Genomic DNA, 144179 nt, shown 5'->3' with positions numbered 1-144179 from the left:
ATGCTTGAAGCATATTCGTACTTTTATAATGACTAATAGTGTTACCAACTTGGATAACCTATACTTTGTTCTTAATTAAATCACTGAAGCAATATTTTGTTAATAGCACTGTGGATAATTTTTCCCCAGTACTATGCAGTATATATTACTGGACGCATAAGAACAGGCACAAACAAGGAATGTTTTAATCAGTCACTCAATAAATCAATTAAGTAGCCGATAAAGCATTTAATTTATCTATCAATTAATATAGTTATGATATTAAGATGTTTAGTGCTAGTGTAGGGCAACGTTTTTGAATATCTTTACCGGACGTTTCAGTTTCAGCTCAAGTCCGTAAGCGTTTTGGAATTTTGCTAAAACGTTTAGTCTGGGACAAACATTTACACATTGACCCGGAATTTTTTTCAGTCTCCGCTAAAGTCTTGGATACCAAACAACTTTCGATGCTCAATTTTCCAATGTAAAATTACCGTTGGTCACAATGAATGTTTGATCTTTTTTTTAAGATGGGACTCCATTTGTTGTTAAAGTGGGGTTCATTATTGACATTATCATTTTCTAATTTGCAGCAAAATTTATCCGACTTAATGGATATTTATTTCTTCAACTTGATTTTGATATCTCTCCCTAAATCAACTGGATAAGAAACACTCCTCTCCTCTTATCCGTCAGGGCATTGTACGTCAAAATATTGAAAACAGGTACATGTATATATGTAGATATTATGATTTTTCAATGACCCAGTCTATTGTTGAATACTTCTAATGTATATATTATATTTTCCGTCGATTTTCATATCAGTCATGGTCTTGGTACCGCACCCTGACGGACAATCGAAGTGCTACTGTAGGATAATAATAGCGAATTTATGTTTTTCCGCCGAATTAGGTTAAAGCATTTTACCCCCAAGAATATGTTGCATATCACGTGCACATGCCCGCCAATCAAAGGTAAACACAGGCGCCCATGCAAGATGAAAGTTGTATGGTGTAGAAGATTTCGACCTAGATCAGTAACCAAAAAAACCGCTAACATCACATTACTCGCAATACGGGCCACTATCCAGTGTCCACTGCTACAACAAACTAATTACGCGGGTGCATCTACAGACCATTGCCATTAATTGCACCAATGCTGGTATGGTCAAAATATTTGGATATGAGCGTAGCCACTAATACTAACATGTAGTACAGGCACAATCTTTAAACGTTAGTGTAGTTTCCAGCAAAGCTGTTGTCTACCAATATTTGCATGTATCTCTCTATTATCCGCTAGTTTAATGGGGTTGACTCTTTTGAGTAAGGTTGTATTAAGTTCTGTTTTGCGAGTGTCATTCAATTCTGAAAGAAAGAAGACAATCATGGGATCTAACATGGATCTTTCGTGACGGGACGCATGGTGCAACCACGGCTGGCGCGCGGCAGAAATGCTACTCAAACATACACCACCAGATCTGACAGTATGCGCAAGCGCAAACTGTGGGGATTGGAAACCCCAACTTTTCCCGGACATCGACACCGTCGGCGGCTAGTGGAGTCCGGAAGACATTGTCTCCGCGTTAATTTCTTGGGGGTGACAACTATCATCAGAACGTTTCAATTTTACAGTGACCGTCTTCCGAACGAGGTCCTGCTCATTATGTCAGATACGTCGGTGGTAGTGACGTATCTCCTCCAACAGGGCGGTAACGGTGGTAGTGACGTATCTCCTCCAACAGGGCGGTAACGAATCACCCCAATTCTGTATTGTGGTCTGAGAATTTCGCGGTTAGTGAGCGCAACTCAGTATCTACATCCATATTATACATATTCCAGGTAGACTCAATGTCTTGGTCGAGAAGACAGATTCTCCATATTGAATAGTCCCTCCATCCCTCGGTTTTTCATCAGATTTGCCAGTTAGATGATAGATCCTTTTTGCAACCAAGTGGAACCACAAACTACCCACATTTGTATCACCGGTACAAGATCGAGAGGCTTGTTCCATCGACGCTTTTTCCCGTTGGAAGGGTATGTGGGCCTCTGCCTACACCGCCCCCAAAAATCATAGTTCCAAAGATCATATAGGATTTGAAGTGCAAAATTATTCTTATTGCCTCTCTTAGCTGGAACAAATGCTGGATCAACGATCTGCTTGATCTAGCGATAAATCTACACAGGCCGATTACAGCGAGACCGACTCTTCTCAAACAGCCTGGGACCCACATGTTCCATCTTTGCCTGGAATGCCTTCTCCTTCACGGTTGGCTCTTGTCAGGAAAGCCTTTCAAAAACACCCTTCAACCCTTCAGTTGTGGAAATAATTGCACGAGCTAGAAGGCCCACGCCTTTAAAGGCCTACGAAGAGAGATGGCTCGTTTTCATGGACAGCTGCAAAATAAAAAACATTGTCCCTTTGAATGCCTCAGTCACACAAGTAGCTGCCATTTTTCTTTACCTGTTCTATAAGAAAAGTTTTGCTCTGATTACTATTAAGGGCTACAGTACTTTTATATAAGACACGTTCCATCATTATGGCGAGGGGGGATATTGAGTCATAACAAAGACTTTTCTGATCTGTTGTCCACCTTTGACTTAAATAAACCTAAATCTCTCACTTCGTTTCCTAAGCGGAGTCTTTCCTAGGTTCTGACTTGGCTGAATTCAAACATGTTCGAGCCTGTTGCCAGGGGACCTCGCTGAAGCCCCTTCAATACAAACTCCGTTATCTCACAGCATTAGCTTTCGCTGAATCCACCCGAAACTTGTATGTGGTAAGAAGTTCTTATTGTTTTTTTTTTTCATTACAGACGTAATCCAAGTCGCCTTCGGTTGTGCTGCTCTCAATTAGTAGAATAGATTAACCTTCATATGAGGAATTTAATATTCACCTCTCAGATTTTATCTCGGGTATAAGCTGGATGATCAACATTCCCTACACTTATTACCTATTATCCTAATGTTAATGTGATTGGGGAAATTATTTGAATGATAAAGCAAATATTTAGTAAATTATATTTCTCCTAGAATAATTGCCCGATCACATTACTTTAGTACCCTCCCAGCCTCCCCGCAATGCAAACACTCTTTTACTCCAAGTTCCGCTCCAATATAAACTAGCGCCAACCGTAGGCAAAAAGGGGAGGTAATGGGCAAGAGTTATTGCCCTTTGTCTATCTATTATAGACAGAAAGACGGATTTCGTCTTTAGAAGCGCTGGATGCGGGAGGTAGTAAGGCTTCAATTCCTGATGTTAATATGATCGGTTAAGTACTCTTGTTGAAACATACTTTACTAAAATAAATTGCTTTTCCTTTCAATTATAAAATTTCGATCATAAATTTTCATCTTTTTGTATGGCAAGAAATATTGTGAGTGTGAACAATCTGTTGCATACTTATCAAATTTGACAACTTACGTTTCCACGATTATTTTCCTGAGTTAATTAATTATTAAGTCACTGCTTCAAAAGATTATTATGCTTAATAAATGACATTTCCTTTAAAACATTGAATTTTATTATGCATTGTCAAGCACACACGACAGTTAAATCAGATCATATTGTGTCTTATTTAAAGTAATTACCAGCAAACATTTATCATCATTGTCAAGTATTACATTGTACTTCACTTTTTGTCAAATATCATACTTGTATAACTTCAAATTAAATGTAATAAATATATGATACCTGCAGAATTCTCTGATGGACAGACTTTGCAACGTTTCTTCTCTTATTGCATGCTTATTTCGTGTATCTTTCTTTGTTCTTAATATATAGCATCAGTTTACAGGTACTGTCTGGGTTTTCTATCGTCACTTTTCCATCCGTCTTTTCGTCAGTGAGCCGCTTGCTTATCCTTCAGTCCGTCACTTTGTTATCTTACCGATTAAAGAAAAGTTATACTAATTGGTATGATGCTTTGAGAGACTAAATGTATGACAATGGGTTTTTGGATCTTAGATGCAGAGGAGGATGGGGGTCAAAGTCACATTTCTATTGATAATATGAACTCTTATTATTTATACTTTATTTACATTAATTTAGGTAATATTATCATATTTTAGTGTTTCATGAGGATGGAGAGATAAAGACAGAAGCTTCTAAATATGCATGCTTTGAGAGCAAATGTAGTGGTGATGACTGTGGAAAGAGGAGATGCACCTCTAGTTTTAATTTTTATCTCACCTCCAATTTTAAAAAACTCATTGTTTGGACCGTTTTTAACGTTGTCTCCATCGTCGACATAGCGTTTCATCCATTTACTAATGAAATATTTACAATATGCTTTTGGCACGTCTACAATTTCTAAATCAATGTTAATTACCATTTATAATGAGTTTCTTACTTTTATATATAATTTTATCATGCCGTTCTGTTGTATTATTATGTCTACCACCATGTCCCCCTACATATACCCCATCGTAACTCATGATACTAACCGAGCAGAGTATCAAAGAGCATACCGGCATGATCTAGTCGTGGATGAAAGCTTTTGATATTGTATAATGTGCGGGCAAGTTGTGCCTCTGAGTAATCAGTAGATATGGCACTTGTTCGAAACTCTTTTGATTCTTTGAATGCATCTAGGACGTTTATAATACATAAAATTGTGTGAAATCGGTTACAAATCTCGAAACAACCACAGCTCATACATGTGCTGTCAACATAATTATGACGAGCTGGAAGTAATAGTGAGAGACGGCGTTTGTTGAAAAGTTCAAAAGTTAAAATTTGAACATTACGATAACATCCAGTTTTGCGTTTTAAACTAACATAACAATTCTTTCCGTTTGACAGGTAAGCTGCAAATCAACCCTTGTTTGCTAACAGTATAGATCTATCATTTCTGATCGTGTCAACAGGAATAGCGACTCGAGAATGTTGTAGAAGATGCATGATTATTGTGTGGATTTACTGTTTTCAAACAGTTTATCATCACTTACTATGAATGACAAGCATCAGTCCCTCTGGATAATATCATTTGGTGATAAAAATTTAAGAAAAAATTTGGTATTTTACACTCGATCCTACTGAGCAGAAGGTACATTTCTGTCGGTTAAGAGGGTCAATTGGTATTAAGAAACAATATGAGTGATTCAATTTTCAACCACAGGATTCTGAAGTTTAGTCACCAACAACCACAAAAAAGCCTTGATATCCATAAAAAATGTTCGGATAAAATCGAGCATACTATGTGATAAATAGACCAAATGAATGAAAACAAACCATGTAGAGATTACTACAACCGATTATATTAACATTATGAGAATTTTACAATACTGGCACGATTAAGCCTACGGTATGTGTCCATGAGGTGCTTTCATTATTGAGGAAATTCAAGCATATGAAACTGAGAAAAGTCTCTAATAATTTTACTTCCGATTTTGACATGTCCTGGTATTTTATGAACATTTGTATATTCTTGCTTCTTCTTTATCACTGTAATCTCACCAATAATTCATTCAGTGTGGTACTGTTTATGTACATGTAAGGTACATGTCTGTGACGGTCACAGATAAACTAACGAAAGAAGGTACCGCAATAGGATATACCGGTCGTTTGTTTGCGCATTCAGTAATATGTCAAAAATATGTGTTTTTAAGTAAATTACTTACTCTTGGAGGAATGTTTCTATATTAATCAGTGATTATTTCGAGGTTATTAATTCTTGCGCGTATTTATATGACTAACATATTTCCTGTGATATAAAAAGAATTGTAAAAGCTTCAGTAACAAACATACTGCCTAAATAAGTATTCAAATATGTGATAAATACTCGTTTAGGATGTTTATAATGTTCGTGGATCATTCTATTTGGTCCGGGTGACTTTTGGAATTTTTCTGTTTTCAAATGTTAAAAATCAAATTCTCTTCTTAAATTGGCTTTTTCAGTTTTAATGATCTAGTCATAATTGCGATTTGTGGATGATGTTCAACTTATTTTCGGCTTATTTTATCATAAAATTATGGAACCTTTAGTATAGAAATTGAGGTGTATTGAAAATTAAGTTTCAATAAGAAACTTACGTTTCATAAAGGATTGACTTTATTATTGAAACTTTAACAAATAAGTTTCATATGGAAAAAGCATCATTTGCATAGTTTGTCTTGTATTTCTTTGGGGATATGTTTTCGGTTGTTTTGTGGGTGGAGGTATGACTTTATAGGTGTTTGTTATGTTTTGTTGTTTTCTTAAGTACCTTAAGATAAGATTGGTGATGTGTATAACTGGGAGAGAATTTTATCTAGATTCTCTTCTTGTTTTGCAGAATCCGATAGTAAAAGGATATTTGCAATTATTTTTACTATGTACTCAATATGCCGAAACAGGAATTAGAAAGCACAAAGTAAGTTTCTATTTAAAATAGTATTTTTGTTTTCTCACTGCGTTGGAAAATGATATTAAATGTTTGAACGTCAAGGTTACAGATTTGTTTTAAATGCGTATTGCTGGGTATATACAAATAATCAATGATTACAGCCAAGTTTCATCACAGAGCTGAATTACGTTAGAGTGATTGATAATCAACCATAAAGAAAAGATTTGGATCCCAGCAAACGTGGTTTCTATTTTTATTGTTCTTTCTATTTTAAAAATATGTATGCTAAAGATAGTCCATGATAGTGTTACACAAGGTAGAGTTATACACAGTTTGTCAAATTTTGATCCAGCAGTCTTATCGTATGGAATTGTGGCAAACTGGAAAGCAGATTTCCTTTCAACATTTTCAAAGTAGCGTGCAAATATTGTTGCAAAGTTCATATGCATTTGTGTAACTGCACGTGTTAGTCAGAGACCTTCTTAATGGTTTAAAGACTTCTTATAAAACTTGTGTAAATGATCGTCCCGCATGGGCTAGGGCTGGTAGAGTGTTATGCTTTACATAAAATTTAAAGAAGAAAGTTTTGGTTAGTTCCACCATTCAAAGAATAGGCAAGTGTCATCTTTAATCCGATTAACAGAGTTGTCAATGAATATCTCACATCGCCTGGGTGATTGTACCCCAAGTGGATTTAAATTTAGGGTCACGTTCAAAGTATGACGTAAATTGTTACTGCAAACGCAGAGAATGGATACGCATTAACTGGAATTTAAACATAGAAAATGCTTTTTAATTATTTATTTTAATAAATAATAACATGCAGGATATAGAATCACGTTTGAACACATTGTTTACTTTAAATGCTCTGCACAATAATGACTTAGAACATTTTGATAAGAGTCTCAATGAAATGCAATAGGACATGAGAAAGAGAAAACAAAATCCTAACAAAAAGGGGTATTATTGGGGAAAATTCTATATGCACTATTGTTCTTACTGGTATCGGATATCACATATAAATATTCGAGTCATTTTGTAAGTTTGACTCTACAAAGCAAAGACAATAAGAACAAAGTAAATGTCCGAGCATTTCCAAAGACAACGTGCACCAGAAGAGCAGCCCTCACGTGACCCGATCTTGGAAATTTTTCAGTGCAAATCAATTGCACAAGCCAGCAAAAACTGCGTCATCCTCCAAATGTTGTTGACAGACTTTGTGTAGTTTAAAAAGTCTGAACTTGACAACATAGTCTCTCATTTACTATGCATTTTCAACTTTATTCGGAAACAACAAACGAAAAAACCAGTTCAACCAAACTTGCAAGAGAGCATTCTTGCAAAAGGAATTTCAAATTTGCATTAAAAAAAAACATGGGCAGACTTATAAATGACTTATTCTTAAAAATCGCTTTTACAGAATGTAACCGTTTTTGGTAGAACGTATCCTTTCAGAGGCCTTTCAGTTTTGTCGAATAGGGCTGTCATAACTAAACAGTCAAATATTTCAAATGACTTGTTCTACAACACTGCCCAAAGGATTTTTAGAAAATCTGACGACAGAAGGTTTTCAAATATTCTTGCTGTTTATTAAAATTAGCAAGCTTTCAAACCGCTTTTTCTTCGAAACTGAATTCTACCATATTTGATGGAAAGCATCTATTCTCAATTAGGCAGTTAGGTGTCCAGGACCCTCAGCTCCCGGTGTACTAGGATACCACGCTCTTTTCTAGGAGTCATATCTTTAATCACCGGAGTCCATAATTATTTTAACATATTCTTGTAAACGTTTCTTTTATTTAAATGTGGATGAATTTACGAATGATAGCACGCTTTAGAATGAACGATATATCATTTGATCATGCTCTTAATACGCGAATATCACAATCACAATCACACACACACAAACAAGCACACTGCACAAAACGCACTTTTTATTTTGAGTCTTTTTATTTTGAGTCATAAAGATAATACATTCATTATGGTGAAATATATGGCTTTATTTATGTGTGCGTGCGTGCATACGCGTATGTGTGTGTACTAACATCTACTGCTTTTTTAACTCATTAAATTTGCAAGAGCTCTCCAGTTTTCATAGTTCCCGGCAACCTTTAAGTTCGAGTTAATTCCCTTTCCATAACAAGAATTTTATTGACGAAAGTTAATTACCTTATTAAGAGAGGCATTCCTGGCATTATTGTTAGCATAATCTCACTCGTAGATTTCTTGATCAACAGAAAGCGTCAAATGCAATTATCTGCATTGCATTTCCATGTATCACTGGAAAAATTAACATGTAAATGACACTAAGTTTATAGATTATTGGTTTAATGCTTTCATAATCGAATATTAAGAAGCCGTTTTGGCTGCTTTGTCCGAGTGGAAAACAATTCAGGAGAGGTGTATAAGCTGAGTGAACTTCCATTCCTTGACCAGAAATCAGCTGGCGAGCGGTTTCCTATGCAGATGCATAACCGTCATTGCCGCCAAAAAATCTAACCAAAACCTCTATGCATAACACTATAAGTAGGGACCATGCCAAACTATTGGTAGTGTGTCTGTGACAACACCAATAACATTTCTTTATTCTGTTATACACAACAAAATAGTTCATCATAGAACCAGAAAGTATCATTTAGGAAAACAGTTAAGCTGACATAGAGCAACCAAATTAAAATGGTTATGTTTCTGAAGACAAAAATTAAATGTCCTGGATCAGCTGCCCTTAACAACAATATACATTCCACTAATTATAATTATTTGTCCACTTTTTCTCTCTTTCCTTTTTACGCCAGAATGCAGTATTTAAAGCTAAATAATTTATCGTCAATTGTCAATTTCATTACGTAAAATCACTTTCAATTTTTATTAAAATAAAATCATACTGAGTCAATGCCTTGTCTGAAACCACTTAAATATCAATAGTGTACTGTAAAGGTTCAATATGATATAATAATAATACAATTAAATTTTAAAATTGTATGATTCGATATTATTTTGTGTTATCTGAATATATTATATATCAAGCTAAATAATTTTTCCACTTGTCGTCGATTCCATTCGTACAGTAGCCGAACATTCCTACACCTTAAAAAGGGAAATAGTTTTGTTCATATATTACAGCAGACGTTGCGTTGAATGACAGAATCTCATCTACTTCAGCAAAACCCATGGTAATTGTGTGTGTGTGTGTGTGTGAGAGAGAGAGAGAGAGAGAGAGAGAGGGAGGGAGAGAGAGAGGGAGGGTGATAGAGAGAGATTTTGATATTTAACGTAACTTTAACATTTTTTCTGTCATATCGCTAGATATCTAGCACTGGGTCAAAGTGCAGCAGCTATGTAGAATCACGTCTCACCCAGCCACATTATGCAGACACAAGGAATACCAGTCCTAAATTTAAGCTCTTAATCCTGAGATCCAAACGAGGTAGCTGCTAGTACCATTTGTGTAAGTCTTTGGTATGACTCGGCTGGGCTTCGACCCCGCGACCTCTTGCATCCGAGGCGGACGCTTTAACCATTTAGGCCATCGGAGCGGTCACCCAAAGTAATTAAGTTTTACACATTTTGTCGTATATGTTGTTACAATGAATGATGAATCTTTGTTCTTTTAGTTGCCAATTTTAATGTATTGCTACAAATATTACGTTTAAAATAAAAATCATTTACTTCATATAATGTACGTGGAAAAAGAGGTCCCTTGAGTCTAACAAATAATTTGTTTCTCACCAAGCAAAAAATTAAAACAAATTGTCATTATTTTCAGTCGAGCTATATTGTGGATACCTCAGTTTATCGTGGAAAAACTGAATTTGACGAAGGTATGGTGTGCTAGCCATGTATGGAGATGGATAGGATACGAACTCATATCAAAGTTACAATGCGGATACCGTTTTTGTAGTGCGAGTTAAATCGACATTGACCGTAACCGTTTTCATCCGAATCGATAGAGTTATTTCCCATTTGAGTAGAGAAAATCGTGTGTAACGTTAGGAGACCATACAAGAATATGATGTCAGGTTTAGCTGAGAACAAAATGGATATAAGTCAGACAGAAATATACTTAAGAAAATAAATGCTCATTTTCTGTACAATAAAAGTCACATACATGAGAATTTTCGACCAAAAATGACTCTTCCATGCACATTTCTAATTCAATCTTACAATGCAGTTGTGCTAAGGAATTGCTTATAGAAATGTTTAGCCGAAAAAAGATACTACCGTGTCAGGATCTATTTGAGCTATAACATTTGTGACTGTGTAGTCAATTCCCGATCCTAATAGCACAATCTGAAAACTTGGAAAATATCTTCCGATAGCAGATGTAATACATAACCTGACAACCCATTTGGTTAATCAAAACAAAAGGATCATTACAAAGAACCAGCTTGGACTAATAATATTTCGGAAATGTTTTCTATTGTCGAAACTTTTCAATTAAATTGTTTGGTACAATGCTTATATTGATAACTTTGTTTGAAATTGATAATTCAGGTATTTACTCTTTTTGAATGTATATTTCAACTCCAAATATAAAATTATGTTAGAAGAGACAAAACAGTTTTCCAAGTTGGAGAAAATTTATCAGAATTAAGCATAACATAAATAGACCAGATTTATAAAATATTCTATCTTGAAGCTGACTCGGAACTCGGCCGATAGTATCGTGAAGTCGAGATAATGAGGTGGAATATGTCCCTTTCAGGTGGAATATATCCCTTTGAGGTGGAATATATCCCTTTGAGGTGGAATATATCCCTTACACAAATAACATCAAAATACTTAATTAAAACACTAACTACACCGGCATTTTGTGGCTTGGACACAGTTTTAAAGGAGATCATATTATTAAAACTGTGCTATAAGTAAAACGAGATTTCTGTTAATGGAATACTGTGATCTCTCCATGACTCGCAGAAGAGGTGACGTTTATTCTAAGTTCTTTTTTCTTTTCTTTGCTTCACATATGTAAGGTTAAAAATGCAGAATTGTGCTGCACTAGTTGTATGCAAATTACATTTACCGCTTGTAAAATCGGACCTCTATAATTGGTCTGCTTCGAGAAGAAAATTGATAATTATTACACATTTGTTACAAATTCTGTTTTTGAATTATGTGCGAACATTATCTTAACAGGAATTGAAGAATATACGAAAACTTGTAAATCAAGTAAGTTATTGTTAGTGATGTGTATACTTCTTTTGTATTTTTGCTGGCTTTTCTTCATGATTATATGTTATATCTAAATTTCTATTTTGTAAATGACAGCAGCCTGTGATGTTTCAATTTTTGAAGGTTGAAGCTAGTTGGTTTGAGGCATTAATACCTTATTTCTGCTTCTCAAGGAAATCAATACTACAAGCAAATTTTATTTTTGCATACCTATCGATATAAAGACTGAAATGATTTTAAGCATGTTAGATGCTTCATCGAAAGAAAAAGAAAAGAACGTAAAACCTCTTAATTCTGTTTCGAGTGGAAAATTTAACGTATATGCTGCTTCCAAAACCCGGCAAGATAGATTAGCTTGGTGCTGAAACTTTGGTGCATTAATTCATACGAACTTTTTTCAAGACAAAGACTGCATCAATCTTCATGAATGTATATTAACATTTCCAAGAGGATTTATGTTAAAAAATTGCAGATGGAAATAAATGGTTCGAGTCTTCTGAGTCTCGGAATAAGCAATCGGAGGGCGATAAAGGTGACCAGCACAAACTGCACACAATATCAGAAGACTGTTGGTAAAGATCAGCATTCCTCAATACATTTCTGAAACACGTTGAATGCAGAGTAGGTCATTAAACGATAACACAAAAATTGATTGACATTAGTTTTGCAACATACGAACTGTTCAAGTATATACACTCGTACAGAGATCAAACGAGCTGTGAAACATTTATAAAACCATACGTCTGCAAAGTCAGCAAATTTATACATGTCTGCATATAAGTGAATTCGTAACCATGCTTCTTGCAACACGAATGAGATGGATTCTCCAAATACAGGTTTTATCTTAGAGATTGTGTGTGCATACTTCAACCGCCGGTTCGAGGAAAGAGAATAGAAATGTTCCTTTAAGATCCAAATGTCCCGCACGTCGAGGGGAAATTAGAGGACAATGTCAATGGAAAACATCTATTTAATCCGAGGACACGGTTAACACGTGTGAAGAGAGTTTTCGTAATAGCTGCCTTGATATTTCGCATGGTGAAGAAACTAGGAGAAATTAAGCTGGCTGAAATCAAAGACAACAACCTGGTTGTATTGGTGATTTTCATAAACAGACCTGCTAAAGGACAATTATGTGAAGAAAGAGTTAGTTTCAGTCCTTACCTAGGATGATAAAGATAGATATATCCCTCACAACTTTCGCTAAGCAATTAAAGAACATAATAAGCTCATTCAAAATTTATCTGCTAGAAACGAATTCATTATGCATTTTTCCAAAAGCATACACAACAAACACTCTATATATGAAACTCCAACTGAAAAAAAATGGAACATAAAATTAGAAATGTTTATACATTTATCCAACAGTTTCTTTTAATTTTTAAACGTTCCTGAATCAAGTAAATTTATTGAAATACGCTTCCTACATTTTGATTTTTCACTCCATGCAACACTCAAACGTCAGTCTACAAACAACATCAAGGTATTGTATTCCTCTAAGTTTTGACGCAACGCCTAGTCTTACACTTTCTTTTTTAACTGTTTTGATAAATATATTTATGTAACATTCCTATTGACCGCCTTTCATTTCAAAGCCTTACTTGAACTTTCTCAGTTGAATCAGAGCACTAAGCTGACCTGATTTAACATTGGTCAATATTTAAATATTCCTGTGATGATGAATTGTTTAATCACATGTCATCAAGAGACAGACAGACAGACACATGTGGTATATGCTGCAATATGATTAGGTCTCGCTTATGGAAATATAACTGCAAATTTCAAGCAGTTTTCATCTAGATGCACCCTGTCTCGCCTTAGCTGTTTTTATTGTCAGTAGAAAATAAGCAAACAAGCATGAATGTAGCAAACTATTTCATTAGTCAGCTCTTCATTTAGGAGACATAACCACTCTAATAGCAAACGAAACTTGCTCTCTAGCGTTCTCTTATGTTCGCTTATTTGTATATAGAAGTTTGTCTTGAAACGGGACCAAAATGGCTTTGGAAAAAAGCCGAAGACCACCGGTGAACAAAGTCGACCCCGGGCTTTCTGTTCATGAAAGGATTATTGAATATCGATTTACAAACTAGTAAAACGATTCAAAATAAAATAGTATTGTTTGTATGTATGAAAAATTAGACATTAGCTGAAACAATCAAGAGATATTCCGCGCACCAACGTATGGTTTCTTTTACACAGGCCAAAAACTCGTACGTGGCGCTTTGTGGCGCATCCCGTTTCTTCATACTGTGTTGCCATAATACAAGTTGTGGCATTAAGATGTAAGGCAGCCGCACGAGCTACTTGACCATTCTCATATTATCGAGCCCTTATATTAATGCATATCTACTGCACATAGTCCTACTTCACACAAATCTTTTCCGCCTTTCTATTTGAGGTTTTCCATTAACTACTCAGTATTTCAGCTGAGAATGTCAATTGAAGAAAGATGTAACCAAGGCAGATATTAAGGACGAGTTTTATTTATTTTGTTTTATTTATTTATTTTCTAATACATTTTCATGACCTAAAACATATTTGCAATAGTAATTGAAGAAATCAATATTCATTGCAACGCTTAAGCACTGTCTTGCACAAGCGAAGACCATGCATGTGTCATATGCGCCATATTTCAGATACATCACTCAATATTCATTGACTCCATATAGTTGGATGCAAAAATATCTACATCCATATATTTGGATGCCAGAAACATCTACATCCATATAGTTGGATACCAGTGTAAAAAATATACATCCATATAGTTGGATACCAGTATAAAACATCTACAACCAAAAAATTGGATGCCAGTATAAACATCTACCTCTATATAGTTTGACGCCATTTTTAAACATCGACATCCATATAATTGGATGCCGGTATAATACATCTACATCCATATAGTTGGATGCCAATATAAAACATCTACATCCCTATAGTTGGATGCCAGTATAAACATCTACATCCCTATAGTTGGATGCCTGTATAAAACATCAACATCCATATAGTTAGATGCCAGTATACCTCTATATTGTTGAGTTTTCAGTGCAAGCATATCCATCCCTATAGTTAATTGTCAATATAAACATCATCATATAGATGGGTGTCAGTATAAATATCATTCATATAGATGGGTGTCAGTATAAGCATCATCATATAGATGGGTGTCAGTATAAACATCATTCATATAGATGGGTGTCAGTAGTAGTGAATAGGGCCACCCTAGCGACAATGGGAATTAGCATTACAGACCCCCCCCCCCCGGGCCACTCTAGCGACAAGGGAAATTTAACATGGGAAAAAACCCTGGGCCACTCTAGCGACAAGGGAAATTAACATGGGATTAAATCGTGGGTCTGTCTAGCGACAAGGGAAATTAACATGGGGAAAATTGTTGGGTCACTCTAGCGACAAGGGAATTTAACATGGAACTATAGTGTGGGTCTGTCTAGCGACAAGGGAAATTAACATGAGGAATAGAGTTTGGGCTTGTCTAGGGACAAGGGGAATTGAACATGTGATTTTTTTTTGATTTTTTTTTTTAAATTTTTTTAAAAAAAAGGGTAGGCAATCGAAAGTCATTCTCTTTTCGAGAAAATGTGGGTGGCCCTGAAAAGGGCCTTTGGGTTTCTTCTGCTTCTAATTTCTTCTTTTTCTCCACCAACTTCTTATTTTCTCTCCTACACTCTTTCTCTTCTTTTCTTCCTTTTTTTCTCTTCTTTCTTCTTCTCCTCCTCTTCTTTCTTCCTCTTCTCATTTTCTTCTTCTTTTTCAATTTTTTCATTCCATTCTCTTATCCTTATCCTTTCCTCTTCATCTTCCTTCTCCTCCTTTATTTCTTTCATCACACTACTTATCATGTCCTTTACTTTTCTTAAGTTATTAATCTCCATTTTTACTCGATGGGGACTATAAGAATAGTGGTCTTCATTTAGTCTCACTAGCATTTGTTCCATCATGCCCAAATTGTCTAGGACGTCTTGCAATGTTTGCTTTTTATCCAGGTGGTTTGAAGCCATCTTCTCTGTAGAATGGTTTGAACGACGAATACTGTGGGTTCTTATACGAAAAGCGCGTACGTGATGGAAAACATCCCCCTAAGACATTAAATTGATCTTACCTAGATCATGACCAAACAACGCTCGGACGTGAAGGAAAACATCCCCTACCTTTCTCATTTCATATGATCTACTATCCACATACTTGAACCATCAATAAAGAAACCCCAAATCTACTATTTACACACGCAAATCATTAAAACTAAATCCATAATCTACTATCCACACAATCGTACGTGAGCATTTACAAAACCCTAACTATACTCTCCACATACGCTAAGAAACAATAAACAAACCCATAATCTACTATTCACACAAACGTACGTGAGCGCTTACAAACACAAACACACAAACACATACCCTCACACTAAGAAAGAGTCAGTGTTTATATTCACACTACCCTACCTACACACATTGGCAAATTGATTGTTATTTATTTTCTAGAGTATTGGGTAGCCCTAAAAAGGGCTGTTGGTTTGTTTGTTTTTTTGAACTCCAGATGCACCTATCTAATGCTGGCACCTTCCTGGCCTGGCGCCACACATGCATCTTCTTCCCCAGTCTCCTTTCACCTTTCTTCTTGGGAGTGCAGAGGCGGGATATGTGGCTTCAGAATCCCAATTTTCTGTCTCTGGGATTCTGAAATTTCCTCTCTCCTCTTCTTTGTTTCTTCTCTCCTCCTCTTCTTTATTTCTTCTTTCCTCCTCCTCTTTCATCCTTGCTTCTTCGACAATGGCCTCCGCGGCTAGTTCATTTAGTATGCGCCTGGCATATTCCAGGTGCATCTCGAGTTCTAGCAGTTTCACAATTCTGGTATTCATTGTTTTGTCAACGAATGAACAGGGTACATAGAATGCCCAGCGAGTTTCAATTTATAGTGAAAGCGCGGACGTGAAGGAAAACATCCCCCTAAAAACATAAAATTGATCTTACCTAGATCATGACCAAACAACGCGCGGACCTAAAAGAAACACTCACTCACTTTTTTATACTACCCATCACTATTCTAAAAATATTTTTCATTAATCACTTCAATATACTATCCACATACGCAAAGTAATCAAACCCCAAATCTACTCTCCCCACACCTCAAACACCAATAAAAGACATGATCTTAATCTACTATCCATACCAACGTACGTTAGCACTTACAAACACACAATCCTATACACAAACACATACACTCGCACTATAAAAAAGAGTTAGTGTTTATATTCACACTACTCTACCTACACACATTGGCAAATCGATTGTTATTTCTTTTTCTAGAGTATTGGGTAGCTCTGAAAAGGGCTGTTTGTTTTTTTGTTTTTTTTTGTTTGCTATGGCAATCTTTTAGTTTCTAAGAATGCGATGTCCTCTGAGGATAGACTTTCTGGCGATAGGTCTGCTTCTTCGGACAGAGAAGAAGAACTCTTTGGTGTCGATACGACAATCGACAAAGCCTCTGTCAGCTTCAGGTTGCTGCTGCTGTTGTTGTTGCTGTTGCTGCTGCTGTCTCTGAAGTCTGTACTTCTCTGTCCATTCTTCTTTCTCCCTGTTCACTTCTTCTCTGAAGAGCTCTTCTATCAGGTCTTCAGTGACTTTTAACATTCTCACATTCTCTATCTCTTATGACTTCGGTATCAGATTGTGTCTGACCCTGTGCAAATTCACGTAGGCTTCGTTTAGCTTAGCTAGTTTGGAGCACATCTTCGTAGGAGGATGAGTCGACAATGGATGGTTAGACTGGAAACTCCCCCGGTTCTTAAAGTCAAAGCGCGGACGTGAAGGAAAACATCCCTCCACGGTTTTCGAGCCACAACGTTCAATGAGTGTCATGAGAGGATAGTAAGAAGTCAAAGAGCATGAATCAACATTCTTATAGCCAAACAAACGACAAAGGCATTCTTTTTCAAAACACAACATTTTGTATTCAAAAATCACTTAACACTAACCAACAACTCTAACATTTTTTAACAATAATCCAATATTATAACATCAAACATTTTTTTTCTAATCACAAACATTTTTTTCAATTTACAGTCTACTTTAAACAGGGCTGACAACGTTGTGAATGAAATTGTGATTTCCACTGTTGGAAGTCATTAGGCCATTGATGGACACTACGTTACCTAGCTTGAGACAAAAGATAAGCATAATGGTCACAAAACCATCGATCTACTTTCACATCATTTCTTGAAGAAGAACGAGGATCAAAATGAGTCACTAAATGTTCTAAGGAATAGCCCAGGCTGCGATGATGCAGAAAATACACGCAATATTGTCCACACACCAAGGAATCTGTGCCTTGTAATTTCACATTATTGAATCGGGTGGTCTGAGCATTTCTTCTCATAAAGTCGATGATATCGTCTTCCAAAGGGGGCAATCCGTACGAATCGAAATATTCCACACATCCTTCTTGAGGAAAGTAGACGGCTACCCAGTGGGTTCCTGGGAGATGACTGTCGTCCGTGTTGATCACGTAAGCCAGATGGTCTTTAGGTTTGCGATGAGGGAGTTCATCTTTAGCACAGACGACAGGATTCCAAGAAGCCGTATACGAACTGTGGTTCAAAAGGTAATAAAGTTCCCAGGTATCCATGTTTTGTGTGGTTTTTTCTTCTTCACAGGTAAACATAAGTCATCAATTCGATTCTGACTTTTTGCTTGAAAATGTCTGACGAATAACCGTTTCTTCGTTTCGCCTCCTCACTCTGATTCAGGAGAGCTTCGATACGATGGATCTCTTGAGTGGTTAATGGTGGACAAGAATGTTCATGTAAGTCTCTATACCACTGGTGCAACACGTCTTCGTCCGAGATGAGACTCCAGGCTTCGTCCAGATACTCGTCCAATTTTTCTTCTTGACTCAACATCAGGCATTTATCGTGTTGAATTTGACTGGGATGATCGTTTTGACATCCATAGCAATTTTTCTTGATCAATTCCGTCATTTTTTCGACCAAGTGTTTGGCAAAACAGGAGGCTAAATGGGCTTCTTGTTCTGGCCATCTTGACTTCATCATGATAACTTCTTCTTCTTTCACAGTCTCCTCACATTCCATGTCTTTAGAAACTTTAGTTTCTCCACTAGGTAAAGAGGGATAACAGTCTTCCATAGCTTCTAATAGTCTAGAATGACTTCTCTCAAACTGTTGATTTCTATGGTATTATCGAATTCTGCATACAGGATGACGTTCACTGTCTCGTCCAGTGGCTTTGCAAACTGAAGTTCCACACGAATCTGGCCAGATTTTATAGGGTGGAAATGTCCCTCGTCGCTGCCTTGGTCTGGAGTGAAATCGAAAGCCCACAAAGCGTAGCCTCCTGCATAATCCTCGTACGTAATGCCGTGACTGGTGTTGGTTCCTAACTGTCCGGTGGCTTCGTGCAGCGACAAGTACGACCTCAAGTAATTCTTCTTGTCAAAGTTAGGTTCGAAAGGTCGGGTACACAAGGTCTTGCCATCGCGACTGACTTCGATCTTGGACACGTCAAAGTGTTGAAAGTAGAAAGGATTTTTAGCGATAGCTCCGTTGAAGGCTGTATTCTCGACCATACCAACGATTAAACGTTTGGGTAACTGTCCTTGGAACAGATGATCTTCGATCATGGATCGCTGTCCCCTAGGAATGGTGAAGGTTTTCACTTCCACACGTCGGATCGGATACTTGGCGGTCGTTCTGCTCAACGTCTGACTGATGTCGTTTCCCACTTTAGGTAACACTTCCACACGGCGTACGTAGAGTCTGGCTTCTTGGATTTTGGTTTTGTAATTATCGTCACTATCAGCTATTAAATGGAAAGCGGTACTGCTGCGATTCAGTCTCAGGCGGACATCCACCCCGTTCAGCAAATACTTTTCTTGCAACCACATGTCGAAATGCAAACGATCCTTCAGTTCTAAACTGTGTCCGTCTTTGATTCTGTCTCTTCGTTCTACAAATCCCGTATTGTGGTCTTTGGCTGTATCAGTTTTGAATGTTTCAAATTCGCCTGCATCGTCAGCTTCCCATACCACACAGGCATTGAGATCAGTGTTCTTGGCGTCTATTCCGTACGTCAAGAGATTTTCCACGTACGCTCGATAAGGGTAAGTATCCATGCTGCTACTGACTAGTTTGTTATTCAAGTACAAGTCCACTCCGCTAAACAAGGAATGCATGAAATTGTTGACGGGAGCTACTGGCTCAGTGTCTATAGCATTTCCATCCTTATCTTGAACTTTGACTTTCAAGTACAAGTAACTGCTATTCAGATCGATGTAATGTTCGGGTTGTCCTTTGATTTCAAACTCGATGAGAGCGGAATCGGTCAATGAGGAGACGGGATGAAATTCCACCCGTTGGGATTCTTGCATGGTCATAATCGTGGGGGGCATGGCAAACAGATCCAGTTCCGTCTTGGAACAGGCGCAAGACTCTCGGTGCATCATTTTTGTCTCTTTCTCAATAATCGAAAACGTCTAAGTCTCGAACGGTTCTTCTTTTCTTGGTCTTTCTAGCTTTAGACGTGTGAAGTCTGGTGAAAGGGTGTTTTCTTCGTCGTCTCTTTCTGCGTTGTCCTTGCTGAATGCCTGACTCGGTAGCGTGCAGGGCATTTATAGGTGTTTCTCGGCGGCCCAAAAGGTTTTTGCCCGTTTTCAGCAAGACATTTTTGCCTGCCCTCATGAAGGCTTCTTTAGGGTTTTGTTTGTCGATGATGACATTTTGGAGAAATTCTTTGCCTTGCGTCAGTGCCGTATCTTTCAAGGCGTGCAATCCGCGTGTCACCATCGGTTTCAAGACTGGGGCCACCGAACGAAAGGCCGATTTTAACATATCTCCTAAACCGTGTCCTCGCTGCCGAGCAACCCCTCGATACACTGGATACATGACTTACGATTCGTGAGAGAACCGTTTTCGAAAATGGAGTTTCACCGTGACTTTTCCTTTGGTGAATGGAATATTTTGTCCCAAATCTCCTTTTATAGCAATGTTGACCGTGTCCAAATAGGACTTGCTGACAGGCAAATAGTGAGGATGTACAAATTCGCGGTGGACGTGGTAAGTGTTTCCACCTTCCTGGTCACTGGTCGTGGTACTATCCACTTTGAAAGGAATGACACGCAGTAACGGCACAGAGGTGTGTCCCACCACGTTATACTCCACCACACTGGAGTACACGAACATCAAATTCAGTCCTTGGTTCAGTTCTACAGGGAATCGAAAAAACTTGTGAAATTCCGTATTGCTGTTGATCTTCGGTTTAAAATTTCGAGCCATTTTTGTGTCTCCACCTAAAATATAAAACAAGTCACGATTAAAACTGATGGACAACGTTTGGGTATCCTGAAATTTCATCAGTAAGCGACGAGCCACTTTATGGTACTCCAGGGTGACACTTTTTTTTATTCTGTTCAGGGCTTTGCCAAAGGCTAACTCGAACCTGGAAGTAATGGCGTCCACCAAATGTTGGCCACTAAAATAAAACCCTGAAAGAATTTTTAAGGTGTAGATATTGAAGGGTGAATTGTTGGATGGTCTTGTGTCCCCTGAAAACCCGATGTCATTCATGGCTTCTTGTAATTGTTGGTTCAGGATTTCGACCTCAAAAGTGTTTTGCTTTTCGGTGATGTTTTGGATTTGTGTAGGGTGAATCATTTCTACTAAAGCCACTTCCCAATGGGCTTCGTGATCTAACTGGATGGCTTGAGGTAATTTAGCCGTGTAACAGCACAACGTGTTGCGAGGAAACACCTCCATGGAACTGTCATTGGGTAAGGTTAAGTAAAATTGGTTTTGGTGATTCATAATTCCAGAGTTCTGTGGCTGTCCGAAGGGTTACTGGACGTCAGAGGCGTGTCTCCGCCCAAAATGGGATTCTGGTTGTGATTGTTGTTGGAGTGGTGACTGGCACTGGCACTGGACACAAGGTTCCCGTGGTTCCCGTTGGAAGAGAATTTCAGGGAGGGATTGGGAAGCAGGTAACCGATGCAACTGCTCAATAAAATGGTCCACAATTGTTTGTCTCCTTGTTGCAAACTCAAATTGGCAATGGCTGCCCCGATGACACAATACACCACGAAGATTTGGCAGAAAAAGACGATTTGCGTTTTAGGCACACGTTCTCCACACCACACCCCCAAGGGTTGTTTTTGTAAATCTTGCACAGAAGAACTAGGTGAAGGAGTGGTCGACGTAGCTGCGTCTGTGTGAAACGGCATGATGGTCACTTCTTTTTATAGTTGATGACTTGCGAAGCGTCGATCCAAGAATCAAAACTGGGTGGATATCCTTTCGAACGTACTTTGATTTCTTTGACACGTCGTTTGCCTACTTTACGGGTTCTGCGTTCTAGAATGCTTTCGATGTCGTACACGTCGTCTTCTTTTTTGGTCACACGTTGTAACTCGGGCAAATAAAACGTTCCTTTGAGCACTTCTCCGTTCATGTCTTCCAATTTATAGACGGCAGGATGACGGCCATGCACTCGTCCAGTGACACGAAACAATTCGGTCGTCCAGTTAGGTAAGTAACCTTTGTCGAAAGTGCGTTTGGTTTTGCCAATGCGCACCCAATCTCCTACGGCCAACTCTCCACTTTTCTTGGGGACAGCCCTCGTCGGGGACGTACCGAAAAGGCGCTCAAACACCAGCACTTCCATGGCGGGAGTCACTTCTTGTGGGGCACGTTCAATGTTTCGATGGTAAGATTGGTTGTACGCTTGCACCTGGTGCGGTAAGATGTCGATGTACTTCAGAGTGTGGTGATGCGTAAAATATTTCCACATGCGTTCTTTCAAAGTGCGTTGAAAACGTTCCACGATGCTGGCTTTGGTTTCGGGATTCTCGGTGGTAAAAAATGAATGTCACGTTTCTTTAATTCTTTTTGGAAAGCTTGGTTCAGAAATTCGGTGCCTTTGTCCGTTTGCCATCGAAGAGGGTGACGACCGCTTTGTTTCAACACTCGTTGCAGGGCTCGCACTAACTCGCTGCTCGATTTGGAAGTCAAGGGCACGACCCAGGCAAATTTGGAAAAGACGTCGATGACACAAAACAAATATTTGTAGCCACGATTGTAGCTGGCCAAATGAGAGACATCGGCTAAATCGGCTTGCCATTGATGATCGATGCCTTCCACTCGGGTGCGACTTCTGGCAAACTTGCGTCGAATGGATTTGTGTAAAGTGTAGGTAGCTTGTTCTTGTAACCATCGTTGCACTTGAGGTAAACGGAGACTTTTCAGTCGCGTTTTGGCAGCACGATACAATTTTTGAACTCCTGCGTAACCTGCAGGATGCGAGGAATCGTAGTAAATGGTGGCTAAGACTTTTTCCATTTTTTGTGTTTGTGTGTTAATAAGGCACCCACTCTTGGAAGATGCTACTCTTTTTCTCTTGGGGTACTTTCTTGGATTGCAATGCTTTGCGTGTGCGACCGGCAATAGGCGTTGAAGAGGAGGATGTCTGAGCGGGGGATATCGGTTCTTGTTTCACTTCTGTCTTCACTTCTGTCTTCACTTTCTTTTTCTCTTGTGATGAAGAAGGGGTGGCCATCATCTTTTTAATCCATCCAATTCTGGAGGTAGGTGGTGTTGTTAACTTGCGTACTTTTTCTGGTGGAGTTTGAAACCCTTCTTCTTCTTCTTCTCCTTTTTCTGTCTTGGTCACTGGTAGTGGTGGTACTGGTACTGGTGATGGTGCTAGACTTTTCATCAAGGTCTTAAAATCTTTCAGAGTAGGTAGAGCTGTTTCGTCTAAAGCTTTCTGGTGAAAGAGTTGCAGTCGTTGCAAGAGTTGACCGTACTTTTGCGATTTTTCTGTTTCGGACAAATCTTGGCGATCCAACAAAGACTGCAATTCGTGTTGTAACTGGGACATCTCGCTCAAATGGGGATTGGGAGGTAAATGCGGGGTGCGTTGTTCTTGCCAACGATGGTATTCCATCCATCGTTTGTAAGGCACTAAAGCTAGTTTTCGTCCTTCCATGGGGTTGTCAAGGGTCAATTCTGAGATCTTGGGACTTCCGAGGGCCTTTTTATCTTGCTCCCACTAGTCCTCCCAACATGGTTCCCAAGACTCCTTTCAGTAAGGGACCTAACAAGAGGGGTAAAATGCCTCCACGTTGGACCAACATCTTCTTCTTTTGACGAATGGGAATTTTTTTTTGAACCATTTGGCGAAGAACGTGACGATGTTTGCCTAAGCATTGTTTCTGGTGTTTGGACAAAGGGATCGTGCCTTTCAAGACGTTCAAACAGCATTCGCACACGGTATCGATGACCTCTTTGGAGGCTGATTGAATGAGTTTTTGTCGTAGAGGTGGAGAAGCTTTGGACAGGACAGATAACATGTCCCCATGTTTGACTAAACGAGGAGGTAGTCCTTTTCTTTTCTTTCCTTGGGGCTGTTTAGAAGAGGGATGTTTTCTGGAGGGTGACATCTTTGAGTCTTCAGCACCAAAAACACTGATACCCTGACTTGGTCACAGGCCTTTTTTATACTGGAACGCGTCGCCACTGATTGTCTTTACGTCGTATCAATTTGAGGACAGGCATGACACGTCGTGCAGGGGTACGCAACGGACTAAATCGAGCCAGTTCTTGCTTGGACAAATCCAGTAAACTTTGTAATATGCCCGATCTTTCTTGAACTTTGATTTTGGGAGAAGGTACTTTGTGAGCAGCAGCCACTGCCACTAAATTGGAGGGTCCTGCCACTGGGGAAGTTCTTTTGGGGGTCATCAACGGAGAAGTTCTTGGTGTGATCAACGTCTCCAAGTACTCTTCAGTTCTTGTTGTCATCAACGGAGAAGTGGATGAACGTGAGGCTGCCGGAGACGCAGTCACCGCCGTGGCAAGTCGTGGTTTGCGAGTGTAAGGTTGCGTCCTGGCCGAAGTGCCTCTCTTGCGACTAGGTTTCTTCTGTGGGCTTCTCTTTTTCTGGGGACTTTTTCTCTGTTTCTTTTTCTGAGGGCTTCTTTTCTTTTTCCGGGGTGGTGTCTGGTAAGAGGAGGGTCCCGCCACTGGAAAAGTTATTCTTCTTGGGGACCTGGTCTTTTTCCTCTTCTTGGAGCTTCGTTTGACTTTTTTCTTGGGGAGAAGTTTGGGGGCATTAGGATCCCATCTTAAGAGAGAGCGAATGATGACCCCTCCTAGAGTACCGCTCCCTCCAGGTTTCAAAATGATTTGTTTTTTGGTTTGAGTGTCGATGCGGGGATCGGCCAGTTGGACCAAAGCGACTTTGTTTCGATCAAAAAAGCGTTTGGTTTGATGAGGAATCTGAATGATTCCTTGGAGTAATTGACGTGCCGTCACCGTGAACCATCGTAAGACTTCTTTGAGACTAGCTTCTAAGACACGAGCTCGTATTTGTGGATTTTTTTCTCGACTGATGCCATACAAGGCACGAATCAATTTGACGGGAAGATGCGACTGAAGGGACGTCATGTTGACGTTGTGTGAGACAGACGAAAAGGGTCTGAGGTTTTTATAGATTTTTGTTTTGTGGAGTGAAATTATATCGAGGACGGAGACGTGTACAGGACAGGCCCTCCGTCTTGGCACCAGTGGTGAAACAAGTGGGTACGAAATCGCACATCCTCGGGTTTCGTAGGTTTGAAATCGACGAGTAAATAGGCGTGTGGAGTTTGAGTGGCATCGTCGTACGCCTGAGTCAGCCAAGGCGTTCCTAACTGTTTGGCTAAGACTTGCACTTGCGATTTATCTCGAGGGCTTTTAAACAAGACCACGTAATGCGCATTGAGACTGATGGTGCGATGGGCTTTACTTTGTTGAAACAAATTTTGGGTGATGTAAACGACACTGGCATTACGGTGATGCCCTTTGCGCGTGGACCACAGTTTAATTTCTTCTTCGTCTTCTCCTAACATGTCGTCAAAAATGACCAAATGGGTTTGACGGGAGTCAGAGACGATGCCGTCGTCTTCTTTAGGAATGCCTTCCACAAACACGATGGAATCGCCTTGACTTTCTCGCAAGAGGCTGTACGCCGATTGCCACTCTTTGTAACACCACACGATCCGTTGAGGTGGCCGATCGATCAAATGATGTTTATGTTCGATCAAACGTTTGACGAATTCGGTTTTGCATGAACTGCTAGGTCCAGCAATGAGCATGTTAAAGGGATGGCGAAGATACAAAGCCTCCCAAATGGCACGATCTAAGTGTTCGTCGATGACTTTGACAGTAGAGGAAGAGGGAGCAGAGACAGCAGAGGTAGCCATAATGTGAGAAATGTCACTTGTGACACGAAAACAAACAAGACAAGAGTTTATATACTTTTTTCAGAACACGTTTATTAAATATTTCAAATATGAACAACACGAAAGACAAAAATACATAAAAGCCATATAGTTATGTACAGGAATAAAAAACACATCAAAACGATCAAAGTGGAATATAAACAAGTCTCTGTACAACATGTTTTGGGTAACCAAGATGTCCTAGGGACAGTGTGTAATGTTCTTACAGTCTCTACATGAGGTATTGTCACACAAGTGTCCTCCCGGAATGACGTTTCAGGAATGTCCATGACAGTCCTGTCCTGAAGTGAGTGGTTGTTCTCGGTGACGGGTTCTTCTGGCAGTCACTAACACAGGTTGTTGAAAAGTAACTTTTTTCCTTGAACAACTCTTGTGCATACTGAGCCACTTCTTGGGACCAAGCCTCAAAACCCCCCTTTTTCCAGTCACGAACATCTGTCCAATGACCCCCATTATGTATACACCCCGTAAGTCACAAGCGACACACACATCGTCATACACGTCTTGGGTAGCTAAAAGTTGACGAATCTTTTTTTCCTGTTGAGGTCGAGAAGTATCCAGATGAAACCGCAAGGCTTTGAGCAAAAGGAGTTTTTCGTAACCATTTAAGGCCATGGAGGTATGGTAAGTACTGATCGTAAAGAGTCCACAAAGAATCGGCTGGTAAACGAAATCCCAGAAAACAAGTCACTAAGACACACACCACTTGTCGACCCAAATTGAATGGATACAGTTCTTGTAATAATCGATGGTAATGATCCACGGTTTGAATATGGTCATTGAGTTCCATCCACGGTTTCTGTTCAATCATTTGTGATATAAGCCGTGGCATGGATTCCTGTTTTTATGCTTCTTTTTTTCGGAAGCAATACACGTACATTCTACCCAGACATCTTCGTTCTCCAGTAGGAAATCTAGAATACTGTAACCTACAGTTCAAACTTCGATTAGAAGTTTTCTCTTCTACTAAGCAGATTCCACGTAACATATGTTGGTAATCCTTTAACTCGTCTTCCTCAATGCGTTGCTCTAGGTGAATCTCGAAGTAACCAAAATGATGAACATTTCGTTCATTCACTAACTCACTAACAAGGTCTGACCACTGAAACAATTTCTGACGAATCAGTTCTCTTATACCATTCAGGTACCAGTGGTTAAAGATCTGGTGACGTAACGGATGCAATTGTTCTTTACGTTTGACTTGTATTTTCACCAGCTCTAGGTAAATCCTTTCTCTCAACTCCTCAGGCAAGCCCAAAATGTTCTCTTGTAAAGTATCCATAAGTATATACACTGTTTTTGGAATCCTTGGGTGGTGGCCAATAGCCTCGTTTACCTTTGTGCCTGATGTAATATCCACTCATAATCAGTCTTCTTATACTTTGGAACAGAGCATAATTTAAAAACGGTTCAATAACTTTGCGTTTGCGTTTCACTTGTATTTTGATCAGTTCTCGGTAAATGCGTTCTCTCAACTCCACAGGCAAAGCACGAATGTTCTCGTGTAAAGTATCCATGAACAGATTATGGTAAGTTACTCCAGTGTCTCGGTCCCACTAAGGGTAAGTAATGACAATTCGGTGACCATCGAGCATGTTCTACGTAGGCCGAATCTTGCGGTTCCCAGTGGTGAAGTGACACACCGCAACTGAAGCACTTGACTTTATCTCCTTCGCCCAAGTAGAAAAATCCGGCTCTGGCTAATTCTTCGGGGGTCGGTCCTCCCAGATACTTAGGCCATTTTCCTTTGAACGATTGAAGACGATTTTCAAAGTCGCAGTATTCCGACAAACGCACAGGAAACGAATATTCGTCTTTCGCAGGTTCTTTTCGATGAGAGTTGGGTGACATGAACAGGAGTTTGCTCAGGGCTGGATGACATCCGTAGGGGGGTAGACGTGAAGGTGAACATTCCCCTTTAAAACGAAACGCAGTAAAATGTCCAAGAGGACGAGCGGCATCACTTTCGCATCCCTCCGGTTTGACACGCACAGCATCACTTTCCATGATAGGGGTAGTGACACTAAAGTTCCCATGATGCTTTACGGCATCGCTAAGGTCACAACGTACAGCATCGTACCCATCGCAAGGCTCACAATCGCATTCCACTTCAGAAGCCCCACACTTGAATTGTGCCTTTCTAAACAACTTGTTTTGTGTTTCTTTGAAAACATTCATCTTGTTCGCTCGGTCTTGGTAGTCACAATGAACTATCAATCTTGCCTAGGGTTCCTTATTATATACAGACCAATACCGACGTGTCCATACGGTAAGGTGAAATGACTGGGAAGTCGAACTCGCTTCTGGTACACAATTTGATAGACTTTTTCCAAGGGCCGACTGACGATGTGGTGAGTGGGTAAACGTACAATCTTGTTCGGTTGATAGGTGGTCACTTTAAAGTTTCCATCCTCTCCCGATTGCAAGCCTTCTTTCAATACCCCAAACTTGACCACACGACTGGTACGATAATTCAGAGTCAGTCCTTTCACTTTGCACTCCGTGTGCACTTCTCCTTGTTTGTCCCGGTATTCGTAGCCGTAATTTTTGGGACCGCCACTGACGAAACTTAGAATCTTGTCGTCGGGATGCTCGACTGTCCAGGCTCCTAAACGGTCTCCTTCGATGTCAGGGTGCTGTTGACTCGGGTGATGGATGTAAATGCAACTGTCCGTGTCAAAGTACAGGACGCGTTCCCCTAACAGTTCTAAAGCTTCGTACAATTTTAAGCGAGCATGGGCTGTCACGTAAGCCGCAATGATGACATTTCCAAAAGGGTCGTCTTGTACAAAGTCCAGATCTTCTTCGTAATTGACCAAGATCAAATCCTCACGAACGACATCCACGTGTTTCATGAATTTGGTTTTATCGTGAATCATCTGAAAGTAGCGGGAAGGTTCTGTCAAATATTCCGTCTTGGGTAAACATGGTCGTTGTGCCATTTTACCCCACAAGCAATTTAACATCACTTTGGCAAACGATCGCCTGCCTTCGTTTTTCTCGATGTGGTCTAAAGAGATGCCTTCTTGTTCATAGTATTTCTCTTTGAATTGTATTTGGTCTTCGGGAGTGTGACATCAGGAAGGATAGCCACTGGCTTCTTGCTTCAGTTTCAAAAAGGCATCCACGTAGTCGGCGAAAATGCCTTTCTGAGTGAGGTCACCCTTGTGGTATTGTTCTGTCTTGGGAAAGTGGCAAATTTCGTACACTTCTAACAGTTGGTATCCCATGTCCAGAGCTTTGAACAATTCCACGCTGACCCAGGTTCCCGTCAAGGCACGTTCTTCCTGGCTGTGATGGCAAGGTTGGTCCTGGTTGCACGTTTCGGCACAAGTACGGCACAAGGGAAACATCAGTTTGCCTTGACAATGGTCAGGTAAGACGGGATGGTATAGGTTCGTGGGAGGCAAAACTTTACACTTGATCAAGCCTTCGTATTGTCGAATGTTTTTCAGGTCGATGTGTTCCGTCAACAATTGCGGGTGCCCTACAGGAAAGCGACAATATTTGCACACGTAGGGATACAGCGAACACACGTCCAAGTATTTGATTTCTTCTCCTTTCTCTTCGTCGGCTTGGTACAGCAAACAGGTGGCATTGGTCCTTCCTCCGTACAAACTATCCCTCGGGTTCAGCGGGTCCATGAACTGGTAACTTTCCACGAGGCGTTTAAACTCGGGATCGGTTTTCAAACGGTGATCGTACTCGTGTTCCCACATTTCCACCACTTGGTATCCTTGCTGTTCTAACTTTAGGCGTCGCTGACAAGTGTCCTGGTACAAGTCTTCCATGGTTCGTTGCAAAAACTGATTTTTAGTGTCACGGTCAGGGTAACAGACGAGACATCCGTGAAATAAGCAACCGTTAAACTCGTACACGATCTTGGGGTTTTCTAAGTCCCAGCCATCTACCGAATACGTTCCGATGGTCTTTTCGCCTCCTCCGTTGCGGGCATGCTGAATCCATTTGTCTTCCTTGTCGCACAAGTAATGTAACCAACGTAGGGCTTTGACCGAGTATTGACGCTTGACATAGTGGGTCGTTTGAGGACTGATGACAGCCACGGTCTTTTCAGGCATGAATCGTTGGCGGTACACTAAGGAACACGCTTTGGCAATGGTGCAAGCTTCTTTCAAAGGATCGACCCCTCCGTGTTCCATGAACAGTTCTCGAAATTTTCCACAGCAACGTCGTAAAATGTCCACGTCGGAACGACAATACTTTAACATTTCTTCCTGAAAGTCGAAGGGGTCAGAGGCATGAGCCTGGTACCAAGCGTAGAAAGCTTCTCGTTGTTCGGTACGCATGTTGTCGGGGTCGTAATAGTGAGCCTCAGGTAAATGGGGTAGAACGGCGTGTTGATTGGCTTCCGTATTGAAAAAGTGTGGAAAGTACCCTTTAGCCATTTCTGTCATTCCAAACGTTTTAGGCATTCGGCTCAAAGGCATGGCCAAGTAACTCATCGAATCTTTAAACTGTACTTGTCCCACTTGCATGAAAATGATTTTGGCTCCGTTCAAAGTCACTTTAGGACGCTCGGTGCCTTGTTCCGTATAGTATCTCAAAAGAAACTGTCCATCGTATCCGGAGAAATTGTGAGCCATCACCGTCGCATGACGATGACAATCTCCGTAACGTTCGATGTCCTCTTGGCTCCACGTCTTGTCGATGGGGTCTAAAACCCATTGGGCAAAATCGGCTAACGTGTTCGGTCCTCGAAAGATTTTTTCACGCCCGCCGGGAATCTTGCTACAGTGAGGGCAATGACTGAAGATAAGTTCCTGAATGCACTTCTCGCACGCTCGATGAGCCACGCAGAAATCAGGAATGTGAATACCGGTCTCTTGCATGCATTCGAAATCAAAAAAGATGAAATTGCCTTTCTTCTTGTGACCGTCCTCTTTCTCTGGTGGAGGTTGGTATTTTTGCACGTAGCACTGGTGTTCCAAGTCCACGATGTGGTGACAAATGTGACATTTTTTTCTTTCCTCGACATACGTGTGCCTTGGCAGTATTGGTACATATGCCTTGTCCACACGTAGGGCACAATCTCAGGAGTTGACAAGCACATTTCTTCTGTGAACCTTGCGTCTTCAGATGTTGCTGGTAACAGGTAGGGCTGACAAACGTGTGCAGACAAGTTGAACAAGGCACTGGTCCTTCGCTCAGACAGGGTTGAGAGGCCAAACATCCTGAGCATTTCAATCCACAATGCTTGTGTTGCTCTCGATTATTATAACCATGGTCACATTTCTCACAGTAATATCTGTATCTTAGAAATCCGGTGATACTGGTAATGGTATCGAAATGTTCATCGTGATGATAAAGGTGAATGTATTTTCCATCCTTAAAGTCTTTCCCTCGAAACAACAGAGACCCGCGCACTTCTTGAGGGTGCACTTTCAAGGTATATCGTGGAGCTAGGACATCTTGCAATTTTTGCATCTCAGGAATGCCACAGGGTTTGTCTTTGGGCAAGTCGGCTTGTTGCAACAGGAGTTCTGCTTCGTTTCGTTGTTTGGCTTGGTCCGATCGTTGAATAGTTTTCCAGGCTCTTTTCCATTCTACCGTGTAGTTCTTGTTGGCATAGGTTCGTCCCACCACGATGGCACGGGCTAAACACATCTGGTCTTGAGGATTGTGAATTCGGACGAGACTTGTTTTGGTGTTGCGAAGCTCGTTCACCAATAACATCTTTTTGCGTCCAGTCCCTTGAGGAGGAGAGACGTTGGTCATGTCCAGTGTGGCTTTTCCATCGGTGATGTCAAACTGATCATTAGATTGTCGTACGTGTTGAATTTTGTCCATGACTTTGGAAGTGGTCAATTCTGCAGGGGTGCTAAACTCGATCCAAACAGGGGATTTCAAACCGTCGTGTTGTATGGAAAGTCTCAAGCGATCGTCTTCTTTGGGTTGACATTGTCGCTTGAGTGTGGTGAGTAAAGAATCCCACACTCCGGTGATGAACCCTTCTGCTTTCTCTAACGGTACTTCAGCCTTGAAATCTTTAAACTTCACCGTGTATTTGTAAGCCGTGGTTCTAAATTTTCTAGAGGAGCGCTTTTCCGTCTCTCGAATGGAATAGTATTTTTCAGGGTTGACTAAGGGTGGCGAACTTGGTTTAGAGGGTTCGGATTCTGGTTCACTCATGTCCTCTTCAAAATCACTGGCATGAATTTGTGCCAAGACTTCAGCTCTGGTACGAGGCGATAGATCACGTTTCTGCCTCTTACTTTCTTCTTCTTTCTTCTCAAATGAATAGGATCGTTTCATCTTGAGTGCAAAACGTCAAATGACTCAAGTTTAAACACAATAGACTAATTTATAGTCATGGCAGACCAGCGTATATAAAAGGGTGTGTGTCTTGTCCTTTCACTATTCATTTCACTCTCAAACCGAGCACAACGATGGAAGAGACTACCCAGATGGAACGTTTCATCAGAGCTTTGCGAGGGGTCATTAGAAAATTCTCTTCAGACCAGCCCACGGACTACTCTCCTTCCTTTCGAGATAAAAGTCAAGATACTTGCTATATCTGTCAGAAGAAAGGGCATTGGTCTTCAGAGTGTCCAGACCGTCAAAAAAGAAAACAAACAAGGGCTAAAAAAGACAAAAGTCAAGATACCTGTTATTATTGTCAAGAAAAAGGACATTGGTCTCCAGATTGCCCAAAAAAGAACAAGAGGAGTCAGAAGAAAAGAGGGATTCTTCAGAAGAAGAGAGGGATTCTTCAGAGGAAGAAAGCAGCCAGGTAAAGAAAAAGAAACAGGAGAAGAAAAGAAGAAGGGAAGAAAGTGAGGAGGAAGAAGAGAAAAAGCCTGTAAGGGTGAAGAAATTCAAAAAACAGAGAGAGTAAACAATGAGACAGAAGAAGTTAATGAACTTTTTAAAGTGCTCTGTTGTGAATTGTGAATTGGATTGTAACTATGGATAAAAGAATACATTAATTATATAAGGTAAGTGTCTTTGTGTTTTGATTTTAAAATAAGAACGTACACTCACGCACTCATATACACGTACTATAGGGGTAAAATGGTTTTTTTTGTGTTGATTTTTGAGTTATTGGCAAATTGAAAAGCTATTTCTTTTCGAGAAATGTGGGTGGCCCTGAAAAGGGCCTTTTTTGGTGTGGGGGTGAGTTTAAGCAATCAACTTTAACTGCCTTAAGCCTTTGCCACGGCCGAGGCCTACTTCTGATGATGATGATTTGGTTGAAATCACTAAGGGTGGTACGGTAGGCTTAGTCACAGGCTTGACGTGTTTAGCTCGGGAAGGTCGTATTCTCTTCGGTCGTGATAAAGAAGTCTGATACATTTGTTTCAGACTCCTTAACTCCGCTAAAATGTCCAGCAGTACCGTGACCGTTTGATTTTCACACTCTTGTTTCTTTGCTGCTACTTCTTCTTGTTGTTGTTTTTTTTTTTCTTACCTCTTCTTCTTGCTGCTGTTGCTGTAGGAGAAAAGCTTGTTCCGCTTCCTTTTGTCGTTGTATAAATTTCTCCAATTCTTCTTTCTGTCTCTGTCTAAAATTCTCCACTTGCGGTAATGAAGAAGGTAACGAAGGTTCCGGAACAAATTCTTGCGAGGTAAGAAAATCCACAAAATCCCAATTTACCTCTTCTGAAAGTAAGTCCGGGTTCCCTTGGGCGGTCTCCACTGCTGGTGCACCCCAATGGATCGTTTTCTGAGTTTCCGTCATGTTGAATCACTGTCGCATAGATTGACTCCACACAAGCGCTAGCGAATCTATATAGACCACGTGACGTCACAGACTGCTCTCTTCGGATTGGATGCGGGCTGACTGAATTTTGTCACGCGTGTTCGGATTGGTGAATGAACTCAATCCGTTTCAATCCTTCCTCTAGCTATAAATAAGCGCAGTTCACTGCATTGTTTCACCTGTTCTCGTCGCCTCAAGATGTGGACCACAGTTGAATCATCCACCCTTGTGTCTTCAATGATGTTTAGGACGGACATGCTCATGTATGTCCGGTCCAAGTGGACTGTTGTTGATAGGACAGATACTAATCTATGGATGAGAAGAGTTTACATAGAAAGACAAGGATGTCTCAAGAGGGTACTTGTGTATGGACCTGCAGTTAGAAGGAGTTTAAGAAGAAGAAGATGTGACAGATGCCATCTATGTTAATATTAATATTAACATAAACCCAAAGGCCCTTTTCAGGGCCACCCACATTTTCTCGAAAAGAGAATGACTTTCGATTGCCTAAAAAAATTTAAAAAAAAAAAAAATCCCATGTTCAATTCCCCTTGTCTCTAGACAAGCCCAAACTCTATTCCTCATGTTAATTTCCCTTGTCGCTAGACAGACCCACACTATAGTTCCATGTTAAATTCCCCTTGTCGCTAGAGTGACCCAACAATTTTCCCCATGTTAATTTCCCTTGTCGCTAGACAGACCCACGATTTATTCCCATGTTAATTTCCCTTGTCGCTAGAGTGGCCCAGGGTTTTTTCCCATGTTAAATTTCCCTTGTCGCTAGAGTGGCCCGGGGGGGGGGGGTCTGTAATGCTAATTCCCTTTGTCGCTAGGGTGGCCCTATTCACTACTGTCAGTATAAATATTTCAATCAGTATAGATGAGTTGTCAGTATAAATATTTCAATCCGTATAAATGAATTGTCAGTATAAACATGCATATACATATTGATGTGTTGTCAGTTGTCAGAATAAACTGGTACATTTATATAGTTATGTTGTTAGTATTAACATGGACTTCCATACTGACGAGTTTTCAATACAGACATGTAGATCCATATGGTTGTGTTGTCAGTAGAACCATGTACATCCCTTTAGTTGAGTTGTCATTATTAATGTGTACATCCATACAGTTGAGTTGTGAATAGACATTACAGCCATATAGCTGACTTGTCAGAATAAACACACACACACACACACACACACACACACACACACACAAATATATATATATATATATATATATATATATATATATATATATATATATATATATATATATATATATATATATATATATATATATATATATATATATATATATATATATATATTTGAGTTGTCAGTATAAACATGTACATTCATAGAGTTATGTTGTCAATTTTAACATCGACATCCATATACCTGAGTTGTCAGTATAAACATGTACATTCATACAATGGAGTCGTTAAGACAGGCATGCACATCCATATAGATGATTTGTTAATATAAAGGTGGACATCCATACATGTGTCATTACAGACATGTACATCTATTTAGTTGTGTTGTCAGTATAAACATGTACATCCATACAGCTGTGTTGTCAATATAAACATGTGCATCCATATAGCTGAGTTGTCAAAACAGACATGTACATCCATATACTTGTGTTGTCAATATAAACATGGACATCCATACAGTTGTCAATATAGACATGTATATTCATGTAGTTGTCAATACAGACATGTACATCCATATAGCTGTGTTGTCAATATAAACATGTGCATCCATATAGTTGAGTTGTCAAAACAAACATGTACATCCATATACTTGTGTTGTCAATATAAACATGGACATCCATACAGTTGTCAATATAGACATGTATATTCATGTAGTTGTCAATACATACATGTACATCCATATAGCTGTGTTGTCAATATAAACATGTGCATCCATACAGCTGAGTTGTCAATACCGACATGTACAACCATTTAGTTGTGTTGTCAATATAAACATGTACATCCATATAGTTGAGTTGTCAATACAGACATGTACATCCATACAGCTGTGTTGTCAATATAAACATGTAAAACCATATAGCTATGTTGTCAATATAAACATGTTCATCCATACAGTTGAGTTGTCAATACAGACATGTGCAACCATATAGCTGTGTTTTGAATATAAACATGTCCATCCATACAGCTGAGTTGTCAGTACAGACATGTACAGCCATATAGTTGTGTTGTCAGTATAAACATGGGCATCCGTACAGTTGTCAATATAGACATGTATATCCATGTAGTTGTCAATACAGACAGGTACATATATATAGCTGAGTTGTCTGTATAAAAATGTACATCCTTAGAGTTGAGCTGCCAGTGTGAAACATCCTATAGTTGAATTGTCCGCGTAAACATGAACATCCACATAATTGAGTTGTCAAAATTAGAACAGTAATTGACGATCAGTGGCGTGGCTTGGGTACTGGCGAGTGTAACGCAGGGCCTATAAAGGTTATGAGATGGAAGCACATGACTTTCTTCAGATGTGAAGTTTGTCAAAAATATGGGTTCACAATGTGGACTCGTACAAGTACTTCAGTTTTGTGGATTCCAAGTAACTGAGTGGTCTAAAGTGCTTGCCTGTACCAATCAATGCCATCACACATCTGTCGGCCTTGGTTCGATCCTCGGGTACTGCTAATGTGGGTATGTGAGTAAGCTTGCCAGTACCTTCCCGTGGGTCGGTTGTTTTTACCGGGCTTTCCTGGGTTCTTCCTCCACCAGTTATACTGGCCGCCATGTATAGCTTATCTTGCGCTGAGAAATGGTGTTGAACCCAAAATAACAACAACTTTAGTTTTGCGCAGTTATGCCTTTGATGACAGGTGTATGTATGTGGACCAGTAACCATAAAATAAGCTGACTAAACAAATGAGAAAATATTTAACGGGCACCAGACATTACATAAAATTTAAACTGAACGCAAATGCTTTCATACAAATCTTAGCCTGATTTGCAGTCTTACAAAAGAAATTAATGTCTTTGACTGATTACCATACGCTAGAAAATAACAAACAAATGACATCCTATAATTTAATTTTAATCAGATTTTTTTTAAATTTATTTGAACTAAAAGAATTTCACAACATCCCATTTGAACAACACGTTGGCATAAATGGCAAGTGTCTGGTGTGTGATTTTGATTTTTAACGTAGCTTTAACAATTTTTCAGTCATATCGCTACGATGTCTGCAATGTGGCAGTTTATAGTGATGTCTAGCACTGGGGCATCATGCCGCAGACATGTAGCATGATGTCCCACCCAGCCACATTATCCTGACACCAGGCCGACCAGTCCTAACACTAACCTCTTAATGCTGAACGCCAAGCGAGGCAGCTGTTAGTACCATTTTTTAAGTCTCTGGTATGACTCGGCCGGGGATCGAACCCACGACCTCCCGCATCCGAGGCGGACGCTCTAACCACTAGGCCACCGGAGCGGTAGGCAAGTGTCAAACAAGTGCTTAGACAATCGTGAATATAATTATATATGTACTATTTAAAATTAATTTGTGAACAATATAAGTGCTTTGTAATTAAAGAAAGTTTGGAATCATTTTCTCATGTAAAACAAAAATGTGCTGTTAATAGCATTAAATTCGTAACAAACGACTCGAGAATATCCGTACTTTCCTTGCTGACGGAACTACCGAAGTACCTATACAGTCAGAAAATACCGTGGTTCATACCACCAGAAAAATATACAGCTGTAAACCGGTGTACCGGTAGCACCACGAGCCGTGTGTATGTATGTAAGTATGTAAAATATGTATGTATGTATGTATGTATGTATGCATGTCCTTAAGTCCATATGTATGTACAGAGAGAGAGAGAGAGAGAGAGAGAGAGAGAGAGAGAGAGAGGTTCAACCAAACAACAATGGTGAAAGGAAAATTGATTGTTTCAGGGGAAAAAATCTGAACCACTGAGGACACTTCATAGAGATAGCTACATGAGGTATTCCCTCGTCCAATGGTTAGGATCAGGCAAACAATGATATAGTTATCGGTTTTGTGAAATGTCAAGTGTTAGGTAAAGTCGGATATATTTCAATGCCAGCTCAAAGATAAGTATACCTTGTCAATGAGTCATGAGGAAACTTCTATTTCTCGTTGTTGTCAGTAACTTTTCAACGTATTTTGGGCAAGGTAAGTACTGTAGAGTATTAACGTCATTACTACGCCGTATTGATGAATTAACTTGACGTCGTCTTCATCCTGATACAAACATCGGCTAGCCACTACACAAAGCTAATTTCTATAGTACAGGTTTACAAAAACTGTCTGAAGTGGGTAATTTTTTCAAAACTTCTCAATGATCATTTGAATAACTACTACTTAATTCTAAAGTAGATTGTTACGCAGAAAACGCGTTAATTTTGGTGCGGTTTTTACATTGCATAGAAATTTTATCACGTTCGCACGCAGTGCTCAATCTAGGTTGATTTCATACCAACAATATATTATAGTATATATTATTTGAATTTCTGTAAACTTCGCTTACATTCTATTAGACTTCTTACATTAGAATCTAATTTATCTAAGTTAATGCTATCGGTAATGTACAATTCAGTACTAGTGGGTGGGGGATGATACGCTATTTGTCAAGAAATAGCTAAAATGTATGGTGAAAGTGATTTCCACGTTATTTCTTTTAAGTATCCTGAAACATTAAGCAATGAGTGTGTCAGTGAATTTCTTAAAATAAATACATTCTATACCTTTTTGGCCACATACTTTGATGCAATGCACGGCAAGACTGAATCTGTATGTAGTGACAATATAATGCCTATGACACTTATAAAGAATCTATTAGTTCCAACAACGTGAAGTAACTGAATACGAGCCGCTTTTATGCACATACTGTCTGCAAATAAAATAGATTCTAATCAGTCCTGAACAACTTTGACAGTTTGTTCATGAAAAAGGCTACGGAGCCCTGTATTGGTCACAAGCAGCATTTTATGATGAAGGCAACACCAAAATTCTTTATGTAACTTGGTAATATATTAATGACATAATTTTGGCCCCAAACGTTATGATGATCCCTAAAATGAACAGGGGAGAATATCTGCATATTGTGTTCTCACGTGCCTATCTATCTATCTATCTATCTATCTAAAAATGCTACTGGACTAATGGTTAGAGCGCCCGCCTTGGAGGCCCGATCGAGTCATACCAAAGACGTATAAAAATGGTACTAGCAGCTGCCTTGCTTGGCGCTCAGCATCAAGAGGTTAGTGCTAGGACTGGTCAGGTGCCAGGATAATGTGACTGGGTGGGACATAATAATACATGTCTGTGGCATGATGCCCCTATGCTAGACATCACTATAAACTTCGACACTGCAGACATCATAGCAATATGACTGAAAAAAGTATTGAGGCTACGTTAAAAATCTGGTAATCGAGTTTTCTATACTTTATTAAATAATGAATCTGGAGTTTAAAAGCCGAACCACTTTCTTGGTATATTTGTAATAGGTTCAATGCATAATGTACAAAATCTAAGAATTTGGTCTAATATTTCCTCTTTATGAAGACCACAAGTCAAGTTAAGCTGCCTTATTTGTATTCTGCTTTCTAAGGCAACCCATTTTTTGTAAATGATTATACTGTACACGGATACAAACTAATTTACTGTTAAAATGTCATGCACAAGACAACATACATAACTATTTATCACAAATACAGCAAAATATGTATGAAACTAATTGTACACATAAATGTAAACTCTTTGCCTATACTTAGCCTATTCGACACACCGTAAGATCCAATGTAGAAAAACATATCGATGTATATATTTGCATACATGACATATTTACAAATAGCTGCAACCATTACATCCAACAGAATTGAACGAAATACCTTCTTCTAAACAATTAAACTGCACACATCTTTATCATTAGGAACTTAAATTTGTTAGTAATTTGAATCTCATTCTTGCTTTACGGGAAATGCGTTCTCACGCACTAGCTGAAGGCCCTAACGTACTTTTTGAAATATAAATATTGCTTACTATCCTTCAACTTCAATAGTTATCTCACACTCTCTCTCTCTCTCTCTCTCTCTCTCTCTCTCTCAAATGCATCGAGATGTTTGCTACACGCATTGTACGAACGGCCCAATCTATATGAACAATGTAACGCACCTTGCATCTTGCTTAGTCTTCACCCATCAAGATAATTACAATGCAATAGCTCAGTACTATCTCAATGCCGTGATCTATTCTGCGCAAAATGCAATATCAAATTGCCTTTTTTATCTCATATAAATACGCTGTCCTCAAAACAGATTATTCCTGAAAACTTAAATGACAGTTGTTTAAATTAATAATTTATAACTTTTCAGTTAATCCGTGCTATACATGATATGTGACTATCCCAAATCAACTCACCCTGAAAAGTAGTTTTGCATTAACAATAGCCCTTAATGGAAAGATACTTCATTCGAAATTTATAACAACTCAATTAATATGTTCGATATATATATATATATATATATATATATATATATATATATATATATATATATATATATATATATATATACGTAAGTGTGTGTGAGAGAGAGAGAAAGAGAGAGGGGGGTGCGGAACGGGTTCTCCCTGGATACTAAACTTGGATTAGTGTTAATATAAAGTGATATTTTACGTTTGAAAAGAATATTCTCATACAGTGTGGAGATTTTATTTTAATTGGTTCCCTGGGTACACTAGGGTGGAACATTGTCGCTAGTAAAACATTATAAGACACACACACGCACACACACACATGATATCACTTTGCCCGGTGTACACTTGTACGTGTCAAAATTAATTTATGTTCTCTGTATGCCTTGATTTCTGTCATAGCAATCGGAGGTGACTGTGTTTTAGATAAGAGTGACTTGGTGGGTGTTCATGCGGGTATGTTTGCTACACACGAATGCGTATACCAGCGACTATGTTCCAACCTTTATTATATATATATATATATATATATATATATATATATATATATATATATATATATATATATATATATATATATATGTGTGTGTGTGTGTGTGTGTGTGTGTGTGCGAAGTCGTATTATATCAAATATGCATTGAAGTTTAGGTAGTATACATACTTATTTATATCGATATATGTATGTGGCTAGGGAAAAGAATAGAAAAAAGTTTGAGGTATTCAACCAAAAAAAAAAAAAGAAATCATTGACAGTAGAAAACTATCAGTGCATACACTTCCTAGAGCAAGAGCATGCATATAATAAATCAGCAAGGCAGAAACATTTAATAAGAATTTGTTCTACGATTAGATCTTTAGTCACAACACATTACGGTCATCATACTAGCTCTTCCTAGTCGTGTTAGAGATGAGACACGGAGAGATCCGGTGAACCAGGATATTAATGTTGGTCTGTCGTAACATGTTATAGTTTAGGAAACAAACTACTTAATCACTTATGACGGAAAGATGTATATTGCATGAGTGACGGAACGATGCGTATACGATTATTTCTCACGGTTGCTTCTGGTTTCTCTGTGTATCTCTTGCAAGGTAAATATATACTTTAAATATAATATGTCACGCCTGAATTAACCTTCTTTTAAATTACTCTAAGTTGTGAACATCTGTTCCTTTCTCCTATCAAACTAAACTTTTTGAAATTATCAACCATAAACATATATACTTTATTTACCCCATTTATGAGAGCATGCGGCTAAAATTGTTTGTCCTCGTATTATATAATTTAATCATATAACTGATTTTCATCTGTTTAATAATACATACATATTTTTTTTCTTATCAACTCGCCAAAGTAGGATTATTCTCACAATGAACTGACAAATCCGCAAATGAGATCTTACCACGCCTTCTTGTTAATGACCGTATTATTTTCTATTAAATCAAGATTTTTCCAACAAAGATTTAAATACTTAACTTAAGATAAATACTTTGCTTTAAATGAATCATACGCGACAATTGAGTGAAAGCTACTCAAGTCATAGTAATCAGACTCGCTGCTATTACGAAATAATCCACACAAGAGCGGTTGTCCAGTTGTAATTCGGAGTAAGCAAGATTGTGGTAGATAGAGCAACTTTGGGATAAGTCGTTTGCATTGTGAAGTAATTCAAAATACTATGCAAATTAATTGGTTACTGGACTAGACCAAAACAAATACATTCAACAAAAAGGCACATCTATTCAAATGTCAAGATTAAATTGTGTTGATAAGAGTTTGGTAACATAATGTTGACACTATACATTTTCTCATTTGCCACAGACTAAATACACAAATTACTATCTCAATGACGTGATCTATATATCAAATTGCTTGCTTTATCTCACATAAATACGTTGTCCTCAAAACAGATTATTCCTGAACATTTAAATGATAGTTGTTTAAGATAATAACCTATAACTTTTCACTTAATCCGTGCTATATGTGACAATACCAAATCAACTCACCCTGAAAAACATTTTGGGATTAACAATAGCCCTTAATGGAAAGAGACCTTATTCAAAATTCATAACAATTCAATTAATTATGTTATATATATATATATGTGTGTGTGTGTGTGTATGTGTGTGTGTGTGTGTGTGTGTGAGAGAGAGAGAGAGAGAGAGAGAGGGGTGCGGAACATGCTCTCCCTGGATACTAAACTAGGATCAGTGTTAATATAAAGTGATATTTTACGTTTGAAAAGAATATTCTCATACAGTGTGGAGATTTTATTTTAATTGGTTCCCTGGGTATACAGGATGGAACATTGTCGCTAGTAAAAACATTATAACACACACACACACACACACACACACGATATCATTTTGCCCTGTGTATACTTGTACCGGTCTATATTAATTACTATATGCCTTAATTTTTGTCATAGCAATTGGAAGTGACTGTGTTTTAGATAAGAGTGATCTGGTGGGTGGTCATGCAGCTATGTTCGTTACACACGAATGCTTAAAGCAGCGACTATATTCCATATTTTATTGAGTATGTACCGATATATATATATATATATATATATATATATATATATATATATATATATATATATATATATATCTGTGTGTTTGTGTGTGTGTGTGTGTCTGCGCGAAGTCGTATTATAACAAATATGCATTGATGCGTTTAGATATTATACATACATACTTATTTATTTCGATATGTGTATGTGGCTAGGGAATAGAATAGAGAAAAGGCAGAGTTATTCAACCAGAAAAAGAGAAATCATTGACACAGAAAAACTATCAGTGTATAAACTTCCTGGGGCTAAGAGCGTGCATATTAGAAATCAGGAAGGCAGACAAATTGAATAAGATTTTTGTTCTACGAATAGATCTTTAGTCACATGACGGTCATCAAAATAACACTTCCTAGTCTTGTTAGAGTTGAGATCCGGAGAGATCTGAGTAGTTAAGGGGGATCTTATAGGGTCAATGGGACTTATCATTACAAATACCCTTGGGAACATATAGGGTCTATGTAAATTTAACATGGAGAAAAATCGTGGGAACATATAGGGTCTATGGGAATTAACATGGCCAAAAACCCTGGGACAATATAGGGTCTATGTAAATTTAACATGACCAAAAACCCTTGGGACTGTATAGGGTCTATGTAAAATTGAAACAGGGAGGGTCTCTATTTTTTTTTATAAAAAAAAAATAAAAAATAAAATAAAAAATAAAATAAAAAAGGGGTAGGCAATGGAAAGACTATCTCTTTTCGAGAAATATGGCTGGCCCTGAAAAGGGCCTTTGGTTTATGTTAATATGCCCTTAACATAAAGGACATTTGCGACATCTTCTTGTCCTCAAACTTCGTCTTACAGCAGGGCCATACATCAGAGTCCTCTTGAGGCAACCTTGTCTCTCTATATAGACTCTTCTTATCCACAGGCTGCTGCTGGTCCTGTGGACAACGGTCCACTTGGATCGGACATACATGAGCATGTCCGTCCTGAACATCATTGCTGACACAAGGGTTGAAGATTCAACGTCTGTCCACATGTTGAGGCTCCGACAATAGGTGAATCAATGTAGTGAACTGCGCTTATTTATAGGGACAGAAAGGATTGAAACGGATTGAGTTCATTCACCAATCCTAACACGCGTTACAGAATTCAGTCAGCCCGCATCCAATCCGAAGAGAGCAGTCTGTGACGTCACGTAGTCTATATAGATTCGCTAGCGCTTGTGTGCAGTCAATCTATGCGACAGTGATTCAACATGACGGAAACTCAGAAAACGATTCAATGGGGTGCACCAGCAGGGGAGACCGCCCAAGGGAACCCGGACTTACTTTCAGAAGAGGTAAATTGGGATTTTGTGGATTTTCTCTCCTCGCAAGAATTTGTTCCGGAACCTTCGTTACCTTCTTCATTACCGAAAGTGGAGAATTTTAGACAGAGACAGAAAGAAGAATTGGAGAAATTTATACAACGACAAAAGGAAGCGGAACAGGCTTTTCTCCTACATCAACAGCAACAAGAAGAAGAGGTAAGAAAAAAACAACAGCAAGAAGAAGTAGCAGCAAAGAAACAAGAGGGTGAAAATACAACGGTCACGGTACTGTTGGACATTTTAGCGGAGTTAAGAAGTCTGAAACAAATGTATCAGACTTCTTTATCACGACCGAAGAGAATACGACCTTCCCGAGCTAAACACGTCAACCCTGTGACTAAGCCTACCGTACCACCCTTAGTGATTTCAACCCAATCATTATCATCATCATCAACATTACGCAGTCCAGAAGTAGGCCTTGGCCGTGGCAAAGGCATAAGGCAGTTAAAGTTGATTGCTTAAACTCACCCCTACATCATAAAGAAAAAAGGCCCTTTTCAGGGCCACCCACATATCTCGAAAAGAAATACAATTTCAATTTGCCAATAACACAAAAAAAAAATAACCCACCCATTTTACCCTATAGTACGTGTCTTTGTATGAGTGCGTGAGTGTAGCTTCTTGTTTTAAAATCATAACTCAAAGACTCTTACCTTATATCATTCATTTATTCTTTTATCCATTTTTTACAATCCAATTCACAACACAACACTTTAATTTAAAGTTCATTGACTTCTTCTTTTTCCTTGTTTAGTCTCTCTGTTTTTTGAATTTCTTCACTGTCACACTCTTTTCCTCTTCTTCCTCCTCACTTTCTTCCCTTCTTCTTTTCTTCTCCTGTTTCTTTTTCTTCACCTGTCTGCTTTCTTCCTCTGAAGAATCCCTCTCTTCTTCTGAAGAATCCCTCTCTTCTTCTGAAGAATCCCTCTCTTCTTCTGAAGAATCCTTCTTTTCTTCTGACTCCTCTTGTTTCTTTTTTGGGCAATCTGGAGACCAATGTCCTTTTTCTTTACAATAATAACAGGTATCTTGACTTTTGTCTTTTTTAGCCCCTGTTTTTGTTCTTTTTTGACGGTCTGGACACTCTGAAGACCAATGCCCTTTCTTCTGGCAGATATAGCAAGTATCTTGACTTTTATCTCGAAAGGAAGGAGAGTAGTCCGTAGGCTGGTCTGAAGAGAATTTTCTAATGACCCCTCGCAAAGCTCTGACGAAACGTTCCATCTGGTTAGTCTCTTCCATCGTTGTGCTCGGCTTGAGAGTGAAATGAATAGTGAAAGGATAAGACACACACCCTTTTATATACGCTGGTCTGCTATGACTATAAAGTAGCTCATGGTGTTTGAACTTGAGTCATTTGACTTTTTGCTTTCAAGATGAAACGATCTAATTCATTCGAGAAGAAAGAAGAAGAAGAAAAAGAAAGTAAGAGGCAGAAACGTGATCTATCGCCTCGTACCAGGGCTGAAATCTTGGCACAAATTCATGCCAGTGATTTTGAAGAGGACATGAGTGAACCAGAATCCGAACCCTCTAAACCAAGTTCACCACCCTTAGTCAACCCTGAAAAATACTATTCCATTCGAGAGACGGAAAAGCGCTCCTCTAGAAAATTTAGAACCACGGCTTACAAATACACGGTGAAGTTTAAAGATTTCAAGGCTGAAGTACCGTTAGAGAAAGCAGAAGGGTTCATCACCGGAGTGTGGGATTCTCTGCTCACTGCACTTAAGCGACAATGTCAACCCAAAGAAGACGATCGCTTGAGACTTTCCATACAACACGACGGTTTGAAATCCCCTGTTTGGATCGAGTTTAGCACCCCTGCAGAATTGACCGCTTCCAAAGTCATGGACAAGATTCAACACGTGCAACAATCTAATGACCAGTTTGACATCACCGATGGAAAAGCCACATTGGACATGACCCACGTCTCTCCTCCTCAAGGGACCGGACGCCAAAAGATGTTATTGGTGAACGACCTTCGCAGCATTAAGCGTAGCCTTGTCCAAATTCACAATCCTCATGACCAGATGTGTTTAGCCCGTGCCATCGTGGTGGGACGAACCTATGCCAACAAGAACGACACGGTAGAATGGAAAAGAGACTGGGAGAACATTCGACAATCGGACCGAGCCAAACAACGAAGTGAAGCAGAACTCCTGTTACGACAAGCCGGACTGTCCAAAGACACACCCTGTGGCATTCCTGAGATGCAAAAATTGCAAGATGCCCTAGCTCCACGATACACCTTGAAAGTGTACCCTCAAGAAGTGCGCGGGTCTCTGTTGTTTCGAGGGCAAGATTTTAAGGACGGAAAATACATTCACGTTTATCATCACGATGACCATTTCGATACCATTACCAGTATCACCGGATTCCTGGGATACGGTTATTACTGTGAGAAATGTGACCATGGTTATAATAATCGAGAGCAACAGAAGCATTGTGGATCGAAATGCTCAGGATGTTTGACCTCTTCACCCTGTCTGAGTGAAGAACCAGTGCCTTGTTCCACTTGTCTGCGTACGTTTGTCAGCCCTACCTGTTACCAACAACATCTGAAAACGCAAGGTTCACAGAAGAAATGTGCTTGTCAACTCCTGAGATTGTGCCCTACGTGTGAACAAGTCATACGTATCAATAATACCAAGGCACACGTATGTTCAGGAAAGAAAAAATGTCACATTTGTCACCACATCGTGGACTTGGAACACCAATGTTACGTGCAAAAATACCAACCCCCACCAGAGAAAGAGGACGGTCACAAGAAGAAAGGCAATTTCATCTTTTTCGATTTCGAATGCATGCAAGAGACTGGCATTCACATTCCTAATTTCTGCGTGGCTCATCGAGCGTGCGAGAAGTGTATTCAAGAACCTATCTTCAGTTATTGCCCTCACTGCAGCAAAATTCCTGGAGGGCGTGAAAAAATCTTTCGAGGACCAAAGACGCTAGACGATTTTGCCCAATGGGTCTTAGACCCCATCGACAAGACATGGAGCCAAGAGGACATCGAACGTTACGGAGATTGTCATCGTCATGCCACGGTGATGGCTCACAATTTCTCCGGATACGATGGACAGTTTCTTTTGAGGTACTATACGGAACAAGGCACCGAGCGTCCTAAAGTGACTTTGAACGGAGCCAAAATCATTTTCATGCAAGTGGGACAAGTGCAGTTTAAAGATTCGATGAGCTATTTGGCCATGCCTTTGAGTCGAATGCCTAAAACGTTTGGAATGACAGAAATGGCTAAAGGGTACTTTCCACACTTTTTCAATACGGAAGCCAATCAACACGCCGTTCTACCCCATTTGCCCGAGGCTCACTATTACGACCCCGACAACATGCGTACCGAACAACGAGAAGCTTTCTACGCTTGGTACCAGGCTCACGCTTCGGACCCTTTCGACTTTCAGGAAGAAATGTTAAAGTATTGTCGTTCCAACGTGGACATTTTACGGCGTTGCTGTGGAAAATTTCGAGAACTGTTCATGGAACACGGAGGGGTCGATCCTTTGAAAGAAGCTTGCACCATTGCCAAAGCGTGTTCCTTAGTGTATCGACAACGATTCATGCCTCAAAACACCGTGGCTGTCATCAGTCCTCAAACGACCCACTTTGTCAAGCGTCAATACTCGGTCAAAGCCCTACGCTGGTTACATTACTTGTGCGACAAGGAAGACAAGTGGATTCAGCATGCTCGCAACGGAGGGGGCGAAAAGACCATCGGAACGTATTCGGTCGATGGCTGGGACTTAGAAAACCCCAAGATCGTGTACGAGTTTAACGGTTGCTTATTTCACGGATGTCCCGTCTGTTACCCTGACCGTGGCACTAAAAATCAGTTTTTACAACGAACCATGGAAGACTTGTACCAGGACACTTGTCAGCGACGCCTAAAGTTAGAACAGCAAGGATACCAAGTGGTGGAAATGTGGGAACACGAGTACGATCACCGTATGAAAACCGATCCCGAGTTTAAACGCCTCGTGGAAAGTTACCAGTTCATGGACCCGCTGAACCTGAGGGATAGTTTGTACGGAGGAAGGGCCAATGCCACCTGTTTGCTGTACCAAGCCGACGAAGAGAACGGAGAAGAAATCAAATACTTGGACGTGTGTTCGCTGTATCCCTACGTGTGCAAATATTGTCGCTTTCCTGTAGGGCACCCGCAATTGTTGACGGAACACATCGACCTGGTCAACATTCGACAATACGAAGGCTTGATCAAGTGTAAAGTTTTGCCTCCCACGAACCTATACCATCCCGTCTTACCTCACCATTGTCAAGGCAAATTGATGTTTCCCTTGTGCCGTACTTGTGCCGAAACGTGCAACCAAGACCAACCTTGCCATCACAGCCAGGAAGAACGTGCCTTGACGGGAACCTGGGTCAGCGTGGAATTGTTCAAAGCTCTGGACATGGGATACCAACTGTTAGAAGTGTACGAAATTTGCCACTTTCCCAAGACACAACATTACCGCAAGGGTGACCCTACTCAGAAAGGCAATTTCGCAGACTACGTGGATGCCTTTTTGAAACTGAAGCAAGAAGCCAGCGGCTATCCTTCCTGGTGTCACACTCCAGAAGACCAAATACAATTCAAAGAGAAATACTACGAACAAGAAGGCATCACTTTAGACCACATCGAGAAAAACGAAGGCAGGCGATCGTTTGCCAAAGTGATGTTAAATTGCTTGTGGGGTAAAATGGCACAACGCCCGTGTTTACCCAAGACGGAATATTTGACAGAACCTTCCCGCTACTTTCAGATGATTCACGACAAAACCAAATTCATGAAACACGTGGACGTCGTTCGCGAGGATTTGATCTTAGTCAATTACGAAGAAGATCTGGACTTTGTACAAGACGACCCCTTTGGAAATGTCATCATTGCGGCTTACGTGACAGCCCATGCTCGCTTAAAATTGTACGAAGCTTTAGAACTGTTAGAAGAACGCGTCCTGTACTTTGACACGGACAGTTGCATTTACATCCATCACCCGATTCAACATCACCCTGACATCGAAGGAGACCGTTTAGGAGCCTGGACAGACGAGCATCCCGACGACAAGATTCTAAGTTTCGTCAGTGGTGGTCCCAAAAATTACGGCTACGAATACCGGGACAAACAAGGAGAAGTGCACACGACGTGCAAAGTGAAAGGACTGACTCTGAATCATCGTACCAGTCGAGTGGTCAACTTTGGGGTATTGAAAGAAGCCTTGCAATCGGGAGAGGATGGAAACTTTAAAGTGACCACTTACCAACCGAACAAGATTGTACGTTTACCCACTCACCACATCGTCAGTCGACCTTTGGAAAAAGTTTATCAAATCGTGTACCAGAAGCGAGTGCGACTTCCCAATCATTTCACCTTACCGTATGGACACGTTGGTATAAAACATTGGTTGTAAGAGGATAGCCACCCACCAGAAAGATGACTTCGCCACAGCAAGAACCGAGTGAGAAACCCGATGAGAACTCCAAGTTCAAACCCTACCATTTTCCAGTCTTCTTACCTGACTATTGTGATTGTGCCCGTCGATTGGACACGTTTCAGAAATGGCCTACGGATAGGGAAGGATTACCTTCTTCGCATGTTTTAGCTAGAACAGGATTTGTCTACTTGGGACTTGAGTCAGGATTGGGATACGAGGTACAGTGTTTCGCTTGCGGACTGAAGTTACGAATGGATCTATGTATCTATAAAGATTCAGCTATTCTGGAACATACTCGATGGTCTCCGCACTGCCCTTACCTTTCTATGGCCTTTCCACCCATCACACTACGGTACAATGTTGACGGTACCTTAGAGACGGTACCTTCCGAAACAAGACATAAAAAACGTAAAAAAGGAAAGATGTACAAGCTGGAGACTGCATTGCGACTAGTATAAAAAGGGGCTATGGTCAAGATCAATAGTTCAATGTGACTATCAAGACCGAGCGAACAAGATGAATACTTTGAAAGAGACATCGTTCCAGTTTGGGGATTGTAAAAAAGTTGTATCTTCCTCTAGTGTGACTAATACTGGATGGATAAGACCCAGGCATTGCGACGGAAAATGTCCGGAAGGAAACTGCGATTGTCCATGTGGTTACCATTGTAATTGCGTAACGGAGTTTGCAGACGAGTGCGATTGTGAGCCTTGCGATGGGTACGATGCTGTACGTTGTGACCTGAGCGATGCCGTAAAGCATCATGGGAACTTTAGTGCCCCTACCCCTATCATGGAAAGTGATGCTGTGCGTGTCAAACCTGTGGGATGCGAAAGCGATGCTGCTCGTCCTCTTGGACATTTTACTGGGTTTCGTTTTAAAGGGGAATGTCGACCTTCACGTTTACCTCCCTACGGATGTCATCCAGCCCTGAGCAAACTCCTGCCCATTTCACTGAACCCTCATCGAAACGAACCTGTGAAAAACGAATATTCGTTTCCTGTGCGTTTGTCGGAATACTGCGACTTTGAAAATCGTCTTCAATCGTTCAAAGGAAAATGGCCTAAGTATCTGGGAGGACCGACCCCTGAAGAATTAGCCAGAGCCGGATTTTTCTACTTGGGCGAAGGAGATAAAGTCAAGTGCTTCAGTTGCAGTGTGTCACTTCACCACTGGGAACCGCAAGATTCGGCCTACGTAGAACATGCTCGATGGTCACCGAATTGTCATTACTTACCTTTAGTGGGACCGAGACATTGAAGTAACTTCTTACCATAATAATCTGTTCATGGATACTTTACAAGAGAACATTCGTGCTTTGCCTGTGGAGTTGAGAGAACGCATTTACCGAGAGCTGGTCAAAATACAAGTGAAACGTAAAGAACAATTGCATCCGTTACGTCACCGGTGTTTGAACCACTGGTACGTGAAGGCTATACAAGGATTGATTCAATTGAAAGTGTTCCATCGGACAGACATTGATCAACGATCCTCTAGTTTTAAAAAGGATTGGTTTGGTATGAACGATTCTACCTACATCATTGTAAACGTACTGCATCGAATTCCAGAGGAAGAGTTAACGAATTACCAACATCTTGAACACAATGTCAACTTAGTGAAAGAGGAAACTTCTGAACGAATTGTAATGTGTAGATTAGTGACTCAACGATTTAAATTTGACACTGAAGTGAAACCATGTTTGTGCAAAGAGTACATTTCTTGTGTCAGACCAAAGAGGATTTAGTATGACCTATTCATGGATACTTTGCTAGAGAACATTCGTGCTTTGCCTGTGGAGTTGAGAGAACGCATTGACCGAGAGCTGGTGAAAATACAAGTCAAACGTAAAGAACAATTGCATCCGTTACGTCACCAGATCTTTAACCACTGGTACCTGAATGGTATAAGAGAACTGATTCGTCAGAAATTCTTTCAGTGGTCAGACCTTGTTCAACACTTTGAGTTAGTGAATGATCGAAATGTTCATTATTTTGGTTACTTCGAGATTCACCTACAGCAATACATTGAGGAAGACAAGTTAAAGGATTATCAACATATTTTACGTGGAATCTACTTAGAGGAAGAGGAAACTTCTAAACGAACTCTGAAGTTTCGGTTACAGTATGCAAGATTTAGATTCCCTACTGGAGAACGAAGATCTCTGGCTAGAAAGTACGTGTATTGTTTCCGAAACAAAGAGACTATAAAAACAGGCTGCCATGCCACGACTTATGTCACATGTCATCCAACAGATTCCGTGGAAGGAACTCAATGACCATATTCAAACCGTGGATCATTACCATCGATTATTACAAGAACTGTATCCATTCAATTTGGGACGACAAGTGGTGTGTGTCTTAGTGACTTGTTTTTTTGGGATTTCGTTTACCAGCCGATTCTTTGTGGACTCTTTACGATCAGTACTTACCACCTCCATGGCCTTAAATGGTCACGAAAAACTCCTTTTGCTCAAAGCCTTGCGTTTTCATCTGGATACTTCTCGACCTCTACGGGAAAAAAAGATTCGTCAACTTTTAGCTACCCAAGACGTGTATGACGATGTGTGTGTAGCTTGTGACTTACATCCCCATTGGACAGATGTCCGTGCCTGGAAAGAATGGGATTTTGAGGCTTGGACCCAAGAAGTGGCCCAGTATGCACGAGAGTTGTTCAAGGAAAAAAGTTACTTTTCAACCCGTGTTAGTGACGGTGCCAGAAGAACCCGTCACCCAGGACAGGACTGTCGTGGACAGACCTCAAAGACCCTTTCGGGAGGACACTTGTGTGACCTTACCCCTGTTGAACTGGTTAGAACATTACCCAAAAGATGTGATTGTTGTACAGACACTTGTGTTTATTCCACGTTCATCGTTATCATGTGCCTTTTATCCTTGTACTTAACCCTTTGGCTTTTATGTATTTTTGTCTTTCGTATTCATGTTTGAAAAAAAACATTCAATAAACGTGTTCTGAAAAAGTATATAAACTCTTGTCTTGTTTGTTTTCGTGTCACAAGTGACATTTCTCACACCATGGCTACCTCTGCTGTCTCTGCTCCCTCTTCCTCTACTGTCAAAGTCATCGACGAACACTTAGATCGTGCCAGTTGGGAGGCTTTGTATCTTCGCCATCCCTTTAACATGCTCATTGCTGGACCTAGCGGTTCAGGCAAAACCGAATTCGTCAAACGTTTGATCGAACATAAACATCATTTGATCGATCGACCCCCTCAACGGATCGTGTGGTGTTACAAAGAGTGGCAATCGGCGTACAGCCTCTTGCGAGAAAGTCAAGGCGATTCCATCGTGTTTGTGGAAGGCATTCCTAAAGAAGACGACGGCATCGTCTCTGACTCCCGTCAAACCCATTTGGTCATTTTCGACGACATGTTAGGAGAAGACGAAGAAGAAATTAAATTGTGGTTCACGCGCAAAGGGCATCACCGTAATGCCAGTGTCATTTACATCACCCAAAATTTGTTTCAACAAAGTAAAGCCCATCGCACCATCAGTCTCAATGCACATTACGTGGTCTTGTTTAAAAGCCCTCGAGATAAATCGCAAGTGCAAGTCTTAGCCAAACAGTTAGGAACGCCTTGGCTGACTCAGGCGTACGACGATGCCACTCAAACTCCACACGCCTATTTACTCGTCGATTTGAAACCTACGACCCCCGAGGATTTGCGATTTCGTACCCACTTGTTTCACCACTGGTGCCAAGACGGAGGGCCTGTCCTGTACACGTCTCCGTCCTCGACTTCATTTCACTCCCCATCAAAAAATCTATAAAAACCTCAGACCCTTTTTCGTCTGTCTCACACAGTGTGAACATGACGTCCCTTCAGTCGCATCTTCCCGTCAAATTGATTCGTGCCTTGTATGGCATCAGTCGAGAAAAAGATCCACAAACACGAGCCCGTGTCTTAGAAGCTAGTCTCAAAGAAGTCTTACGATGGTTCACGGTGACGGCACGTCAATTACTCCAAGGAATCATTCAGATTCCTCATCAAACCAAACGCTTTTTCGATCGAAACAAAGTCGCTTTGGTCCAACTGGCCGATCCCCGCATCGACACTCAAACCAAAAAACAAATCATTTTGAAACCTGGAGGGAGCGGTACTCTAGGAGGGGTCATCATTCGCTCACTCTTAAGATGGGATCCTAATGCCCCCAAAGTTATCCCCAAGACAAAAGTCCAACGAAGCCCCAAGAAGAAAAAGAAAAAGACCAGGTCCCCAAGAAGAATAACTTCTCCAGTGGCAGGACCCTCCTCTTACCAGACACCACCACCCCGGAAAAAGAAAAGAAGCCCCCAGAAAAAGAAACAGAGAAAAAGTCCCCAGAAAAAGAAAAGTCCACAGAAGAAAACTAGTCGCAAGAGAGGCACTTCGGCCAGGACGCAACCTTACACTCGCAAACCACGACCTGCCACGGCAGTGACTGCGTCTCCGGCATCCTCACGTTCATCCACTTCTCCGTTGATGACACCCAGAACTGAAGAGTACTTGGAGACGTTGATCACACCAAGAACATCTCCGTTGATGACCCCCAAAAGAACTTCCCCAGTGGCAGGACCCTCCAATTTAGTGGCAGTGGCTGCTGCTCACAAAGTACCTTCTCCCAAAATCAAAGTCCAAGAAAGATCGGGCATGTTACAAAGTTTACTGGATTTGTCCAAGCAAGAACTGGCTCGATTTAGTCCGTTGCGTACCATTGCACGACGTGTCATGCCTGTCCTCAAACTGATAAAACGTAAAGACAATCAGTGGCGACGCGTTCCAGTATAAAAAGAGCCTGTGACCAAGTCGGGGTATCAGTGAACTTGTAAAAAGATGTCACCTCCAAGAAGCCACAAAAGAAAGAGACAAAGGCAGACGCGTCATCCGACAAAGCGCTTAGCCAAGCATCGACATTACCCTAAGAAAAGACACAGTCGTTCCAAGAAAAAGAGGCGTCAACAAAGGGGAGGATTCCTTGGCGATTTTGGGAAAAACATTGTCACCTTTATGACAAAGCGATAGTCCCAAAAAAAAAGATAAAAGGGTGTGCGTTAAGTCATCGACGTTAGTGTCTGTTCGGTGAATGTCCCGGAACCCACAAGCAAAAATGTCACCCTCCAGAAAACCCCAAGGAAAGAAAAGGAAAGGACTGCCACCACGTTTAGCTAAACATGGGGACATGTTATCTGTCCTGTCCAAAGATTCTTCACCCCTACGAAAAAAACTCATTCAAACGGCCTCCAAAGAGGTCATCGATACCGTGTGCGAATGTTGTTTGAACGTTTTGAAAGGCACGATCCCTTTGTCCAAACACCAGAAACAATGCTTAGGCAAACATCGTCACGTTCTTCGCCAAATGGTTCGAAAGAAAATTCCCATTCGTCAAAAAAAGAAGATGTTGGTCCAACGTGGAGGCATTTTACCTCTCTTGTTAGGCCCCATACTGAAAGGAGTCTTGGGAACCATGTTGGGAGGACTGGTGGGAGCAAGATAAAAAGGCCTCGGAAGTTCCAAGATCTCAGAATCGACCCCTGACAACCCCATGGAAGGACGAAAACTAGCTTTAGTGCCTTACAAACGATGGATGGAATACCATCGGTGGCAAGAACAACGCACCCCGCATTTACCTCCCAATCCCCATTTGAGCGAGATGTCCCAGTTACAACACGAATTGCAGTCCTTGATGGATCGCCAAGATTTGTCCGAAACAGAAAAATCGCAAAAGTACGGTCAACTCTTGCAACGACTGCAACTCTTTCACCAGAAAGCTTTAGACGAAACAGCTTTACCCACTCTAAAAGATTTTAAGACCTTGATGAAAAGTCCAACACCATCACCAGTACCAGTACCAGTACCAGTACCACCAGTACCAGTGAACAAGACAGAAAAAGGAGAAGAAGAGGAAGGGTTTCAAACTCCACCCGAAAAAGTACGCAAGTTAACAACACCACCTACCTCCAGAATTGGATGGATTAAAAAGATGATGGCCACCCCTTCTTCCTCACAAGAGAAAAAGAAAGTGAAGACAGAAGTGAAGACAGAAGTGAAACAAGAACCGATATCCCCCGCTCAGACATCCTCCTCCTCTTCAACACCTATTGCCGGTCGCACACGCAAAGCCTTGCAATCCAAGAAAATACCCCAAGAGAAAAAGAGTAGCCTCTTCCAAGAGTGGGTGCCTTATTAACACACCAATCAACACAAAAAATGGAAAAAGTCTTAGCCAGCATTTACTACGATCCCTCGCATCCTGCAGGTTACGCAGGAGTTCAAAAATTGTATCGTGCTGCCAAAACTCGACTGAAAAGTCTCCGTTTACCTCAAGTGCAACGATGGTTACAAGAACAAGCTACCTACACTTTACACAAATCCATTCGACGCAAGTTTGCAAGAAGTCGCACCCGAGTGGAAGGCATCGATCATCAATGGCAAGCCGATTTAGCCGATGTCTCTCATTTGGCCAGCTACAATCGTGGCTACAAATATTTGTTTTGTGTCATCGACGTCTTTTCCAAATTTGCCTGGGTCGTGCCCTTGACTTCCAAATCCAGCAGCGAGTTAGTGCGAGCCCTGCAACGGGTGTTGAAACAAAGCGGTCGTCACCCTCTTCGATGGCAAACGGACAAAGGCACCGAATTTCTAAACCAAGCTTTCCAAAAAGAATTAAGACATTCATTTTTTTACCACCGAGAATCCCGAAACCAAAGCCAGCATCGTGGAACGTTTTCAACGCACTTTGAAAGAACGCATGTGGAAATATTTTACGCATCACCACACTCTGAAGTACATCGACATCTTACCGCACCTGGTGCAAGCGTACAACCAATCTTACCATCGAAGCATCGGACGTGCCCCGCAAGATGTAACTCCCGACAACGAAGTGCTGGCGTTTGAACGCCTGTTCGGTACGTCCCCGACGAGGGCTGTCCCCAAGAAAAGTGGAGAGTTGGCCGTAGGAGATTGGGTGCGCATTGGCAAAACCAAACGCACTTTCGACAAAGGTTACTTACCTAACTGGACGACCGAATTGTTTCGCGTCACTGAACGAGTGCATGGCCGTCATCCTGCCGTCTATAAATTGGAAGACATGAACGGAGAAGTACTCAAAGGAACGTTTTATTTGCCCGAGTTACAACGTGTCACCAAAAAAGAAGACGACGTGTACGACATCGAAAGCATTCTCGAACGCAGAACCCGTAAAGTGGGCAAACGACGTGTCAAAGAAGTCAAAGTACGTTGGAAAGGATATCCACCCAGTTTCGATTCTTGGATCGACGCTTCGCAAGTCATCGACTATAAAAAGAAGAAGTGACCATCATGCCCTTTCACTCAGCAGACGCAGCTACGTCGACCACACCTTCTTCCCCTAGTTCTTCTGTGCAAGATTTACAAAAACAACCCTTGTGGGTGTGGTGTGGAGAACGTGTGCCTAAAACGCAAATCGTCTTTTTCTGCCAAATCTTCGTGGTGTATTGTGTCATCGGGGCAGCCATCGCCAATCTGAGTTTGCAACAAGGAGACAAACAATTGTGGACCATTTTATTGAGCAGTTGCATCGGTTACCTGCTTCCCAATCCCTCCCTGAAATTCTCCTTGAACGGGAACGTTGTGTCCAGTGCCAGTGCCAGTCACCACTCCAACAACCACAACCAGAACCCCATTTTGGGCGGAGACACACCACTGACGTCCAGTAATATCCCCTCGGACAGCCACAGAACTCTGGAATTATGAGTCACCAAAACCAATTTTACTTAACTTTACCCAGTGACAGTTCCATGGAGGTGTTTCCCCACAACACGTTGTGCTGTTACACGGCTAAATTACCTCAGGCCATCCCCTTAGATCACGAAGCCCATTGGGAAGTGGCTTTAGTAGAAATGATTCACCCTACACAAATCCAAAACATCACCGAAAAACAAAACTTTTTTGAGGTGGAAATCCTGAACCAACAATTACAAGAAGCCATGACTGACATCGGGTTTTCAGGGATCACAAGACCAGCCAGCAAACCAGCCTTCAGTATATACACCGTGAAAATTCCAGCAGGGTTTTATTTTAGCGGCCAACATTTGGTGGACACTATTGCGGACAGGTTCGAGTTCGCCTTTGGCAAAGCCCTGAACAGAGCCAAAAAAAGTGTCACCCTGGAGTACCATAAAGTGGCTCGTCGCTTACTGATGAAATTTCCAGATACGGACACATTGTCCTTCAGGTTCAATAGTAGTTTGTTTGAAATTTTGGGTGGACATTCAACAATGGTCACAAACAATTGGAGCCCCAAGATCAACAGTAATATGGATTTTTACAAAGCTTTTGGAAAACCGGTAGAACTGAACCAAGGACTGAATTTAATGTTCGTGTACTCAGATGTGGTGGAGTATAACGTGGTGGGACACACCTCTGTGCCATTACTGCGTGTCATTCCTTTCAAAGTGGATTCTACCACGAACACTGACGAGGAAGGTGGAAACACTTACCACGTCCACCGCGAATTTGTCCATCCTCACTATTTGCCGGTCAGCAAGTCGTATTTGGACACGGTCAACATTACTATAAAAGGAGATTTGGGACAAAATATTCCATTCACCAAAGGAAAAGTCACGGTGAAACTCCATTTTCGAAAACGGTTCTCTCACGACTCGTAAGTCATGTATCCAGTGTACCGAGGGGTGGCTCAGCAGCGAGGACACGGTTTAGGAGACATGTTAAAATCGGCCTTTCGTTCGGTGGCCCCGGTGTTGAAACCGATGGTGACACGCGGATTGCACGCCTTGAAAGATGCGGCACTGACGCAAGGCAAAGAATTTCTCCAAAATGTCATCATCGACAAACAAAACCCTAAAGAAGCCTTCATGAGGGCAGGCAAAAATGTCTTGCTGCAAACGGGCAAAGACATTTTAGGCCGACGAGACACACCTATAAATGCCCTGCACGCTACCGAGTCAAGCATTCAGCAAGGACAAGGCAGAAAGAGACGACGAAGAAGAAAACACCCTTTCACCAGACTTCAAGCGAGAAAGGCCAAGAAAAGAAGAACCGTTCGAGACTTAGACGTTTTCGATTATTGAGACACAGCAACAACAAAAAATGATGCACCGAGAGTCTTGCGCCTGTTCCAAGACGGAACTGGATCTGTTTGCCATGCCCCCCACCATGATGACGATGCAAGAATCCCAGTGGGTGGAATTTAATCCCATCTCCTCTTTGACCGATTCTGCTCCCATCGAGTTTGAAATCAAGGGACAGCCCGAAGATTACATCGATATGAATAGCAGTTACTTGTACTTGAAAGTCAAAGTTCTAGATAAGGATGGAACTGCTATAGACACTGAGCCGGTAGCTCCCGTCAACAATTTCATGCATTCCTTGTTCAGCTCAGTGGACTTGTACTTGAATAACAAACTAGTCAGTAGCAGCATGGATACTTACCCTTTTCGTGCCTACCTGGAAAATCTCTTGACGTACGGAATAGATGCCAAGAACACTCATCTCAATGCCTGTGTGGTATGGGAAGATGACGATGCTAACGAGTTTGAAAATTTCGAACTTGACACAAAGGATAAAGATAAAGCATACAATGAGGGATTTACAGAACGAAGAAACAAAATCAAAGATGGAGAGAGTTTAGAACTGATGGATCGTTTGCATTTGGACATGTGGTTGCAAGAGAAATATTTGCTGAACGGGGTCAATGTCCGCTTGAGACTGAATCGTAGCAGTGCCGCTTTCCATTTGATGGCTAAGACTAATGACATCAATCCCAAAAGCACAATCGAAGTGGCCAAACTCTACGTACGACGCGTAGAAGTGTTACCCAAAGTAGGTAACGACATCAGTCAAACGTTGAGCAGAACGACCGCCAAGTATCCCATACGACGTGTGGAAGTGAAAACCTTCACCATTCCCAAGGGACAGCGATCCATGATCGAAGATCATCTGTTCCAAGGACAGTTACCCAAACGTTTAATCCTTGGTATGGTCTCGAATTCAACCTTCAACGGAGCCTTCCCTGAAAATCCTTTCAACTTTCAACACTTCGACGTGAAGAAAATCGAAGTCAGTCGCGATGGCAAGACCTTGTGTACCCGACCTTTCGAACCTGACTTTGCCAACAAAAATTACTTGAGATCGTACTTGTCCCTGTACGAAGCCACCGGCCAGTTAGGAACCAACACCAGTCACGGCATTACGTACGACGATTACGCAGGAGGCTATGCTTTGTGGGCTTTCGATTTCACTCCAGACCAAGGCAGCGACGAGGGACATTTCCACCCTATAAAATCTGGCCAGATTCGTGTGGAACTTCAGTTTGGAGAAGCACTGAAACAGACAGTGAACGTCATCCTGTATGCAGAATTCGATAATACCATAGAAATCAACAGTTTGAGAGAAGTCATTCTAGATTATTAGAAGCTATGGAAGACTGTTATCCCTCTTTACCTAGTGGAGAAACTTTGGAGATGAAATGTGAGGAGACCGTGGAAGGAGAAGAATCTCAAGACAAAGACGAAGAAGTTGTCATGATGAAGTCGAGATGGCCAGAACAAGAAGCCCATTTAGTCTCCTGTTTTGCCAAACACTTGGTCGACAAAATGACGGAATTGATCAAGAAAAATTGCTATGGATGTCAAAACGATCATCCCAGTCAAATTCAACACGATAAATGCCTGATGTTGAGTCAAGAAGAAAAATTGGACGAGTATCTGGACGAAGCTTGGAGTCTCATCTCGAACAAAGACGTGTTGCACCAGTGGTATAAAGACTTGCGTGAACATTCTTGTCCACCATTAACCACTCAAGAGATCCATCGTATCGAAGCTCTCCTGAATCAGAGTGAGGAAACAGAACGAATAACCGTTTATTCGTCAGACATTTTCAAGCAAAAAGTCAGGATCGAATTGACGACTTATTATTACCTGTGAAGAAGAAAACAAACAAAACAATGGATACCTGGGAACTTTATTACCTTTTGAACCACAGTTCGTATACGTCTTCTTGGAATCCTGTCGTCTGTGCTAAAGATGAATTCCCTCATCGCAAACCTAAAGACCATCAAGCTTTCGTGATCAACACGGACGACAGTCATCTCCCAGGAACCCACTGGGTAGCCGTCTACTTTCCTCAAGAAGGATGTGTGGAATATTTCGATTCGTACGGATTGCCCCCTTTGGAAGACGATATCATCGACTTTATGAGAAGAAATGATCAGACCACCCGATTCAATAATGTGAAATTACAAGGCACAGATTCCTTGGTGTGTGGACAGTACTGTGTGTATTTTCTGCATCATCGCAGCCTGGGCTATTCCTTAGAACATTTAGTGACTCATTTTGATCCTCGTTCTTCTGCTAGAAACGATGTTAAAGTAGATCGATGGTTTTGTGACCATTATGCTTATCTTTTGTCTCAAGCTAGGAAACGTAGTGTCCATCAATGGCCTAATGATTTCCAACAGTGGAAATCACAATTTCATTCACAACGTTGTCAGCCCTGTTTAAAGTAGATTGTGAATTGAGAAAAAATGTTTGTGATTTGAAAAAAATTGTTTGATGTTATAGTGTTGGATTATTGTTAAAAATGTTAGAGTTGCTGTTTAGTGTTAAGTGATTTTTGAATAAAAAATGTTGTGTTGTGGTTTGTTTAGCTATAAGAATGTTGGATTGATGCTCTTTCATTTCTTACTATCCCTCTCATGACACTCACTGAACGTTGCGACTCGAAAACCGTGTGGGGGATGTTTTCCTTCACGTCCGCGCTTTCACTATAAGAACCGGGGTTGTTTCCAGTCTAACCATCCATTGTCGACTCATCCTCCTAAGAAGATGTGTTCCAAACTAGCTAAGCTCAACGAAGCCTACGTGAATTTGCATAGGGTCAGACACAGTCTGATACCGAAGCCAGAAGAAATAGAGAATGTGAGAATGTTAAAAATCACTGAAGACCTGATAGAAGAGCTCTTCAGAGAAGAAGTGAACAGGGAAAAAGAAGAATGGACGGAGAAGTACAGACTTCAGAGACAGCAGCAACAGCAACAGCAACAGCAGCAACAACAGCAACAGCAGCAGCAACCTGAAGCTGACAGAGGCTTTGTCGATTGTCGTATCGACACCAAAGAGTTCTTCTTCTCTTTCCGAAGAAGCAGACCTATCGCCAGAAAGTCTATCCTCAGAGGACATCGCATTCTTAGAAACTAAAAACAGAATGCCATAGCAAAACAAAAAAACAAAACAGGGCTACCCAATACTCTAGAAAAGAAATAACTATTAATTTGCCAATGTGTGTAGGTAGAGTAGTGTGAAAATAAACACTAACTCTTTATTAATAGTGGAAGTGTATGTGATTGTGTGTTTGTGTTTGTGTTAGTAACTAGTAAAGTAAGTTTGTGTGAATAGTAGATTATGGGTTTCTTTATTATTTCTTAGCGTATGTGGATAGTCTATTGAAGTGATTTATAAAAAAATTTTAAAATAGTGATGGGTAGCATAAAAAGTGAGTGAGTGTTTCTTTTAGGTCCGCGCGTTGTTGTTTTTTTTGGTCATGATCTAGGTAAGATGAATTTTATGTTATTAGGGGGATGTTTTCCTTCACGTCCGCGCTTTCAGTATAAATTGAAACTCGTTCGGCAGTCCAGCTACAATTGTTGATTGATCAACACCAAAAAATGAACACGAGACTTGAGAAACTGTTGGAGCTTCATGTGCATCTGGAATATGCCAGGCGCATATTAAATGAACTGGCCGCGGAAGCCATTGTCGAGGAGGGAAGGATAAGAGAGGAGGAAAGAAGAAACAAAGAAGAGGAGGAGAGAAGATATAAAGAAGAAGAAGAAAGAAGATATAAAGAGGAAAGAAGAAACAAAGAAGAGGAGGAGGAAAAGGAGAGAAGAAATTTCAAAATCCCAGAGAGCGAAAATTGGGATTCTGAAGCGACATATCCTGCCTCTGCTCTCTCCCCCCAAAAGGTAAAAAGTAACTGGGGGATAAGATGTGTATGTGGCGCCAGGCCTGGAAGGTGCCACCATTAACCAGGTGTCCATGAAGTTCCAAACAAAACAGCCCTTTTCAGGGCTACCCAATACTCTAGAAAAGAAATAACGATCGATTTGCCAATGTGTGTAGGTAGAGTAGTGTGAAAATAAACACTAACTCTTTATTAATAGTGGAAGTGTATGTGATTGTGTGTTTGTGTTTGTGTTAGTAACTAATAAAGTAAGTTTGTGTGAATAGTAGATTATGGGTTTCTTTATTGTTTCTTAGCGTATGTGGAGAGTATAGTTTGGGTTATATTATATGAAATGAGAAAAGTGGGGATGTTTTCCTTCACGTTCGCGCGTTGTTGGGTCATGATCTAGGTAAGATCCATTTTATGCTTTATAGGGGGATGTTTTCCATCACGTCCGCGCTTTCACTATAATAACCCACAGTGTTCGTTGTTCAAACCATTCTGCAAAGAATAAAAAGAAGATGGCGTCAAACCAAATCGACAAAATACAAACCTTGCAAGACGTTTTAGACAACTTAGGAATAATGGAACAGATGCTATTAAGACTGGTTGAAGACCATTATTCCTATAGTCCCCATCGTGTGAAGATGGAAATTAATAACTTAAGGAAAGCAAAGGACAAGATTAGTGGTGTCATGAAAGAGATCAAGGAGGAGAAGGAGGATGAAGAGGAAAGAATAAGAATACGCAATTGGAACGAAAAAATTGAAAAAGAAGAAGAAAATGAAAAGAGGAAGAAAGAAGAGGAGGAAGAGAAGAAGAAAGAAGAGGAGGAGAAGAAAAAAAAGAAAGAGAAGAAGAGTGTAGGAGATAAAATAAGAACTTGGTGGAGGAAAAGAAGAAATTAGAAGAAGAAGAAGAAAACCCAAAGGCCCTTTTCAGGGCCAGCCATATTTCTCGAAAAGAGATAGTCTTTCCATTGCCTACCCCTTTTTTATTTTATTTTTTATTTTATTTTTTATTTTTTTTTAAAAAAAAAAAAATAGAGACCCTCCCTGTTTCAATTTTACATAGACCCTATACAGTCCCAAGGGTTTTTGGTCATGTTAAATTTACATAGACCCTATGTTGTCCCAGGGTTTTTGGCCATGTTAATTCCCATAGACCCTATATGTTCCCACGATTTTTCTCCATGTTAAATTTACATAGACCCTATATGTTCCCAAGGTATTTGTAATGATAAGTCCCATTGACCCTATAAGATCCCCCTTAACTACTGATCTGGTGAACCAGGATATTATTATTGGTTCGTCGTACCATGTCATATATTAGGAAACAAAATATACTAAATCACTTCTGACGGAAAGATGTATATTGTATGAGGGACGGAACGATGCATATACGATTATTTCTCATCGTTGCTTGTAATTTCTCTGTGTATCTCTTGCAAGGTACGTATATACTATAAATACAATGTGTCACACCTGAATTAACCTTCTTTTAAATACTCTAAGTCGTGAACATCTGTGCCTTTCTCCTATCAAACTAAACGGTTAGCAAAAATATCTCGATAGGTCGATCGATCGATCGATTTTGTTCCTTCTCTTTATCTATACATTCTTGCATGTAATACAAACATGGATGGAGAAAACACTTATTTAAGTCTCCACTAGTATTTATCATAAGTAATTGTAATCCTTTTCGTCATTTAAGCCGTTCTGTTTCACCGAATGATAGTGCTGAAATTTATGTACTATTCACACTATTAATGTACTATTATGTACTATTCACACTATTAATGTACTATTATGTACTATTCGCACTATTCATTTACTAGTATGTATTATTATTCACGCTATTCATTTACTATTATGTACTATTCACACTATTAATGTACTATTATGTACTATTCACACTATTCATTTACTAGTATGTATTATTCACGCTATTCATTTACTATTATGTACTATTCACACTATTCATTTACTATTATGTACTATTCACACTATTCATTTACTATTATATAATATTCACACTATTAATGCTCGCTACGACAAGAGTTCGAAAACAAAATGTTTGATTTTGGTTTTGAAATTATCAAACATAAACATATAGACTTTATTTACCCCATTTATGAGAGCATACGGCTAAAGTTATTTGTCCTAGTATTATATAATTTAATCATATAACCGATTTTCATCTGACTAATAATACATACATATATTTTTTTTATCAACTCGCCAAAGTAGGATTATTCTCACAATGAACTGACAAATCCGCAAATGAGATCTTACCACGCCTTCTTATTAATGACCATATTATTTTCTATTAAATCAAGATTTTTCCAACAAAGATTTAAACACTTCACTTAAGGTAAATACTTGACTTTAAATGCATCTTACGCGACAATTGAGTGAAAGCTACTATAGTCATAGCAGTCAGACTCTCTGCTATTACGAAATAATCCACACAAGAGCGGTTGTCGAGTTATAATTCGGAGTAAGCAACGCTTGGCTACAAGATTGTGGTAGATAGTACAACTTTGGGATTAGTCGTTTTTATTAAGAAGTAATTCAAAATACTATATAAATTAATTGGTGACTGGACTGGACCAAAAAATAAATTCAACAAAAAAGGCACAACTATTCAAATGTCCTGATTACAATGTGTGTTGATACAAGTTTGGAAAAATAATGTTGACACTATACATTTTCTCATTTGCCACAGACTAAATACACAACTGATTATTGTTCGTAATCAAACATTTACTTGTCCCATGTATACAATATCACCTTTACTGAAATGCATGTACACGTCATCCCATTTTCTTAAACGTAATTTTTCTCGACACTTATTTATGATTGCTCTACTGCATGTCGGCCTAACCATGAGTGATGGTAAACAACATTCCACATGTTATACAGGCAGCTGTTGGATGCGAAGTACTCCAAACATGTCATCCAATTAGCTTCGCACATTCACAACTAAGCGAAGGATTTGATATTCTCTTTCATTCATCTGTAACCGCTCCTGTGGTTTCAGTGGTAAGAGCGTCAGCCTCGGATGCGAGAGGTCGCGGGTTCGAACCCGGGCCGAGTCATACTAAAGACTTATAAAAATTGTAATAGCAGCTGCATCGCTTGGCGCTCAGAATTAATAGGTTAGTGTTAGGACTGGTCGGCCTGGTGTCAGGATAATGTTACTGGATGGGACATTTATGCGGCATGCCCTAGTTCTAGAAATCAATATAAATTGCCAAAAACTGCCACATTGAGCGATATGACTAAAATATTGTTAAAGTTACTTAAACATCCAAATAACACACACACTGTTTCATCCGTTCGCCTATCTTTTGTCATCACACACTATTGCCAGATGAGAGTTTACTATAAGCAGTTTTGGGAAAATCTACAAAGGTATTGTTACGGGGTAGCGTTGGCCGTTAAACTTCCGGTGACCACTCAATGACTCCCTATGTTCTCTATGGCTGATAAGCTCTCATTAGAGTAAAGGTCCAGTTGAACTTAGACCTTAACTCCAAAAGGTCTCTGATTCTCTGATGAAATGGGGAATCCTTCCAATAGAATGGGACTAGTGATGAAATGCAGACTCAGATTTAAGTTTCATGTGATTTATTAAGTCACAGACTTGTATGGTATTAAAAGTTTACGACTGAAACATCAGGTACATCACTTCAAATAATAACTCATTAATTTTTACATCACAGTGGTAGTGTGCAGTTCGACAAACATAAGTAAATTAAGCAACAGCTTTTGTGACAGAAGTTGACAATAACATTTATCATTGTCAAAGTTTAGTGTTCAGATGTTATATTAAACTTATGGTTTACTCTATAGATTTCGAAACATTGTCTAACTTTTCACTAAATTCATGTAGGTTAATTTCAAACAGAGCCTTGAGAAACACTCAGTGGCTGTAACAAAATGACTAACGACATGTACAAAGCCTTGAGAAAAACTCATCAACTTTACAATTTAACAAATAGCTATTAGAGACAGCTTTGAGAAACACTCATTTGCTCTCTTTTCAAACTTGCACTTATTATTATTATTATTATTATTATTATTATTTTATATCCTATTCCTATTGAATTGTAATAAACATCATTATTCAAACAAGGTCTGCAAGAAACCCTTGACTTGATCTCACAGGATCATAAAAATACTGTCTGAACACTATTTTAACTGATAAGCAGTTATGTAAGCTGATGTTGCTGATTTAAAACCTGACAAGGAATGAATAAATATCCATAAAGGTATTTTGTACACAGATGTAGATTTCAAAACTTAGTTTCAGATCTATCTAAAATGTTCTATAAAAGAAACATTATTTTCTTTGCATTTATTTACTTAGATATTGTGTAATAACTATGAATTCTGATTCGCGGAAAATAATAAACAAAAGAGTTACCTTATCTTTGCGCTCTTCCTTATATGGTATTCGAAGTAAAATAATAGTAAAAGATTTTCCCACGCTCTTTCTGAACGTACGGAGCTCGTAACATGACCCTCGGAAACCCGAACAGGTCCTGGTGGAGACGCTGACAAGCCTTTTATACCTCCCGCGGAATTCTGCAGAATTCTGCGCTTGGCAGGGAAAATTCTGCCGTTCGCTGGGTAGCAACCACAAGGAAAATTATGCGAGCACGCGCTTGCAGGGGCAACCGTACTCTGCTACCATTAGCAACAAAACTACACCTAAATTAAAAATTGTAATTAAAAACCTATATAACCCAGAGTGTTAATAAAGTGTGCATACAGCTAATTTATTCCTCAGTGGCCAAAATTTGCAGTACGAATAAGTTTTTTTGCTTTACAAATTAGTGATGTCGTAAGCGACCCCTAACTATTATGCGAGATAACGACGGGAGTACTCCAAATGTGCCAAAACTGGAAACGAGGCTAATACGTAGGAAAGTTATACATACATTCCTGACATAATAACATCGTGAAATAATAATAATAATAATAATGAGGACTTTGTATAGCGCCTAATCTTTAGAAGTTCTAAGTGCTTTACAACATTAGACAACACCTATAAGATAAAAAACATAATAATATTATTACAAAAACAACCAACAAGAAATTTAAAAAAACATTTTTTTTTTAAAAATGAAAGAGTTAAAAGGATGATTTATTAACAATTTATGTGGGAATATGAAATATATCCGAGAATCATGCCAATCGTCGTTTGGTATTGAATAATAGTAGGTATTAATTAATAAATTAATATTGTCCATCAATGTTGACAACACCCACCCACCTAGCTGCGATGTCGTAACCCCGTCTACGAAGTAGAGACACTAGTATTAGTACTACCACTCATGCTGCTTTACCACCGAAAGCTTTTCGACGAATGAAATTGATTTGTAACTGTTTTAAACAAACTTAGAGGCTAGATTTCGTTCCCATTACGGTATTTTACTTAAATTTCGCTGTTAAGTTTTTCGTAAATTTCTTTATTTACCCTAACTTAAGGAAGTAAACGCAATTTGATACAGTAATCTATTCAATTTGTTTGACAACTCATCAGAGTGCCCACAAAGAATAGGCGGAAACGTGCGCATTTTTGTTTGCATTTATGAAGACAGTCATTTAAAACTATTTCTCTGTAGGTTTTATTACAAGTTTGAAATATTCATGTCCTTATTCATATATAACGTAAACATGTATTTGAAACGCCTCCCATGTCTACTTGCACCATAATCCACCGTAAATCGTGCATATGGCGTCTTTAATGCGATCACTGGACTCGTCCGAATAGTAATGAGGCGCCTGGTCACGTGACGCGATGACGTTAAAAAATTACTACGTGTAATATTATTAGGACCTTGGACACACATTCATAAATTTATATCTTTATAATAAATATTTTAAATTTGGAATGTATCATAATTATTGGATCGCCTAAAGATCTAGAGTCAAATGCTTGAGGTCGATGATATCGATGTGTGGAAGCAGAGGAGTGTTTTAAGTACAAGCAATGTCACAATGGCCACTTGTATAATGGCTTCTATCAGACGTAGTTATTTTTCAATCAAGGTTTTGAATACCATCTGTTTGAAAATCATATGACTTAAAACATTTCTGTCTCGCCTTTAAGTTTACTTTTTTTTCTTATATATATATATATATATATATATATATATATATATATATATATATATATATATATATATATATTATTATTATTATTATAATGAGGAGGAGAATGAGATTGTTATAGTTATGACATTATCGTTAATCTCATCATCATCATTATCGTCCTGTGATATGTTCTTAGCTTATATTGTACACATGTTGTTTTAGTGTGCTTTCATATAAGGATCAGTAGTATCCCTAAGGTTGTTTTTTTCAACTTTCAAGTTTTAAGAATATTTTCCCAAAAAATTCAGTTTGGACATTATCTCACAGTATTTTGCAACCAAATCGTAGAATGCCTGTCTATAACCTTTCTTCTTATTATAAGGACTTGATTTCCATGGTATCCTGTGTAAAACAATAATGATCCCTCACCAGTAATAGGGACACACGGAATATTTTAGGGCTAGTTATTCTTTCCCATCAAAGAAACACCAACCGCCACTTTCAAATCAATAAAACAAAGGAATGTAATGAAAATAAACATGTCAAATATGTACACTGATCCCAGTAGTAATAGTAAAGGTGCTTTTTGGCCCAAAAGCCCTATTACAAGATCTACACAACGACTATCCGTTCTGTTCAAAATTAATGCTGATAGATTGTAGTTTGTTCTCAGAAGAGCAGCGTAATGTGCAAGGTAAATCTGTTGTTAAGAAGCTTGTCCCAAATTTACTTGACAAACATAGATACGTAATGCATTATAAAAATCTTATACAGGCGATTGATCATGGTTTTATATTACGAAAGGTACATTGCGTCTTAAAATTTATTCAGGTTCCCTGGATCAAAGGTTAACATTAATTCTAATACCGCAAGAAGAGCAGCTGCAACAAGTGATTTTGAGAAAAACTTCAAGTTGATGAATAACAGCGTATTTTGAAAGACCATGGAACATATCAGAAAGCGTGTCAATGTTGAGATCATCAATAACGCTGAACGACGTAATGAAGTTGTAGCATCTGATGATTTCGTCAGCAGGCAAATATTTACCGAAAATTTAGTAGCTGTTCACAAAACCAAACCTAAAACGGAACAAACATGTTTATGTAGGTGCTGCAGTGCGTAGTAAAATGTATAAAAAATGCGTGCCAAATGAATCCGAAAAATGTGGTTGATAAAGTATTGGTATTCGACGATTACAAAGCTGCATTAGACGGGTACGCTAGTCATGTTGAAATGATCTCAACAAGGTCAAATCATCACACAATAGAAACATACGTTTGTAAAATTTTGATGAAAAAAGATAATGCTCCTACGGAATCAATAATTTTGCAATAGGACACTATAAAACAAAAAATTACGATTTTCCTGATTGGCTGCTATCAGGTGCGTAAAACTTTTCAAGTATAAATTCTATCTAATATTTTATAACACAACGCGCCAGTAGTAATAGCAAAGGCGGTTTATGAATCGAAATCCCTATTTTCTCAGAATAAACCTATTTTGCCCCGGTATACACAAATGCCAAGTTTGTTTTTTCACCTTGAACAAGATTACACAACTATGACGTAAAACGTATTTGTTTATGTCGTTGTAGGGGTATGTGGTCCGGGGTAGAAAAAAAAAAGGAAAAACTAGGTTCATTCTAAGAAAAATATGGCTTTTGGGCCCAAACCCACCTTTACTATTACGACTGATCCCTGCATATAGTTGTTATGATGTTAAAAAGCAAGTAAAACAAGGAGGGATTGGAGCTCTCATGTAATTTTACTGGACACAAAGCGGTGATTGAATATCGTGTACGGTATTTGCATGTACAATTAAGTTTCGGGTTCGACAGCATACAGTAGATTGGCATGGACTATTATGTCGAATAAAAGTTAATTTATCAATCAACTTTTTTATTGTAATTGCGAGCAATATCGTAATGTATTCGCATATACTTGACCCCTGAAGTTCGTGTGAAGCGCACTCCTGTCACACACTCTCGGCATCTGAGTGGTCGCGGAAAATGTGCCTGTAGCAAGGATAAAGAACATAGCATGATTTCGATAATCGGGCGTTTTGCAGTTGATATTAAAGACCTGAAAATGTAAAATGATACAGCTGGGCAAAATTACTAAAGCTTCACTAGAAACGCTTAAACGGAGAATATTATTATTATTATTATTATTATTATTACAGTGTTTCATCAACTGTATTACTAAGTGGAGTGGCCTCACCTTCTCAGAACTAAAATAGTAGATCTTCGCCATTTTTTGCCCCTAATAAGTGTTTAATCTTTTCTAGGGCCATCTTTTCATTGCACACAGTTTAGCGCTAAAAGAGAGGAATTACATTTCGTATATCATGTTGATTGTTGCCCATGACGACCCCTGGCATCACATATCTTCAACGTTTGAACCAGCGTGTGATTGCTTATTGGGTATGACAACTTAAAGTGTAGTCTAACATAGAGGGGGTCTGAAACTGTCATAGCACTATATATCAAGGTGGGTTCGAGTCTCGGATTCAGCCAATGTGGGTATGTGAGAAAGCTTGCCAGTAGCTTCTTGTGGGTGGGTGGTTCTTTCCGGGTTTTTCCGGGTTCTTCCTCCACCATTAATACTGGCCGACATGTATATCCTATCGTGTGCTGAAAAATGGCGTTAAACCCTATAACAACAACAACAACATATATCAAGGTCTGAAAATTACGTGAATTGATACATATTTCAGCTCAGATATGTCCCAAGGGACCGCACAATCTTCTCCGCTTCGGACCATTGTGTGAATACTTATGTCACTGCCGAGGATACCAGTGCGACAGGGAGTCGGGAGAATGTCCACAAAACATTGACTGTGATGCTGGATGGATGGGATCGGGCTGTCAATATGGTAAGTGTACACATGTTGGCTGTTTGTATGCAAAACAAAATCAGAATCACTTAATTGATAACTGGCATTCAGTATCATTTAAAAATATGAAAGGGTATATAGCGACGAGACAATAAGAGTAACACGACCAGATTCACTTCACCGCACCCATTACATCCTGTTCTGAGCAGAATTCGAACCTGCACAGTATTGCCACGAGTACAGAACATTATCTACTGAGCCACTGCGTCTCCCGTATCTTCCCAGTGGCCCTTTTCTGTTTAGTTTCCGTGGCATTCAGAAACGTAGACTAAGTTGCAATTTATGTGGACACATTACATCAGTCATAGTCATATTAATATGATCACTTTATTAGACGTTTGGCGGGGGATTGTTGTTTTTTATATGCGGGGGATTTTGTGCTAATTTTATTTTCTAAAACAGAAGTGATTTCATAGCGGACTGCCTTTCTCGGGCTCGTGAAGAAAGATACACCATAATAGTGTTACAAGCCAGGGGTCTTTACTTGACCGAGCAGTGTCAAAACCCTGGCCCGATTCCTGCTAGAAGTCATACGTTTACCCCAAATTTCCAAAGACTTCCATACAATTTCAGTTGTAAATTAGAAAGCCCAACGTGTCCTTTCTAACCATCAATTTTACTCTAATCAATGCAAGACCACAGATCTCACAACCTGCCAAAAATCTATCAACCGCACATCTGCATGGTTTCTCTTCATTAGGTTTCCGTACCGCCAGCAGTTCACGCCGTAGAGACTGTACAACTAACCCATAACACAAGGAACTATTTTAACTACGCCACCTTAGGCCAGTCAATATATGGTTTCCAGGCACTTTTCGCCAGTACAACTGCATCACCTTTGCCACCATGGCTACATAATCGGTATCTGCCGAGTCCCTTCTTATTGGTTCCATAATGTAATTTACCGGTTTCCTATCGCAAATACTGCTATTGCAGTCACACTACCAATGTACACCACTAGATTTTAGTAGAGACTTTATTATTCCATCGACACTCATTCGGTTTGGTCCTGAATCTACTACTGGGGAACCATATCATCATGGAAACTCACTAACACTTTACTCCCTGACGTTTACGCATAGTAATTGTTTAATTATTTCGGCAAAGGAATATCTCCATTGCACCGAATTCCAATAAACAGACAAGTAGTCACAAAAATCTAAGAATTCCTTAAAACGGGGCACAACAACCAAATGCGCATACTCCAAATTTATTACAATAGGAAAATGCATTATAAAACCTATACTCTGTAAATAAAATGGTATTCCCGAAATAATGTGATTATCTTTAGCACACATATGCAAGGTGAAGTTTTGTTATAATAGCAGAATAATGTACCGTCTTTCGTGAAATATAATAGAAGCAATGCACTGCAATCGACAAGGAATTTATTTTTATCTAAAGGGTGGGTGTGGGAGGTAGGGTCAGTGCAAACGTAGAAAGTTGCTTTCTTAAAGCAAACTGCATACTCAAACGGAAACCAATATTACGTATTTCAAACAAGCTCAGCTTACTTGCTTCATGCATATTCTTCTTCGATCAAGCTAGGGTTTAATCGGATGTTTTATTGGGTCCGCTCAGAATAGATTTGTGCACATTTTCATTATTACTCCCCGCAGTTAAAATTAGGGGCAAAACTACAGTACTACTGTTTTACAAATTTTGATAAAGTTTCGTTTGAATTTCTTTTTCTTTTGTCAGATTGAAAATATAAGCAATTATGAATTTAATACAGAAAGGTTGCAAGTTGCGTCGCAAAAAGACAAATTTATACGAATGTTAAAGTTTCCTCTTATAAAGGTAGATCACTAGGATTATTATTTTCACATCACCCCTTAATTTGTAGCCTGAGATGTGAACAGCAGGTACACCTGGAGATGTTTTAGGTTCATTTCTGATGTAATAGGGTACTCTTTACTACTGTCACCAATGGGGTTAAATCGTTTTAATGTACAATAATATATTCTTCCATTAATAAAGCAGTTCTGTTGTGAATTGGTATCACGGAGGGCATTTTTTGTTTTACCGAGTGAAAGTTTGCTCTCTCTCTCTCTCTCTCTCTCTCTCTCGTATAAACAGCAACCATAATTGCTTTGGCAAAGTTTGCCATACTCGCATCACTCATCATCGCTTGTAGCGCAGTGTCCTATGCATATATGGGCATGCAGCTTCATGCGTACAGTCCCATTTATCAGTTCTATTGACACCTATCAAAAGCAAAATGTGGTTGCAAATTCAAAATATCCTTGCTAAACTAGCTTAACCAAACTATTGGGTTATTTACTATGCGGGTAAAGCAGCCATGACATCCTTTCACGCCATTTACTTTTTATTCATTTCAATCACAGACCATTCAAGTTACATCCAGTTATAAACTTGCAAGAAGAGAAAATGTTTCGTTTGCTTTGAATATTTAGCAATGTAATATTTAACTCGCGTTCTCTTGCTACTTTTCAAACTACCAATTCTATTCTTTGTATTACATTACTCCGAGTTTTTCATACTATTCATACACTGTTTTAGATATCTGGATAATTATCTTGGGGTGGTAGATCAGAACGCGCCTGCTATTGAAACATTCGTCGAAGCCAAATGGTAGTATAGGTTCGTAGCTAACTTAACGGACCTTGTATCGACCCCTACCTTCCTCAAATTGTTAAGCAGGATAAAGTTTTCAGGCTTCTTAGAATGAAAGTGGTTACTGTATAATAATATTTAAATATGGGCTTATTTATCTCATGACCAACTCGTTAATTACATTACAGCAGTTTATTGCTCCGGCAAATCCGACTGCTGACATTTACATTTGACTTCTTACAGTCACTAAGGCTGAGCATGGGCTGCCGATACCAAATGTTTATAAAGAAAGTAAATGATTGAGATCTGATATCGTTTCTTCTACTATCCACAGGTAATCTGTGTTCCTTTTTCAGCTAACATTGCTTTTGGTGCAACAGCCTCTAGTAACCACTTGTTTAATACACAGAACATTGTGGATGGAAAGGGAGGTACTTGTGCGTCTTTGAACCAAAAAAGCGTTGATTCTCCGTATGTGACAATTGCTTTCGGACGGGAAGTAAAGATCACAGAAATTCATCTAGTCTTTTCAGAGTCAGGTATCGTAAATTTGATTGCCTGATTCCATTTTAGCACTAGTATTAAGTCTCAATTTTAAAACAATGACATAAGTATGATTGATGAGAGGCAATGGTTAATAAATATGATGGTCATCGTAATAATCATCACAATAAAATATATTAATCAGAACTACTTCCTGGATTTATTATGACAGATCGTTTTTTATCTAAGTATGCATCAAATTCGACCATGAACCGAGATCATAAACCAAAATACGTTACTAGAGTAAATGTTTTAAAAAATGTCCCTGTAATTTAAATTTGTACCTATGACCTTTAACCTTCTTACAAGAGATGTAAGTTAAGCTTCATTCGTATGACTGTCAATCTTAAAGTTCCCTTTCTGTCAGTAAATGGTCTTCGTTTCAGCTACTGTACGACCTTTCCGTATCAGTGTTGTTGGTAATGACACTAGCAGTGTATGTAGCTCTGTTAGCGACCTCAGTGGAAAACCCACCTTCTTGGTAAAGTGTGACAGCCCTCTTTACGGACAATATGTTAACATCACCTCGGTGGGACGAGATGCCAAATTACAAGTTTGTGAAATAAAATTTCCTACAGGTAAGCAATATATGTGTTCCAAAATATACGTAAAGGTATTCACTGTCAAATGTTAATTACTTTATACAATAAGTAAACAGTATCTACTTTCCTGATTATGCGAATCGTAGTAAAAGGGACGTATGATATAGCAATAAGCAGGTGAACCTGAAAATGACCGGATTTGTTGTGAGATTCAGTTATAATGTCCTGAGCCAATATATATATATATATATATATATATATATATATATATATATATATATATATATATATATATATATATATATATATATATATTCATGCTCTGTCCTAATATCCAATATTGCATGTGGTAGCAATATCTACGTCCATCCTCGATGAACAGTGTGCACTTCGTTTTCTGGTTAATACTCCGTCCCATCCTGTTTCAGCACTATTTATTACAGAAATCGATGCCGTAAGGATCTTCTACGGATTCAGTTAGTGTACATAAAAAAGCAAGATATTTGGTCTAATTTCAGAAAATTATTTATTTATTTATTTATTTATTATTTACATTATTATTATTATTATTATTATTATTATTATTGGTGTTTTTTATACTGCTGCTGCTGATGATGATGATGATGATGTATTATTGCTATTACTGTAAAAGGAAGGAACATGGCTTATGGCAAGCCCGCGTATCAGTCATCTCTATTTGAGGCATATTATCCCAGTCAGGCTGTTGATGGTAACACCAGATCAACGCCGCCATCAACGACCACATGTACACATACACTAGCAACAAGAGACCCTTGGTGGATCTTGGATCTACAAGCACCCATTAGAATAATGTGGTTTCGTATATTCAACAGAGCTGATGATTCTACTTACGATTTGTGTAGGTATTATTTTAGATGCATTAAAAGCAATTTTCATGTTTTGAAATGTAGCAGTCCATAGTGTAATCATTTCTAACATTTAGGATAAAACTGCTGAATATTTATTATGACCAGTAATGTTGTACGATCACGGTGTAGCAATGGATTGTGTTTTTGCCTCAGGATATGACAATATAATTTTAAATCTTAATACATCGCCAAATTAAAGATCTCATATAATTGTTTATCATGTCTAAGCTAAAAACTTCTCATTTTTACAAAAGGAAAATCCAATAACATCGGCAATAAGATGTTGAAGCAAATAAGGATTTCTAAAAGAATACGCGGCAGGACTCGGCAATTGATTATAGTAAAGTGTGGTGAAAATGTAATACCAATTCATATTATAATGAGAAGTGATGCCAACAAAATAAATAATTACGTCCGAGTGTAAATGGAGCTTTTAAGTTCAAAAACTTGTAAAATACCAAACAAAGGAACATTAATTTTAACAGAACTCAAATATATTATGACATGGATGACTATTTCCATAACTCAAACATGCTATCACATAGATGTCTATTTGCATATTTAAAGATGTTTAACTCATAACACTAATTGGAAACCATGGGCAGCATCAATGAACCTATTTCTGACATTCCGAACTTTTTGGCTTTGTCATAGTTGCATCTGCAAAGGATGATATCGCAAAAAAATATATAACTTGACAGTCAATATATTGTGCAAAAGTATACATTTCGCAATACTTGTTTTTACATTCACTGAGATAATGTATTTTGACGTTTGAAATCACTAATAAAGGACAGACTATTAAAGGGAACCATTCTACCATTTTATACAACTTATGTATTATCTTTTTTGTGTGAATTTATTATTGCAGTGAATGAAAGACTGAGTAACTTCCGAATTTCACTCAGTCTAAATAATATCACTTTTCAAGAGTACTACCAGGACAAAAGTCAGGACACTCCACTAGTTATAAGTCCTGTTCTAAAGCCAGAAGCTAATGCACGCTTTGTTAAGATTGACCTACAGGGGAACAATCGCATCTTAACTCTCTGCGAAGTTGAAGTCTTTGGAGGTAAAATCACTTCTAAGTAATTTTTCTTTTTATGATGACAGTAAATTTGAACATTTAGTAAATCTTTGATCTGCTGAAACACTTCTTGAACACTGCTCTCTCTCTCTCTCTCTCTCTCTCTCTCTCTCTCTCGTTGTAAATTGTTAATTTGTTGACATACGGCTTGTTTGATTTTCTACGAAGTTCCGACATCTTCATATGAAATACTACATACAATATATCCCGTTCTTGGCAATAACCCTACGGTAAGTATGTGCTAAAGCATCGGGGAACTACATGTTGTTATTTCGTATAGGCTTCTGAAAATGCCTTAGGTTGCCTTGTACTCTGCATCTAAATACAATATATTCCTTTACTTTGGGCGCAATCTTTCTAAAATTCTAAACATTTCTATATTCTATATTAATGTTTGAACAACAACCGAGCGGCTATATCTTAATTTTAGAAATCGTGTTTTTCTTTGCAAGTTCCCGTGCCTATAAGTAGCGAACTGACTAAAATTATTATTAGACAATAATCAAAATTTCTATCATTTTTCTTCGTCTCAAAATTGTGCATTTATTTATATAAAAAATGTGAAGTTTTCCTCCAACAGATAGACTCTCACAAACATACACACACACACGTTCAAATGAGGAAACTATTATATAAAACAAACATTCGATGGCCAGACGAAAAGCTTAAAGAAATCCCCTTGCCATAAGTTTATTTATTTTAACTTATTAACATTAATATTGGTTTTTGAAGCTGAGAAAATGAATTTGAAGCGTAAGAAAGTTCTGCAGTTAAAGCTTTTTATGTGAATGCTAAAGTAGAATTAAATACTTTACATAACCCAGGCAAATTTTAAATCAGACATTGTAGCTTACGACTAGAACGTATAGATCAGCTGTTGTCCTATCCTGGACGCATGCGTCAACACAGATAAGGTATATACAGTGTAAATATATTCACTGAATCTCAGCATTCTTATTAAATCACATGCAACAGTTTGGAATGGGTGTCATAGCACCTGCTACGTCGGGATTGAGCTGAACGGTCGAACTTTGTACCCACATGTATTTATTTGCGATGAGCTCATAACTAAATAAGTTTTGAACGTCATGTAATCATAACGGTATACAAAGAGTCATTAAACTTATTGCTGCAACTCGATGAGTACTATACCGTCATCACAAGAATTTGTCAGTGTGACCCATATTTCATGCATCACTTAGTTGTGTGCAGTACCAAGCTTTCTTAATACATGAATCATGAAACTACATGATTATATGCATATCTAGTTGTACCACACCTTTACAGCAAAACAAAAGTCACGGTGGCCTACATTTGAACACTTTATTGGCCCATGTTAAGATTTTTCATTTTGCTCGTGACAACATTGCTTTTTGATCCATTTTATAACATTGTGGTGAGATTTGCTGTGACAATGTCTCTTAAAAGTACCAAACCTCGTCTTTGAATTAAGTCAGCGTGACTCATATTTCACATTTCACTGACTTTGGTGTATTGTTTTTGGTGTAAGTAGGTGAGTGAGTAGCTCTGAAGGTAGATAGGTACGTACTTTTACACTATATCAACCTAATATTTGCTATATATGGTCAATTAAAAGTTAAAATTTTAAATTTTATAGATATAAATGTTCAAAGATAAATAAAAGAGACTACATCAAGAAATTTAATTAGAAAAGGGTTCAAGATTACTTTTGTTGGATTTTTTCTAGCATGATTTGTAGCTTTGATACTGTTTACAATGGCTACTGAAGGCTAGTAAAAGTTACCTAGTAAAAGTTACCTAGTGGTGATCGTTGTAATCGTAGACTTCTTTGCTGTGCTACAAGCCTTGCTATATTCTACGTCTGCTTTCCACTACTTACAATACTATGCTTTATTAGACCACGTTCTTAATCTAAAATGAAATAAAATTGAAAAGCTATTTGATGAAATGAGTTACAGCACTTTTGATATCAAATACAAATTGAACGTTATTTAAAGAGGACACCTTTGTTATAAACCCTATAAAGAAATTTTCGTCCGAGTTTTGTAATCGAAAATCCAAAGAGCAACGTCCTGTGATCGTCTGATTTAGGTGGGGTTTTCTTGTTGGTTTTGGTTGTTGCTCTCTTTTTTGTTTGCTTTGTTTCTTTATAGATTGTGATGAAGGGCGTTACGGAAACTGCTCACGAAATTGTGACTATTGTCCCGGTGAATCGTGTGACAAGATAACGGGATTTTGTCAAGGTAAAACGTCGATACATGTAACATTATCGTCTTTAAACTACTTTTAAGTTATTGCAGAACATATAATATCCACAATGGGGAAAGAGAAGTAATCATTCATTGATATGTCACACACACACGCATATATATATATATATATATATATATATATATATATATATATATATATATATATATATCAGTCACAGTAGAATCACTGGATGTATAATGTGCTTATTTATCGTTCTTTATTAGAAACTGTTGACAGTTTTGTTTATATATGAATAACATTTAGGCAGGTCTGCAGATAATTCAAGCATGATGACATGAAATTTATTAAACAATGATTGTAAACCTGACGTAAAAGACTGATTCATTCATCGCATCCATGAAAAGGAGATAACAAAATGACTTATTATCAAACCCAAACACTCATACTCTGTTAGTGTCAGACTTTATTGTTGAAACCACTTCTGTTTGATATCCTACTAGATTGCCACCCGGGTTACTTTGGAAATACATGCAACGAGTCATGTGACTACTGTTACCAAGGTGACTGTTCTCATGATACAGGGAAGTGTCTTACATGTCCTCCAGGAAAACAGGGAGACAAATGCGAATATGGTGAGTTTGAACAAACGTTACAGTGACAAAAAATCTCATGACAGCAATATTTTCTGTAACAGTTTTTCTATGCAATACGTAGAACAAAGAAACTGACATTCACCAAAAACAATCCTAATTTATTCATAGTTACATTATTTCAAACAAATACATGCCTAACACATACTGATTCATACAAATAAGAAAAGTGTTTAAACTCGGCAGCAACTATGTCATAATACTGAGCTGAAAATTGTACATAGTTTCCATATACTGCAGACTGCGATGACTTTTATTTCGGAATGAATTGTTCATCGCGGTGTGGAAGCTGTCTCAATGGGGAAGTATGTTACAAAGTAACAGGAAACTGTCCAAGAGGCTGCCAGCGTGGATGGCAAGAAGAGAAATGTCAGCGAGGTATGTGTATTGTTAAAAGATTAAACCTAATACGATTCTAGAGTTGTAAGTGTATAAAATAGTCAACTCGATCTGGGTGATTTTTCGAGCCCATTATTATTTCTTTCATTCTCAGATATGTGTAACACGACCTATCCATGCTAAAAAGCAATGTGATATACATCTATATCAGATTAATGCACTCGATGACACAAGATAACATCATTATGAATGTGATTTCGTTAAGATCTGTAATATATTTTGATATATTAATATTGAAAGAGAAACTTTTATCGATACAGAAGCAACACATTATACATATCAGCAACACACTATTCTTAGTTGTAAACTTAATTATAAATGCTTTTACTTTTCAAGCGAAATTGCTTTCTTTAAAAGTGGAATGCATGTAAATAAGTCAACAGCGATGATCAACCATCTTCATTTCAGGTACTAGTCCCACTTAGAAATGATAACAAAGTAATATATTGCATGCGTCGATGTGAAACAGGGAGAAATCTCCTGTGCTATCAAACGCTTTAAGGAATCCGCCTACTAATTCGCACCATTGATTGAGTGTAATGCTCCACTCCTATGCATATCATGGGTTCTATTGATCATAATCGAACATAAAATCATGAAATCTATCAACGGACAAAGTAATTAAACTATTTCATTCTCTTCATCTTCTAGTCAATTTAATTTCTCAAGCTGTAACACAACTATTACTTTAAGGATCTTGTGATCTATGTATTCGATTAATTTGACTTTATAATCAGTTGCTTTATTAAATTTATGCTGAATTAGTCCCAACCGCTTTCCTAAAACCGTGAGTGTTTACCAAATTCCTTATTTACATTTAGAGTGTGATGATTTTTTCTATGGCAACTGTTCTACATCATGTGGGAAGTGCGCTTCAGGAAAGCCGTGCAACAAAGTCAGCGGTATTTGTGACAACGGTCCATGCATGGATGGATGGAAAACAAACAAGTGCGAGATACGTAAGCATTCAACGAACACAGCTCGAGATCTGTCTTATCAGAAAAAGTTATATTTTCAGAGACATTTCTCAACCATTTATTTAACGTCTTTGTTGTTTGTTTTCCTCATATTTAGATTACACTTGAGAAAGAGTATCAATGCAGAAAATCAAGTCTTCACGATATAACCTTACTGCCATCTACATTGTAGTTTGCAACTTTAATGTATTTGAGGAAACGACAAATAAAAATATAAGTTTATAAACCATTTATGCATTTTCAAGATGAGTGAAAGTGGTAATCACTTCATTATTTAATGCATGTTACGTCATCATAAATCTTCTCTCTAAACAGCCGTATAAATGTCGCTCATCCATGTCAAATTCGTCTTGTACCAGATACGTGGTGAAGCATGTTGTAATCGCTAAAAGAAGAAAAGTATTTATTACTGGATGCATAACACTGAAAAGGAAAGAAATTATTCGCGAGACAATGACATCAATTGGCTCCGTTGACATCTATTACGTGTTACATGTTCCTTGTATCACTGTTTAGATCAGTGGTTCTTATAAACACTTTTGAAACTTCAGAATTCTTTCTAAACATTTGCAAAATATTTCCAGCTTGTGATGATCACTTTTACGGCAACTGCAACACAGCGTGTGGTGCATGTAGGCATGCTGCAGTGTGTGATAAGGTTAATGGCTCCTGTCCGTTTGGCTTATGCTCAGAGGGGTGGCATGGAGAAAAGTGTGACACAAGTAAGATTTTTAATAATTACAATTATACGGGGTATTATATTATTTATTTTCATAATATTAGGACATTTTCTTTGATCATATTCACGTGAACATATTGTGATGCAGATGTGTAATATTTATTCCTTGTCACACATCGCAACATTTTAATTGTTTTTCTTTTCTTTTCTTTTCTTTTGTGTTTCATAACAAGCATAAACCACACTTTGTTTAAGAAAAATATCCCAAAACGTATTTCAATAGTAGTCAACTTACGCCCTAAAATGAATATTTTCAGAATCCATTGTCATTGACGGCGATTTTTGGCTGAAACTGATGCAATTATTATGTTAAACCTCTGTCAATGCTCTTAGTTATATTTCATTCTAAACTGATAATCATTTGCTTTCAAATCAACATATATTCGAAGTTCATCACTATACACTTTGTCGTAAACTACTATTTTATGTAAAACCAAACGTAAATTGGGCATATGATCACCCTATGACACCAACGAGATGCTCAAAGACGTCATGCCTATAACTAACTGCCTATATATTCATGTACGGATTTATGTTAATTAAGAACGTTTTCTTTCAAAGAGAGAATAGACAGGCTTGCCATGTTACACTTTGCTTCCAGTTTGCGATTCAACAAATTACGGCCAAAATTGTGCACTCCCGTGCGGGAAATGTCTAAATAAAACGTGCGATAGTATTACTGGAAACTGTTCCGGCAACACGAGTTGTCAGCCTGGCTGGCAGGGGCCAAGATGCGATATATGTAAGTTCAGAGTTCAGAATTCCTACAGTGTCGAAACAAAAGGATGACATAAAAATAGTCCTATCATGTATTTAAACAAGCTCTTAGCACACCTATCACATCAACAATAACATGTTACAATAGCATCTGTTCAGTTTTAAATTCTGTAAGAATAACATAAATGGTTGGAAGATATGTCCACATACTAGGGATATAAAATACCTTTATGGTATCTAGCTAACGTTAATAAAATGGTACTCTATTTATCACTAAATTTTTACATATTATCATATTTCTTACTTCTGAGCACTTACTACCTGTCGTACATGTTTTACCTACAATATTTTTTTAGATAAAAGTTAAAAAGATAATACGAAGTGCTACAGAAGTAATTTCCATACATGGGGTTCACTGTGAGAAACATTTGTTTTGTAAGCTTGTAACACACACACACACATACACACACACACACACACACACACAGATATATATATATATATATATATATATATATATATATATATATATATATATATATATATATATATATATTCATATTCTTAAACGTTCCAGCTTCTGTTGGGATCAAGAGAGCTGATAGTGGTATCGATGTTGGTATTGTTGCTGGCTCAGTTGGTACTGTTGTCATAGTTGGAGTCATCGTTGCCATCGTTATGTTTTTAATTATTCAAAAAAGGTTAGTAGCGTTTCAGAAACCTTTTGTACATATTTGTGTGAAACGGTTAGCATTATTATTAGCAAGTGAATAACGGCAATGAATATATGTTAACATTTTCGTGATACTTAATTTGAAAAGTCTGTCAGTAATCGAAACATTTGTTTGATCAGTGTTAGCGATTTTACATATTTGAACAAAATGCCGTTGACACCTGATTCAATACACAAACGTAACAATGACAAGTCACACTTTATTATCTTATTTCTTTATTTCGTTTCATTTCATCTCAATATATCCTAACGCAACGCAGATATATACACCAGAAATGTTGTAATCGGTGTGTTATCTCATCGTACGTCAGCACTTCTCAAAGCAAGTGATGCTGTTATACTTACAACATACTTGTTTCAATACTTCCCTACTTCAAAGCTCATTTGTATAGCTTTTAAAATATCAATTAGACGTTGATTGTACTTTTCATCTCAAGGTCATACGTTTCCTGGGTTTGTCACTATAATTTTTGAAATGTAAATAAAAGATTAATTGCATCAGGCTTGAAAAGATTGTATAATTAAACAAAAAAAAACAAATAAACGCTTGAGACGTTTATATAGTAAGCTTCCCATTTAATTTTGAAGGAAACACAAACGAATACCATCGGAAATGACAACGATGCCATCTTTATCTAATAAGAAGGATGACACATATGTTTACGAGAATTCAACATTCTCAACCTCCAGTAAGTACACTGCCTTCTAAACGAACGTAATCATGTTTCTTAATTGGCCTGTAGGATGAAATCAGAAAGTCTTACCTTGCGACTGAAGAATTTTGTTTTAATACTTATGTATGGTATAAGAAGAAACGAACGGAAGGATATAATGAATTGTTTAATGAATTCGTCGTTGCTATACTTTTTTTATATTTTGATTGCACAAGCTGTTTTTCATGAAACATATTTTCTTTGTATAAGTGTGCTTTATTTATTGTTATTATAATTACTTAGAATAATGTAAGATATGTACAGAATCATATAAGATATGTATTATTTCTTGCTGTTACTGCCGCTGTACATTTTATACAAATTGAGGCAAAGTGGTCCCAATATTGTCCATCTGCGTCCGTTATCACCTTTACACAGAGATTCCTTTGAAATTGGTATGAATTCTATTCGAATTAATGGCTCTTTTCAAGACATAGCCGTTTAGTTTAATTGAAATTTTGGAAGAGACTATCACAAACCGTTTGAAGGCTAAAATCATCGATAGATAGCTAGTTTACCTACCATGAATATTTCATTTTGTTTTCTATTGCAGACGATAGTCCTCTGGTGATCAATGAAACGAGGAACAAAGTAAATGAGGGTAAACCAAAACCAATGTCAAAACAGAGGAAAACGGTGGCCATTGATGACACTGAAACATACTACAACGTGGGAAGTGCATTACCAAAAGGAACTATACAGCTGTCTATGTTTTGGGATTATGTACAGGAAACATTTATGAATGAGAAATGTTTTTCTGAGGAGTTTGATGTATGACTTTTATATCTTTGACTTTTTTGTTCATCCTTAATACCACAAAGTCGCCAAAGCTTTATCAAGTAAATGTATTGTCTCAAATGCACCAAAACTTGTATACTTAGTAAGTGTATTGCATCAAATGCATCAAAACCTAGTAAATGATTTGCGTAATATGTACCAACACTTGTAGCAAGTACTCTTTAATATCCCTGTGATTCAGTGGCATAGTCTCTGCGGTAGAAACAATCACCATATCCGTCTGAAAAACGCTAATAATGAATCGCCGACCATTCGGTATTATGACTGAAAATGAGCAATTCAATATTTCATAATCATAAAAGACACACACATGATCGCGCGGACACACACACACACACACACACACACACACACACACATTCGTCTGTATTAATATTGCATTTTAATCCTTTAATATTAATGAGATGGAGCCAGTATACAAAGCATTAAATATAGGCGATGCATTCATTTTTCTTGTACAGTTTTCCTAGGCTAGCATATTTGAAAAGTGTTAAATACTGGGCTACACCTTTGTTTTCTTTCAACCTGACCATATATAAACTAACATTCTATAAAATGATATGCAGGTTTCCATACAGCACGCATCGGCAGTTATGTTTGTGTGAAATAACATATGTAAATGACGGTGACAAAAAATTGTCGGAGAAGATGAAATAATGAAGAGACTGAGGAAGGAGCATACTATAAAATCTGTGCGCTTTTGGGGTACTCTCTGATTGATATCAAAGCCTACTTTGATAAAACTTAATGTAATTCTCTATCATGTCCAATAATTTAGGGAGTGAGTTTATCGTTTTAAAAATAGTCGCGAATGCATTGAAAATAACCTACCATCTGGAAGAACATTGTCTACGATTGGTGAGCAGTACGTGGCTGCCATGAAGAAGGCAATTATTAAAGATGCTTCATACAATGTGAATATAGTTAATTATCATTGGATGTTCCTAATATCCTGAGTAATCATTTGAAGCTGAGAAAGGGTTGTACAAGAACAAGATAAATCAAACATTTTTTGACGGCTGATAAAAACAAGTCTCGGGTTTAAACTATTAGCTAGCTTCTCGCTAAATATGAAAAAAGTGACCAGAAACGTTTGACTGAAATTGTCACATGTAATAAAACAGACATTTGCGTTCTGAACCAGAATCAAGAGAAAATAATAAAATTTGAATGGGTGAAAATGAGCAGAGACAGCAAATCGCGCTGCACAACCGGACTGTCGAGAGTTGTATATACTGTATACTGTATATGCAGGCATCTGTACCTGTCGCTGCTGCTGGACAATTATATGGCCCCAAAGTGTTGCCAAAAGTTGTGAAACAATGCCGTGCCCATGGTATTAATCTACTCCATGACAAAGCACCAGTTAAACTATAAGTGGATAATCCTAGTGAGAAAGTGATTAGTGGTGCTATGGATCACATTAAGAGATGCATTGACGCAATTGACGTTATTGTAAAGTGAATTATTATTCACTTATTAAATAAGTCTCTTATAACAGTTGGTTTCCAAAATTCTAATATAGTATGCTACCATGGTACAATTAGCCTTGGTATGATACGATTCCATTTGAACTTGGAATGATACGATTCCATTTAAAGCTATGCACGAAACGATTCCGTTTATAACTAGGTATGATACGATTTGGTTTAAAACTAGGTATGATACGATTCCATTTAAAACTGCTATTATAATTTTTACATAATGCCTTACACAAATATATCTTTCTTGTCATATAAGCATCACGATAAGAAGTGAATCAATACGGTGACTTTTTATTTTCTTCAGAAATTTCCGTCAGGCTCACAGCTTCCGACCACTGTCGCCCTCCGTCCTGAAAATAGGACTAAAAACAGATACAAGCACCTCTATGCATGTATGTTACGTTTTCCATTATTAGAATACTAGCAACGCACAGAGTATTTGTTCGTTCTGTTTTTGTTTTTGTTTTTAATACAGTAGTTTATTGTATTCTAATTCATCTATTACACTTTTCTGGGCATTGATGCGTTAATTGATACGTTAATTGATACGGTAATTATTTATTAGTCTGAGATTTAGGGATGAATGTTCATTTTAGCGCTACGTTCGTTTATAGAATGATACATTCAGCCTCTTGAAAGGGTGTTACATCTCAATTGAACTTAAATGTTACTAATAATATAGCATATTTTATATCATGAACTAATAGAGACGATTATATGTTATAGAGAACGAAATTTATTGATACCGATTTAACGTTTTGTGACAATTATAGAGAAAGTTTGTCAAAAATTGGAACTAGTTTGAACATACTGAACCAAATGCAGGAGAATATATAAGACAAGTATATAAAAGGTCCATTTAAGGTAAATTATATGTAGGTCACGAATGTGAATTGAATCATACTCATGAGTAGCTGTGCTAATATGGCTTTATAGACTGTGATGAAACACTACCAAAATCAAGTCAATATTACATTTTATTTTAATGTAGGAAAAAGCTTGCATACTCAAGTATATGTATAATATGTTCTATCTATGCACATTACTATATCAAAAGTCTTCATGAAATGAGGAATTTTTGAAGAAAATAATCCTCTTCATGTCTCTTCGACTTGCGGAGATAACGCCTAACTACCTCAAAGTTCGAAGAATAATGTTGAAACTGGAATAGAAAACAATGTGATTTTCAAAGCTCTTTCCCTGAGTTAATTTATTTTTTCTCGTTAGATGATGTAAACAGAGTGGTACTGGAGCCATTGGCAGAGGATCACAATGACTATATCAACGCGTCCTTTATTGACGTTAGTGTTTGCAATTTGCACAGAATTGTTTTGATAGAAAGATTAAGAACCTTAAAGCTATTAACACAGATAGATTGTTTAGTTTAGCTATTTACGAAATACTCCTCCAAAATGGAAACTATTCATAATGTATAATAAGTACTTTTAATAGTGCTATTAGCACAGTAATAGAACAATAATAAAATTCGGATCCAATTTACGATATTTACTCGAACCTCGCTTACGCAATTTGTTTGTCATGTACACATTTCTTTTCGTAAATAAAGAATTTTGTTTTAAATATCACGACAATACATTTGTCTGGAAGATATTTTTTAAGTAATGTGAGTAAAGCAGAACGTGCATGACAATATATTTAGATGAAAATGTAAGACATCCAACAGCATTATTTATCTTGTCAACTCTTCCATCTGCTTCCCTTCATCGTATTCTTCATCTGCATATTCGTTTTCATTCACTCTGTATTATTTATTCAACTTAGTATCCGTTGTTTCTGTCCTATTTTCAGGGGTTTTCGCATCATAAGATGTATATAGCTTCTCAAGGTAAATATTATACTTTAGTTAAGGTTTCTTGCATCTTAATTGAACGAGCGAGCATGTTTAAAACTGATTTTCTCATCATAAACAATATTATTTTACGCAGATATATGTTATTTATAGCCGTAACCTTTCCCGACTAATTACATATTAACCATTTATATTTATTTCCTAATACTTCAACGAAATCAGCGGAGCATACAAATGACTAAAGGTTCATCATTTACCGCCGTCTGTTTTGGACCAATTGTAGAGTCAAATCTACTCCGTGTTGTTTTGCTTTTTATAGATATGATTCAGGAACTACCTGCAGATACCAGATATTTGGTACGATTTCTCATGTTACAACTGTTTTAGCGTCATTATTGCTTATTGCTTTGTATGTTTGTGTTTTGCCTGTCACTTAAGTATAGTTCAACACAGTTAAGTATTTGCATTCTTCAAGGCTTCTGGCAAATATTTCAACAAATTAAAATGGTAACTATAAATCTTATATAATGAGCAAAATAATTTCAGTTTCTCTCAGAAGTATGATTTTCAGCAAACGCAAAGAAAATAAAGAACAAATCGGCGCCACCTTTGCAAACCATTTGGGTAGCTTTTTGCAAGGTATTATGAGTGTGACTGGTATTAGGTCATCACTTGCAAACATTAAAATAACAGGCCAGCTAGAAAAATCTAACATTGAACCAATTTTACCTGCAAAGTCAAGCATAAAGTTAAACCAGGGACTTGCACAAACGGCCGATTTGTATAGGAATTGACGCATTCTAACCGACATGGAAATTTATTTACCTGGTTTCAACTATTCACTTTTAGTTGAGTGATTAATTTTTCAGAAAACTGGAAGGTTATACCTAATGGACCGTCTTAAAATAGCCTTTACATACAGAAATGAAGTATCTTGATGCATATAGTTTGAAGACACAATGAAATAATACAGTGCATATCAAGGCTTTACCAACCTGTACATGACTTTTCTAAGATTTCGCAGGACAAACGCCTGTATTACGATCGTTTCCATACTTACCAGATCGCATTCTGTCTCGTGCTTCCTTTTAATTATCATTTTCCAATATTGTGATCATGGAGTTTATGATTATATAATTATTCATTTTAAATGAATGTTACAGTTCTCTATAAGGTGGATTTATTAAAGTAACCACAGTATAGCAATGGTTAAAGTGCCCGACTTTCTGTCCGAAAGACATTGGTTTGAATCCTAACATCGTTAGCTGGGTATTCTACTAATCACAGCGCCAAAAAAACTTCATTTGTCTGTGTGCCTCAAAATGCAAAAAGACATCAGCTCACTCTGGTATATTAACAGCAAAAACAATCTATTTAAGGTACAACCAAAGATAACATCAATGATTTTTGGCGGATGTTGTGGCAATATAGAGTCGAAAAAATTGTGATGCTGACGGGGCTAGTGGAAGGTGGAAAAGTAAGTTAACTAAACTATATTATTATTAGTAGTAGTAGCATTAGTATTAGTATTAGTATTATTTTTATTATGTTGTTGCTGTTCCTGAAATATTTTACCCAATGTTTTTTCCCCATTAAAAAAGCTTTTGGGGTTACATTTACTGTGTGCAGTTTCACAAGATTCTGTATGAATTCAATCGTTCATATGAACCACATTATGTTGGAAGCCTATGCTGTTATCTTGATTTTTAATGACTAGGATGGAAATATTTGATATTTCGACGTTTTAAAATATTAAATATAGAAATGTGATTGATTTTCTTTTTCTTACAGCATAAATGTGAATTGTATTGGCCGGAAGAAGAAGGACAAACTTTGACTTTTGGCAGTGTTACAGTCAAACTGCTTGATACAGATTCTTTTGCGGACTACGAAATTCGTACACTAGAAATGTCTGTAGTGAGTAAGATCTCTAACGCGTAAATCAAAAGACTAGTGGACTATCTCCGTTATGTAATAACAACATCAAATATTTTGAACAAAGTTCTGACAAATTGTTTTAGTTGCATTTGCTATTATATACTTGGCTTTGAATTTTACCAATGTCAATATTGAAACCAGTAGGCACATCGGTTATTGAAATTATCAGTCCCTTTTGCTAGATATAATCCTAACTGAAACATTTCAAAATTATTTATGCACGTGAACACTACTTTAATTACGATTTTGCCTTTCAGAATAAACAATCTACACAGCTGTCTCATTTCCACTACACGGCGTGGCCTGACAAGGGTGTACCAAAAACTGCATCATCTATTGTTCAGTTATGGAACAGGGTGAATAAAATGCCTACAAAGCAACCCATCGTAGTCCATTGCAGGTTTGTGTTGCCTCTTTGGCACGTTAACCAACTGGTTCTAGGAATTTTGTAATGGTCATAGAGAACATTGCTTTTTATCATATTTGCGTTTAAAATTAAAAACAAAACATACAATCTTTATATACTCCATATACAGACAATTAAATATGCCCTTTATTAAATCTACTGAATATGTTCATAAACTTGCTTGAATGTAATTATTTGCATCATTATTGCAGTATATATAGAGTTTTTACTCTTCTATGTATGTTTGTTTTGTTACAAAGAATTTAAAGGATTCTGTTCTCTATTCGGGATCGATTATAATATGTGATCGTAGGGTGACGAGTATTTGTTCTTCTATATTGTGTGATCGACTCGTATTATGTCTTATTTAGTACCTTCCTTTAGTATTCTTTGGATGTGTTAATTACTGTAAATACATTTTGTGTCTCTTCTGTAGATTGTGAAATAATCGTTCTGCACAAAACACCTGTGACAATTATGAGACAATGTGCTGTTTGTTTTATTGATTAATGTAGTGCAGGAATTGGTCGGACGGGAACCTACATTGCCTTAGACTATCTAGTTAGCCAAGGAAAGGCCGAAGGACACGTGAACGTATCGGCGTGCGTGTCTAACCTACGACGCCAGAGAGTTAACATGGTGCAAACAAAGGTTATAATAACCTTTAGAATTTTTCATTCTTATATTTTTTTTACATCTATGACCAAAATGACAACAAACAATAACATTTTGTTATATGGAAAATCTTGATCGAAAATACCAAAGCTGACTGTCCAAGATTGCTTCACGTACGGTTTTATTTTGCTTAAGAAATGATGCTTTAATAAGTGCATATAATATTAATTTACTTTAGTTGCTTGCATAATTAATTTAATTTTTCTAGACATTAACGGGTTAGACAAGAATTTACTTTTGAACGAGATAAAGTGGTTCTGATTCAGAGATTCGTTCTTTAAAATGTAAAATATACTCTTATGTAAATACACCGTCTTTAATTAATTATCGGTTATGACCAATCGACTTCTTTTCCTGGACATTTAACTTTAGAAGGGCATATATTTTAGTCAAACTGTTATAGGACGATGGTCTAATGTTGTATTTTATTAGAAGGTAAATTTTTTATGATCATAGTCAATCCATACTTTATACTCAGTGCTGATGGAGAATATTTTCGTTTCTTCTGACATACCTAATTATTGGACAAAAGTTTCAATTGTATTTAGAGCTTCGGAGTTTCTTCTTCAAATACTTCACCCGATCACAATATTTTAGGAGAACAACCACTACCTCGCAGATCCAACCCTTTCAAGCTAACACTTAGCTATTAATAGCTAATAGCTGTGCGCCCACAGAGGTGGAAGTTAGATACTAGTAATCCTACTTTGGCTAGATGGTACATTATCCAAATCACTGTTGCTGGCAAAGCAGGCTTCTTTAGAAACCTATCAAAACAATGTCTTCTAGTAGTACCTTTCCATGTTATATAAGGGTTTATGATTTTTCTGACACAGGGGAGTATAATCCATCTTTTTCAACTTATTTCTCGAGCTTTTCTCTCTGGGAAGCAGTTGTCAACCTTATTATAACCCAACATCGTGGTACGATATACATATATCGGTGTCTTTTGATTTTCATGCCCACGTAATCAGTACGTTCGTTCAAATAATGAGAATTTCACCTATTACAAGAAATATGCAACTGACTCTCTAATATTTAGAGACCAAAATGGATTTTTATGTAAGTATTATAGGCTTTTCTGTTGCTCATTAGCATCCACTTTAATGTATGTTTACGCTACTTTTAATTTATTCCCCCTGTATAAACTGCCGTTTTGTCTGCACTTAGAGGTGTTGCCTCAGTGCTCAAGTCTAATTTCTCCAATTACTCCAAGTGCTGTAGCTTTAATCTGACTGAGGATAACCATGAATGATGTCCGGAAATTGTGACGTGCAATTCAAACCCTGCATGCGACATCTGTACACAACGGAAAGAGAATAAATACTAACGTCTTTGCCAGAAAGAGCACACCGAATAAGGAGATGACGAAGAAGCTTACTAACAGCGAGGAGAACATCCCAAGTATAGCAGCTGACATTCCACCAGTAACCCTATTTCTTCCGCCTGAAAACAGATAATTCGTGTTTGGACAATGATGGCTAAAAAGAGAGGTTGACAGCGGTCAGTACGGGTTAGGACACTGCATCGGTCATCTATTATCGCCTAATACGCACTGGCATCACGTACTGGTTCATGATGGCCCTGTTCCGTCAAGACAGAATTCTGTTCACGTAATAGGACACATATTACTGACTATTCCTAATAAGGCTCTAATAATATGCATCTCGATCCTCGTCACTATTACATACCCAAGTCGGTCCACAGCCACGAATTGTTTCATACCTGTTACGGATACATATGGACCTGGTACCTTTATAAGCCAACTTCGAATCGTTCTGAGACGATTTATATCGTTTTACCAATATCAAAGCGGCTGCGGAGATTTAATAGTCCAGAATACCAAATATCCTACCCGGACTAGGGATGATACAGTCAGCGATCGTCTTGTAATCACGTTATATCAGCGCTCACAAACGTTTCGTTTAGTTCTCCGTCAGTTTTTGCAAGTCGCGCCAGCACTGTTACAGGTATTGGCAGAGGCATCTCTCGCCTCATCCCTCAATACAAGAACATTCTCGCTCAAAACTTCTATAGTTATAACGCAATCAAACGATAACTTGGTCTTCCCAGCATCGATTGAGGATGGTTTCATCTTCTACATCTTGAATTTGTCCCGTCTTCTCCTGCTCCGTCCGAGGCGATGTATAAAGTTCCACCATCTTTCGAGATATTGGCGAAAAGACCAACCCCCGTTCAGATAGTTACATCAATTTTGTCGAGTAGCAGATTTATTGCTGCAGTGCTTAGAAAGGCAAAATTAATGCCTAATTTTCAAAAGACCTTAACTTTCACAGCAACGACTCACATACATGTTAAATGACCTTCGAAAGTCATTCCCATCATGTCTTTAATCCTCTCAACGAATCATATCTAAGTCCAAGTATCGTATCTTAGAACAACAATTCCCTCGCCTATTATATCTCATCTGTGTGGCAACTGATCTCATCCTCCTGGATTGCCTGTTTATCAGACCATTGCAAATGATAATATTACCCAGTGGCAACAGACGTTTTGCCCGCTCAGGAAACAGTGCTAGTTTTCAAATACATCAGATTACGTCACAGCATACTTAAGAAGCTAATTTCGTTTACGGAAGGATGTTTCCTTGCAAGTTCTTGAACTAGTGCTATTACGACGGGCTAGGGTGCTCACTTCCTGAGATCGTTTCGGGAAACCAGTACAAACTATAACACGCCAATTTTCTATAGATGAAGGTCAGAAGGAATAGATCTCGTTGGTGGCAGGAGACACTTTCTGAAACGGGCAACCTCATTATATGAGACAACTCCACCGTTGTGAATTATACCAGTTGGCACGCAGGCGGGACAGTTGACAAAAATTCTCAGAATTGTACCTCCTGGATTGGGATTTTATCACATCAATGACAAATCCACGTTCAATCCCGTCACATTCTGGGCAGGCTTATTCTATTGGCGGGCGCGTTGTTTCGACATAAGGATGTAAGCCAAACTAAGTGATCGATTCATCCCTCGCTATTCAGCCGAACACGTGACCACGGGGGAGGATCACTCGTGAATCTATTATGCAACAAGGTGGAATGCTAAGCTTCTTGTCTTGTCTCTCCAGCTCTATATCTGAAGGCCTGGATAGTATAAGCTCTGTCACTTAGATTCGAAATCTCGGGAAGTCGGAGCTTACCCTCCAAAACCACTTATTACAAAACGTCTTATGATCGTCTTATCCTTATTACTCCACTCAACGACATGCTAAACATAGCAGTGGAAATTCTTTCCTCGTCTGCTCAAAACAAGCAACAGTAATGGCACATGTTTCATTGAAACCCAGATATGTTAAACGTGCACATTGAGATCAGATCAAAAAAGGTTTTGGAGGAAATTTTTTCAGAATAATTGGTGGAAATAATTGCTATTTCAATAAGAACCACCACTCTGAAAGTGTATAAGGGGAGGTGGCCCGGAAAACGATTAATCCCCTCAAAACATCGATAACACAAATAGCCAACTTTCTCTTGTGGCTTTTCTAGGTTAAGACGTGAACGCTCATTGTCACAGGATGAAGCCGGGTTGGGACTGGATTAGGGAAGACACCAAAAGCAACTGCGTTTACAAAGATGTTTATTTATAAACGCAATTTAAATATAACAAATCTGACACCATTATAATCAAAAGATAAGGAAAATTATAAAGTTCCTAACATGGAACTATCAACAATTAACTCAACGAAGAAAACAAAACTTCACATTAATTTAACGAATGGAATTTCAAAACAAACGTGAATTCCTATCACTGATCAACAAAATAAAAATGACCTACACCTCAATATAAAAAGTCTTGAAGGTATTGTTCAAATAACGATTTAGAAAAGAATGTAACAATGTATCGTTCAAATAACGATTCAGAAAAGAATGTAATTATGTATCGTTCAAATAACGATTCAGAAAAGAATGTAATTATGTATCGTTCAAATAACGATTCAGAAAAGAATGTAATTATGTATCGTTCAAATAACGATTCAGAAAAGAATGTAATCATGTATCATTCAAATAACGATTTAGGAAAGAATGTAATCATGTATCGTTCAAATAACGATTTAGAAAAGAATGTAATTATGTATCGTTCAAATAACGATTTAGAAAAGCAGTGTAAATTACTAACCTATCGTTCATAAAACGATATTGAAAAGCAGTGCAAATTACGAACCTATCGATCGTAACCAGATATTGAAATAGGAATGAATGAAATGATGAAACCTATCAATCGTTCACATAACGGCATTGCAATAGGAATTAATAACATTATAAACCTACCGATCGTTCACACAACGGCATTGCAATAGGAATGAACAACATCATAAACCTATCGATCGTTCACACAACTGCATTGCAATAGGAATTATTATAAGACCATCGATCGTTCACACAACGGCATTGCAATAGGAATGAATAACAAACCTATCAATCGTTCACACAACGGCATTGCAATAGGAATAAACATAAACCTATCGATCGTTCACATAACGATATAGCAATACGTGTAATTATTCGCCTATCGATCGTTCATATAACGATATAACAATATGTGTAATTATCAACGTATCGATCTTTCATATAACAATTTAATAGGGATGAATGACATGAACCTATCGATCGTTCATATAACGACATAACAATAGGAATGAATGACATGAAATGACGAACCTATCGATCGTTCATATAACGATATTAATGAATGGAATGATGAACCTATCGATCGTTCATATACCGACATAGCAATAGGGATGAATGACATTATGAACCTATCGATCATTCATATAACGATATAACAATAGGAATGAATGACATGAACCTATCGATCGTTCATATAACGACATAATAGGAATGAATGACATAAATGCAATTGGGGGCCCCAAGAGGCCGAGTGGTCTAAAGCGCTGTCCGTTACGGATCACTGCCATCTCACCTCTGTCTGCGTGGGTTCGAGTCTAGGATTCAGCCAATGTGGGTATGTGAGAAAGCTTGCCAGTAGCTTCTCGAGGGTCGGTGGTTCTTTCAGGGGATTTCCCGGATTCTTCCTCCACCATTAATACTGGCCGCCATGTATAGCCTATCGTGTGCTGGAAAATGGCGTTAAACTCTACAACAACATAAATGCAATTGTGGAAATAACATGGAACACTACAACTATCTTGGCGCCCATTTGACGACCAAGATGTTAACTCCGGTTCCACGCGCTCTAGTAAATGGCAAGAGAAGCACACACGCATGGTCCGCTCCTGTCAGTCTGCTGAAGGATCCGTCACCTCACAGACCCGTTGGTCGCTAAGACCTGGTCCCTCGCACAGAAGAAAACCAGTCCCCTCTTCCGATCCAACGTCACCAAACACAGCGCATACGTCACAGTAACCCCCACGGAGTTCTGTGACTCCACATCAAACGATGTACAAGGCATGGCAGGCATGTATAAGCAGCTCTACAGCTGGTGACTCCACATCAAACCATATACAAGGCATGGCATTTAGGCAGCTAAAATGATAACAACTAAACCGTGTAGTACATATGACACAGTTAAGTACTTCTTCAGTCATATATGTAGCGCATGCGCGCACATGAATTCATTACCCAATACATTAATCGTTTAATGCAAACATTGTATAATTAAATACAAGTTGTCAGTTCGGTTGCAACAAATAGCTAACTCGAAGCAGACCATAGTAGTTATAATATAGCGTTGTATAACCTAGGTATTGACTCTCCGTAGAATTTAGAATAAATTTATGTTTCCTGCTCGTTAGCTACTGTATTCAATGAATATGTTTGCAGATAGAAGTCTTTTTGAAACATTAAGGTTCTAAAACATCTAAAGTATAAAACAATTCTGTCATATAGATGAATAATAATAAAGAATTTCATTACCTCTACAGCTGGAGATTTGCTCCTGCAAAGGGGTGAGCGTCCTGACAAGACTTGGCGTAATGTGACGTTTTTCGAGAATTTGCTCTATAAGTACACTAGCTGTGACAGATGCGCAGCTAGGTACTTAGTTTCCCCGCTGCAAGCCATTTGTTCGTGCAGCATGGTCTGAGTTTCGCTCAGGATTTCGAAATAACTAAGCGGAAATATACCACCCTCGGGTGACGCTGTACGCGGCAACGAAACCCGAGTACATTTTTGACAACATATACATATTGATATAACTCCTACACAATTCCGTGACACTCATCACTATGCAAAGATTACCGTTCCAAATTCTCAAACACATTACGTAATCACTCAGTGGCGTAAAATATGACAAATCAAAGACCTCTACGACATTGTGTCAAACTTTTACTTGTCACCTCCAAAGGCTTTAGCCCTATCCTGGAATGAAATATACTATGTTTTCTGACATGGTTGAATACAACACCATCTGAAGCTCTATTTTTATGGCCCATTTCTATTATAAAACATAGTTCTATTTTTCTTTAGCTTTAACAAGGAAGATTACAGATAAATTGCTCGTCAGTCGATCGCAGCTGTCCACAGTTTCGCTAGATGGTTCGATTTCACTTATGAAGACTCCTGCTTTTATTGCGAAGAAAATGCTTATGCTCATGGGTAATACGTTTTACTTGTTAAGACTCTTCCTTTCTGAACCCTACATCTTGGGCTCACTCTGAGGACCCGATGTGGTACCTGAAACGAACCGAGACGATGCGAAGAGTGATATCTCCTTTATTTCTACCACTGAAGGGGAATTTTTTTAATATCAGCTGTGGTTCTATCTTTCTGGCTGGCAGCGATCCATGTAGAGACCTAACCCAAGGCCAGTAGAATGTATTTGCGCATCTCGGATAATGTGGGTACAACAGCATCCTCGAACATAACATTAGAGTACAACTGCTTCCTGACATTATACAAGTTGTGTGATCAGATATCTTTTATTCCAAACGGCTAATTTTCACCTGGTGTACAAGCTGTTCCAGCAGAACAGGCTGACGTCTAAGGTTATTGTTGGTCGGCAGGTGGAGATATTTCTTGCTGTAAAGATTTAAAGCAGCCTCACATACCTAATGGTATCAAGATTGATCTCTGACGTAAGACCATGTAGTTCACTCTACCTCTTACCTCAATCATTAGGACTGAGTAAGTTAAATATGTTTTATGGATAATACTAACAGAATGTTATATGGACAAGTATTCCAAACCTACCAGCAGTTACATCAAACACTCACAAGGTACAATTCCGCTCCAGTCGTGACTGAAATAGGTAACTTTTATTGCTGACATTTAAGTTAGGCGGTCTAGATTAGCGACACAGTGGTAATACCCATAAGGTAATAAGATCTGCTATTAACCAAGAAACAAATTTAACTCCGAAGATTTATTTTTTCTTGGGAAACATAATTTTCTACAGATACGCAAACACACACACACACACACACACACACACACACACACATATATATATATATATATATATATATATATATATATATATATATATATATATATATATATCGATATTCATTAAATATAGGATGGGCCTTATTTTCTAGTATGTTTTACTTCAGGGAGCAAATCATTATTGGAATCTAATGTCTTATTTTCACGGTAGATCGCGCAATCTGATTCTGTTCAAGTTGTAAGCATACGAGATGTGTCTCTACATTTATAGATATATAAAAATAACATTTGTTTTATGTTAATCACAGGAACAGTATTGTTTCCTTCATGAAACACTTGCTGAAGCTTTGATGTTATCTGGAACTGCGACTGCTTCTAACAATTTTCCTAAAGTATACAAAGAACTACTGGAAGAGGATGGTGACAGTGGGAAACTTAAATTGCAATTGGAATACGAGGTTGAGTACTGACATTGTCTTTCATAGTGCATTGCCATTAGTATTGACCTGTAATTAGTATTGACCTGTAATTAGTATTGACCTGTAATTTGCTCTATTAATTATAACATCACTCAACACTAATTAATGTACAGAACATCCAAAAATGTTAATCTATATGACATTACTCTTAATATTATAACAACACATTTTGATTATTTCCATGTTTTCTTTCAAAGTTGAAACATGAGCACAATAAAAAAAAAGTCTACTACCATAATAAACTCTACGCAATTTTTATTACCAAAGACTGCCGCATGTTTGCATATTATACGCCATATTATGCTATTGTTGCGTTGCATATTATTAACATTTTAATTAGAGGTTGCAGACTGAGTATCCTTTAACCCACCATACTGCTCACTTAGGGAGATATCCCTTAATGTACCATGTCGCTTGCTTTCAGAGGTTGCAGACTGAGTATCCTTTACCCCACCATACTGCTCACTTAGGGAGATATCCCTTAATGTACCATGTCGCTTGCTTTCAGAGGTTGCAGACTGAGTATCCTTTACCCCACCATACTGCTCACTTACAGAAATATCCCTTAATGTACCATGTCGCTTGCTTTCAGAGGTTGCAGACTGAAGTTATAAACCATGAAGCAGTGTATGTTACCATGACAATGGAGGATGACGAAGGAAGGGAAGTGAATTCAGCTCGCGATGAGTACAGTGCTGCCAGGAAACCTGAAAACAAGGCTAAAAATAGAGACGACAGTATATTGCCAGGTTATCTATCTTTCTCTTTCAGTCGCTGTCTCTGTCTCTCTCTCTACCATATATATATATATATATATATATATATATATATATATATATATATATATATATATATATATATATATATATATTTATATAAAGTAGATTATTTTACTGATAAAAGTCTATCTGCCAGCAACATAACAAGAAAACCTTCAACAGTATTTAATTGGGTATTCACCGAAATATGAAACAGACACCAGGAAATTTAGTATAAAAAAAATATAATAAAAAAAAACATTATTGGCATCCTCAGTAATGGGACAGCAGAAACGCCAATAACAATTAAATGTTGAGAAACACACTATTCAAGTGACCATGACTGTCAGAGAAAGATAGGTAGAATTACTAACAAACAAAAGTAAATTCAATATCGCAAAAAAGAGATGTGCAGTCTATATATGTAATTACTTTACCAAGAGAAATTTATCCTAAGTCCAATAGAAATTCTGAGATATGTCATAAATCATAATGATGGAACTCTCTGTCAGTGAACTGCATATATCAAAGCTAATTTGGCGACCAAATAGCGATTGTCATAAGCATTGTTTTCTTTTTCATTTATCTTTTTTTATATACATTATTAATACAATGTTAGCATACCGTACTTTATCAAATAACTGTGTTTATCCCAAATTTCTTTCTGTAGAGACCTGGCTGTCATTTTCATTTTCCGAGTTATAGGTGGACAATAGCTGAAGTTTGCAATCCCATGATCACTTAACACGCTGATATTTCTCTTGTAGTAGGAACGAAGTGTTGGTCTTTTCCTTAATATCATGTTATTCAGAAAAGCGTTAAACGTGTTACAAGGTTATGTTTACAATATGCAAGACGGAATAAAATTCAAACAAAACATTTCATGCATCTTACATGCTTTCTAGAAACAAGACAGACAACTTAACACTGTTCCTCTAATCTTCGATTTCCTCTTCACGTCTTTTTTCATATTGTTTGCAACATTTGTTCCTAGAGATAATACCCAGCTAAAATGGTTGAATTTGATTTCGACTATATGAATTTAAAGTTTGAATTAATCGAATATTTACTACTTTTGCAGGTGACAGACACAGAATTCATCTCAGTACACCAGTCTCGAGTCGAAACGACTACATCAACGCTGTTGTACTGCCAGTTAGTATTTTTCTATATGTATGTCTTACATACACCACAATCAGGATTACTTGATAGACTGGGATATGCTTGACTCTCAAGCCTCAGAAAAATTAACTTGCATATTTATAGCGAAGTATAAAGGTATTGTTGCCATTATCTTGTTGAACTTTTATTCAGTATGTATTGATCTGCACCCTATTACTGTTTTATGAAGGTCATATTTTCTAAGGTAATATCCATTGTGTTCGACCATTAAAAATGTAATTTAATTCTACCCACAAATCACGACAGGCTGACGACAAAATTCTTAATTTCATTTCAGAATGATTGCACAAAAAATAACTGGAGTGCGGTGACGTCTACTTTACAATGTAGTAACATCTTTTTCAACATTTCAGAGTCACAAACAAAAAGAGGCATTTATTTTGACACAGATGCCTCTCCCTGATACAGTGATCGACCTATGGAGGATGATTAACGATTTGGAAGTTAAAACAATCATCATGTTCAACTCGATGGACTATAAAACACACGACGTACGGTGACCTTTTTCTTAAAGCACACTAGCAGGCTACAGGCACAAGTAACATGATAAACTAGTCGGGAAATTACTGACAATCGTAAAAGCAGTGAACAAAGGTTACTTCGTAGGGAATATGGCGGATGTTCATTCTGATAAAAACAGAGATCTCTGATATAACTTAACTTCGATTTTTGAAAATCGTATGTTATTCAGACTATAACTTCAAAGGCAAAATGATTAGCGTTGCACATTCAGCCATCTGGTGAAAATTTTTACTCCTTTATTGTTGTGAACAATACTTATCTCAAGTGCCTTCTGGACATTTGTTACTCAGGTGTTCAAAGTTAAAAAAATGGCTGAACCTAGCTTGCCCTGTCCAACATTCACATCCATGTTTGATTTTAAACATCACCAGCTAAAACTATAATAACATGGTTCATTGTAATGTCATAATATGTGTAGCTTCTTACACGTTTTTCGTCTCTTCTGGGAACCACCTCAATATAAAGATTAATTTTAGAAATGACATTAAATATAGTTCTTATACTTTAAACTTTTAGTGGGTCCAGTATTCATTTTGGAATAAACTATGCATTAAGTTTATTATCGCTTCGGAACAAATTTTCATTTTTATTATGTGCATGACTTTTCCCTGACATTGTATGTTTTATTTCGCTACCTAACATTTTGAATTACTTGTGAGAACTTGAAGAACGTGTAAAGTCTAAGAAACAATTAGTATGCATATATATTGTCATATAAACAGCAAATCATGTCTGTGTAAACCGTAATAGCAATGAAAAGCATTATCCCTCCCTAAACTATTTTAAAAAGTTTCATTTTCTACATTTCTGAATTAAATCTGAACATATCACAATTACAAAGTTACGATTGATTAAGGCAGACGGAGAGGTCATACTTTGAAATGATTGTAAACGACTAACAATAACACGATGATACAGTTGACTATGATTAAAATACAGCGTAAAAAGAGTTCATATATTCAGTCATTCATAATGTGTCTCAGGTTTTTAAATAGACATAAATAAGGGGATATTCGGGTGTAGTAATATCTTCCACCAGCTATACGCATAATTCATCTTTAAAGTGCTCTCTCCACAGCCTTGTACTTTGCTTCCCGAGAGGGTATCATTTTATCCCGCGACGCTTTAGAACCCACTGATTCGCTTTGCACTAACGCGGATACTCTTTGAAACTTCCCATTCCTGATTAAACATTCGTTTGATCAACAGGCCTTAACTTGTATAGGTGCTGCCCTATAAATTAAAGGAACAATTGGTATCTTCTAATTTTGCCTGATTTGAAAATATTTCAATAAACTGCGGGTGTGTTACATCAATTATTGAGACCTTTCTCCAGCTGGTGTTTAATTAGAATGTATAACAGTATACATTACATGTGGTAATTTGTAACCTATATGATGCTGGATTAATACGCATTATCCTATTAATTACTAGAATTGCAGATAAAAGCACACAAACCCCAGTGAGTGAGCTACTTCGTAATTGGCACAGATGAACTTAAAACCACACTATGCCTTTGACATCTGGAATAAATGTAGACTGGATAGTTTCATTGTTTATTTCAAGTCAAAGATTAATGAGTGACAACGTGCAATATGTATATACTACTTTATATTGAATCGATATTACGTTTTCTCCGATCACTCGCATTTTTAGCACATTTTATGATCCTACCGCGAGCCAACCCACGATATTGTCCAACATTTCTTTGGAAATCATTGGTTGTGCTATAAAGAAGAAAGAACATTTTATTTGTAACTTGTGAGTCAGCGCTCATGGGATGATTTGCAAAATAAAATGTTTCCTATTGGCAAAACGTTCAAGTTCGTATCGACCCTCTAATGGTACAAAGTAAAAGTTGAATTCACATGCAGTTTTGATAGTCGAAATGACATACAGCACTTTTAGTGACAATATGAATTCTCTTTGATAGTAAATTGTCTTTAATTAACATTTATGAAAGGAACAAAACTAACCAAAAAAATGAAATAGTTCAAGAATTCAGATCTGACTATCTCCTAACGAACATTATTGATTACTAAGCTCTTGTGAGCATATTGTCGGGTTAGTACTCACGCGTGTAATTCTTTCTTGCATTAAGTTACACGAGGCAGAACAGGTGTCTGGCTTTGGCATACATTAGATATTTCTGTTATTTTGTAAGCGTACTATTGCGTACATGTATATGCCCTTCCTTTTACAATATCTATGTTTGCACTAATTTCCAAATAAGATCCATGAATTTGAAATGCCGCTAGTGATTTGACAAGTGAGTTGCATAAGAAGATATCTGTGTACTTTCCTTTGTTTTTGACTGATAGTATTTCTCATACTTAATTTATAGTGGCGATAACATACCTGTTTCAGATTGGAATCTACTGGCCTACAGACGGCGAAGTACGGTATGGACCTTTCTGTGTACGACTGATGAAGACAGAAAAATATAAGAACTACACGGAGCGTACTCTTTCCTTCTCCGTAACAGGGGTAAGTCACTATAGATTAAAGTATTCAAATATTGATTCTCATAATTTTTGTTTCAATAATGATGTTGACAAAATAGAGATTGAAGGAACACCAGCATCTTCTTTAATGATATTGGTATCGATATATATTATGTTGCCATCTTATATGAAACGATACTGACATGATAGATAGATAGATAGATAGATAGATACATAGATGCATAGATAATCACATTATCATATCTTTAAGTAAAGTTCAGTTTATAAATACTTTCAGGGTGAATATGACAGATCTGTGAAGCAGTTTGAATTTACAAATTGGGCTGAGAACTCAGATGTACCTGGAAGCACTGAAGCTTTCCTGCACCTCCTAGATGCAGTGGAAACATGGCAAAAAAAGTCGGAAGCCAAACCTGTCGTTGTCCACTGCCTGTAGGTTCCCTCTTTCTCGTTTTGAAGATGAATTAGATATTAATATGTGTTAGCGCTCGATACGAATGAATTCCTATTAGGGTGAATTTATGTAGGTCACATTGATTGTCTGTATATTTTCATATCTGTTACGTTACATGCATACCACAGGTAGATTTTATCTTGATTCTGGAAACTTGAAATTGGATGCAGTGTAAGACGTCACTTTATTCATCACCTCGCTTAGATATGCTTGCCTTCACTTTAATAAAGGTTTCTGCAAATACCGCATAATATAACAGATTTCAAAGTGTAATCAAGGCTCTAATTCATATTCTTTTTTTCTTTCTCTTCTTTTATTGACGTATTGGAAGTTAAACATGCCATTGTTTTCATTATTTTATGATATAAATAAAGGGTCCATTACTGCATAATTTGATTCCAATGGAAAGTTACGAACTTTCCACGTAGACATTTCTTGGAGTCGCAAGAGTCAAAGAGTGAAGTGAAATTAGATGAAAGAAATGTTTCGATTCCACGGGTTTCCTGCAGACATTTTAGAGTTGCCGACAGTATCCACGTCTTTTCCAAGTATTAACGTTGCCGGTTATCTATTATATTTAAATATTTGAAAGTCCTATGTTTAAGACGTTAAGTCAAACAGATTTACGACTATGGTTGGATGCTAATATCAACAAAGCAACTGCCAAAATGAGTGATAACAGGTCTAGCCCATGTTCATGCTCTATACATTTGATAATTAGTTTCATTGTTGGAAACATCATCACGTCATTATCTTCGACACTTTCTGAGAGACGTTAGTTTTAAATATCCATTAATAAATAGTGCAGAAGAACTGAACCTTAATCACCTTTATTCAAGACAAGAAATATTAAAGGCAAGATTTTACCCGGTAAAGTATCAGAACTAATGTGAAGCTACTATTTGATGCAAAACCTTTCGACCATTGATAGCATATATGACTTTAAGTATGGGGTGTTAAACCTTCCAGAAACCATAACCTGGTTTGGTACTAATATGCAACTAGGAGTTTATATAATCAATGATGAATTTTTGTTCTACTTAGTCGCGATTCAGACCTTTGTAATTTAATTGAAGATATTTTTCTTCCGCAAGAAATGGTGCGCAAAGGAGCGGATTATACTGTGTGGTATCCACGATAGTAGAGAGGCTGAATTTGGAGGGAGACGTGGCGATTGTTCAAACCATTAAAAGGATGAGAGCAATTCGTCATCAGATCATACCAAACTATGTAAGAGTCTGTTATTGTTTCTGTATATGTGTTTATATTTACTTTTAACTATTCCAACTGAATCATTTATATGATCTAAGCTATTTCATGCTCTAATGATTGACATGCGAAGTAAGCAAACGGAAATAAACATGGTATCTGCAGGTAGTTTACATATTTATTTGAAACTTATTTGAATAAAAGCAAAATTTGCAGTTAGTGATATAGTTCCTTGGTAGACATAAAAGCGAAAAGAAGATATGGAATCTGAATAGCTTCATACTTATCTTATAAATGAAAGGAAATAGCTGTATCGTCAAAACTATTGATATCAATGATATTAAACGAAGCATCTTGTCTAATGGTATTTATACTTCTATTTCAACCTTTATGCAACTAAAATATTTTTATATTTTTCATCTTTTCTAGGAACAATTTTGGTTTTGCCACGAGTGTATACTGCAGTACATGAAAACGTTTGAAACATACTGCAACTTTTAAAACGGAATACATTCATTATTGCGTATTCAAAGTTTCCAATTTTATCTTTGATAGATTTAAATCAATATATTATTTATTGTATGGATACAAAGATGCATATAGGATGCATTGTAAAATTTCTCAGTATATTGTAGGCATGATTGTTTCCCATAGGCGCAATTACTTTTCCTTTTCACATTGGCATTTATCTTATTTAACGTATTTGTCTTGATGTAATTTTTATTTTTTAATGTTCTATTTAATCCAGCTACAGAAAAGACCAATTCTAGAAACTTTTATTTTATTTTGATGTGTTTAATTTTGTTTCATAAACTTTTGACCAACCCTCAAATAGATTTATCTACCAATTTTACATTTAAAGGTGTTGTAATGTATCAGTCTCTAGTCGATTTCTATTTTTATATTCTATTTTATCTCACTGCAGAAAAGACTAACTTTAGAAAGAAAAATATATATATATTTCTTTCAATACGTTTAATGTATTTTCTGTGTGTATTGTACAATATTTGAGATTTCGCGTCTGAAATTTAGACAGTCTCGCAGAATAGGCTTGTGTAGCCATTTTCCATTTCAGGCTTTTCAATGTATTTTTCTTTATTTGATATCCATTTTTATATTATTTGCTGTCTGTTAGAGAAGCCCACTTTGAAAAGAAAAATATTTTTTTGTCCTTCAAAATGTTTGTTTGTCTCTTTTCTGAGCGCAATTAGAATTTAACATTGCGCCACTATTGAGCAGAAACTTGGCACTCTGTGAAAAAGAAGAAATATGTAAAACATCTATATTATTATCATTATGAGCAACTATGGGTTCAAGGGGAATTTAATTTTGAAATCGTTCATAGCTTTGTCATTATGGATCATTATATCGATAAGGGAAACCTGCCATTTTAGATCACTATAGCCGTATTAATAAATTAACATTGTGGATCAATTTGGGGTTGTAAGGCGCTGCATAACAATTCAACACCAGTACTAACCTGATGATATACAGTTAAAAGGGCATACAAGAGACCTTACACGAGAAGTTCACATAAAAGTGACAGTTCAGGTAAACGCCAGAATGAAGGCTGCAATAATGCTATTAAGGTGAATAATGACAGTTTTATATCCAACATGGCTATTACTAAACCGCGATTAAAAGTCGTACTAAAATTCCAAACCTGACATGGAATTTACCTGAGACTATACAAACTGGAATGATTTATTAAAGTGGCCGAGACTATAAGTAATACTAAAATTACAAACTTCACATTCAGTTTTGTTCCTGCTTATAAATAAAACCTGAATACTTGAAGAAAATTTCCCCTACTAAAATAATGTTAGAATCCTGAAACTGACAAGGAATTTAGCGAAAACAAATTTAAACCTGAAATGACAATGAACCAATAAAAAAGCTAAAATTGAAAGACTTGCACCCATTTTTGCAGAGACAAAAATATCAGTAACATTTATTAACACTCTAAACATGACATAAATAAATATTGTAAAATATGTAAAACAATGTAGCATATTTATAAAAAAAAAACTTACAGATGTGAAACATACTCAAAGTTAAGAAATGTATCATTTTAAAAAAAATTGCAATTTAATATACAAATTAAAATTTGTTAAAGGTGTAATAATATGTTATAATTTTTTTAAAAGAATTAAAAATATACAATGAAATATGTACACAATGAATATTAATGCACAATATTTAAACAAATGAAAACAATTTTATAAGAGAAAATTCAAAAGATAATTAAAAAGGGGTGTGGGGGAAGGGCACGAGCACTCATAGATATATACACACCTATATGCATATACACACATACAAACGGACGGGGGGTAGCTCAATCGCCTATGCTTAACATCCAATAAACATATGCAAAGGGAGTGTGGTTATTGAAGTTTTGTTTTGATTAAACACACAGTTACCTGCTCAACATATGGGCCTTTCAGGAATTTAACATTGGTAGCTGATATACCAAGACTTACTATCCAATACACCATAACATATACCAACTGAATGGAATTAGCTCATATGCAGATATTGACTATCCGGTATAAAATTAAACATACATAGGAATTTGGGACAGACAGCATAATATTACTCAAAATCCAAACTGCCAATGCACTATTATATGCTTTCTAAAAATAAAAAACACCCGCACAGTAAATTGACAGGACATACTAGTGTTTACTTTCTTTTTTAATTTATAATTTCATACACATATACATATAAATACACTAAACAACGATGACACTGGACAACAAATTTTTACAAAAGTCATGTTACTGAAATAAAATTAGTCAATTCTTATCAATTTTTATGTGCTGAACACGAATATGACAGTCAAATTGCAAAATTGGCTCTAGTTTTTTTGTAATCTGCAAGAAATTAATGTTTACATAACGAAATGCATTCCAATAGTAAAAGGTCAACTGTAATAGCCTACCTATAAAAAATCAAGTCATTGACTACATCTTAGATTTCTTCGCCTGTCTCTTGTACAGCTGTTCGGGAGCATCTCTGAGGAGTGTCCAGCAGTAGTCAGCCAGCATTGTAGTGGACCATTTTCCCTGGTATCTTTGTTCCATTGTTGCGATATCTTGATGAAAACGTTCGCCGTGTTCATCACTAACAATACCACAGTTGCTAGGAAAGAAATCCAAATGGGAATGAAGGAAGTGAATCTTTAGAGACATATTGCAGCCAAGTTTCTTATACTTCATCAACATGTCTTCTACTAGTTCCTTATAGTTTTCTGCCCTAACATTTCCGAGGAAGTTTGTAGAAACTAGGCGAAAAGCATTCCATGCTTGTTTCGCGTCACCTTCCAGCAAGTTGTTGAACCGGTCATCTTTGAAAAGCTCTCGAATCTGAGGACCCACAAAAACTCCCTCTTTAATCTTTGCTTCGCTGAGTCGAGGGAATTTTTCATGCAGGTATCGGAATGCTGGCAAAGTCCGGTCAATGGCTTTCACGAAGTTCTTCATCAAACCTAGTTTGATGTGAAGGGGTGGTAGCAAGATTTTCTGAGCCTCAACCAGAGCTGGGTGTTGGATATTCTTCTCTCCAATGGCTACATTCTGCCTGTGAGTCCATTCCTTCCTCATGTAGTGCATTTCCCTTGCTCGGCTATCCCACTCGCATAAGAAACACATGTATTTTGTATATCCTTGCTGCAGTCCCATTAAAAGGGCAACTACCTTCAAATCACCACAGAGGTGCCAGCTGTACTTGTTATACTCAATGGAATTCAGTAGCTGCCTTAAGTTATCGTATGTCTCTTTCATGTGGACAGCATACGCTACTGGAATAGATGGAAGAATGTTTCCATTGTGCAAAAGCACAGCCTTGAGACTCAGTTTCGAAGAGTCCACAAATAGTCTCCATTCTTGTGGGTCATGAGTGATTTTTAAAGCATTCATGAGGCCCTCAATATCGGAACAGAATATCAGATTACTTTCCTTTCTGAAGAAAGGCTCCAATTGCTGGTGGCGCTTTTGATATGCAGTAATTGTGACATCTTCTTCTAGAAGATTCCATTGTTGGAGTCTTGATCCTAGCAATTCTGCCTTGTTCTTTGATAAGTCCAAATCACGAATCAGGTCATTTAGTTCTTCCTGTGTTATTCTGTGTGGGGTTGATGATGCACCACAGTGAAAATCTGGATCACTGCATGCTGATGGACCAGGAGAAGAACAGGTCGACTCACCTTTGTCTTCGTCAGATGAATCAAGAGAATATTCTGCTGGAGGTTCTGGAATAGGAAGTCCCTCACCATGTGGAACTGGTCTCAATGCAGACGGAATGTTTGGGTAGACTATTCTCGACTTCTTTCGCTTCGTTATTCCGCCGGAAAGAGGAGGAACCAAGCAGAAGTAACAGTCATTTAGGTGGTTGCTTGGCTCTCTCCACACCACTGGGACTGCAAATGGCATTGATGACCTTTTGCAATTCAACCACTGTGAAAGCTGTGTTGTACATGTAGCACAGCATATATGCGGAGCCCAAGGCTTGTCTTGGTCACCAACCTTGCATCCGAAGTAAAGATGATATGCCTTCTTCACTTGAGAATTGATACATTTCTTCTGGTTGGCAAATGTCACTTCCCCACAAATATAGCAAAAATTGTCCGCGGTATTAACACACTTTCGAGGCATTACTCTTCTTTATTGTACGTAAATGGATAAAATAATAAGTTTTATGTAACAGTAGCTTGAACTGTCTCGCACAACGTCTAAAATATTTTAAATGCTGAACCTATCTGATTGGGCTTTATATAGTACACTGCTTACGTCAGCTTCAGCAGCCGCCTGGCATTAGTATAATAGGCCTACACATGTATAGTACACTGCTGACGTCAACTTACTTCAGCAGCCGCATGGCATTAGTATTGCATTGCATCAGAAAATGATGCAATCAACTGTGGATGATGTGAGCATGATGGTATTATGCAATGTTACATCATTATTCCGGATGTTGCTGCAGTCCTACTGGAGAAATTTACACAGTGAAACATAGAAAATGAGGTATATGAATATCTTCAAAACGAGAGCCAATACAAATTTTTCACGGTTATATTCGTGTTCGGCACACCAAAATACTACAGATTAGGGCCTTTTCAAGTCAGTAATGATTTCACTGTTGACCAGTGTGATCTGTCGCGGTGGAAAAAAGGGATGGAGAGAATGAAAATGGCACAACTAAAAACGCTGACTTATTTTACAATCCCAGACAATTAACAATTATAAAAAATTTCAAGTATAATGAAACCTAAAAATAATCTGGTGTTATTTGTGTATCAGCACATTAAAGTAGAACCGTTTCTGTCAGCTCTGTTGATAAAATTTAATTTGTATGTGCAATGTCTAACAAGTTGTAAAAACAGATAATTGTTTCCTTTTATTAACGTTTAATGAGATGAGACGGATGGTGCCTTTTTCAAACATAACTGGGATTCTTTTCATCTGGCAAGACATGTGACAAAAGGCCATACAGACTCTGAAGGAAATGTTATAGACGAGGACGTTTTGCTAAATACCACCTTGTCTTTGTACTAATAATCGCGCCCTAATGTTTATGTGTGTGTATATGGGGGTTGGGGTCAGGGTTACTACTTCTGGTTATTGTTCCAACAAGAAATTCGCAATTAATTTATGCAAAGCTATTTGAAAAGATTTCTTAATACACATTACTTGGAACGACAAACTAAATGCTGATATCTGCACGGTAGACTTAATCTACTCGAAATTAAAGCGTTGTTTGAGTTCTATCAACAAAATTTCCAATGATGTTAATGAAATAAGAACCGACGCCAGAGATGGTACTCGTGATTTGTTGCTGATGAGGTTAAATAACCAACGTTAAGATATTTTTGCGTTGAATTACACAAATAGTAACTAAACGCATCTATTGCTGTAATACTACTAACCGACATGAGGCTGTACGCCGTTAAGTACACAACTTTTACGCCGGCACTAGTACTGTTACTGTCCTGTCTCGTGGCCGTGAATGTCATCGTCTGAGGCGTCATGAAACGGGGTCTGTGGTTTCAAAGTGGTATCAGCGCCTCTGCAAAAGTAGCAAGGACTAGGTAGACTCATAGTGTGCTAGTACTTTTCCAGCATTTTTATTTAATTTCAAGGGTAATAGTCGACTCGGACATATTAAGCAATGAATATGTTTCGTCTGAGATGCGTATTGAGACTACCTTGATGTCTCCGTTATGCAATCTACACGAACGTGTACGTGTCATGCGATATGAGACAGTACGCGACTGTCCATAGGGTTCACCCCCTACACGAATAACTTGTAGACGGACACTGTTTATTCCATCAATAATATTCCCCGTTAAGTTTATTTGTTTAATGTTGATAAACGCTGTTGGATTGCTGTTGTGTGCGTGCCAGCTCCGTACAACCCAAGTAACTCTTTCAATCGAAACATGGAAGCGATCTTGTCGAGATTGAGTTGATTCATGCCTGCTGACATGCAAAGTCGTTGCATTGCAATTCAGTGAATAGAGGTCTGTAATAATTATAGGACATATTCGTGATGTAATACCCATCGAGAAAAGCAAAACCTTATGCCATCCTGGGCTGAACGAGATTTCTCAAAGTACTACACGGATACCAGGACAAGTAGGGATCACCTGTTCAAGACTCACATGGCTAAATAAATTGATTGGACTGCTACCACAACTGCATTATTATCAAACGTCTATCACTTAAATAAAGACGAGAAATGCAGTGTCGGTGACACATGATATTGTTATGGCATGGTTTGTATCATAACCTTCTTCTCGTCTCTTGCTATGAGAAGGGATTAATCATAAGTTAAGAAATGTCTTTCCCCATGTTCAGAGAGATAGATAGACAGAGAGAGAGAGAGAAAGGGAATTCAGACTCTCTATGCGTTGTATCATAACAAGGGTGTCACCAATACTGTAAAGATACGACTACAGTTTGGGGAATGAGGTACGGAATCGCTGTAAGGAAAATACAGAACTGTTCTGACTGGAGCAACGAATTCTTTATTGATATATATATATATATATATATATATATATATATATATATATATATATATAAAGCCTTATATTTAAAATACAAGAAATACATATAAACTTACACTTTCCCATCGTGCTTACCAGCTTCATTGTATATATTGACTGGTAACTTTTAGAATGTAATATAGATAGTTAAATCTCAATTAACTTTATGATATCTAACGAGTACAAAATTCAATAGTTGCGAATAATGCAATGATCATTTTGAAGAAATGTATCGTGTTAAAATAGGATACTAATTTGGAATAGGTTTAAAAACATTACTCAATATTACTTAAAGAATCTTTAATTTGCAAATTAAATCTAAACATGAAGTTGGTAGCGAATTCTTCTTTTCCAATAATACATGCCACAAATACAATTAAACATTCCATTATAGTATGATATAAAATATAAGAACTCATAAAAATGTTTGAAAATATGAACTTTACCGTTAAAGTCTCAAATATTAAAAAGTACACATTCTTTAAAGAAGTTTGCGAACGCAGACGATTCTTACCTGTAAAGAAAAGACAGAGCTAATTTGACTGGAGCAACGAATTAATTCTTCGTAGGCCTGTTTCGCTATTTATAGCTTTTCATTTGCTCAATGTTAGTGAGAACATGCCCTTTGAACTTTTCCATGGCGATCGTGTGTACCATCTGCGCAACGCGTCCAATATTGATATATTAATAATTTGCATGTTCTGCAGCTTTTGTCAAATCTAAATTGATGACATTTAGATACGAGCAAAATGTATTTTGTGCTGACAATTGTTGATTTTTAGTTACGAGTAAAATGTACTTTGTGCTGATAAATGTTGACATTTAGTTACGGGCGAAATGTATTGTATATTTTGTACTGACAATTTGTTGATATGTAATTACGAGCGAAATGTATTGTACTATTGTATGGGTTTATGCACCTGCTTGTAAAGTGCGATCTTTATAAAATAGCATAAAGTTATATTACACAGATATATACGTTTTATCTCCATATATTTTAGTGGAAAATTATTTTCAGTATAAATTAATGAAACATTGCTATTAATACAATTTAGAATAAATTTCAATCCTAATATTTTTACTTAAAGTTCTGTCCTAATAATATGACAACAAATAGAGTATCATTGCAACAGAAGTTATCCTTCGGGGGTGCACATCCGCAATCTGTTCCTTAATATTGCCGTGTTAGTGTGGTACAGTGTTTAAATTTTGGATTTTATTTCCTGACATAACTTATCAGTAGGTACTACTTTCTGTATATACACTTCTGCTAACAGCTGGAACTCCGGAACAGCAAATGGCGAGATGAGACTTTCGTAAAATAAATTAAACATTCTGGCGTGCATCCATTGGTTGTGGCATAAACGATTATCTGTTTCCCTGTGTAAAAGTGGCACTAAGGTCTGAGCGCAACCATTACCGGACACATCGTTACTATCAACATTATATATATGTACTGAAATGAAGTGTCTACTATTTAGACCAAACGGGATGGAACGCGTTTCATAAATGTTTGATTTGGAAACTGTGGGCATTTTTGGAAAGCGTTTAAGCTGAATAAACATTCAGATGGCGGTAAGCAAATGACCGGATTGACTTCAAACGACGCTCTATTACCTATTAAAATTGATCAACTGTGCTTTGAGGTGCACTCGGCATTCGAGTTGATGTTTCTCATGTGTACCAATCGGACTTAGGTTCGTCCCAACACAAGGTCTCCTACCTGATATTCGTCTTTGTGGTTCGTGTCGCCGAATCTGCTGTTCTATAGCTTACAAACGTCTACTCTGTCATTGGTAATGATATATAAGGGATAACGAGAGCGTCGTCTTGATACTGCAAATCATAACATTCTGCTTGATGAAAATTCCATACTGTCTAATGTTACAAAAGGCTTACACGTCACGGCAGGTCATCCTGTCCTCCTTGAGTCCAACAATTTGCAGATGGACTTCTTCCGCGTCGCACTTATTGTCTCGAGGTAGAAGGCGGAACTTATGCGATCGACTCAAGCATAAAACATCTGCTCGACAAGATTGTTTTGCACCAGGTCGTCATTGACAAGGACAAAGTCACCCATCTGTTCGAATTAGTGGGTGCTGTAGAGGTGGACATCGCCAAGAGAATGGGGTTTCATGCAATGACAATGCGTGGTGGGAAGTTAATGTGGTCTTCTCCACCTGCTGGACGCCAATCCACTAATGTCTGCACCTGGTCAAGTTAAATCATAGTAACGAGCATCCCAGACTCCTTGTAGCCCTATAACATCTTTAACTTAACCTGATCAATGACTATTTACAACTCTGGGACAAGCAATCTGTGCAGGTGGCCGTTGCTGTTTGTATCATAGAAGAACTGTAAATTGCATCAAGGTAGTTTGAATGAACAAAAAACGACTTTTTTCTGGATCCAGAATGTCAAATGCAGCCACACAAACCTTAAAAGATACCATGATGCTGATAGATACTGCAATAAAGTGCAGAATTTGGTCCTTTAACCTAAACAAAATACATATTAGCAATGTTAAGGGGGCGAAATAATATATGCAAATATTTTATTTCTTTGATGCACAGTTGTACACTGACTTAATGAAAATATGAGCAAGCCACTTCTTTATGTGAGGGAAGGCTTTTTATATTAAAAACTAACATACAATAACTTTGTCCTACCTGTTCAATATGCAATCGCTAATAATCATTATATTGTGTATATATGCCGTCCACTGAAAGAAAATGTGGTTACTTATCGATCCTAGTCTTGATTAATCAATAGCAAATTTTACACCTGAAAAAACGTTGAGAATTGGTTAGCTAAAGCTATTCCTTTAAATGAAAAGTAGAATTAAATGTAGATTAATGCATGAAATTTCGGTTTATAAATATGTAGTTAGATGTACTTAAATTTGGTTTGTGTTGTAGCACTTTCATTCAGTGGTTTAGTCACTCCTCGCCGTTGCATTTTTAAATAGCTGTCTCAGTTTCATATTCCAGTCATTGTATTTTTTAAATAGCCGTCTCAGTTTCATATTCCAGTCATTGTATTTTTAAATAGTTGTCTCCCTGTCTTATCCCAGTCATTGTATTTTTAAATAGCTATCACAGTTCCATATTCCAGTCGTACTTTTTAATCGCTGTCTCAGTTTCATATTCCAGTCATGAATGGAAGAATGTTTAGTTTGTTGCATATTAATAAGTCAAAGACTGGATAATACAAACGCATGACTGTGGAATGAAATACATATGAATAATATTTTATGATGTGATATTAATATCTGAGATCCAGCTTGTAAGGAAACTGATGGATTGAAGGCCAAACCAAATTAATTCTCATTTTCTATAGTCTAATGCGCAGTTGAGTTTGTATTTAATGGTGCTTTACATTGTTTCCTGTAAATATTTTTTTATCTCAATGTAAAATATGCAAAATATCATGATGCAATTGCTTAAATTGGTAATATGTCGGCCGAGGAGGCTAATTAGTTGCTAACAGTTTAGGATTTTTTTTTAAAGTTCAATGTTTTAAAGAACTTGAACGACGCACACCCTAATTGCTAAACATACGTTTCATACTACTGAATGTATATTCTTAGATCAATTTTTTATTCATAATGTGAGTTCGTTGACTAATTTTTTTAATTTGGTGGGAGTAATGTGACATTCTGTCCTGCACTTATATACTTATATACCATGGTTGACACCCATGCTTGTATCGAGCCATCAAGGCCGGACTATTTGCTTTTTGATGAACCTGTAACATAATAAACATTCCTCTTGTGCTGTTTATTAATGATTCTACGCATAGTTTTTTCAGTATTTTACCTGTAACTGAACAGCTATTCACATTTTCCTCCACTGTGCTTTTATCCAAAGTGTTTCCTGTTGGCATGATTTTGTACTCATTTCGCGTATCTTATATCAACATTGAAATACAATGATTATTGTATTTCTGTTTTCGATCGTTTGGATTCATAGCATAGCTTTTGGGGAGTGTTTTCAGCTGTGTCCATGGTCATCAAAACGTCCAGACCATGAGTACGTATGTTCCATTCCCATTATATTTGTCCCGTATCATTAGAAGATCGTTTCAGTTCCAGACATTGCCTAGCGTATTTTTGTTAAGGGAGACAAACCCATGTACTTTAATAGGTACACCAAACTGAAATTGCAATTTCGTCCCTTTAAGTTGCGGACATTAAAATTAGTTAATTGTTTGTAGTTGGACATAGAACACAATTAATCTTACTGTATGTTCTCTACATTTGTTTCTGAGTACTGACCTTTCCACTGAGTGACAATCAATACAAATCATATGTTAATCTAAAATACCTTCAAAGATGACTTCACAGTGAAGTTCTCGTCAAAGGTTGACCTGCTCTGTTTTGAGATGTTGGACTGTCAACATAGTAGCATGTAAACAGAACACAGATTTCACTTCCGGATCATCACCAAGGCCTTATTACTCACTGTGCACTGTCGCCGAAATTCACACAGACAACAACGCCCTGAGCTCATATTATCAAGAATAACAATTACCTTTAAATCCCTACCAAAAAAGCATAAATAAAACTCTTCTATCACCACCAAAATGAGATAGGGAAAAATGTTCTAAAAATAGACTAGAACTACATTCGTGGGTACTGAACTGGAAGTATTAATTGCGACCCGATTCCAGTTATCTTCAATAACCTAGTGATTGGCGACATTATTCCCTTTGCTGACTTTGTTAATACACATTGTGTTATCAAGGCTCTTTATTCTTTCAAACACTTGTATTGTTTGATATTACTAGATTTTGTCTTTCTCTATTTAATTATCTGATGACCCATCTTTCCCTGATAATATAATTACTTTGCCAAGTGTTACAATTTTGCTGTAGTTTTTATTACTAACTAACAAACAGTTAGATGGACGGTGGGGAGCCACCGTGAGTAATTTTTTTACAGGATTTTCCTATTTTTGGAACTATACCAGATGTTGTGTATTTGAAGGCTGGAGAAAATGATATTGGATTTGTAGATTCGTATCAAATTGTGAATCGCATTATTAGGCTTTGCAATTTGATTTTACGTGCTGGGGTTCAGTGTATTTGTGTCGGCTCTATGTTACTCCGTTTGCGACCTCGTGGGCTGAGTGTTAGCCAGTATTCCCGGATGGCGCGTTGAGTCAACCGGGAGTTAGCTCGAGTATTTGAAGCATCCGATTGTGTAGCTTTGCGTCATATGGACACAGAACACAATTATTTTTACTATATGTTCTCTACATTTGTTTCTCAGTACTGACCTTTCCACTGTGACAATCAGTGCAAATCATATGTTCATCTAAAATATCTTCAAAGATGACTTCACGGTGAAGTTCTTGTCAAAGGTTGACCTGCTCTTTTTTGAGATGCTGGACTGTCAACATAGCAGCATGTAAACAGAACACAGATTTCACTTCCGGATCATCACCAAGGCCTTATTACTCACTGTGCACTGTCGCCGAAATACACACATACAACAACACCCTGAGCTCATATTATCAAGAATAAACATTTACCTTTAAATCCTTACCAAAAATGCATAAATAAAACTCTTCTATCACCACCAAAATGAGAGAGGAAAACATGTTCTAAAAATAGACTAGAACTACATTCGTGGGAACTGAACTAGAAGTATTAATTGTAACCCGATTCCATATTCAAGGGTTTCGACGTCTATATATTGGTGATGATGGAGTGCATTTGACCCATGAGGTTACTGACCAGGATAGTATCATCCGTTCGTCGTAGAGTTGCCTTGGTGGAAGAAGTTTGTAACTTTTTGTGCGTGATATGTTGCCAGATTAGAAATGTGTTCTAAGTCTCTAAGAAATATATGTTACCTTAATTGCTTGTTGTTTTTTTTTTTTGTACAGTACCTTGATACTTGTACATTTTATTAGAATGTGTTTTTTTATTGAAGTGCTTTTGTCTTATTGTGTGTTGTATTGGATACGGGGTGGGGGGGGTCTGGGTTTTCCTCTTTTGAGCCCAAACCTCAAAGGGATAATCATTCCAATAACATTGGATGAACAAAACAAATAGCAACCCTGCTAAATTATTTATGCTATTTTATTATTTAATAACACAAACATTTACAATACACTGGCGGGTGGACAGTGAAACCCATAGCATACAACACTATTTGGAAAAAAATCAGGGTGCCACTTCTATGTCCTAACCAACCATATATGTTGGGATGGGACTAAGAGGTGTTAACACTCATTTAATAACTGTTATTATTGGTAAATTAATTATCTGGACTCAAACGAGGGTCGTTTTCTGGCCAGTCTCAATTATTATCATGTATGACGTTGTTTAATGTCATTTCTCAATTAATTATGATCTTATTATTTTCTGTAATGTTCCTGGTATAAATGTACATTTTCTGAGATGGATATTAGCAGCCAGTAATAAATAAATATAACTTAAAAGTTAATTTTTGAAACTGTTTTTTTTATTATTCATGAAATCAATAGCTGCTTCTGCTTCAGATGTTTAATTTTTAATCCCTGAAATGGTTGTTAATGGGGCTGTTTTAGGAGCTTCTGAGTTCCCTTGTTCAACGAAAAGATTGGATTTTCCTTGTTCATGAACAATATTGGATAGTTTGACATAGTTCCCTAAAAACGAAAGATTATGTTTATAAAGTATTTTCTTAGTCTCGCGGCAATACACGCACACAATCACACACACACAAGCATTACCTACATTAGGAGGACATTGTAAGTCCACATACATTAGGAGGTCCATCTTTATTGAGGATTTTATTACATTTTAGACGAAAACATGTCCCCAGAGTCTAGATGGTTTGAAAAACTACATTTTTATTTGACTCATATGATGTTTTCCACATACATGGGGGGGTGACACAAATGTGGTAAATGGCATACACTACGGGGACACATGTTTACACACCTGTAGTACGCTACTCTTGAGAGGACTTCGCAGAATTACCTCCTCCTTGTCCAAGGGAAAATTTTAGAATTCCTTTTGATTCGGAAATTGTATTTATTTCATTGATCTATGTTTCCAGTTTTACTTGGTGAGGTAAACATAAAAAGAAACAACAAATGATATGAGTATATACATTTTCTCTGTATTTGTTTTACTTTAGTATAAGATATTCCCATGACAATAAATGACCCAGTAACAACTAAATATCATTTCTCTTTTTTTTTAATTTTATGAGACAATTTAAAAATTTATGGAAGTTATGGATACAAAAAAAGACAACAAAAACATGCGAATGCACAACAATAAATTGTTTTGGCAGTAGCATATTTTAAAATTGTCAAACATTGTCAATTTAAGACTATACAGTACTTGAGAAAGGTGAGCTCAAGAATGTTAAAAATAAGGAATCGTAACCAGTACATAAAATTGTAACTATTGAAGTTTTACGTCCAGAAAAATAAGACTGGAAAGTCATGAGTTAAGACTCCAAAACACCAACTTACATTTCTATGCAAAATGGCAACTGGTTAAAGGCTTCCTTAATTATGATTTCTCCGACTGCACCAGTTGTTTCTGACATAGATTATGACGTGAACAGCATCCCATCAATACAAGCTGGAATAAGAGTCTTTACTACAACTTTTTCTTCCTTCAGCCATCGGACAAAGAAACACATTATCTATCAAGACTCTTTAAAGCGACTCTATTAATAAAAGTGTCATTTAACAATCGTGTCAATCGTGTTCCCAGACGCTGTTTTAATTCGATATAAGGAAACATCAAATTTTTCCTCCTCGACTTAATACAAATTGCATCTCAATTAATCACCAATCATTTAAAAAGTATTTAACTGGATTACTTCTATATTGATGTTTAATTGAAGAAAGTACGCAACATTTTCGTGCGAATCTTATCCGGGACAACGCCATGTAATGTTGCAAACCATACTCTGTATGGTAAGTTAACCTTAAATACCTAAAGTATGGTGATACAATGCTCCCATATGAAATTAGCATTCGTGGTTTTAGATTAATCAAAATTTGTTTGACAATCATGCCTCCTGATATTCGAACAACCAACCTTTCACTCAGAAATCAGACCACAAAACAGACGATATTTGTCTTTGATGAAATGAGTTTTCGACTATCTGTTTGTCTTTGTTGAATTATTTTTTGGCAGTTGAAATTGTTTTGTAGAATGATAGAAAGGATGTTATTGCAAGTGTATAATATAACTGTCTCATTTCTAGATAGACCGTTCCGGCGGCCTAAGTGGTTAGAGCATCCGCTTCGGATGCGGAAGGTAGCGGGTTCGAACCCCGGACGAGTCGTACCAAAGACTTATAATAATGGTACTAACAGCTGTCTCGCTACGCGCTCAGCATTAAGAGGTTAGTGTTAAGACTGGTCGGCCTGGTGTCAAGATAATATGAATGGGTGGGACATCATGCAGCATGTCTGCGGCATGATGGCCCAGTGCTAGACATCACTCCAAACTGCCACACTGCATACATCATAGCGATATGGCTGCAAACATTTGTTAAGCTACTTTAAAAATCCAAATCGTACACACTCATTTCTAGAAGAATGTGCGTTTTTTAAGTAGCTATCACAAGTATTATATTGCTGTATTTTTTTCATTGAGTTTCTTTAGGAGTTAGCTTGACCTGGCACACATGCAAATATCGTTATGTTGTGCCGTCTGTTCTCATCGCGTTTCACCACCAAGGGCCCGTAACTTTGTTAGTGAGATTATATTCATTTATTATGCAAGTAAAGATCGTCCTGTGTTAATTATCCAAGTATTCTATTGTATGCTTTTTGTACCTTCTGTGCCCCACGCGAGATGGTATCAGTCAAAAATATTTGCATGTGCGCTATCACTATAAGGGAGTCCCAACCTGGATGATCGTGATTAAAATACTGTAAAAATTTACTCGTTATCATACATGAGATGGTATTGATTTAAATTTACGCGTGCTCTTGTGATGTACGAATTCCCCTACACAAACGTTGGATGGTATTAATTTAACTGTACATATATATACATATACATACAAAATAAGTTGTAAATTAACATTAAAGATATAAAAATTAAAAGCCAACGTCTTCTTGTCAAATCCGCAAATTTTATTGTATGACAGCTGTATACAGTGTGCATGTTTATGTATATATATGTATGTGTATATGTATGTAAGTATTGGTGTATATATATATATATATATATATATATATATATATATATATATATATATATATATATATATATATATATATATGTGTGTGTGTGTGTGTGTGTGTGTGTGTGTGTGTGTTGTATATTTACAAGAGATTTCTATATGGTTCTCTGTATTTATATATTTCATTTTGTAAATACATTATTTGACGATGTATTTATCATCCTTGCGTTCTCGTCTATGCTGTGTCTCATAATCTTATGATACGAACAATCTGTATCTTAGTAACCTGACATAATCTTTGTTGAAGAGGTTATTAAGTCATTTAGACAGTCTGTCATAGATAAATGCATGCCCGCACGCACACGCGCAAACAAATATATATATATATATATATATATATATATATATATATATATATATATATATATATATATATATATATATATATATATACATATATATACATACATATATATATATATATATATATATATATATATATATATATATATATATATATATATATATGCATAAATACATGTGTCATGTAAAAGAACTACATATAGAATTACACTGTTATAAGTTTTCCATTTCCTTTTCGTTGCTATTTCGAAGTTAATTTAAGCACATAACAATATAGACGTATTGACTTTTCGAAATATTATCATCATCAAGCATTTGTTAAAAGATCAGTGCCATGCTCAGCCAAATGATTGGAGATTTGCATAATTGCAGGTATTGAGATATTTCGTTTTGTCAATACGGTAGCTGACACAGTATTACTATTGCATTTTTGTCACTTTTCTGTTGTATTTTATGATCTTCTATTATCCTGAATTTGATTATTCTGATGTAATCTCTGTTGAAGAGTAAATAAAGTCAGTCACTCAGTCAGTCAGTCATACATACATACATACATGCATACATTCTAATGACTGAAATAAATTCATTTGGTTCTTTCACACGAGTTGTATGATGGTAATGAAGTGAGGCATCGATGTCTTGCAACAACCTTTGTCTCTTGTAATGCATATATGAGTTGAAGTTGATCATGAAAGTTGATTCTGATGATAAACACCAGTCTGTTTTTTTTTTTTGTAGTACGTTATATGCTCTATATTATCAACACATATTTTTATTTCATAACAGAGGTCTGCATGACATCATAGCTGCATATTTCCTCTGAATATTGTTGGCCTGGGAAATGGGTCTGTAAATATGGCCTACTTGACAAAATACAGTTAACAGATAAAAATGTTTTCAATATAAAAACAGGCATGCAACTGGAAAAACTACGGTTTCTTTACATTTTACTTTAATTCAAAGCAACTCTTCCACTATCAACATATGAATAAAGCATACTTTCTACATGCGTCTCGTTATGGACTATACATTTGTTTGCTTGGTGATTTCTTAGCATTAAAGCCATGCACATTATTGCAATGGAAAGGTGCAAGAAATTAACTGTGGGGTCTGCGTGGCAAAATACTGTTATCAAAGGACAACATGAGGTAAATATTTGGAAACACCGTGTGCCCAGGATCTTTCTAAACTATTTTAAATTATCCGATTGGCCTAACCATCATCTGGGTAATAGTCCAACATTCACAACAAACACAAATCAACACTATGCATATTATTATCAGTAGTCAGCATATTTGATTTCGTCATTCAATTCAATTCAACATTTCATCACAATATTCAATTCATTATTTTAAATTAAAGTTTAAGGACACACAATTTACAGAACAATATAGATGGAACCTGGAATTCAGGTGTCCATATACCATTTAGAATGTAGTTTAGATTGATATTTTTAATGAAAGTTGTGGAGTTAAAGATTAAAGTAAGTATTTCCATTTGCACTTTCTAATTCTATCAGTTTCAGACCAATGAACTGTCAAATCTGTCATCGAACAAGACCCGTGTGTTTCAGAAGGATCTGTATTTGAATGTGAGTGACAGGTGAGATCTATATTAGTATAGATTAGGAATCTATCAGTCCTGTTGTGATTTTTTTAAAATCTTTTTTACAGGTTTAGGTTGTGAGAAAACTCGGCCCGCACGAGAGCGAATTCGTTTTCTGGAGTATCCCGCGCGAGAGAGGGTTCGATTAATATACAAATGCCTATAATTTCTTCTTTCAATATTTGTTCATCTTCATTATATGGTACCTTGGTCCCTAGAACATTTCAGAAATTAGTTTTGGAAGAGTGCCGTTACCTTGGTGATCTATGATGATGCGGTTAACCCAAACTCTGGGCTACTGGGATACTGGCCATTTTCGGCTGCAGTGGGTTGCTATGCTACATTGGCTGCTTCAGGCTGATCTTTATCAATCACAAGAAAAACTGGATTACATTTATTAGGGCTAGTGTGTATCCGTTTCTGCTGACTTCTTACTTGCAGCTGACTGCAGTTTTATCCTGCTACCGCGATATATGATTTCCCTTTCAACATCTATCACCACAAACTGAAATACTAAGACTATCTTTCCTCCAGTGATGTCACCCTTGATATCTATACGAATGTCTCAAATATTTACTTACAAAGTCCAAACCAATTTGCTTGTTTTATTTCTGCATTTGCATTACTAAAATATTTTATATATACAAAGAAGACATCCATATATTAAAGTTCTGACATGAAGCCATCTTTATCAAAACAGGAAATTAAAATTAAGTATTTGGTGGAAAAGAATATTTCGACTTAAGTGCCTTGAGTTTAATTAATAAATCTGTATGTTGCTCATAAATGATAACAGTATAATTGAAAGTAAAACAACCAGATGGAAATAGAATTAAGAAAACATCAGGTTCAAAGAGAATTGATGGAAATTCAAAATCAGAAAGAAGAAACAGAGAGAGAGAGAGAGACAAACACAAAGTCAGTAAGAAGAAAGAAACCATCTCAGCCTCATAGAACAGGTTCCAGTCTTGCATAACGTATAAGAATCAAATTTCTGATAAGGCTGATCAGAAATCCGTGTCTATTCCTATATGAACGCAAGAAATTAGGGAACATTACTTCTGATTGTTATAAATTGAAAACTAAGCAACAGAATAAAGATGGAGCTATTCTAAATGCTCTTGTTTCTAAGAGGTTACAAACGACCTCTTCATCCGATGTACACCAGGACTGAAGTAATAACTATTCTACTGGCGCAACCACTATTAGTGTACGGGCACGACAAAGCATCTGCACTGGAATGTGGAACATTGGGACTAGTAGCTTAACTCGAGGAGATAACCCATGAGATCGCAAGCTACCGATGGCACATACTTGGATTATGCGATATGTGCCAGAAGAATTTAGGAGAGATCAACTTATGAAGGACACGGGCATTTACTTGTGTGAGAATGAGTACAAGCATAAGCATGGAGTCAGATTTATGGTACATAAAGATATTGCCAGTGAAGTGTTGCCGACCAGAGTCTAACAAGACGATTACAATCCGACTGAGGGCATCTCACTTCAACATCACCATATTTGATGACGAGGAACTGGATCAGTTTTTCGACCAGATTTAAGCTTCTGTTAAGCAGAGATCTAAGACGAATAGCGCAGTTATTGAAGGAGACTGGAATGCCAGTGTTGCAGAAGACGCACAGGCAGACTGGCAGGATGTCTGAGATCTATACTTTAATGAACAAAAGAATGAGAGGGGACTCAAGTTCCTTGACATCCCCATCTACAATAACCCAGAGCTAATGAACAGCCATAAACTATATTTCAGACGGAAATCTTCACGACTGGATTGAGCACATCTTGCTGAGGAATCGCGTCCGGACTAGGCTTAACATTGCCATAACATGTAGCTTGCCAGTAGCTTACATTGGCAGCAATTATGACCTGCTGAAGACGACTGATAGTGTCTGGGATCAACTTTGAACTTTAAAAGCTTAAAGATCCAAAAGTTGCACAAGCGTTTGAGGCGGCAATACGAAAAATGTTACATTGCTCACAGTTCTTGGTGCTGAGGAAATCTACTTAGATTTCTTGATCACAACCTTGATCCCTATGGACCCAGTCTCTGATTGTCACTGTTATTTTTAGAAAGGGAATCTGCAGCTCAGCAAGAATTACTAAACGATCATTCACGAAGATTTCTTTGAAATAGCGTTTCTCTCAGTAAAAAAAAACTGATTGTAGACTATGCATGAAAAATAAAATGTTGGATGCATGAATAAATTAGGGCCTGATCTGGACGACAGACTTTCGCAACCCCACAAACCAATGGAGAGCACACCTTCTCAACCAGTTCACCCCCTCCGCGCTTTGGAAATATCACAATAAGAGGGAAGTATATGATAACGTTTTATATGCTTATCTTTCGGCGGAGTGTATACAATTATCACTCTGTTTCGCTGCCTATCTCTCCATCTATCCAAAACTCTTTACAGTGTTTGGTTTTTTTTTTTCCTTTTTGGCACAATAACATTAGTTTTCAGCATCTTCAGTGACCAAAATTAAGAATGGCGACACATCCATTGTCTTCGTGCCACTTGCGTTTTCGACACAGAACTTCCCTAGCGTTGCGTTATAAAAACTGTCTGGAGGGTTTCATGCCTCTTCTGGCAAGGATACATCCACTGCCGTCTGGTAGGCCATTTCTTCCTCGGCTACGATCTCTTACAACGCCTATCTCGATTGTGTCAATGGTGCTGTATGCACGCGGTCTGGGATATATACTACTTCGTCTGCAGGTTTGGTTCGTTAAGGATAGAAGATATGTGGCCAAGAGAAGCATGCTTTTTGGTTGGTTAGGAGCTTAGTCTGTTTAAATGTTCTTCCCATGTCCGTTTTTGTCGTCCTAAAGACAGTATGTACTATGTCGGAATTTCGGACTTGCTTTTGTCGAGGTGGATGGCTCCCGTAGCTTACTTGGTGGACCTAGTCTGGATTGTCCATATCGTCTTTCAAACGTCTCACTTTGATAGGTACCCAATTTCTTAGAGGTTCTCAGTGAAGACATGAAAGTGTTCTCTTGTTTGATCTACACCTCCAAGATTTTACCGCCTAGAATTCCATTTCTTAGAAGGTTATCCAGAATGTGTCTTGCCTTGCCATGGCTCTCGTACTGCCCGGATACTTCTGGAGCACTGCATTTTACTACAACAACGTTTCTGTAATTGATTGTCGATTTGCTTGCCTTCTTTTAGCTGTAAAACTCCTTTTCCTAATTGTGGGGTCTCAATATTTTCTACAAGGACACGTATCTAATTGGCTGTTGAGTCTATCGCATAGTTTTAGATGTGGGGACATTGCGGTACGTGTATTGGCGCCTCGCTAATTGTGGTGCGTGAGCTGGTCGCTATGTGCTTTCTGTAGACAGGTCCAAAAACAGCCCGGTTTACTCTTTGGATTATGGGTTGGCGGTCATTTTAGGGCTTGTTTCGAGTCATGGGAAGCTTTCTGTAGTATCAGGTTGTTCTACGAGTTTAGAAACCTCTTGGAGGCATCGAAACAAAAAAAAGTGTTTATCCTGACTAATTTTCCCTTGATACTTTTAGCATGCTAAGGCGGCCCTGGTGTATTGCTATGCATGCTATGGTACCTACCGTATTTCTAATTTTGTCTTTATGATCGTTTCTGATTAGGAAGGAATGTGCTTTCATTCCAACTTTACTTTAATAGAGATGTTTGTCGCTTTACTTGATCTGAGCTTAGGATAATCTTCGCTAAAGACGTCGCTGAAGTGTCGTCTGATACTATACAGCCATCCGAGCAACAAGTACATTATTAATGCATTATGCTTTTTAATTTATAACCGATATTTGGTTTTGATTACTTTTCCTTTGTTAAAAACACAAACCACATCCTGTTGGTTAATAACATGGTTTGCAACAGGCATTTAATGCTTCAGAGAAGAAACAATTGGTTTCGCACTTGTACATTAGACATACTACCCTGTAGGCACGTATGCAATCTTATATTTAGGTCTAATGTACTCTCGAATAATTTGTGATCAATTAACATATTTGTAACTTTGTGGGATGCAATTAAGAAACGGTAAAAAACTGCGAAATTTAAGGCCACATGTAATGGATTATTGAGTAATTGATTGTGCATATGTGTGTGAGCTTTTGTGCCAGTGTAAATCTGGAATATCGGCGAGAGCAGACACCAACATACCGGTGACACATTTCCATACAAGGACGTCTGCTTTTGTGTTAGCGTCTAAAACAGATTACCCAGACCTAATGTAGTTATTAAAAAAACTTGTACTGAGTGTTAGAGATATTGTCCTCGTTTGGTCAGTATTTCTTTTTATTGTACCATACATAACAATATACACATCCCATATGCATCCATCTAAAAAGGAGTATATAAGAAATGACATGATTCAGATTAGGTATGCAAACACAGACAACTATTTATCAGATATTTCCTTTTGAACAGAATAAAGAAGATCAATTATGTTTTTTTAAAGAAAGTTTTGATACATCGAAATTAAAGCTGATAATTTAAGCATATATTTCATTAAGAAAACGAAGATTCGATATCTGTCTAACATGTGGACGTCTTTAAATATTATTTGGATATTTTTAAGAAGAAATTTCTAAACAATATTGTTATATTTTCTTCTCATTGTTTTATATTTGAACGTCAGAAAAAATTTCAATATAAACAGCCATACGCTTGCCCAGTCATGAAAAAGGCTGAACAATATTGTAAATATATGTAATTCTTATACATTTGCATCATTGCCAAAACAGCTGCTCCTGTATTCGATGTGTCTACTTTAATGTTGCAAACATGTGTCAGTTGTATTGTTCGATTTTATAAACATTTTCGAGTCATCAGTAATATCAATAAACAAATTAAAAGTTCCTTATTTAAACTTGCTGAAATATTCCGCAGACCATAATTTCAAAACTCTGAAACTGACATCGATTTTGGATAGGGTCGGTAATGTGTCTTCTCTGTGTCACCATTGCCGTGGCTGGAAACAATAACTATTAATTTTCTGGCTCATTGTATAAGCCCTCCGGCTTCATTAAAGCAAACAGATTTGCAAAGATTTCAGTTTTGAAATAAACATGCGGTAAAGTTTTCACCCAACGTGTGGGGCATTTTCAACAATGCTTTAACGTTTTGTCATCAGTCCCTGAGTCTATAATACTTTGCATTTTTAAACTGTGAATTCAAGACTGTAGCCGCGAAGTCCTTGGTCTCTCTCTCTCTCTCTCTCTCTCTCTCTCTCTCTCAAGTTTGGTGTCACTGTGCACGCAAGCATCATCTGAGAAGCCATTGTCAAACATTCTTTCCAACATATTGTTTTCAACCTCAACTTACTCTCATTTCTCGGCGGTAGATACCAGCAGATATCGTGAAGTGCCCATAAACTGCTTGTCGCTACTTATGTCAACATCCCATTATCTCCAACGACAAAAGCCGTAATGTTCAGCACATATGACTGCATTTCTACAAATTACAAACTGTATGAGTAATGTAAAATGTATTGTAATTAATCATTCAAGATATTCTATAAGTGGGCTATAATCGAATCTTTTATATTATAAAAGTAGTTGCAAATTATGAAATGTTAGATGTGCGATATGGAATAACAGATTGAATATCTGTATCCTATTCCGTATCAGCTATGCAAATTGAAATGGGCATGTAATACAAATATGTATTATATAGTTTTATATTAACACAGAAAGAAACGTCAATTATGTTTACTAATGGATAGACCTCAGATGGGAAAAATGAAAACTCAATAGCTGGTTTTGCAAATATAGTAAATAACAATTTGTTCTAACAAATTGATATGATTTATGCAAGTATTATTGAGGAACAAAACAGCGCTGATTGTACTGTTTATCATTTATTTACAAGAGCTATTTGTTTGTTTTTTTTTAAATAAATACCGTAGTTATTCTAATAGGGGGTGTTTATTGGAGTCCTATCAGCATTAGTACCATTGTCCTAACAATCCCGCAAAACCAGCCTAAAAATCGACTAGGGCCCCAGCAACAAGCCTGAAAAATAACAGTTATATTTGATCCAGTTCTGTAACTTCCTTGGACTAATTACGTACTGTTTGAATTATTTTTTACATACCATAAAATCAATATAAATTGATCTACAAGCCTCGATAGGTTAGGAATTTATGTTGCTCTGTAAGGGAAGTGGTGTTATTAGAAAGGGGGAATGCTATTAGAATAATAACGGTATATCTCAAAAATATGTACGATTAAAATATGATTGTTGTTAAAATGTTCTATATCAATACTGCTGCTGTTTATTGCCAGACATGGGTGTTGTAATTAGAATTTTCGCTATGATTGCAACAACGGTGACTTTATATTACTGCATGTAGTTTTACAGCTTTTAATTTTAATACTGTCACCACCACCACCGCTACTACTAATTATTATCAACATCATCATCACCAACATCATCATCGTCGTCACCCTTTCTATCTCTTTTTTAATTATTTTTCTATTTCCTTCTTTTCATATTTGCTTCTATTTTTCGCAGGAAATCTAGATACTGTATAGCCTATGGTTTTGATCAGAAGTTAATTCTGTTTTTCAACTTTTGTTTTCTTTTTTTCTCCTAAGAATTAAAAATACCATCAAAATACATCAAAGTTAATTTTCGAAACGCTGTAACAGCCAGGCTTACATTTATTTAAAATAGTTGTATTTACTTGCATAATATCATAACTTTTCTTGGAATAAGTTAATCGAAGAAGTATTTTTTCTTATAACAAATGCCATATATAGTGGATCTATTATGCTGCTATTCGCGAGGTAAAATAATACCTAGGTGAACAACAGTCAAGTTTAAAAAAAAATTAATTTCAATAGTTTGTTTATATAACTGAATTGCATCAATGAATGCGAACAAAGAGAACAGAGATATACATCTGTAATGTCTTGTTAAAGAAATGAATATGATACGTGTCTGCCATCCACATGGTTTATATAGATTGTAACATTGCCTGTAAGGTGTTGAGTGAACCATTTGTGACATTTACCTTTCAGAACGTTAACAAAAGATATGAGTCCTCCCAGCACACTTTTTTCTTTATTAACCTACATGGCAAGGAGATTAATTTTCTCTTTGGTAACCTTTTTCATGTTTCTTCTTTCATTTTTTTCAAAGTTTTCCTTGTACAATAATGCATATACCATTCCCTTTCATAAAATTCGTGTCACGTGAGCATATTTTTGCTTAGCCAGCACATAATCTTCTATAGCATTTCACTATGTCTACATTTTGTAACTTACTAAAAATCTTTCATATTCATTTTGTACAAATGAAGACTTCATTCACGGTCATCACTCTCCTGAAAAGAGCACTTTGACTAAACGGAGCTCCCTAGGTGAACTAGCTGATGTTCAGACTCAGAACAAACTGACTAAATGAACCTTTCTGACTTTATTTAAAACTTTATATTTCAAAACTTTATATTTCATTGACAGATTGATACTTCATAATAATAATATTAATAATTTTCGTTTATTTTGGTGCTTTACGGCAAAGTAACACAAATGGGTATTTAATGACGAGTCAATTGTCTTGTTCAAAGACACACATCCGTAGGTGACACAAGCTAGTCCAACGGCAGGATTCGAACCCGCACCCTTTCGTTAGTCTGTCGGGCACATTTATCACTGAGCCACAGCGGCTCACTAAAATAATAATAATGATAATAATAATGATATTATTATTATCATTATTATTATTATTATTATTATTATTATTATTATTATTATTTGTTGTTGTTGTTGTTGTTCTATTATCAAAAGACAGCCTGGATAACAAATACTAATATTTCAACTGCCAATATCATTTGTACAACTACTAATACTATTACAACAACTATTACTAATTTTCAGCACGATACCTAACTCATTTTTCTCAAACTAAACAATTAGTTATCAGTGTGAAGTAAAAACACTCTAGGAAAAGTACTAGTCACAGAATTTATGAGCGTTAAATATATTTTTTAACCAAACGATATAGGCATTAAACTTCAAGAGTTCGGGTACATTATATTCTAAATTTGATACTTATCACCATAATCCATTTCATGAGGACATTTCAGTGAAAATCTGCATAATTAGTTTCGACTCATTAGGAGGTAAATATTACAGTTATTAAATAGTATATTTTATAGGGAATTTTTTAATTAAAATGAATTTTTGTTGAACTGGGGGAAAACGAAAGAACTTTTAAAACCAGATTGCAAACCTCCAATCAAAGTATTCTAGTGCATACATTCAACTCACATCACCATAGCAACACAGCCATCTGATGTAGCTGAAGCAATGGTGTTATGCAAAACTAACGGTTAAGTACAGGTCAAGTCGGCATTGAAGATACATTTTCCTAGCCTAAGGTTTTAAGCTTATTTAGATCCTACTTTTCCATATACTGATAAAATAAAGTTTGGTACTTAATTAAAAAGTACGTTTTAAAGTAATGTTATGTATACGCCGTTTACGAGACTTTAAATGAGTATATTTATATACTCTTCATTAACTTTCCGTAACGTACCACCAGTATTTCACGCTGTGAAAATATACAACTCAACAACCTAATACAGGGAACTATTTTTTTACTGCGCCACCTTCGGTCAGTCAAGTCGTGATTTTAAGCTATATTTCGTCTGTAGCTTTGCACGATATTTACCACCATAGCAACAATAACGGCGCCTGTCGACATCAGAACAGTCCTTTCTCGTTTATTCCATTGTATAATTTACGAGTCTACAATCATAAATACTGCACCTGGAGAAATACGATTAATTCACGCAATTAGATTTTAATATGGACTACTGAGCGACAGGGACACTCATGCGATTCTCACCTGAATTCACTTGAAGTAAATCACGGCATCATGGAAACTCACTAACACTTCACTCCGTGACGCTTGCCCCAGGTAATTGGCTAATTATTTCGGTCTGAGGACTATATTCGCAGCACCGACTTCCCATCATCAAACACGTAATAAAAAAGTCTAAGAAATCCTTAAAATGGAGAGCTATCAACAAATGCGCATTCTCCAAATTTGTTACAATGTTATCCTTACCTGGGAATTGTATGAACTATTTTAAATATTTTCAGTGTAGTCATGAATGGGCAATGACGTTTTGCATTCTGCCTTGCTTATAAAATGTATTATCTTTGGTCAACAAAATATGATTCAAAGAGGATAAAAAATAAGTTTAGTTAAACGATCATGGAATGAAATAAACACTTGGATAATAGCATACGTTGTATCAAACCTACACATGAATCGCAGAAATTAATTTAGATTTTGCCTAACGGCCAATCTGTACGCATTCGAAATAAGGAAATAGGTCAATAATGCAAAAGTCGACTATTGTCTGATAACCGACGACCATCTGACACTGCCATATATTGCAAGGTTTTTCATAAGAAAAAGTAGTTTGACCTGTAGTGTCATACGCATCGTTTAGTTATTATTGGAAGCATATTCCATTTAATCTGTTCTAGTTAAAAATGAAAAGCGAAACTAAGGGACAATTACTTTGCAATTAGTATCAATGCAAATAGATGATCTCAGATGAAAAGCAGATCTCACAGGATATTTTGCAAGAGCTCGCGTAAAGAAACTCTGAAAATATAAGAGGAAAGCGTAACACCATCTAGCTGAAGTAGTCGCTAGTAGTCAGGTGGCTAAGTGAAATTACACTTATGCGCCGGAAAAAAGCACAGTTGTTTCACACAAGTATCGCAATGGGTCAGATATTCAGAAACTTATAAGCTCCGAAAAATTAGATGAGCAGGGGGATACTGTGGCGCCATTTTGGTGTCAATGCTATCAAAATGTCTCAAAACACAGATAAAAGTTATATAAAATACCAAACAAGTATTTTAAGGGTTAGACTTGAGTGTTTCACTTTTGTCTCATTTAGTCTGTGAATAAGCTGTAGAAACAAATTAAGGCGGTGTCATAATGATGTCATAAGATCATTTTAATGAGGGAATTATCTCCACAAGATCTGAGTGATAACACGAGAAACGTTCTTAAGTAAGGTTTACAGTAATAAAATTATTTCCACCAAGATAACCTAAATATAACAATGTGGTCATCGTATTTGCTTGAGTCAAACCATGACAACCGAATATTTTTGACACTTGCAACTGCAAAGTTCAGTGCATGTCAGTCCGGCTTTGGGGCACTTTCAGCTTCGACGACCTTCAGACCTGCAGCCGCATTCTATCGGCTTACAGCAAGCTTCAGACGCTTCAGTAAGAGTCAACCAGATAAGCTTCCAATGGTCATCTTCCATTATCCCCCCACATCCTTTTGTCCTGTCACGTGCGTGTTGCATTATTGATTATGTTCTTCATTAAGCCACCTGACTGCAGAAATATACGACTCTCGCTACCGGTAAATTTGACTATACTCATGCTCGAGTCAATGTACCCCGTCACAAATAGAAACTACAACTGGCTGTTGTCACAGTAGCCGATAATCGTATGATAATGAGAAAGACTTATTTTTGTATTTGTATTATCTAGCATGTTTGGTTGGTGTAGTGTTGTAGTGTTTTATCATGTAAGTCTAAGCCACATTCCTGAATACCTGAGGAGGCAAGGCTAAAGCAGTAAAATCAGTGGTTAAACGAACTTTTATGTATCTATTTGTTCCTACCGTATTATGTGGTGATGGTAGTCTAATAAATCCCAATGTTACATATTTAAACACAATTTTGCACTTCGCCCTTTTAGTACAGCTTGTACTGTTTGATTTCGTTGTACTATTACTTATTTAGTTGCTTTAGTGTCTGTACTTTATTAATTAGTTTAAGGCAATATATTAGAAATACCAAGTTTATACATAATAGGGAATAAATTAATTTTACGATAAATCCTTGAATAAAAGCCTATCATGCAATGAACGTTAGGACGCAAATGATGGTCACCTTTTGCACCTGTAAGTTTAATTGTACTGCTAAGCTGCACCGCCGCCATAAAAAAGATACAAACAAACCAGACTGAGCAAACTGTTTAAGAAGACGAAAATCCAGTGAGATGATCTTAAACGCACATACATTAGCACATGAAATTTTATCTATGCTTTTCCGACCAGTTCTTAACCCAAAATGTAAGTCTAAGCAAAGACAAAGTAAACAAAATCATTATTTATTTAGACCATACAGGTCATTTACTGGTCCATAAAATATTTAGCCTATTATATTTGTTTCTTTAGGTAGAATGGTTATTGCATAATCGTGTTAACAAGCTTAGGACAGGCGGAAAGGCGGACAAAGAAAATAAATATTACACATCTGCATAACAAACAGAAAGGAGAGATTTCTTTGTGTCATCATTCAAACCAAAGCAACCTTTTTGTCAGTCATTATCCTTCCAAGCTAAATATCTTTCCTGAGTGACCTCAACATGAAAATCTGATTGTTCTATGAAGATAAATGGCTTCACCGTCTTCGTGATAAGCTGAACTGATGGAACAAATACGAGAGTTGGGTTTGTTACAGATATTTGACGTTCACCTTTACTGTCACTTTTTCGATATTCTTAAATCCACTTAATAATCTTATGGAACTTTCATGCAACAGATTGCATCTTAATCTTCATGATTGTCATCATACGTCAATACCCCCGCCTCCAACACACACACACACACACACACACACACACACACACACACAAACAGACACACACACACACGCACACTGTCATTTATGATCGGTATAGGTAGCTTTATTCATTCAAAAGTGTATCGTGTTTCCATAGCCATCATGCAATCTTTGGTATAATTTCTGGAAACCTTGCCTGCTCATTCTTTCAGCGTCAGTCTATTTTGTGTCCAGTTGGCTCTCTAACAGTCACTGTACATCATACGGGCTAAAGATTTTATTAAATACTTTTTCATAATCAAAACCCAAACAGTGAGAAATGAAAAGTTTTATTTGCATTTCTTGGAAGTGCTTCGATACCGCATCATCTGAATAACGTCGAAAGATACATATGACCTTTGGGATTACCTTCAATTTTTATTGCTTTAATAAACTCAAAGAAACTAGACAAATCTGTTATTTAAATTCCTAATAAATCTGTACACTTCCCTAAAACCTTGCAGAAAAATAAGGAATCCTAACATACATTTGCATACAGCGATCTAGCAAATGATACAGTTACCAATGACAATACAGTATGAACTTTGTTTTTCAATGTTGAATTCTATTTTCGGAATTCCTTATAACGCCATGAAAACAAAAACGACTATCCCGAACAGTATAGTATAAATTTAACGATAATTAATTACAACTGTTTCTTTGGGGTGTCATGTGTGCCCACTTTTTATTAGTATTGTGTTAGAAAATTATTGAAACAAATCACAGTAAAGAAAACAGCCACTTTTATGAATTAGACCACATCTTTTTGTAAAATTCTACCGTATAATTGTATTCAGTAGAACTCAGAAGAATGTATTCATGTAAGCACGTCATGATTGTGTGTTTATACATTTATATAAAGCGTGATCATTGTACATCAAAGCATACATTTACAAATTAATACTACAAATGAGACAACACATACATACATATGCATTATAATCGTGAGATAACAAAGGATGGTTCATATTTTAAGATGTAACAAATACACCAACAAAATTACAGTCTATGAGAACTATCTTATTTCCTTGGATATTCCTAGCCCTAATACAAATTATTTCCTAATATGAAACTTAAACATTTGACACATTTAAACATATTCCGACCAGTCTGGAAACAACATACTGAATTTAATTTAGTTGTAAAATAAAGACAGTAAATTGTAAAATAAATCTTTATTTTTAGCATGTGATTTGAATAAAAAAGGACCTTTCTCAAGTTTTCTAACTACGACACTATCGTTGTATAATTATATACCTACTTATATATATATATATATATATATATATATATATATATATATATATATATATATATATATATACATATACATATATATATATATACAATAGTTTTACGTGGGTTGTGGGATTTGATCCCCAAAGTGGGGTTACAGGAAGGCAGTGATCTAACATAAATTTCAAATCAAAAGTTATGTATATAAGTGTCTTTCCTCATATAATAACTATATATATGTTCAAATTCAGTATATATACTTATTTGGTAACACTATTAATATTTTACTTAGTGGGCAGATATATACATATTGTGGGCAGATTTAACCTTTGAATACTGAATACGAAATGCTATACATAGCGTTCCTCCCACGAGGATGATACATATTAGCGTTCTGCCCATATATACAGTGCGTTTATATAAAGTTCAGACTACTGACGACGTGATATTATGATACCTTAGATGGTCTATAATGCATGCAGTCTGAAATATTTATTCCTCACATGAACATATTTAGGTCAAGAATACGAGGGTTGTTTTAGCTTCTAGTAACTTAATAGAAAGTGATACATAACACAAACAATATTATATGATATTCATTTATTATCTAATCTGCATGAACTTAGGGAGTGACAGAATCGTAATTCAAATAACAACCAGATCAAAAATATATTTTAAAATCTAAAAAGCAGCCATATTTGGTCAAACTTTCCAGGATTATTTTTAGGAAAATTTCTTTTTTGATGGCTTCCATTGCAACCATTCAAGCACCATAGCAATCAGGTAGAAACACGTTTTTACATCTGGAGAAAATGTACCATTAAAATTTTAAACATATAATTGAAGGAAATATTTATCATGACATAATAAACAAATGACTGTGCGTCTTTTTGGTCTCAATGAAAGCCAAGTGAGAAACATAATTTTTTCATCTTCAAAAAACCTGGTAACCCCGAGTGGCCGAGTGGTCAAAAGCGCTCTATGTTACGGATCACTGCCATCTCACCTCTGTCTGCGTGGGTTCGAGTCTCGGATTCGGCCAACTTGGGTATGTGAGAAAGCTTGCCAGTAGCTTCTCGTGGGTCGGTGGTTCTTTCCGGGGTTTTCCCGGGTTCTTCCTCCACCATTAATACTGGCCCCATGTATAGCCGTGTGCTGAAAAATGGCGTTAAACCCTACAACAACAATCAAAAAACCACATTATTTAATGTTTTCAAACTTTCAGGAAATTTTCATCAGATGTGTTTTAGTAAATGGTTTATTATAGCCAACATATCAACTATCTTTTACATTTTATTGGGGGGGGGGGGGGGGCGAGGCACCAGACAGATGGCCCCTCCCCCACTTTGCCAAAAGAAATAAAAGTGTTTCTCTGTGGTTGTATCCCCCGTATGTGTGTATGTCTGTATTGTTTATAAAAAGAATTTCGCATAAATATTTTGGGAGAGAATTTTGTGGGGTATTTATGCCCTATTGTTATCTAAAGGGTAATTCCTCTGATCTGGGTATTATTCCTAGTCAGGACCATCTACCCTTGTTTTTATTAGTGACCTTTGAAAGGGGTCTCCTATGTGCTATGTGTGCTATCTGTGTCTATGCTATGTTGTATGTGTGCTATAGATTTGTGTGTAAAGACGGCATGTTCGCTCAAAATATATCACCAGTTGTCCTGTCATAGTATTATATAAGGACTCTTAACATTGTCCAGCTTGATTTTATATATTTGCCAATTTTGAATTTGGCTGAGAAACGGCGTGTTTTATAAAAGTTAAAATGAATCTTTAGTGTTTTAAGTGTGTGATCATGTGTGTCGTTTCTCATTTAATTTTAGTATTGAAATGTACGGTGGGCTCATCATGAGTAAGGAGCCGCATTTTCTTTATTAAAATATGCTTCTCTTGCCACAAGCTTATGCCATTTCCTTATTTTAATTATTATCGCCAAAGATAAATGTTCCAGATGGGTTTATTTAAAAAGAAGAAGAAAATAAAGAAGAATAAAAAGAGGTAGACGGAAGTGAAAGGGTAATTTGATATTATTGAGGGGTAGGTTGAGAATATTAGATTCTCATCCCATGGGTTTATGTATTGTCTGTTCAAATTCTGCATGTGAGTTTTGCTGGGAAACTTTCCCAGACATGTTCACTTCGCGTAGCGCCTTGTGACATAGACCCGGGATGTATGTGCCCCATACTTTGCTAACATGCAGGTTCCCTGTTCATTCTTTATAGACAAAAGGGGGAGTGGGATTGTTTGTTAATGATTCCATGTGGTTGGGTAATTTCGAGGCACCGGAAGGGTTTGCTTAACTCTGTATGCTCTTTTTTTTCCTCCATGAGGTGAGAGATCAGGTCAAAGATCCAGCCCGTGCTTGACGGTACACTCCCGTATGCGGGAGGTAAACCGGATCTCCCTTCCCCATATCCCCCCGGGCCATGTTACAGGTTAACGGTAAAAGATACACGAAGATTTCATAGAGTATTAGTATGTTTATATAGAAAGTTTAGTTTTCCTTATATGAATAACCTGTCCACAGGCCATCATGATTTTTATGACATGATCTATGATTTTGATAAGGGGACGCTCACTAGGATTGTTTTAATGCTTGCGACTTAAATGTTTCAGCCATAAAATCATAATTAAATTATACAATAATCATACCTCTACTCTCTTTAAGGGGCGCTCACCAGTTATTATGTACTTTTGAGAGAGTGACGTATGTAAGGTGAAGTTGTTTGCATTTAAAACATGCACAATGGAGAGAATGTTGGCATACCTCTATGCTACATTAAGGTAATGTGGATTATATTTATTTGGATATTGTACTTTTGGAAATTGTACATGATTTAAACACATTGCTAATTAAAATTACTGCTCCTTTGTGCTAAAAAAATCAGCCTGAATTAGTCCAAAGTACACTATCCATTGCAGCTATTAAAATAGGGAAAATGAATTATGCCAGACTAGACAATAACAGCTTCTGAAAGTGCAATGAATGAATTACCAAATATACAAAATGTAAAAAAAAGTTATCGGCTCCTTTTTATACAATTTAGCTCTGAAGTTCAGTAAGTGAAGGTGACCAAGTGGAGCTAGCACGTTTTTGAAAGGTGCGCATCTGGAGTAAGGCCAAGCTGTATACTCTATAACCCATATTACAACCATCAATCATACACCAAAATATAGGGAATTAAAGGTTCTTTGAATTATACTTAAGATATACAAGGTCTTTTTAAAATCTAGTATAGCCAGTGAGGAAAGCTGGGGAAATTCTTTTTCTTTAAAATCCTAACCCTATGCAAAATTATGAAACTGTAGAGCGCCACCTTAAAGCAAATATAAAAATGTATGCAATTATTTTTTTTATTTTTATACAATTATATAATATGTGCGGAATAAAATGGTACAATCACATTGATGTCAAGCATGACAATAAGCTAATTATGCTCATTTTGTTTTTGCTTACATAATTTGCCATGAGGTATGGTTGTGTGAGTAGTGTCCATAATTTTGGTGAAATTAGAAGTCTTAGAATATAGGAATAAAGTCAACTTAACTTTGAAACTGGTGCAATAAGTAAAAGAAATGTTTAGTGGAAATGGTTCTTTTCATTTATTTGCAATGAAATAAAAAATAAATGATGAGAATATGAATTCACTTCTTCCATATTAAACAATAGGCAAATATTTTATACTTTGATCTTTGACCTTTATGAACCTGATGTGTTCCCTCCCTTTTCAAGCTCAAATTCATTGTTGATATCTCAGAAATAATTATGGCTAGTTTCATGTTCCTCTCATTCAGCATAACATTGGTTGATATGTTTAGAATATGTAATGTACATTATTAAAATAGCTCACTTTTGATCATAAGGAGGGGGGACTGGACTTGTTAGAGACTCTGACACTCATAAATACTGTTTTCTGCAGGAAAATGAAGGAGAATTATTCAAAAGGATTGTTCTGATGCTTGCGACTTAAATGTTTCAGCCATAAAATCATAATTAAATCATACAATAATGATACCTATATTCTCTTTAAAGGGGCTCTCACCAGTTATTATGTACGTTTGAGAGAGTGACGTATGTAAGGTGAAGATTTTTGCATTTAAAACTTGCACAATGGAGAGAATGTTGGCGTACCTCTATGCTACATTAATGTAATGTGGATGATATTTCTTTGGATATTGTACTTTTGGAAATTGTACATGATTTAAACACACTGCTAACTAAAATGACTGCTTCCTTGTGCTAAAAAATTAGCCTGAATTAGTCTACAGTACACTATCCATAGCAGCTATCAAAATAGGGAAAATGAATTTTGCCAGACAAGACAATACCAGCTTCTGAAAGTGCAATGAATGAATTACCCAAGATATAAAATGTAAAAAAAAAAAGTTATTGGCTCTATTGTTATACAATATACCTCTGACATCCAGGAAGTGAAAAATGACCAAGTGGAGCTAGCACTTTTTGAAAGGTGCACATCTGAGGAAAGCCGAGGAAATTCTTTTTTCGACATACGCAAGTCATACATCACCCCTCATAATGCCCTGTGTGCTATTCAACATATTCATTTAATATTGCGGTTATGTTAATGATATTTGCCTTGCGGGTTATCAGTGAAAAATCCCCACCAATCCGTATATGACTTTTTAAGATCCCATTATTTATTACGTTAATTTTTGTATGAAAATTCGCTATATAATTATAACGTCTCGTTGATATGATATAGAGCTTATGAACATTTATAAGTTATTTGACTTTGTGTTTCACTCCTTGCCGTGTAATGTAACTAATTAGGACGTACTCATACACAACATGGCCTATTTAGTTTAATGAAATATGCATTCATTATAGTAAATTCAGTCCTGTACTAATCGTACAGTACTGCTATACAGCTTTGTTACGTTGTTACGTTGGATTGTGTCATTCCATGTGGCCAAAATCCGACATATGAAACCCAGATATCATGGCTCAAAATGCCCTGTATGCTATTCGACATATTCATTTAAATATAGCGGTTATGTTAATGATATTAGCCTTGCTGGTTATTAGCGAAAAAAACCTAACAATCCGTATATTACTTAATAAAATCCCATGATTTATCGCATTCATTTTACTATGAAAAGTCGCTATATAATTATTTCCTCTCGTTGATATGACGTATGGTTTTTGTATATTTATAAGTTATTTATCTTTGTGTTTTACTCCTTGCCGAGTTCTGTAACTAATTAGAACGTACTCGTACACAACATGGCCTATTTAGTTTAATAAATTATGCACTCATTATAGAAAATCTGCCCTGTACTAATCGTATATTACTGCTATACAGCTTTGTTACGCGGGATTTTGTCTTGCCATGAGGCCAAAATCCGATATACGCAAGCCAGACAGCAAGGCTCATAATGCCGTGTGCGCTATTCAACATATTCATGAAACGAGAAGTCGCTGTTTAATTATTTCCTCTTTGATATGATATAGGGTTTTTGTATATTTATAAGTTATTCAAATTTTTGATACTTCTTGCCGTGTTCTGTAACTAATCGAGACCTACTTAAATATAACCCGTCATTTTTAATTTAACACCGTATGCGCTAAATTTATTAAAATCACTTTTATACTAATCCTATACTACTAGTATAGCAGCAGAGAGGGTGAACAGACCATAGAATTCCGACAAAACAAATAAAACAAACAAATAAATCATCTCGTAGAAAGGTCAAGATTTTACAAATGAACTTTTCCTTGAGATGTTTTATTTCTGTAATGGACGATTATACTAATAAAACCTCAGTTCGAAATAGTAGCTGAAAAAATAAAGTACTCTACGTGTTTATTTATTTCTTGTTTATTTTTTTGACGACCAACGTTGGTAGGTACCCTCTCTGCTGCTATTAATTTACCACCATACCAAGTTTGATGAATATTTTTCAACGCGTTCTCGCTGTCGTTTTTCCTCATCTGTTTCATCTTCATCTGAATCATGGGAATTTGTTCTATGTTTCAAGTAATATTCAAGTTCTGATGGTGATTTTTTTATTTTTGGATTTATGTTCTTTCTGTGTTTATAATATATCATCAAACTTCTGTATCGATCTCCACCGCAATTTTTGCAAATCTGATATAATCCTCTAACGCCGTTGTTACATCCAACACAACTTCGTGGACCAGCATGAGGATTTTTCTTTATAAGATAATTATGTTTCTTGCAATATTCTCCACGGCACCTTTTGTTGCATTTATCTGTTGTTCCTTGACGTAGCCACGCACACTTGTTCATTATATTAATGATATCTGTTTAATTAAATTTAATTTTATCATCACCCCTGTTACCCAAATATTTTATCAATACCCACACGATATCTTGAACTTGGATCATGTAAATTTATTGTTATAAATCCATGCGGAGTAGCTTGCGCTCGTGAGAAGAAATTTTTGAATTTAATTATATCCATGTCACCACCACACCAAGTTTGATGAATATTTCGCAGCGTGTGTGTGTCTACGCCATTAAACACAACTAAAATGTTGCAGTTGTCTCTGATCACCTTCGGAATTTGTGTATATCGTTGAGTAACATAGATCACGTCTGTATTTTTGTGTCTACCTCGGGAAAATATTCTGGCTGGATTTGATTGTTTATCTAGCATCACATCGTCGTATACAACTAAATTATTAATAAATCCGTCTATGGAATCTACGGATGGTGCTTCATCAATGTCGGTTATAAACTCTATAACATCATTATCCTCATCCAGTAATCGTGCGTTTTCATTGAAATCTTTAAGTACATCATAACATCGCTGATCATCAACGGATGGTGCTACTAAATATAATTTATCCCATTTCAACCATCTCATTATCAGATTAAGTAATAATTGCGTCTTACCCGATCCAGATGGTCCTATGATAATCATTCTGATGGAGTTCGGTAGCGCAGGATGATGCTTAACTGGCTCTCGCTGCCGAGTTGCTGAGAAATCAATTATATCCATATATATTATAACATGAATCTATATTGTTTACGCTGTAAAGTTAAAACTCCAACTACTGATTTAGCTACGGTTATAACAAAAAATAAAAAAATAGCGTACGGTGGAAAATGTTCTATATGCGGTAGAAAGAAATTTTCGTTTTTACCTAATAAACGCGGTGGTGATATTGCTAATTTGATGTCAAAGTTTCCAGGTGCTCCATGGGCTAAATACAGCGGAGAAAAACATCTACCAGGATATAATTATTGCGGTCCTGGTACTCGACTCGATATCAGGCTCGATAATCAGGATCAACCAAAACCAGGCGAGGAACCAATAAACGCTATTGATCGAGCTTGTCATGCTCATGATGTAGCTTATAAAAGTCAAAATCTACAAGATAGGCATATTGCAGATGTAAAATTAATTCATTCATTAAATTCTATAAAAAATAAAAATATTAGACAATCATTAGCTAATTGGTTAGTAAGATCCTCGATGAAAGGTAAATTAGCGATTGGGGCTGGTAATTAATAATGGAATCAATTTATTATTCAC

The 144179-nt window shown here is 37.4% G+C and overlaps 1 protein-coding gene across 2 annotated transcripts; it reads left to right on the top strand.

Moving 5' to 3' along the window:
• The first annotated feature begins 40972 nt into the window (after window positions 1-40972).
• On the top strand, window positions 40973-108998 carry LOC149798450 (uncharacterized). Of its 2 annotated transcripts, none has more exons than XM_089963641.1 (30): window positions 40973-41088; window positions 71097-71255; window positions 74210-74392; window positions 74783-74974; window positions 75591-75818; window positions 76700-76900; window positions 79051-79140; window positions 79612-79743; window positions 80002-80139; window positions 80982-81119; window positions 81722-81859; window positions 82478-82618; window positions 83171-83294; window positions 83915-84015; window positions 84593-84810; window positions 86626-86713; window positions 87549-87622; window positions 88131-88167; window positions 89511-89608; window positions 89923-90048; window positions 90327-90469; window positions 90991-91126; window positions 98825-98974; window positions 99588-99744; window positions 100835-100908; window positions 101289-101426; window positions 103825-103944; window positions 104200-104354; window positions 105471-105606; window positions 106015-108998. In XM_089963641.1, the coding sequence occupies exons 1-30, from the start codon at window positions 41016-41018 to the stop codon at window positions 106084-106086; spliced, it is 3960 nt and encodes a 1319-aa protein (XP_089819767.1). In that variant the 5' UTR covers window positions 40973-41015; the 3' UTR covers window positions 106087-108998. The 2 variants fall into 2 exon arrangements, with proteins under 2 accessions (XP_089819767.1, XP_089819766.1); XM_089963640.1 differs by lacking the exon at window positions 40973-41088 and adding an exon at window positions 63595-63725.
• Window positions 108999-144179: the final 35181 nt, after the last annotated feature.

The sequence above is a fragment of the Sinohyriopsis cumingii genome, chromosome 6, assembly GCF_028554795.1.
Source record: "Sinohyriopsis cumingii isolate HCF-2022 chromosome 6, ASM2855479v2, whole genome shotgun sequence".
Taxonomy (NCBI): Eukaryota; Metazoa; Mollusca; class Bivalvia; order Unionida; family Unionidae; genus Sinohyriopsis; species Sinohyriopsis cumingii.
This window is presented reverse-complemented; position numbering and strand designations above follow the sequence as displayed.

Coding starts and splice junctions, on each gene's coding strand:
- LOC149798450 (XM_089963641.1), top strand. CDS start 41,016: ATGAGTGACGGAACGATGCGTATACGATTATTTCTCACGGTTGCTTCT. Junction 41,089..71,096: donor CTCTGTGTATCTCTTGCAAG/GTAAATATATAC, acceptor TACATATTTCAG/CTCAGATATGTCCCAAGGGA. Junction 88,168..89,510: donor GATGTATATAGCTTCTCAAG/GTAAATATTATA, acceptor AATCTATTTAAG/GTACAACCAAAGATAACATC.